Source organism: Papaver somniferum, chromosome 7 (assembly GCF_003573695.1).
Source record: "Papaver somniferum cultivar HN1 chromosome 7, ASM357369v1, whole genome shotgun sequence".
NCBI lineage: Eukaryota > Viridiplantae > Streptophyta > Magnoliopsida > Ranunculales > Papaveraceae > Papaver > Papaver somniferum.
This window is the reverse complement of record NC_039364.1, coordinates 244623172-244767350: the sequence shown is the minus strand read 5'-3', so window position 1 is coordinate 244767350 and position 144179 is coordinate 244623172. Positions and strand designations below refer to the sequence as shown.

Sequence of the window (144179 nt, the reverse complement as noted above, 5' to 3'; positions counted from 1 at the left end):
GGTTGTATTGTCTTCCTCCAGGGAGTGTTACAACATGGACTGAGATGAAAAATCTATTTATGGAGAAATATTTTCCTACTTCCAAAGCGGCATCGATTCGTAAGGAGATTAATGGCATTCTACAGATGTCTGGGGAGTCTCTATATGAATATTGGGAGAGGTATAAGAAGTTGTTGGCAAGATGCCCACACCATAATATATCGTCAATACTTATCATTCAATACTTCTACGAAGGATTACTTCCAGAACAGAGGAATTTGATTGATGCGGCTGCCGGTGGTTCACTTACTGAGAAGACAATCTCGTAGGAAACCAGTTTGATTGAGAGTATGGCTTCCAATGCTCAACAATTATACACCAGAAACAACTCTAATGTCAGAAGAGTTAGCGAAATGGGAGAGTCTGCACAATCAACGGATGAACAACATAAAGAAGGTAGTACAACGAATGGCAGCAGTGATGATTCCTACTTATGAAGAAGAGTCTGAACATGTGAATGTTGTGTTCCCTAACCAGAGGCCAAAGTATGATCCCTACTCTAATACTTATAATCCAGGTTGGAAAGATCACCCAAATTTCAGTTATGCAAATCAGCAAGCTGCAGCTCCTAATCCTTATGGGCGACAAAGTGGTTCTCAACAACAGACTCAGAGTTCTAATTTAGAGGAGATGATGAAAATGATGATGCAAAAGCAAGACGCAAATGCTCAGCGTCAAGATACAATTCTGCAGAAGCAAGATATGGCTATAAAGGACTTGCAAACTCAAATTGGACAATTGGATACAGACGTGAATGAATTAAAAGCACAGAATTCGGCAAAGTTTCCATCACAACCTTTTGTGAATCCAAGAGCGAACGTCAATGCTGTAACTCTAAGAAGTGGGAAGCAAACAGAAGAGCCAATATAACAAGAAAAGGTTAGTCGCGACTTGGAAGAGGAAGTAGAGGTAGAAACCGTTCCAAAGGAAAATCCAATCTCAACTGGCCAACCTAAGGACATAGTTCCTACTTTTACCACACCACCTCCTTTTCCTAGTCGTTTTCCCAAGTCAAAGAAGCAAGCTCTAGACAAGGAGATTATGGATATTTTCAGTAAAGTGCATATCAACATTCCATTTATTGAGGCCATCAGAACTGTACCCATGTATGCTAAAGTTTTGAAGGATTTGTGTACAAGGAAGGAGAGGTTGATTGCTAACGAGATCACTCAGGTGGGAGAAAGTGCTTCATCTATGTTGCTAAAAAAGATGCCTACAAAGTGTAAAGATCCTGGTGGTTTTACAGTGCCAATTACTATTGGTGAAAAACGGTTTGAGCGTGCTTTGCTTGATTTGGGAGCTTCCATAAGCGTGATGTCAGCCGATGTTTATGATTCCTTGAATCTGGGACCTTTAAAGGAGACAGGGATTATCATTCAATTAGCTAATAAGTCTAACATATATCCTAAGGGACTCGTGGAAGATGTGTTAGTGCAAGTGAATGAACTAATCTTTCCGGTTGATTTCTTTGTTGTGGATATGCATAATGAGGACAATTGTTCGTCCACTTCGTTACTTCTTGGGAGACCATTTATGAAGACTGCTAAGACGAAGATTGATTGTGATACTGGGACACTCACTATGGAGTTTGACAAAAAGGTTATACGCTTCACTATTTTTGAAGCTATGCGTTATCCAAGTGATATCCATTCCGCATTTTATATTGATGTTATTGGTTCGTTGGCATAGCAGATGTTTGATTTGATCAACGAAGATGAACTTGAATCTTTGCTGAAAACATAGCATTGATTTGGACGTACATGGGTTTCCTAACTTGGACGTTGATATTTCCAAGGAGTTTGTTGAGACATGTGGTGCTTTAATGGCATCACAAGATGTTAGAACAGGTAATACTTCATATATCTCTTTACCTGTAAAGATGTTAGAATATGTAATATTTCATATATCTCTTTACCTGTAACTGATGATGTTCCTTTACCTTCTGTTGTGCAGGCACCTAAATTAGAGCTGAAACCTCTACCTGACACTTAAAGTATGTTTACTTGGGTAATGGGAAGAGCTTCCAGTCATTATTGCAAAGAATCTCACAGCAGTACAAGAAGAACGTCTGCTTAGGGTTCTGTAAGAGCACAAAACGGCTATTGGTTGGACAATTTCTGACATAAAAGGCATTAGTCCAGCCATGTGCATGCATAGAATCCTTATGGAAGATGATATCAAGCCAGTATATGATGCTCAGCGTAGGCTTAACCCACCAATGATGGGTCGTGAAGAAAGAGATCCTCAAATTACTAAGTGTGGGGGTGATTTACCCAATTTCTGACAGCAAATGGGTTAGTCCGGTGCAAGCCGTGCCTAAGAAATCAGGTGTCACTGTTGTTAGAAATCAAGATGATGAACTTTTTCCTACAAGAGTTCAAACAGAATGGCGAGTGTGCTTTTTTCTTATAAGAAAAATAAAAAAAAAACACTCGCCATCCTCATAGACTACAGAAAGCTCAATTCGGCTACCCGCAAGGATCACTTTCCTTTGCCTTTAATTGATCAGATGTTAGAGAGGTTAGCGGGACATTCTCATTATTGCTTTTTGGATGGTTATTCGGGATACAATCAAATTGTTATTGCACCAGAGGATCAAGAGAAGACTACTTTCACTTGTCCTTTTGGTACATTTGCATATAGAAGAATGTCGTTTGGTCTTTGCAATGCGCCTGCCACTTTTCAGAGATGTATGGTCAGTATATTTTCTGATTACGTGGAAAACATCATTGAGGTATTTATGGACGACTTTAGTGTTTATGGTAATTCATTTGATATTTGTTTAAATAATCTTGAACTTGTGCTTAAAAGATGCATATACACTAATCTTGTTTTAAATTGGGAGAAAAGCCACTTTATGGTAAACCATGGAATTGTACTTGGCCACATCGTGTCCTCTCAAGGGCTCGAAGTAGACAAGGAAAATATAGACTTGATTACGAACTTACAATACCCCACTTAGGTGAGGGAAATCCGCTCGTTTCTTGGTCATGCAGGTTTTTATCGGAGGTTTATCGAAGATTTCTCCAAAATCTTAATGCCGATGTGCAAATTGTTGCAAAAGGAGGTTTCCTTTAACTTCGACCAGGAGTGCAAGGATGCCTTTAATAAATTGAAGGAATTGTTGACTACTGCACCAATTATTAAGTCACCTGACTGGAGTTTGTCGTTCGAGTTAATGTGTGATGCAAGTGATTATGCAGTCGGAGCTGTTTTGGGTCAAAAAGTAGACAAGAGGTCACATGTGATTTATTATGCATCAAAGACCCTAAACGATGCTCAAATCAACTATACTACTAAGAAAGAGTTGTTGGCTAAAAATTTAGAGCTTATTTGGTGGGTACCAATGTGATTGTATATTCTAATCATGTAACACTACGATACCTATTAAAAAAGAAGGAGGCTAAGCCAAGACTCGTACGTTGGATTCTTTTGCTGCAAGAATTCAATATGGAAATCAAAGATAAGAAAGGTGTTGATAATATAGTTGGTGATCATCTTAGTAGACTTGTTGTTTCCGAAGAAGAACTCCCCTTACAGGATCGTTTTCCAGACGAACAACTTTTCTCAATTGAAGAATCAACACATTGGTACGCTGATATACTAAACTACTTGGTTACAAGGCAAGTACCTAGTACAATGTCTACTTTTCAAAAGCTAAAGCTTAAGAAAATAGCCAAGCAGTATGTGTGGGATGATCCCTACTTGTGGGAATATGGTGTTGATCAGATTATCCGTAGGTGCGTACCAAACTCTGAATTTCAATCAATTCTATCTTTTTGTCATTCTTATGCTTGTGGTGGTCACTTTGGTTCTAAACGTACCGCTCTCAAAGTCCTTGAGAGTGGCTTTTATTGGCTACCCTATTTGAGGATGCATATGTTTTTTTGCAAATCTTGTGATAGATGTCAACGAACGGCAATCTATGTGCTCGAAATCAAATGCCACTCAATCATATTCTCACTGTCGAGGTTTTTGATGTGTGGGGCATTGATTTTATGGGTTCTTTTGTTCATTCGAATGGAAAATTTTATATACTTCTTGCTGTGGATTATGTTTCTAAATGGGTGGAAGCTAAAGCCACCCCTACTAATGATTCTCAAGTTGTTTGTGAGTTTGTGAAGGAATACATTTTCTCTAGACATGGTACACCAAGAGCAGTTATCAGCGATGGAGGCTCACATTTCAAGAAATCCTTCCATGCTCTTCTCAAGAAGTACAACATAAACCACAAGATTGGTACACTGTATCACCCACAAACTAGTGGGCTAGCTGAAATTTATAATCGTGAGATTAAGTCCATCCTTGAGAAAACCGTTAACACTACACGGAAGGATTGGAGTTATACACTCAACGATGCACTTTGGGCGTATAGAACAACATACAAGATACCGATTGGTATGTCTCCATATCGGTTGGTTTATGGAAAAGCTTGTCATCTCCTAGTTGAACTTGAGCATAAGGCTTTATGGACGGTAAATATGTGCAACATGGAGTTTGATAAAGCGGGGTAACATAGGAAACTACAAATCAATGAGCTAGAGGAGACACCTAATGATGCTTACGAGAGTTCTCGTATATACAAGAAAAATAATAAGCTTTTCCATGACAAGATGATTTCTCGGAAGAATTTTGTTGTGGTACAGAAAGTTCTTTTATTTCATTCTCATCTTAAACTATTTCCTGGTAAGCTAAGGTCCCGATGGATTGGAACATATGTTGTTACTGATGTCTATTCTCATGGTGCAGTTGATATCATTAGTGTCAGAGATGGAACTACTTCTAAGGTCAACGACCATAGATTGAAGCCATACTACGAAAACATCGCTTATGTGAATGTGGATGAGATTGAGCTTCGTGATTTGCTCCCTCTGGAGGAGTAGTAAGGAGATTGCCAAGTCGGGCTGACGAACTTAAACCAAGCGCTAAATGGGAGGCAACCCATAGGTTTTGTATCTTAAACCCTTTTACTTATTTATTTATTTTTATTGTCTTCATATCAAATTTGCATCACCATGTTTAATTTCATTGAATCCGGAATCTATCTTAAAAGAGAATTATGACGAATACTTTTTCTTCAGAAACATTCAGACTGCACGTAGTTCAGTCCATAGACCATAACTGTCAGACCGTTTATCTAAACACTGTTCCCTTGTGATACTTTGTAGAAAACACGTATATGAACAACTTTTTTGAAATGGAGTTTTTCCAAATTCCTTACCAATTTGCACAGGTTTTGCGTTTTATCTGTTGTTACGTCAGAATTCAGAATTTTCTGTTTTACACATTGATGACAATGTGAAGGTCAAGTGTGGGGGAGTATTTTGCATATAGATTTTTCAATTTTTTGTACATATTTGCATGAAAAACTCCAACTTTTAGTTAGTTTAGAGTCACATAGTATACATGTCGCTAAGATTACATCGAAATTCTCACTAGAGTGACTTAACTGAAAGATGCCAGAGAACATGATCGGGTTTCTTGCTTGGTTGAGAGTTAAATTTGAATTTAACCATGCCAGTGGCAATTAAGGTGCAAACTGAATTCGATAGTAGAATTGTGATTCCCTATAGTGGAGACTACCTATTGTTACATCATGTGAGGCACCGACCTTCAATTCTTTGTACGTGTCTAAATATGTGTTTTAGAGTGTGTGTCACCGTACGTTAATTCTGGGTAGAATGGTGAGCTACCCCACCTCCCACCAATAGAAGCACTACTTTGATCTCTTGAGTGCTATTTTTATCAATCATGATGGTGACATCGAATTGCTAACTTACACACCACTTGTAATCTTGTTCGCAGTTAGCACCATCCACTTTATCTCTCTCTACACCAACAGGTCCATAGAAACACATCATCATCAACAAGTGAAGCGACATCAAAATCTACAAGGAAAGTTGAAGACGTTTAAGTTTTATAGGAAACGGTACAGAATATGAGCAGATTTCGGATTCAAGTTAAGCAACAAAACAAGGAGCAGAATTTCTACATTTTGAAGACTTATGCACAAGAGCGAAAATTATCAATATGAGAGTTCAAGAAGTTTATGATATCAAGACATACAACTTGTGAAGAATCAAGCGGTAAAGTACTTACACCATGGCCTTTGTACTTGCATTTTTATTTTATCTTTATTTGTATTTGTTTTATTTTCTCTTGTCTTCAAAAAAAAAAAGAGACAAGAGAAAATTTATTTAGGTTCATTACTAGTTTTATTATTTGTTTTGTTTTCATTTTGTATCTAATTTATTTTTCTTGTCTCATATATATACAAAAAAAAAGGAGAGACAAGAAACATTCGTTGTATCATATTGTGGTTTGTTTTTAGTTTTGTTCTTTCAATAAAGCCAATAGAAGAAGAAATATTTATAATGAAGTTTCAAGCAACAAGGATTTCAAGAAAAAGAGTTACATTGTCAAGATTCTATGAAGTTCAAGAGTTATCATCAAGAGTTGAAGACAGAAGACGAAGATGAAGACAAGGATTGAAGACCGAAGACGTTTCTATGGATGCTGTGAGAGTGGTGCTAACTGCACGTCGAACGGATAACGAGGTAACTAAGCATATTCCCATCTTCGTTAAGTGGTTGATTTCCTTTCTTAGAGATCGTTACAAAAAATGGGTTTTCAAAATGATAAAAGATGTGGGTTTTCAAAACAATTCGGAGGGTTTTTTACTTCCTACTATTCAACGTGTCACAGGATTCTCTCTTCATTCCTACCTGGACACATGTGTGACCCATAAGAAAGCTGTTTATTATTGAGAGCAACTTCATAAAACCCTTTCTGGTGAGGCAGAGTCGATACTTTCCATCACTCTCGAACCCGGATTCTTTCGATAAGGGATGGTTTTTTCTCTCTCAACTTTTAAGGATGCGATTGTATTCATATATATGTCTAACTTCTTATGACTAGTGTGTAGAATCTCTATATCTTTTTAGCATGTTGGATGCTATCTTTTAGGAGAACTAGTAAGTTGGAAAAGTAGGTTTTGTGGGTATACCTCTTGTAAGCCCTCACGAGACTATAACTCGTCCACTAGGGACACCTAGGGGTTTAAGGGCCTGTTGCACATGCTAAGTGCAACCGTGACTTCGACGACAATGAGTTGTTGTATTTTAGATAGTTTGCTCAAGGACTAGCAAAAGCCAAGTGTGGGGGAATTTGTTAAGTGCATATTTTGCATATATTTTAGTGTCGAATCCATGCTAGTAATTGCTTAGTTTCTTACAAATTATTGTATATTACATTTTTTTTGTTTTTATTTATGTTATGACTAGGTGAATCATCCAAAAGAAGCGAATTGGCACTTAATTGTACAATAAAAGAAATTAGTTACAAGTGGAGAAGGGCCAAAGACCAAGTGGAACTTGTTAAAGTACAAGATTTCTACTTTTCATTTTGTAGAGGACGAGAAGACGAAGTCAATGGCGAAAGAACGAAATCATTTTGAGCTCGTATGAAGAACTTAGGAGCAAAACAAGAACTTGGAAAGCTAAAAGGGTAAAATGGTAATTTTACAGGAAAACTGCTATTGGCACCCAAATGTACGACAAGGGGCATCCACTCTGTTAAGGGGATATGATTTTCAAGGGAAATGCTAAGCACAGTCCAGTATTCAAAGGGGGAAGCTTGAATTCAAATATTGTTAAAAGCAGTCGCGGATATACTCGGGGCTGCCATCGTCAAATTCAAAATAGGCGCGCATATTTATTTTTCTCGACGAGACTTCTGTATGGATATCTCAAGTTGCTGCTGATGATCACGGAAAGATGGATGAATCTACAGATGATGGAAGCGATTGGGAATGAACTGATGGCAGTGTTGATGCTCGATCAAATTAGTGGTTGATGAAGACAAAACAACGGAAGAAGAACTGCTGCCATCATGATCAAAGAATGCTTATGGCCATGATCAGCAGACGGGTTTGGTGTTTACAGAATCGTTCTCGAGTTTTGCTGGAGTTTTATGATGAATGGCTTCTCGCTGAGGTTGAAATGATGAAGTACAACAGAGAGAACACGAAGGAAAACAAGTATTGGTTTGCTGCCATTACCGAAGGAGGATAGAGCTCGGCAAAGAACAAAAAATGGTGTTCATTATCATGATGACTGGTCGTGTTAGAATGATGATGATGATGACTGATCGAGTTTGAATGAAACCAAGAAGAAGAAATGGAGAAAAGATGCACTGATGTTGCGGGATATTGACGATGGAGCTAACTGTGATGAAGGCTGTCTCAGGTGATGGGGAGAAGAAAATAATTTGCTGCCATTTGCAGTTGAACGATCAGAGCTACTCGAACCTGTGGTGGTTAACTGAATCGATACGGATAGAGGCTAACTCAATCAAGTTAATCCAAGAAAACAAGGGAGAACCTAGATGTGTAGTCGTGATTGGTGTAGAGTTTGTGGAAGATTAAGGGAATATTTCCGCGTAATTGATAAACTAGAATCATTATTACGTGTCTATAGAGGTTGGATAATCTTTGGAAGTTCAAAGCTTGGGCGAGAATTCCGAGTTTTGATAAGTTTTCTCGCTGGAAAATAGTCATCAGGCGAGGCTTTTGCCGTTGATTTTGAAGATGAACGGTGGATGATAAACACGAGTTTAGGGTTTGAGTCGGCTAAGGAGAGATGGTTGTTTATCAGATTCGAAATTTAAGCTACAAGAAGCTATAAATGGAGGGTCGAATATCAAGCATAACTCATCTCCCCACCCTCACTTTCACACCCACAACCTGTTCGAGGAAAGTCCTGACAGAATATCCAGAAGCTTAAGGAGTTCAATTCATGCACAAATAGCTCGAGTTCGTGGCGACTTCAGGAGACATAGCTCAAGCTTCTTTTCGTTTGTAGTTTGAACTCTACTTTCTCTCTGATTTGTTTATGATAAAACTCCATTATGTCTAGGTAATTTAGTTATTTGATTAGGGATGAATTCTAAGTTCTAAATATGATTTAAATTCTTATAAAAATCTATTTTGAGTTCTTCACATGATTTTTGCGTGTTTTTACTACAATGAGTATCTATGATTAATTTTAAAATTGTTTGGGTGGCCAACTAAATAGTTTTATCAATTAATCTAATGCAAGTAAAGTTTTAAAAGATAAGTGTAATAGTCTATTAATTCTTTGCAAACGTAGAAATTGTTAAACCTTGCAAAGGGATTTTGTGGAAGGTTTGCGAGTAAAAACCACCCTAGAAAGTAGACGTTGAGCTAAAAGTCTAACTACTAGGATCAACCTATAATTCACAAAAGATAATCCATTCGACCAAATTATATCTAGAGTGAGATACTACTAGGTGGTTTAGAAGAATAGAATCTGGTATTGGAGAGCTTCCGTACTCAGTGATTTAAGAAATTCAGGGGATAGCACTGAGCTAGTTGTTATTCCATTGTTGGTAATAATTTGTGATTAACAATAAATATATTTAAATATATTAATTTAATGAATATTTAGTACGAAGAATTCCTTGATCATATTTATCATTATTGTTTTCAATCTAATTATTTGAATTTGCTTTGCTATTTATTTAATTTAAAAGTATTTTACAAAACCCCCTGATAGGTGTGATAAACACTTAGTTTTATATCTATTGTTTATACTTTCTTTGCGAGTTTTCATGTAAATTATGTATCTTATGTGTGCTTTTGAGTTATTTAGGTACTTTGGAGTCATTATGAGCAAAAGAAGAAGAAATTAGCCATTTGGAGCGAAATGGAGCACAAAGGTCAATTCACATGGGAGCTATACTTGGAGCGGGCTAAGGTGTGCGAGAAGGAGGTGAAGAATGAACTGTCAGTTCCTCAAAACTGACAGTTGTGTTGAGAAAGGAATTAGGATGTCGTTTATCTGAAACCGACAAGCCTTGTATGGGTTGGTTGGCCCTTATCCACTCTACCAGGGTTGTTATATCTACATTCATTCCTACACGACCTAAAATTCAAAGTCTCTCTTATCATTGTTCACCTGAAATGAATTCGAGAGAGAGGAAAGGGAGGCGCAGGTATGAGTCGATTTCCATCTGAATTTAAGTAGATGAAGCTGGTTCTGAACTGAAATTGAGGCAGAGATGATGAATTGAAACTGATGAAAGAGATGGGTCTCTGTGATTGTTCGATTGAGGAGATTCAAGGGTTTTTGAGATCGAAATGGAGAGAACAATAAGATGATTGAGCTGTGGATTCGAATTATGGAAGAAATGAAGTCTGCCCTAATTTGTGCCGCTGTCGAATTATAGATGTTCTTGAAGATGGGTTTGCAGTGGATGTGTAATAGATGGAGAAGATGATCTGAAGTTATGAAAGAATGGGTTTGATGGATTTTTGCAGTTCCTGGTTGTGAATTGTTTATGAAGATGAAGATTCAGACACTGAGAAGAACAAATACAAGCTGGTGTTGATGGTGAATTTGCTACAGGAAATTGGTGCTCAAGATGTTACAGAGAAGATCGATCCTGGTGGTTGAACTGGTGGAATCTGAGAGATTGAGAAGATGCAACACACTGCTACAAGGAATTAAGAAGCACAGTGATTGCAACTGGGGGTGGACATGGATCTGAAGCTTCCAAGTAAATGAGATTTAGGAAGAATGATTTGAAGTCAGTGGTGGTGCAGTGAGTTAGCCAGATTGCTAATCTTTGAATGAGTGATGCTGTTGAAGTTGCTACTGGGTTAGTTGTTGGTTCTGAAATGTGAAATGGTTGCTGCAACAGACTGAAGTTGATATGTGATGTAGAGTAGTTAGTCAGGCAAGGCTGAAATGGATAATGGGTTCCGATTGCAACTTTAGGGAAGAAATGATGCTGCAGGGAAGGGGTACCAAGTACTGGTGCTAATTAAACTGGATTCCCAGGATGTCACATTGAATGACTTAAGCTGTGTAGTTTGGGGTTACAGGGCAGACAAGATTGGTTCTGATGGATATGAGTTTGCGGAGATGCTCAGCTAGATGTATGTTAGGATTTAACATTGCAGGTGATAGAGATGAAATGGCAGGGATGTTGTCGATGTTGTTCCTGTTGACTCAGGATTGAGAAGCTGAGAAGAATGGGAAGAGGAATTACAAGGGTCAGTGACGAGCTGAGGAGATTGCAGCCTATGGCACTGGTGGTTTGAAGTGATGGCAGTGATGTGGCTATGTCAGATGCACTGTTGGTTATTGGCTGAGTTGCAGTTGGTGCCGCAGGTTTGTTAGGAGACAAAGATGAAAGGATGGTTGATTGCAGTTCGTGGAAGTTACATCTGCAAGACGAGCTTGAGGCAATTGCAGGAATGACAAGAGATGAAGCTTCAGTATCGAATGAATGTGTGAACGAAACGCAGGGTGTTCCAGTGATTAACTGGTAGCTATAATTAAAGAAGCTACAAATGAGCTGTTGTTGGTTCAGGTTGAGCAGCAGCAAGATGGGAATGCTGAAGTCATGAGTCTGAGATGTTTTGGTGATTGGAAATTGCAGGTGATGGTAGTTGCGGTTGGTGTGAGGCTGAGCTGAATTGATGCTGCAGTATGTTAAAATACAGAGATTGTGGTGCCGCAATGTAAGGATGGAAGGGTGTTACTTCAAGGAACTGAGCATGGGAATGTCATATGTTGTAGATGTGTATTGGGTTATGAAGATGCTACAACTGGTTGGTAGAATAGACGGCGCTGCAGATGAGAAGTGTGTTGATAATTGGCTGAAGAAGAAATGGAGTTGTGATGCACCAAAATGGTGCAACACAGAGGATATGGCTCATGCCAGATAGCTAGGCATGTGCAAAATGTCAACAACCTTGGCCTAGACCTTATTAAGACCAGTTAGACTCTGACTCAGCTTAGTTGCCTTGACTTAGCCTCAGACAGAGTTGACTCGATTGACTGAACTTTGACCGGTGCCGGTTTGACTTTACTGGTCACCTGAAGGTGATTTTTCCGTCCAATTTTCGGCCTATTTCCGGTCAACTTTTGGGACTTCCTGTGATACTTTTTATGCAAAGTTTCTACACGGGTCTTTCTACACTTGTGTTTGTTGGACATATTGGATATGGGCTTTTGGAGGATTGGACCTAATTTTAGAAGTTGGAGAAAAGCTACAAAAGAAAGAGTCTTCTACTTCTTTGGTATCACGTATTTTCTACTTGGAGCTTTGGAGAGCGGCGACTAGGGTTTGCTTTCATTTTTGTTTTTCATCTTCTTCATTTTATTATTGAATATGATGAACTCAAAAGCTATGAGTAGCTAAACAACTATTATTGGTTATGGGATAAAGTTGATTTCACAACATGATATTGCTTCAATGAATTAGTTTTGTCTCAATAATTTATTGTTTATGATTCATGGTTTATATTATCATATGATTTGATTGTTTGTTTGGTTGAGTCCGGAATCAATCCGATTTGCATTCATTTCTAAAGCTATATTAGGGTTTTCAATACGAAAAAGTTGTTTATCCCTGATTCTAAGTAGCATAATTGTGGGTAGTGCTTGTAGTGATATATCCTACTAGTCACAAATGAATCATAACCTTGGTTAAATTGAATTAGTGCTTTTACACGTTTGATTGCCTTGATTAGTCTTATTCCATAGAACTTAGTGTTTTTAGGGAGTTAAACTTAATTGTGCTTTTACACTTTAGGTTGCTTTCTAGGAAGAATTCACATATGCATCTTTTAATGTGGTTGTGATGAAATCAGGGAATTAGTGGGATATACTTGCGATCAAGGTATCCTAGGACTTTTATTAAATGAGAGATTAAAATATCAATTCTAGTCATTGATGAAAATACATGTTTGTGAATGATATTATCCCGTGACCACTATCTTATTCTTATTGATTACTTTCATATTTTCTTGCTTTCAATTATTTTTATTACTTTCCTAAAACAAAAATCCCCCCTTGGATACTAAGAAACAGAAATTTTATAACAACAAAAGCCTCTCTTTGGGAACTAACTCTTTCTTACCACATACTTCATTTAAATTTAGTTGAGTGAGAAAGTGAAATTATTTTTGACGCATACGACAGCGATCAAAATTTTGGCGACGCTACCGGGGAGCAGCGATTGTTATTTTATTTTGTTTTGGTTTCTTATTCTTATTTTGTTTTTAATTTCGTCTTGAGAATTGTGTTTTAGGTACCTTGCTGAAATACAAACCGAGGGAAACAATGGGTGATGCTAATTGTACACTCAAGGATCTAGCTTCTCAGAAGTTGGATCAACAACAATGGTGTATTGAAGCAACTTCCACTTTTGATATCAAGCCAGGGTTAATCAGTCAAATACCAAAGTTCCATGGATGTGTATGGAAAGATCCGAACAAGCATCTTATGAAATTTCAATGGTTGATGACAAACATGATACCTAATGGGTTTAATGCAGATGAAGGAATGTTGCGTGCTTTTCCTTTCTCTTTACTCGATGTAGCTAAAGATTGGTTATATTACTTACCTCCTGGTAGTATTACAACATGGAATGGGTTGAAGAAACTTTTCTTGGAGAGATATTTTCCTGTGTCGAAAGCGACTCAAATTCGCAAGGAGATTTGTGGGATGAAACAAAGTGTAGGGGAATCGTTGTATGAATGTTGGGAACGGTACAAGAGCTTGGTAGCAAGCTGCCCTCATCACCAATTTCGTAACGCAATGATTATCCAATACTTCTATGAAGGTCTGCAAGCAAGTGATAGGAATCTTATTGACGCCGCAAGTGGTGGTGCACTTATGAACAAGACGGTGACACATGCTAGAGAGTTGATTGAGAGTATGGCAACAAATTCTCAACAGTTTTCAAGCCGTGGATCAGAACCACCTACCAAGGGAGTTAATCAAGTTGACGAGATTATTGAATTACGTCAACAAATGAGCAATATGATGGCAATGATGCAACAAATTGCAGCAGTGGTTGCAAAACCATCACGCCCACCTTATGAGAACGTAGAACATGTCAATGTTATATTCTCAACTCAGCCGTATGGTATGTACTCCAACACTTACGAGCAAGTTGCAAGTACAAGTTCTGTTTACAACCATCCAAGTGAGTTACAACAACAAGTGCAACAACTGCAACAAGCCCAAAATTCAGAATTGGCAAAGATGGTTACTTTGGTGGAGGCTCTAATATCCCTGGTACAGCAAAATCAACAACTAGCGAACTTAAATCAGCAGAAAACGAATAATGCAATTAAGGATTTGCAATCACAAGTTGGTCAACCACAACAACAACAACCTCAAAATCAAGGGTCAAATATGGAAGAGTTACTGAAATCTTTTATGCAAAGAACGGAGGGTTCGGTCAAGGACTTGCAAACATAAGTTGGTTCGATGGCCGAGGAAATTAATCAGTTGCATGCACAAAATGGTGAGAAAATCCCTTCCCAACCTCTTAACCCAAGAGATGGTGTCAATGCTATTACGTTTGGAAGTGGTGCACGACTTGTGCAACCTGAAATTACTGATTCGGATAAAGAAGAAGCCCCAAAGGAACCAGTTTTGGAGGAAAAGGATGTTGATTTCCCCTAAACTTTCGAGGTACCTATTTCCAACTCTAAAAATCATATTCCTACTTATGTCCCTCCTCTACCTCTTCCTGGCAGGTTCGTTAAAGCTAATAGAAAGGTGGAGCAAGATAGGGATATTTGGGATGTTTTTAAGAAGGTCCAAGTGAATATTCCACTCATTGAAGTAATTAGGAAATCTCCTTTCTATGCAAAGTGTGTAAAGGAATTGTGCACTAACAAGCACAAGCTAACCGGTAATGAGGTAATGAGTGTGGGGCAGAATGCTTCGACATATATTCGAAAGAAACTCCCACCTAAATTGAAGGATCCCTGTAGTTTCACAATTCCATGCACAATTGGTAAAACGAGGTTTACAAAAGCTATGTTAGATTTAGGAGCTTCTATTAATGTTATGCCTACTTCTATTTATGATGCTTTAAACCTTGGTCCTCTTAAGAAAACCGGCATAGTTATTCAACTTGCCGATAGATCTAATGTTTACCCGAAAAGGATTGTTGAGGATGTTTTGGTGCAGGTAAAGGGACTAATATTTCTAGTGGAGTTCTACGTTTTAGACATGAGTGATGTGAATTCATCCTCGTCTACACCTTTACTATTGGGTAGACCATTTTTGAGTACCGCTAGAACGAAGATTGATGTCCACAATGGCACCTTGACTATGGAGTTCGACGAGGAAGTCATACACTTCAACATCTTTGAGGAGAGGAAACACCCAAGTACCATTCAATCATATTTTCATAATGTGTTGGAAGTCGTCTAAGGCGTAACAAACAAGGAGATAGTCAGGCTGACGACTTTAAACCAAGCGCTAAATGGGAGGCAACCCATATGATGAGTATTTCATGTCTTGCATTTACTTTTTCTGATTTCTTGTCACATTATCATGTAAGATTTCTCACCTTGGCTTACTTTGGATGACTCAAATTACATTGAGGACAATGTAAAGTTTAAGTGTGGGGTAGTGGTTAAGCATTTGCATTGTAAAAAATTTCAAAATTTTCAACTTTTGTATAAATTAGTGAATAAAAAACTCCAACTTGAAGTTAGTTTAGAGTCACATAGTATACATGTCGCTAAGATTACATCGAAATTCTCACAAGAGTGACTGAACTTAGAGATGACAGAGAACATGATCAGGTTTCTTACTTGTATGAGAGTTAAAGTTGGATTTAACCATGCCAGTGGCAAATAAGGTGCAGACTGAATTCGGTATTAGAGTTGTGGTCCCCTATAGTGGAGACTACCCATGTTACATCATGAGAGGCACCGACCTTCAATTCTTTGTACGTGTCTAAATATGTGCTTTTAGAGTGTGTGTCACCGTATGTAAACTTCGGGTAGAATGGTGAGCTACCCAGCCTCCCACCAATAGAAGCACTATTTTGATCTCTTGAGTGTTATTTTATCAATCATGATGGTGACATCGAATTGCTATCTTACATACCACTTGTAATCTTGTTCGCAGTTAGCACCATCCAATTTATCTCTCTCTACACCAACAGGTCCATAGAAACACCATCATCATCAACACAAGCGGAGCATCAAAAATTCGAAGGAAAGTTGAAGACGTTCAAGGTTTACAAGCAACGGTACAAAAATGAGCAGATTTCAGATTCAAGTAAAGCAACAAGACAAGGAGCAGAATTTTTACAAGTTGAAGACTATTGTACAAGAGTGAAGATTATCACGATGAGAATTCAAGAAGTTTATGATATCGATACATACAATTTGTGAAGAATCAAGCGGTAAAGTACTTACACCATGGCCTTTGTATTTGTATTACTTTCTCTTGTCACCAAAAAAAAAAAAAAGGGTCAGAGTCATCATTATGGTAGGACCCTAGTTACAAAAAAAATAAAAATAATAATAAAAAAAATAAAAAAAAAGACAAGAGAAAAGTTCATTAGGTTCATCATTAGTTTTAATATTTTGTTTGTTTTGATTTTGTATTTATCTTGCATCTTATTAAAAAAAAATGAGAAAAAAATAATAATAATAAAAAAAAAAATCCATTGTGTCATATTTTGGGATTGTATAGTTTTTTTTTAGTTTTGTTCTTTCAATAAAGCCAATGGAAAGAATCTTATTTACTTTCATTTTTTCTGATTTGATAGCACAATTGCCAAAACTTTCTCTCTCCTAAATTTTGCTCTGTCGATTTTTAGGGGTTTTGCACTTTTTTTTTCAAATTTTTTCTCGCGCTTCATCTGTGAATCATCTTTTGGTGATTCAAGATGAGTGATGTTTCTCTTTTGAGAAATCTCACGTATGCTGATCTAGTGAAAGGAAAGCAACAGCTTCCAACAACATCTGTTGATCTCAATTCGTTACCAAAACCAACTTTGAAGGATGGAAAACCTGCAGTGATTCTCCCTGAATCATTCTACTTAGAAGGTTGTGATATTTTGAAGTTTAGCCTCATTGGGCGATTGGATTTGAAAGGGGTTAATTTTCAGGATGTTAAAAACGACCTTGAACTTCAATGGCAGCTAGGCCAAGGTACGGTACAATTCATCCCTATGAGTAGGGGTTTCTTGACCACCAAGTTACAATCGCAAGAGGCTAAAGAAAAGTTATTGAAGGCTGAAGCCTGGTTTTTTGGTCATAAAAAGCTAAACCTAATTGAGTGGTTCCCTGGATTTGATGCTGAAAAACAAAGAACATACCATGCTTCGGTATGGGTTACGTTCCCTGGTTTACCTAGAGTTCTGGACGGAAAAAACTTTGTTGTCCATGGCTAAATCTCTTGGTACTCCAATTGTGGTTGACAAGCGTACTCTAGCTCATGAGTATGGTCACTTTGCTTCAGTCCTTGTTGATATTGATTTTGCTGAGTCTGCTACAGATACTATCAATGTTACGGTGTGGGTTTGGATTTTTGGCAGACTGTGGAAATTTAAAAGATGCCAAAATATTGTTCGAAGTACAAGCTAATTAGTCATACTGATCAGGAATGCAAAAAGAAAACCAAAGCTAACAATGAGCGAAAAATGGTTACATAACACAATGTTCAACCTCATGTTGTTCAGCCTCAAGTTATTCAGCCTCAAGTTATTCAGACTATGGTTGTTAAAAATACACAAACTATGCAATCTGGTGGTGAATGGCAGGTTGCACAACGTAAGAAGAAGGGTAAAAAGAAGGGTAATAATACTGTTGTTCATGAAGCTGTTCATAACAAAGTGGAGGAAGAAGTTGATCGGGAGTTTTCTGCTAAGCTGTTGAATGCTAAGCAGTTGGAGGTTAATATGACAAAGGCCAAAGCTGATTTTGAAACTGCCTATGTTGAATTGGCAAGAACTAAGCATTCGCATGTTCCAAATTCAGTTTTAGTTAACAATGGAAAAGTGGGTGAAACTGATCCATTAACTAAGACAGGTTTGGTTGCAACTAGGATTCCTAAACCTGTTAGGTCTGCTCCTTCAACTCCTCTTTGTGATCAACTAATGGCTGGTGAATTTTTATTTAATAAAAACAAGTTTGATGTTCTTAATATTTCCCCGGATGTAGCTGAAAGTTCAGGTGATGCTAAGTTCAGGGCAGAGCAAGAAGCGCAAAGAGAACGCATGAAAACCATGCACAAGTTGGTAAACTCTACGGTGGGAAAAAAATACTCAACTTGAAACAATTTCGGAAACCGAGTCTGAATTGGGTTTGGAAGCTTCAAATTTAAGAAACCGTGTTGAAAAAGGTAACTCGCCAAGAATAAATACTGGGACTTCTTCTCAGTCAGTTAATAACTCCTCCAAAATTAGTTTTTAATGCGTGTTCTTTATTGGAACATAAATGGCATTGCACGCCATGCTGCAAGGTGCAAATTACAAGAGTTACTTAAGGAGCATAAGCCAGATATATTTTGCATTGTTGAGCCGAAAGTACATTGTACTTTTAATTTTATGCAAGGGTTATATGTGGATGGTTACAAGAGAGATATTATTCATAATTCTGTTGATTCTTCTAAGGGGAACATCTGGATTTTTTGGTCAAATAGTATGATGAGGCCTGTTGTTGTGAATACTAGTAGGCAAGCTATTACTATTGAAATGGAGGGTGTGTTGGTATCCTTTGTTCATGCTAGCTGTTTTCAAGTCACTCGTAGAAGGTTATGGCAGAAACTTTCTTCAGTTGATAATAATACTCCTTGGTTGGTCATGGGTGATTTTAATTGTGTGTTGCGTAATGATGAGAAAAAAGGAGGTCGTGAACCGCGGACTTCAGTCATTAATGATTTTAGTGATTGGATGGATGACAATGATCTCTTGGAAGCTGATTTTTTGGGTTCTAAATTTACTTGGGATAATGGGCAATCTGGTGTTCGTAGAATCCTTTGCAAGATGGATAGAGCTATTATTAATGAAGCCTGGCTTAATGAGTTTGAGAATTGGAGGTGTAAAGCTCTTCCTCGTGAAGTTTCCGACCATTCTTCTCTTATTGGATTTCCTTTTGCCAACCCAAAACCGAAAAGAGCTCATTTTAGAGTGCAAAAGATGTGGTTTTCTCACCCTGATTTCATGCGCATGGTTATTGAGAGTTGGAATGCTCCTGTTTCTATATCTCCCGCTTTTATTTTTCCTTTCAAGCTCAAAAGATTAAAGGCTGCCATGAAGGAGTGGAATTTAAGGGTCTTTGGCAATGTTTATGCAAAGCTCAAACAAGCTAAGCTGACTATGGAAGTTGTTCTTCGTATTTCAGACGAAGATCCGGAAGACATTTCTAAGCTCAATTCTGGCAAAGCAGCTTCAGTTACTCTTCAGGAAATTCGTGCTCAACAATCCATTTAGTTGAAACAAAAGTCGAGAAACTTGTGGCTCACGGATGGTGCTAACAATTTATGGGCCGCATCACTTAAGCCAAGAGGTTGAACAAAGAAATGATGTCCTCTACCAAACGTGTGAGCTGCACAAGGGGGCTTAGAAAGTGAGACGTGTCCCATTTTTCCACCTCTTCGGTCTTATCAAAACAAGAAAAATAAATGTTCATTTTTCTTTCTCATTTCAAGCTGGTAACAACAGAGAAAGGGAATTTGAGATCGAGCTTCATACTTGAATGGAATTCGTCATCATCCAAACAGCTACAGCCAAACCAAGGTGGTATCTTCTCCGTTACCTCTCGTTAGATGGAGTTCAAGCTCTTCTCTCCAATTCATGAGCACCAGATCTTGAGGCAACATCAATGGATCTGTGTGAGACTGTTGTAGTGTTGGAATTTATACGCAGCAGCAACGACAACAGAGCTACAAGGTTCGTTATCGGCTGAAATTGGTTTTGACCTAACTTCTGGTCTTGATTAAATGGTGACTGTTTGGGGCGGTTCTGAGTTGTAAACGAAGATGAAATCATGAAGATGCAGATGAAGTGTCAAGACTGAAACTTGGTTACAGCAAAGCTAGGTCGTGATGTTTGTTCGTTGTGAACGGAGATTGGGTTCATTCCATGAGCTTGATCGATGGAGATTTGGGGGTTTCAACATCAGTTGATATTGGGTCTTAATTTAATGGTGATGGACAGCGAAAACAGATGATTCTGTGGGAATTCGCAGAAAGGTGTTGCTGCCATGAATGTTGTGATTATGAAAAATAGGTCAGTGGTCGGAGTTGGGAAACAGTTCAGTTAAGAAAGTATTGGTTGCTTGAGTCGAGTGGTGTCTAAAGATCCCATAAAACCAACTCTCTGTGATATGTGGTATTGTTAAGTGGTTTTGAATGGTGAAAAACACTTGCTGCTGCTGTTGATTTAACGGAGTTGGAGAAGGTGTATATGTTGACTGAATTTGGAAGTCGTCGAGCTGGTGTAGTCGGTGGTGGATGGAAGTGCAGGGAAAGCAGCTGTGGTGAAGCTTGGTTCAGCTGTTGTGATCAATGGCTAGCTCTGTGGTTGGATGTGAACTGAAAGTAGTCAGGGAATTTGGCTGAGTTGATTGCAAATTGTATAAGGCAGTCTCATATGGAACAAGGAGATGAATTCCAATTGAGTTTTTCTATGGAGCTCGGATCGGAGCTAATTGAGCTGTAATAGCCAGTGGGTGACGAGACTGTGAATATTCTGAAGTACAACTGTAGACGATATGTGAAGTGGTTGTTTACGATTATGCACTTGAATGTTCTCGACTGAGAACAAACACAGCAGTAACAACTGGTGAAGACGGTGGTACTGCCTGATTGCAAGTGATGATGGTGGCTGGGTAACCTGTGGTGGTGTTTTGTAAGATGGAGATGCTGGTGTTGTCTGCATCAGCTCAGTGGATCTGAAATGGTCGTGACCAGTGGTGTTGAGATGATTGGACTGAGCTGGTTGTTGGTGGTATTGGTCATGGCTGTGAACAAGGAGGTGCAGACAGTGGACAGACTTACTGTTGGCCTGGAGTTCTGTTTTTGGACTGGGCTTTGGTGTGTGCTGTCGTCCGTCACCAGAGGAGAGTTTGGATGGCTATTTAACCTGGCGTGAAGAGAAGAAAAGATATTCCGAATACAGGGAAGAAACTAGGGTTTGCATTTATCTTTACTTTTCGATTTGCATAACTTGATTTATTCCTGAATCATTTTCTATGGATTTTAAGAAAGCTATGTCTAGCTAAACTCTTCATTAGGGTGAAAGATGAACTTGTAGTTTTGATTTATTTGTGTTCTAAACTCTTCATTAGGGTGAAAGATGAACTTGTAGTTTTGATTTATTTGTGTTCTAAAACAGGGGTTTTCAACAACTAAAGCTTAATGTCAATTGTTTGAGTTTCTCTTAATGTTTTATTTTCTTTTCAACTTCTCATGTTCTATGCCATGTATAGTTCATTGTTAGGTTGATATAAATACTCATTTAAACCTTGTTATTGATTGATTTATGAACATCCCGAGACTATGTATGCCATGTATGCTCAGTACTAGGGACTTCTACCTTAGGTTGAAAACAAACAATCTTTTATGATAACTCTTCTCTAAAGATCATTAATGAAATATATTCCGTGTGTGAGTAGCTAGGTTTGACACTTCATACGAGTAAACTCGAGACCTTTTGTTATAGAACACAAGTAAAGCCTAGCTTACAACGGATTCTGTAGCCCTAATAATTCTACATCTTTGATTACAATCTTAATTATTTTGCTTTGGTTCACTTTGTTAGTTTATAAGAATTCTGAAATCTCCATTTTGAAATATTCTTGACCCGAAAGTAACTAGTATTGATTGGAAATAGTGTTTTTCACTCCCCGTGGGAACGATCCCTATTTGCCACTATTCACATGTAGTGCACCGTATACTTGCGGTTATTTAAAGTCGGTTCTCCGACTCATCAGTATGCACTAGATGGTGATAGACGAAAAATAAAATTGAAAATACGAAGCAGGTAGATATTAGCAGGGAAATCCAAATCGACCTTCAGCAGCGGGATCATGCGGCCAGCGGCTTACGTAGTAGCGTGTTGCTAGCTCAGCTATGGGGTATGGGTGCGGTACGCTCAGTCATCCATTCTCGTTCATGGAGCAAGAAGGAATTCTTCGTCTGTTCAAACTCTAGAAACTCCGTTCGTATGAAAAGGGGTATCGACCCTCTTCTGTCTTTGTTGCTCGTCTGGCTCCGTGCTTTCGACTGCAGCGGACGGCTCCTCTTCATCACTGTCAGCAGCTCGATTATAAGCGTGCCAATCGTCAGCGGCAAGGTAAGTTCATCTTGTCTTCGTATCTTAGATGTGAATGTAATATCCATGGGTGGTTGATCAAACTTGGATATTTAGCTCGGTGTGAATGACTTTCTTTGTTAGCGGCGGTAGAGCGAGCGTCAACGGAACAAAGTAATCTCCAATAGTTATAATCAGCAGCAAGGCGATCCAGGAGAACTCAAGGTAGGTTCTCTTTCTATTTTGCGTATGTAGCCATCCAACAGTACTACCGATCTTCTCCAGAATGTGTAATAAGGTTCTGACTCCAGAAGAATGAGTATCTAACCTCTCCGGTGGGTTTCGAAATTTACCAAACTCTATTGCGCTCAATTGCAAGAGGCCTTGACTTTAAATTGCTTAGTGTCTGGACTGATGAGTTGCAATTGAAATGTTCTTTAAAATCTTGAGCATTGACTGGCACGAAATTTTATTTGTTCTGACTCTTTAGCTCATAGACCTATTCTTTCCTTTTTGATTGCGATGATGACATGCTTGGAAAGCTTGTATGGGGAAGATCTTCCGGAGCCGTTGAGTGAAGTAGATGAGCTGAGAGGTGCTCCGTTGCCGACGTGCTGCTATCAAGTCTTCAAGGAATTCGTTCCAAGCGACATCCTTTGAATCATCTTCTGAATCTTGGACTATTGTATGGAATGGGATGCGATGAGCAGTCCCTAATTACACTTCTGTCGGTCACTAGAGATATATTTTGACTCGGCTTAGGAATACAATGCGGTCTTGTAATGGGGTGTAGATGTGTACTAGATCCGATGGCGTGGCCGGATACATGAAAATATCTCTGCGGCGTACTTTGGAGTCTTTGATGCAGTGTACGGCTTCATGTTGAGAACTTCATGCGGCTTGTAAATCTTTGACAGTGATGATGCTATATCAGAAATAACCTGGTTGAGGGACGTAAATGCATCCCGTGCTGGCAGTCCCCAAGTGTAATTATCCTGAGCCTATTTTCTCTTAAAAGACGTACTTCCATTGCATTTGCTGGTAAGGTGGTTGACGAATTGATGAAGGCGACAATCTTTTGGATTCGTCACTTGTTGATCAGAGTCGTGTTTGATAGATCTGTATTGTATCCAAACTTTTGGCAGCTCATGCACCCCTTCCATAGGAAATTGGAAATCTAGAAACACTGATTCTGATTTTGTCGGTGATGTGGAAGTCATGATGCAGTTGGTCTGTGTGGCCTGCTGAGGTGTTGAAGCGGCTTCGGCCTCTAAAGAGAGCGCTGAAGCAGCTTCGGGAGAGAGAGCGTTGAAGCGGCTTCTTCTGGAGAGAGAGCGTTGAAGCGGCTTCATGAGAGAGCGTGCATTGAAGCGGCTTCTGGGGAGAGCGTTGAAGCAGCTTCTTCTGGAGAAAGAGTTGAAGCGGCTTCAGGAGGGAGCGTTGAAGCGGATTCTTCTGGAGAGAGCATTGAAGTGACTTCAGGAGAGAGAGTGTGTTGAAGCAACTTCTGGAGAGCGTTGAAGTGACTTCTTCTGGAGAGAGCGTTGAAGGGGCTTCAGGAGAGAGTGTTGAAGCGGCTTCTTCTGGAGAGAGCGTTGAAGCGTCTTCTTCTGGAGAGAGCGTTGAAGCGGCTTCAGGAGAGAACTCCATTGAAGGCGCCCTTAACCCTTGATTTCGAAAAATGAGTTCTTCCCATTCTTCTGAGGCGATACGATATGGCAGATGAGAAGACGACACACAAATAGTGCTGGCCGGCAAGTCGTGTTTTCTCCTCATGGGAAAGAATACCGTTTCTATTGTAACATCTCAAAGCATGCAACGCTACTTCCGGTGATTCGAAATAGGGGAAATAACAATAATGGTTAAGGATTCGACCAACCTTCAGTTTGAGTTTCCCTTGCAAATTACATGCTTCTTAATTGACCGTCTCTCTTGTGTTGAAGAAGTCTTTGACTGACGGCGAAGGAATTTCATGCTGAGCCTCAGTCCCCAGTTTACGTGGTTCTATACTGTATGGTCGATGGGTTGACCATGATGATGGTATCACCCTCTTGCATCCATGTTGATGACTATGTACAAAACAAGTTGGCTGGAGCTTGGATGACCACGATCAATATCCTTGACATGGAGGAGTTATGACTACAGGCACAAACCTTGGCAGTGACGACTGGTGGTTACGGCCATGGATCTTGAAAGGAAAGAGCGGCAGCTACGAGCACGAACCTTGGTCGGCCACGACCATGAACATGGACGGGCTTTGATAAATCACGTATGTAAGTTTATTCTTCCTTCTTTATTTTTGGTGAAGTAGATCCTCCCTAATTCCCTACGTGCGGAAACTCGCCTATTGTTGCTTGCATGAATGCTCCATCATGGTCTGTACGGTTTCGTGGATGGAGGCCCCAGAAACTATGCAACTCCTGACCGGAAGAGGATCTCTGCGCACTCCTTCAGCACTTAGTTGAAGTTCTCCTGCATCCACCTTCTCTTTGAATATGCTTTTCAATTTGTTGCAATCGCTGGTGGGGTGATGGACGAACCTATGGTAACGACAATATTTTGGATTTGCCATTTCTTCTTCGGTTGGAGGACGTCTGGTAGGAGGTAGCTTGATGACGCCATCTTGAATCCACGCTTCTAGGATTTTGATTACCTCTTCAATTGTACACAGGAAAATTAGAGCAGCCTCTCTAGTTTCTTGTTGCTGTGCAGGCGTCTTAGTCGCAGCTTTCCGGGTTTGAGTTGTCTGCTGCGCTAGTGCCGCACGTTTGGGTTGTTGATAGCCGTTCCCCAGATGCATTATATTTCCACCCTCACTAGCGATTGTCTGGAGTTTATTGGAAGGACGCTTGCATTCCTGAACATCTTTACGAGTTTTTTCATTCTCGGACGGTTCAGATCGACTGAGTAAAGCAGCAGCAGATCTCTTAGTAGCTTCTGATGCAATATGGGAATTGATATTTTCCAGGAAGGACGCACATAATGAAATCACCTTTTCATTGCGAGGACTCTGATAAGAACGTGATAAATCCCACGAGTCTTCTTTCTGAGTTTGAGGAAACATTTCTCGATCTTCATGAGCAGACACGTTAGGTTGGTGGCTTCCTTTCCATTCGACGTGACCATAGGCTTCATCTTCCTCACCAGGAATAGGAATATGAATCTTGGAAGAAGGACTACTACCATCAGTATTGATCCAAAATGAATTGTTGGTGGCGTTTCCTTCAGAATGAATGCGCGTTGGTTTCTTGATAGTTGATCCGTGAGGACTTTCAAAAGCGCAAATACTCCGTCCTGCGTCTTGACAATAGTAGCTTGATTCTTGACAATACTATTCAGGATTTTCATCAAATCATAAATAGTTGTTAAATATTGAGACTCCAAAGCCTCGACGAGGGTTTTGAATGAAAGAACGGATTCAGGAATAACATGTGAAGTATTGTCAGTGCTGGGAGAAGTAAAATTGGGATTGAGGGTTTCTGAACCATTCCTAAGATCAACCATATTGAGAAATTTAGGAAATTTAAAACAGGATAGGGGAAATGATTTTTTGTAACTGAGAGATCAATCTCCCACTGTGGTCGCCAGTTGTTTTGGGGTAAAAACTGATTCTGTTGTTTTTGGTAAATTTGGGTGTGTTGATGAGAAACGAATTCAAACCCTAAACAAATGCACTGCACGGGAGTACTTTTAGATTCGAGAGATCAATCTGTAAGACTCTGGCCTAAACCAAGAAATGGCTTTTCCAGATTCAATTTGGTGGTGAAGGAGAAGGGTTGATCTTAGGGAGGGAAGCGAAGAAGGTGTTTGAGATCAAAATGTTGAATTATCAAGGTGTGGCTGTTTTTATGACTTGTATCAAAAAATGGTTTCTGGCTACTTGTGTTGATAACACTTGTGTCCTGTCAAAATAGGTTGAATTCTATTTATACAAGTCATGTTCGAGCACCCCTGATCTCGTAGGAAGTGTAGGTGATTAAGCAGTGGAGAAGTGGAGTTGTGTAAAAGGTGGTGATCACCAAATTTATGAGGGAAAATGGTCGCACTTTCACCAACTACTCTCATTGCTGTTAACCTTCCGTTCTTCCCTGACACGTTCTCGTAATGGGCGCGTTGCACGCCACACGTTGTAAACCGCCAGACCAATACCCCAGTGAGCATCCCCCAGTTTGTGACATGTTTGATGTCTCGAGTAAATGGGTCAAGTCATGAGACTTGCCGTTAAAAGCAGCACATGGTGCTTTTAGGTCAAAAGTATTTGTAGAAACAATATTTAGAAAACATCGTTTACAATCGATGTATACAAATCATCATTGTGTCCAAGCTCTTCTAAGTCAGTCGCGGAACTTAGCGTCTTAAAAGGAGCGTGACCGTTTGTTGATGGTGGATTTTCAACAAAGGTCAAAATCGTAAAATCATGATACTGCATGTTTCTGACACGGTTTCAGGAACGCATGTGACGCTTCATATTTTACGAGCCATGATGCATATGTCACTCGAAAGGCCTCCCCGGAGCGTTCGATGCTGCTCATAATCATGACCTCTATGTAGAATAACATAATTGGGCGGTTCTCCATATGATTGAGAACTTAACGCCTTCAGGACGTCGGTGATACTCATTGTTCCCTGACTACATAGAGAGACCCCCCTCTATATTGAAGAACGATTGGGCGGTTTTCCGTATGATTGAGAGCTTAACGCCTTCAGGGCATCAGTGACCCTCACTGTTCCCTGACTATGTAAAGAGACCTTGTATAGATTCAGGCGGTTCTCCATACATAATTGTTGAGAGGGCTAAACGCCTTCAGGGCATCGGCAACACTCGCTGATCCCTGACTATGCACCTTTCAGAACGGGTATAACGCCTTACCTGTCTAATATCCCTTCTTCAATAGATTAATTCTACCGTAACATTCACCGCTGAATTCCTAGAAGATAATCTATTTTATCTCATTACTCCGATTTCGTGATCGAATCCACGACTGATCTCATGGAATGGTAATATATAATTTTATTACTCTGATTCTATGGTCGAATCCACGATCCCATGGGATGGTAATGCTCATTTTATTATTCCGAATCCATGGTCGAATCCTCGGCTGATCCTATGGATTGATAACAAATAATTACTCACCTTTATTACTCAATTTCATGAATCATTCTCCACTGAACTTCATAAATTAGTAATAAATACTCAACAACCGGGCAGCTGGACCATCACTGTGTAAGCCCCAAGAAAATGGTGCAAGTGTACTCGACAATGATGCACGACCGAGCACCCGGATGCACGAACGAGCATTCGAAAATATGGACAAACGGGGAATCCTACACAAAATAGGAGAGAGAAAATACTATTAAAATAATAAAAGTGGCGCCTAGGGGACCGGGCCCACCGGACGATCGATCATGCCGCCGTGGCCGGTCCCCCACGCCTTTTTCCTTTATTTTAAATTATTCTATTATTTTCATGAATTCATGAAAACTCCTTCATTCTAGCAATTTTCCTTTTTTGAGCAAAACTCATGGTTTCTCCATATTTTCACAGTTTCATGAAAAATAATAAAAACAGGGAAAGGTGATGCGGGACCGAGCAACCTAGCCGTCCAGCCATGCCCTATCCGTGGCCGGTCCTACACCTTACAATCCCCGGTCTTTCATAATTATTATTTCCCTCATCTCATGAAACTCCTCAGTTTGAGCAAAAATCATGGTTTCTTCATATTTTCTCAAATATTGCTCAAACCATGAAAAAGCCAAAAAGTAAAATGGTCACATGACCGACTAGGCTATTCACGAAAAAATATTAAAATATCATTGTTTTAATATTCTCAAAAATTGATGAAACGAGCAAAGTTCTACTTTTCTCATTTGAGCAAAATCAAGAATTTCATTCAAAGATCAAACTCTTCTGAAAATCCAACATATTGCTCAAACACACACCAGAAAATACTAAAACTCTCAGGACTGAGACACGGACATTGTGGTGACACGGGCATGCTCCCTTGACCGACCAAGGCTGACCCTAAGGCATACAATGAGCCGGTCCACACATTATTATAATTTTGACCTAATTTGCTCAATTGCTCATATTGGGACCAAACTCTTTCCAACCAACTTGGAATTTGCTCAAACGACCATCAACTGGTCCCACGACCACCAAGGGCCGGTCTCATGCCCTCTTGGTCGATCCCTCACTTTTCCATAATTAGGTTTTATCACCTAATTCTCAATCAAGCACTATTTCAATAAATGATGAAACCGACATTTAATCATCATTCTTTCACCAACTAGCCAACTAAGGACCCTGGTGCACGCTCAATCGAGCACTTGGGCGCCACATGGACGTCCATCCCATGTGGTCGGTCCCCCCATCGCTCATGACCTATTTTCAGCAATTCATCAATTGACGAACAATTGATCAAAAATTAGGGTTTCGAATAAACGCTCCACAAATCATTATTCTGAGCAAGATTCAAACTCTAATAATTTTATGTTGATTCAGCAATCTACATTTGGACTAATCATATAATATTTGGTGGTCTACCCATATTTTAATTAATATTTTATTGGGTCACGTTACCAATAAATTATCCGTCGAATTGAGCAATACTTGGTCAGTTACTCGAATATTCTAACTATCAATATTCAGTAATTTGTCGAATCGAGCAATACTTGCTCATGTGCTCGAATTTAACAGTATTTTCTCAGAAGAGAAATATCAACATAAAAACACGTATGTTCAATCCATGAAGCACTGAGCATTCGTCACTCATGCTCAATTCAACAAAACGTATACTCACTGTCTAATCAGTCAACAACTGACTAATTAATACACGTCTGCCTTGCAGACTTCACAAATCATGAGACATCAATCATGTCACATGGGGGGATATCAATTAGGGTTTTGGTCTGGCGGCCTACGGCACGTGGATTCATCCCCGATGAGAAATGTGAGTAAGTCGTGCAAACGGTTGAAGGAGTTATAAAAGTAGTGGGTGGACGGTTAACCAAGTCTCCGCACGACCTGGAACTGGTTTCACCACGATTTCCCACTTTCCCACTCTTTCACTCAAGAAACCGTCACACTTACAGGGATCAATGTGTTTTATTCTGACAATATAAATAAGTCTTTGGATCTATGATTGAAACAAGACAATTTTTCGAGTCATCACTCTCAGAAATTCCATCAATCGACCAGAACTTACTTTGAACTCAACAGTTCACAGAAAACTTGCAGAAACCTTCAACACATCCACAATCCTTGATCATCATTGATACCACATAATTCTCAGTTTCCCTCCTACAGATCAACCCATCTCCACCATTGGGACCGAATTGACTCTGGAACGACCATTGACTTGGTTTAGGCCGGAGTCCTACAGATTGATCTCTCGAATCTAAGCACTTCCTTTGCAGTGCATCTGTGTGAGGTTGAACAGTTTGCTCGGTTGAGGAGTCTCGGCAACACGTCCGTCTCTCCAATTCCCTAAAAACCAGCAAATCGTTTTTCCCCATCTACAGATTGGCGACCACAGTGGGAGATTAATCTCTCAGTTGCAATCTCACATTTTCACAAAGATGGATGGTCTTAGGTCTGGGTTAGTTACAAATGCAAACGACGCTAGCACTAGCAACAATGGTGGTACTCCAGAAACCATTCCTGCTTCCAACGATGGTGGTACCACTCCTCCTCTAACCAACGTTAAAAATCATCCCCTGTTCGGCCTCTCTCCCGAAGAAATCATATAAAATCCACCTACCATAGGTGATCTCATGAAGGTGCAAGGGACTCTCGCCAAGAACTAGATTGACATGGCTACAACACAGAAAGAGTTGTGCAATTATCTCAAAACTCTCACTGACAAGATGTCAGAGAAAACTCAGGATAAGGGAAAATCCAAAAAAATATCTTCGACTGCTGATCCTGAAGTCACTCCAATCCATGTAGTAGACGATGATGAAGTCCACAAGGCTGCAGATAATCCACCAACGAACGAACCTGCAGGCTTCATCACCCGTGAAGATCTGGAACACTTCATGGGGGATCGAGGAAAAGACAAAACACCATCTGTTCACCGTCATCAACTTCCATATCCCGCTGCTACGCAAAGAATTCCTCTCTCGAAGGGCTATACCTCTCAAACGTTCATACTGTATAACGGAACGGGGAATGCTCGAGAACATGTCGCTTGATTCTTGGAAGCACTAGGCGAACATGAGCATAATCATGTCGTCCGTATGAAGGAATTCTCGAAATCTCTAACAGGCCAAGCATACACCTGGTATAACAACATTGCACCTGGGAGCATCACCTGTTGGGGAGAAATGGTTAATGCCTTCTACAGGAAATACTTCTTCGTCTCTGAGTAGATTACTCTCTCTGACTTAGGAAGAATGGCTCAGAAGAATACTGAACATCCGAACGATTATGTGAAGAGGTTCAAAATCCAAGCTTTGGATTGTCATGACCCGAATGTCGCTAAACAACAACTGATGGGCTTGTGCATCAACGGAATGATCCCGGTCTACAGAGCCTTGCTGGAAAATCTCTGGTTCCAGATTTTGTCAGAGCTTCAGGAAGCAGCCAAACGATCAGCGACTATTGCACCTGTTTTACTGTAAAGAGCAAAGTATGCAAGGTCGAGGAACCTCGAAGTAGCCGACGCATAGTCAACAATCAGTACAATCTCCATCCTTCAACAAACATTGTTTCTGAAAGGAATGAAAGGAAAGCCGATACACAACATCAGAGCGCTTCTCCAACATCCCAGGCTTCTCCGAAGGGGCAAATAAAATATAACCAATCCTAAAATGCACAAACCTCGATTCGACATCAACGAACGGGGGAATAATCAGACAGACTCAAACTTATCCCTTCTCACGAAGGAATGGTTACTGGAAGTCTGGGTCCAGGATGGTGCAATCAAATCATCATTCATCAGGAGAGAGTCAACTGAAGGAGAAATGGATAATCCTAGGTACTGTCGCCTTCATAGGTTCATCGATCATCTAACAAGTAACTGCAATATTTTGAAGCACATCTTCAAAGAGAAGGTTGATCCATAATAGCTTCAACAGGGAACTGAAGGAGTACACAAGAATCCTCTCCCAGTCAAAACCTTTACACTCTCTAAACAACCAGTCAAAGAAGCAGTTCAATCGTTGATCGAGCATATCTGTGAAATTGCTCTATCTGTCTAAGGCACAAAGGAAAGACATGTTCACAACACCGAATTACATTGTGTCAGATGTCTGTCCATCCCATAAATGCTCCTTGAACCTTCATCCAAAGACAAGGAGATGCACGACTGGGGACTGCTTACCACAGTTCATCTCAGAGGAAATGAATTCGGAAGAATGTTAATCGATGCTGACACCGCCATCAACGTCATTCCACTGAAAACCATCAGAGCCGCATGCATCACTCGATAAGAATCTACTCGTGATCCCATCTCAATAAGAGACCTTGAAGGAACGCTTGGAAATACTTATGGCTACATCACTCTCAAAGTGAACATAAGTTCAACCTGGACAGAAACCAAGTTTCACGTAATCAGGAAGATCCAGGATATGACATGTTCTTCATAAGAGCGTGGATCCACGCTAAAAATATGGATACTGACAAAGCGCCTTTGGTTGCACATCTCTCCAACAAAGAAAGTTCTGATCCAGAAGATTTGGCAGACATTCCATCATCAGAGCACTTGGAGGAATTTCGAACTTTGAAGAGGTTGAAGCAAGAACCTGCATAAGATGCATAGACATTCATCAAGAGGTTCCGCACTCAGGCAAGTATCATTCCTTCCATGTCTATGTCATTTATTTCCTCACATGCTATCCTAGCATGGGGACTCAATTCTGCTAGCAACTCTGCAAGACGTTATGAATGGTAGCTTCACCACGTTAGTATTTTACCAAGTGGTTGAATCTAATATTTCTCCGAATCGAGCATTGAGACATTCATTACTGAGATGATGTCCAAGCATGGCAAAGAACACTTTCGGCGTTTCTCCATAGCCTTGCAGGAGTGTCCATGTGTGCCACAAAATCAGAAAGCTCTGATACCTGCACAAGTGTTGAATCCCACTACCGCAACGAAAGGAATGCTGAATCAACAGAAGATACTCAGGTCCGAGACAATCAAACTTAAGACATTCGATGTTTAAGGGATATGACGCTTCAACGCTCAAGCATCTAAGAAACCTTAAAATTGTACTCCCAACCAAAGAGTGCACCTTCTATAGTGGTGCCATTAACTTGAGCACAAATATCTCGAAGATTCAACACCAACATACTCAAAGTATAACGGAACTACAACCGATAAGTCTTCATTATCCCATGATAATACTTCTGAAGCAGATGCAACATCATGGCACAAATGTTTAAGGGATATGACGCTTCAACGCTCAAGCATCTAAGAAGCCTTAAAATTGTACTCCCAATCAAATAGTGCACCTTCTATAGTGGCGCCTTTACCTTGAGAACAAATGTCTCGAAGATGACACACTGATTCAACACCAACATACTCAAAGTATAACGGAACTACAACCGATAAGTCTTCATTATCCCATGATAATACTTCTGAAGCAGATGCAACATCATGGCACAAACTCCTTCAACATGCACCGGGGACTTGATCTTATTAGACAAGATTCAAGATATAACAAATCATTGCACGACGCCATGAAACGTCATCAACGGAACTTCTCTACATCACAATCCCCTGCACGACTGAGGAATTTCCTATCTTCACCAATCACATCCATGGAGATTGCCGCTGTTATCTGCCACAACAACATCGGTTCACTGACGAAGCTAGTTCACAGTAAATTCATGTTGTTCAGGAGAATTCGGGTTGAACTCCCAATACACCTTCATCTTAAGAATGCTCAACCCACAAACTAGTTCGTGAATGTAAAGGTTTACTAGATGAAGGAGCAAAGACTCTATCGACAAATCATGGTTCTAGCATTTTTTGAACTTCGTCCATAGTCTCAAAATCAACAAGAATGTCTGGGGAAAATTCAATCGTGATCTCAGCATCAACAACAGTCTAAGGAGCAACATCCTCATGACAGGGCTTCATCAACTAACCATTCTTTGAAGTATTGCTCGATGGATCGTACTTCTTCAATCCCTAATGATTCACATCGAGTTGTGTAGACATGAAAACATGTTCACATGAAAGTCTTCCAAAAGCTTGCACGACCGGCGGGCACAAGCCGAAGTCTTCTACAAGATGTTCTCATCACCTCTGCAAATGAGATACAACACACTTCAGGCCATGGGTTTACAAAAACGTACCAATGGGTGAGGAATGGGACAATACTTCCTCAACAAAATATGTTCTTCTATGTTTTTTCTACAACATACCAAAAGATCGCATCAATCGGACATATGAGCTGAATGATATGGCCTTTACCGTTAGGTCTACGCAATCTGAAAATTTGTAGGGGATTACAAATTACAAATGTGCACGCTTTGTTGGCTGGATACAACTCCAAATTGAGTGATTCTTTTCTCATGTGATAACTAAATCTCTTAGCTTCAAAATTTGGGGTCAAGCATCTAATTCCAATGTCGTATGAGGATCCTACAGCTTCCAGAGCATACAACATGCAAGCAAAAATTCTTAGACGAGATTCATAACTTCCACAGTCGATCGGTGTCCACCAGGTCTTTCCACTAAGTACTTCATCAAGGTACCTCCAACTCCGACCACCTAGGTCTTTGCATCAATTTTTCTACCCAGATCCTCTATCTAGGTCTTGCCGGAATAAGGGAAAACGAAAGGGAGAGATTTAACAAAATACTGGGGACTGACGGTCCACTGATCATGACAATCAATTTCACAGTCCAAGACTCGTAGCGCCTGGCTCTCCAGTGATAATCATTCATCGTAAAAGGAATGCTACCACCGGGACATGCAACCATGGTCATTACATCATCCTCTCTTGAGAGCAACCTCAGTTATGGTCCCGTGACCAGGGTTTCAGAAGTGATGTTTCTACGACTGACAGAAACAAGATGTCACTGCAAGTACCATGCTCATGTATCAATCAAGGGGTCCTGATCTCAAATGAATCAATGACATTAAAATCCTTCACCAACCGTTCAAGACACAAGCGAATGGTCTAAAGACACAACATGAGTGTTTTACAACAAGCTCGTCTGAGATGATTTTACACTATCCTGCACAAAGCAGCTATCTGGGAAAAATTGGTGAAGAATCTAGGGATAGGTCATATACCGTTCTCTTCGTATGGATGTCCTCTACAACATATCCAAAATTCACAGCAATCGGATAAACGATCAAAGATATGTGGCCAAAACATTGGACTACATGCCAGCTGACAATTTTCTGGAAGTCTCCTGGAAGTTTACTGTTTCGCCTATTTCGGCCCCTAAACATGCTCAAAACTCAAAATTCTTGTTTGATAAATCTTGGAAATTTCCTGGGCATGAAAAAAATGGGTAGACCGCGAAAATCCGACATCGGACGAAGATTCTACAGAATATTTACTGAAAGACTGAAGTCTGGATTTTTCTGGTGACGTATTTCGGCAAAATTTCTCATTCGTTCATGTGGGTTCTCATTTATTCATCCCCAAATCATCAATTTTATACTTCTATGAAGAGATTACAGGGGAATATTTACTTGAGGGGTCTCTAAGCCGTTCGGAGGATCAATATTTCCGGAATCACCATTAGTAGCATTATTTCCTTCAGTCCTGGGTTTTGAGAATTCTCCGTCTCACCATTTTCCAAGGAAGAATGAGCATTGTCAATACTTTGTTCATCCATGAAATCTCCTCCTGGATACATCAACAACAATTACTAATATTTCATTCAAGGAGTGCTATGAACGATGATACGAAGAGGTACTTACATCAACTTCTTCTTCAACGCTCGATTCAGGGACTGTTTGTTAGCAGCAGTGAATTGAAGACCGTCAAGGCTCGATGGGGGGAAATTCTGAAACGAAGTAATAAACATTGGTTTCATGATCCTAATTGAACGGACAAGAAAAATTCATGGTATAGGGAATGCTAACAACTCACCAAAGAAACATCCGGGGACTTTACAGTGTTCTGTATCATTCTATAATTCTTACTTCTGGATTCTCCGCCCAAAAGACTTACTGCTATTTCTGAGTAATCCACATCGACCCGAGGTCTCACAGCACGACCGTCCTATGGATATTTCAATCTTGGCCGAGCGGAGACAATCTCAACAGTAGGGGGTTCTTTTGAGGGAGTCCGGGCAACTATTACAAAGTCATGAAGGCGTTCAAGTTGCTGAGTCTAGAAACCGATATAATCCGGAGTTTCATACGTGGTTCGGTTAGAGCAAAGAAACATATATTCACGACCATTCAGGATCTCTCACCATCACTCAGAGGTCCCGGAAGTGCCATTTCTCGAAGTTGCATCTGTAGAGATGTCATCTCTGGAAACATCATCTCTGGAAGTGTCATCATGGGAGTCAGTCATTCTTGCAAAGTGGCTGTGACAGATGCATAACATTTCTACTCCAGCACCTCGTTCATACAAAGCGCAGGATTCAACAAAACAATGAAGCGTGGAATAAAGGTGCTCACAACAGCGTCTACAAAAATGGTAACTTTCAACTCTTACATGTTTACGACTCCACTAACAGTAGTGATTGTGATACAAGAGTTAATACTTCAAAATTTTCTCCTCTCCTCGAGCCTACAAACACGAGCAAAATTTTTATTCAAAATCATAACTTGATTTTCATGTGAGCAATCCACAAATTTCACCGTGTGAGCGACCCCCACCGAGAGAACACTCATTGGTTTTGTGCATACATTATCAGATCACAAAATGCATACAAATAGTATTTTATCAAAAATTGTTTACTTCTAGCAATTGCTGAAAATCAAAATTTGATTTCACATAAATTTTCACTGTGTGAACATTCACTAGTTTTTCAAAAATTGGACATACGTCCATTCTAGAATTGTGAAAACTCACGTACATACATTATTTCACCATGTATAATTGTCTACTTTTAACAGTTGTTCAAAATCAAAACATTGATTTTACAAAAAATATATTTTAACGTGAAACTCACGTAAACTTGAAAAATATATATATGTTTTTGCTCCCTCGCGCGAGCATACGTATTTGAAATAAGAGTATATTTTCAAAAATTTATGAAATCTCACATATTTAAAAAAAAAATTGGTTTTCGTGAAAGCTCATAAACAAAAATTTTATTATTAGACTCAGGTCTATTTTGTTTGTTTCTTAAACTAACGAACGAACGAACGTATGTTCCTAAAACAAGGATTTCCTTTTGGGCTTGGGCCCGTAAACGCTAAACCGACCAAAACCGGACGTCCGCCCGACCAAATCAGGAGTGCCTCATCTCTTCGTGCTCATAGGATGACGCTGTATCGTACTATCAGGGTCCTTACCTGAGCATTTGCTTGTACATGACACCATTGGAGAAAATCGAGGATTCTGAGAACACCTTTGTACGACTGAGTTCAACCATCGATCTCGTCGACTAAAAATCACCATCTAATGCTTGCTGCGGAATATGACTGTCCTTCATTAAGCAGGGGACTTAATGTTGATGGTGGATCTTCAACAAAGGTCAAAATCGTAAAATCATGATACTGCATGTTTCTGACACGGCTTCAGGAACGCATGTGACGATTCATATTTTACGAGCCATGATGCATATGTTACCCGAAAGGCCTCCCCGGAGCGTTCGATGCTGCTCATTTCATCATGACCTCTATGTAGAATAACATAATTGGGAGGTTCTACGTATGATTGAGAACTTAACGCCTTCAGGACGTCGGTGATACTCACTGTTCCCTGACTACATAGAGAGACCCCCCTCTACATAGAAGAAAGATTGGGCGGTTCTCCGTATGATTGAGAGCTTAACGCCTTCAGGGCATCGGTGAAACTCACTGTTCCCTGACTATGTAGAGAGACCGTGTATATATTCAGGCGGTTCTCCATACATAATTGTTGAGAGGGATAAATGCCTTCAGGGCAACGTCAACACTCGTTGATCCCTGACTATGCACCTTTCAGAACGGGTATGACGACTTAACTGGATAATATCCCTTCTGCAATAGATTTATTCTATCGTGACATTCACCACTGAATTCCTAGAAGATAATCTATTTTATCTCATTACTCTGATTTCGTGATCGAATCCACGGTTGATCTCATGGAATGGTAATAGATAATTTTATTACTCTGATTCTATGGTCGAATCCACGATCCCATGGGATGGTAATGCTCATTTTATTATTCTGAATCCATGGTCGAATCCACGGCTGATCCTATGGATTGATAATAAATAATTACTCACCTTTATTACTCAGTTTCATGAATCATTCTACACCGAACTTCATAAATTAGTAATAAATACTCAACAACCGGGCATCTGGACCATCACTGAGTAAGCCCCAAGAAAATGGTGCAAGTGTATTCGACAATGATGCACGACCGAGCACCCGGATGCACGAACGAGCATTCGAAAATATGGACAAACGGGGAATCGTACACAAAATAGGAGAGAAAAAATAATATTAAAATAATAAAAGTGGCGCCTAGGGGACCTGGCCCACTGGTCGGTAGGTCATGCCGCCGTGGTCGGTCCCCTACGCCTTTTTCCTTTATTTTAAATAATTTTATTATTTTCATGAATTCATGAAAACTCCTTCATTCTAGCAATTTTCCTTGTTTGAGCAAAACTCATGGTTTCTCCATATTTTCACGGTTTCATGAAAAATAATAAAAATAGAGAAAGGTGTTGCGGGACCGGGCAACCTAGCCGGCCGGCCATGCCCTAGACGTGGCCGGTCCCACACTTTACAATACTTGGTCTTTCATAATTATTATTTCCCTCATCTCATGAAACTCCTCAGTTTGAGAAAAAATTATGGTTTCTTCATATTTTCTCAAATATTGCTCAAACCATGAAAAAGCCAAAAAGTCAAATGGTCACATGACCGACTAGGCTATTCACCAAAGAAAATTAAAATATCATATAAAATAAAAAATAAAGAAGGAACTCATACAGAGCTTTTGGTTGGTAGCCTGGCCACAAGCTGGGCTCCAACTCCTCTTTGAATAGCGATACCTAATCTATGAAAAATAAAACTACCCAAACCACTACAGCGTCATTACAGACTAGACAGTTCTTTAAGTGCTTAAAAAAACACAAAGTATCTTCACCAAGTTCTCCTAAAGTGGAAAAAGCTAGGACTCCCAGACCATATCCAAGTGAAGTGCACTTGTCCAGGTATTTAGTGCATTTACGAGAGATCGCACTAGATATAGCTTTTCCTGGAGAAAAAGAGCGAATGCCATCACCAGCAAAGTGCGAGACCCCTTTGACATCCATACATACATCTCGACCATTCTCCCAGTTGAGAACAAGAATGTCAGCAGGCCTCAAATCCTTGTCATCGTCCGATAGAATACCCAGAGAGACTTCTTTGCGTGCAGGCACATTAGTTTTGTAACAAATGTCTACAACCACATTCTTATAGTGTTATTGAAGCTTTTAAGAGAACCAATATTCCTTGGTTTGCTAAGCAAAGGTGGGTAACATTTTTTAGAAACTATGATACAATAAGGTTTATTCATACCTATAGGGAGGCGAACTTCTCTGCGGATGCTATGGCTAAACGGGGATGTCTTCTCAATGAGGAGGAAGGTTTACATTATGATGGAAGACCTGATTTTTTGATTTCAGTTGAATATCCAAATGTTGCTTATTATAGATTCAAGTAGTTTACAAGTTTTTGGGGTTGTTGTGACCTCTTTTCTTGTGAACTCTTCTTTGTAAATTTGTTATCTATTAATACAAATTTTTGACTTATAAAAAAAAAAGAAAGTCTACAACCACATCACGAACAAGATCATGTCGGAACTTACTCCCAAAATCTTTAGCACAATGAAGCGCATGGTCTCCAAAGATGTCCATAGATTTGTTACAACTTGAGCATAAGATATTCTCAACAAACAATGGGATGCCAAGGCAGTAGCAAAGCACAACTCTGAACTGTCTAGGTCCGAGGCATTGATTAAGCCCACTAATGGAAACCTCCAGTAAATAATCATGTGCATGCTTGACACGATTACACTGCCACAAAATGGAATCTCTTGCAGACATGGAAAATTGGTCTGGGATTCTCTTCTTGATTGCATCAAAATAAGTAACATCCAGGGAGTGCATGGAAGGGGGGGGGGGGGGGCAGCATCATCGACACAATAAGAAGGAGGCAATCCACAAACCTGGATAAAATTCTGAAGAGACAACTGATAAGCAGAACCTTTGTTCGTTGAGAATAAACTAACAAGAATTTATTTTCGCATCGAAGTTGTTTGACTCTGAGAATAAAGGAAGCAGTAGGCGCGGGTGTCATCCATCGTATAGATGCCAAGGCCATCATCTTTGATAGGCAGGGTAGCTAATCTTTGTTGTAAAGGACCAAAACCAGCACCATCTCCATTGATTAGTAGCCTAAAGTACTTAAGTAGATGGTCATCAAAAAGATCAGCGGCTGGTTGCAGGGCTGAAGGATTGGTAGTTCGCATTGCAAAATATAGTCTTGACACCCAAGTGCAAATACGAAGTAATAACATCTCACTTTGAGGGTCCTTGAGTTTTTTGATTGCAGACATTAGTTGAACAGTCTTATTCACCCTATTCAACATCATATCACTAATAAAGTTCAAATCCAAACTCACAGGACCACCCAAAAGTTTAACGCCATTAGAGAGTCTACCGATATCAGGGGGAAAAACACCATCGGTTGTGCTTCTGGGATCAGGAGAAGGCCAAAAGACTTCTGTTTTCTTAACATTCAGGTGTAAACCCCTGCTTGGACCTTCGGTTTCAATTATGCTCAAGGCCTTGGCTACCTCTAATATATCACCAATAATAATACCATCATCAAGGTACCAAGCGTGTAAATCGAGTTTGCATTGAGAAGAGATAGTCTTCACTAGAGGGTGAAGTGTCAACGCAAATAACAAGGGACCGAGGGGGTCACCTTGCTGAATTCCAAGTGCAGAAGACAAAATATACTGGTTATAATAGAGTTTAGCAGGTCTCGAGTAATAAAATTCTACCCAGCGAGAAATACCTGGACAATGAAGACGGGCTTCCTTGATGAGATGAGATCTACTCACCATGTTGAAAGCATTAGAAAAGTCAATGAGCATCATTGACATTTTGTCTGAGTGACCTTTCATCTCAAGTAAGTAGTTTACAGCATGTAAAATACTCTCCCCCCAAGAAGGCACACCAACTCCGAATTGATAATCTCCCAAATACGAAGTCATGTCCTTTCGAACAGAGAAAACAACCACTTTAGAGACCAATCTTCGCCAAACCGTGCCAACAACAATGAGCCTAATACCACCTCCAGGTTCAAGTAGCGGAGTTAGGGGTGCACTGGAAATGAACTCACCTAAATCTCCGGGATATTTTCCAGCCAACCAAAGATTGACAACCCCTATGATTGAAGCAAGTAAATTATCCGCGACTGCAGCTGCAGCCCACTCATCACATCAACCAAATGATGTGCACGAAGTCCATCCCGGCCACACGATGTCCCTTTTGGGAAGCTCTTGATAGCACCCTACACAGCCAGAGAGTCCACTGTTACCGAGTCAGCCAAAATATCATCACTTGGCACAACAGGAAGGGGCGCATGTGGGTGTTTATCCAGCAAATCTTGTTGCGTAGACTCATTGCATGGAGCCACCCCAGATGAAGAAAGTACCCTGATTGCGGCAGCAAAGTGACCATAACTAATCTTCTTCTGGTAAGCCAACAGATTGGCAGCTCCCTGCTTCTTCGAATCTAACTTCTTAACCCCAGTACGCACAGGTCGCTGAAGTAATTTGTTCGCCAAAATAAAACACCCATTCGGTTTTTTCCAAACTGAAAGTGCATTAACGATAGCCGCGACTTGTAACCTCTTCTGGTTCCCTGATTTTTCTTCTGATGAGCTTCTCGGTTTGAACAGGGTCAGCGTACAAATGGGAAGGAGGATAAGTTGCAGCCAAGATGAAAGGTTGTTTGGGCTAACAATGAATCTATCGAGACAGACTTTCAATTCTCTTGAGAATGCGAGCCTGCATTTATGCGGAATGCTAGTAACAGTTGTAAACTGTCTTTGAAATATGGAATTGAGTAGGTCAGTCGAAAGAACCCCTACAGCATTAGCAACATTGTATGTAGAAACATCACAGACAACATTATTGTTAGAACCCAGGTTTTTAGTACTAACCTCAGCTGGTTTTGGCAAACCGTGTAGGAGAAAAGCAGCATCTGATCCTGGTCCAGCAATGACTTCACTATGCACAGTACCTTCCCGTCCCTTGCAAGGCATCCTACAATCATGCAATTGCATGCAACTGCAACACATCCACATTCGAAGATGACTAAGATCTTTCTCCCATGCACGATAAATGTGCAAGTTATTAGCGATCATCTCTCTGCAAAATGCTTTGTCGTCTTCAGAATACAAGTGCCTGTCGATTAAATGTTTCATGAAAGATCCTTTGGTGTAACCTCTGCCGTTTACACCATCACGACAGCCATGAAAAGACTTGAGAGGGCAATGGCAGAATCCATCATCTGGAGAAACTAAGTCTGTGGATGAGGAAGAAGAAGGAGTTGCAGGAAGCTGAGGGTGGGAAGATGCCCTAGTGATTCTATCCATGGCAACCACAGATAAACCCTAAAAGGAGCGACTGAAACCCTAAAAGAAAACCCAAAAACAGCGACCAGAGGAAAGGGGAAAAAGCTAAAAAAACAACAACCCAAAACTAAGAAACCGTGATAGAGAAATCAAAAACAAATCAAAAACGCAGGGAAATCTCGACGAACTCATGGTGTATACGGCGATTGAAACTGGATTTCAATCTCCAGGAAAAGTCACCGGTAGAAAATTTACATCTCATTATGTATATGTAATACAAAAGTGATAAAACGAGCAAAGTTCTACTTTGCTCATCCTAGCAAAATCAAGAATTCCAGTCAAAGATCAAACTCTTCTGAAAATCCAACATATTGCTCAAACGCACACCAGAAAATACCGAAACTCTCAGGACCGAGACACGGATATTATGGTGACACGGGCATTCTCCCTTGACCGACCAAGTCCGGACCTAAGGCTTGCAATGATCCGGTCCCACACATTATTATGATTTTGACCTAATTTGCTCAATTGCTCATATTGGGTCCAAACTCTTTCCAACCAACTTGGAATTTGCTAAAACCACAATCATCTGGTCCCACGACCACCAAGGGACGGTCTCATGCCCTCTTGGTCGGTCCCTCACTTTTCCATAATTAGGTTTTATCACCTAATGCTCAATCGAGCACTATTTCAATAAATGATGAAACCGACATTTAATCATCATTCTTTCACCAACTGGCCAACTAAGGACCCTGGTGCACGCTCGCTCGAGCACTTGGGCGCCACATGGACGTCCATCACTTGTGGTCGGTCCCTCCATCGCTCATGAATTATTTTCAGCAATTCATCAATTGACGAACAATTAATCAAAAATTAGGGTTTCGAATAAATGCTCTACAAATCATCATTCTGAGCAAGATTCAAACACTAATAAATTTATGTTGATTCAGCAATCAACATCTGGATTAATCATATAATATTTGGTGGTCTACCTGTAGATGGTGGATTTTCGACAAGGCTAAATTCGTAAACTCATAATTATACGAAGCTCTGATTCAGCAATCAGACGCGAGTATCGAGACACGGGTCTCTCATCGAATTCTCAACGGAGAGTACCTTCTCTCAGAGTACATGTGGATATGTAGTCTCACGACTGGACAACGGAATATCTCATGAATACTGAATACTTTCAGTGATTATTTCTATATAGCATCACGTGATGGACGGCTCCTAGACAGCTTTCTCTGCTAGTATATCGTGATAACGTCTTCAGGAACAAACAACGAGTTTACCCTGACTATATAAAGGATATGACTTACCGACAAGCTCATATCGGGATAATTAATGCTCCTAGACAGCTTGCTCTGCTAGTATAGAGCCACAAAGTTAATTATTCCTAATTACAATTGCTCTTATTCCATGGTCGAATCCACGACTGGTCCCATGGAATAGCAATAATAATTGTTCTGATTCTATGATCGAATCCACGACTTGATCTCATAGAATAGCAATAACTATATTATCTCATTACTCCGATTTCATGATCGAATCCACAACTGGTCTCATAAATGGTAATAGATAAACCTTAATTAATCCGATTCTATGGTCGAATCTACGATCCCATGGAATGGTAATGCTCACTTTATTATTCTGAATTCGTAGTCGAATCCTCAGTTGATCCTATGAATTAATAATAAACATCTTATTACTCAGTTTTGTGAATTATTCTCCACGGAATTCCACAATTAGTAATAAATAATCAACAACCCGGCGTCTGAGCTACCTCTAAATAAGCCCTGATTCAAATGGTGAAGGTGTATTCAACGATGATACACTAACAGTCACCGCACGAACGAGTATTTCAAAAATACAACGAAACGATGAACCTATGTAAAATAGAGAAGAAAATAATAAATAATTAAAAATATTGAACAGGGTGCTGGGAGCACGTACACACGACCGACCGACCGTGTCGTGGTCAATCCCACGCCAGTTTTATATTTTTAATGCATTTTTTTATTTTCCATGATTTGATGAAAATTCTCTTATTTTATCAAATCTCCTTCGTCTTGAGGAAACTCTTCGGTTTCATGGTACTTCCATAAATCCATAAAAAATAATATAAATTAAGGAAAGGAGTGTGGGGCGTGACCATTGGCCAACCGGCCATGCCTTGGTCCCAACCGGCCCCACACCCACGGTTCCTTACTATTTTATTATTATTATTATTATTATTATTATTATTATTATTTCTCTAATTTCATGAAAAAACTCCTTGATTTCATGGTATTTTGCACAAATCATCAAATAATAATAAAATAAAATAAATTATGAAAACTTGTGGGACCGGGCCTTGGCCGGCTGCCCATGCCCTAGCCGGTCCCACACGCCCCTTTGTTTTATTATTTTATTATTAGTTTTCCTTGAATTCATCAAATTCCTTGATTTCATGGTATTTCTCTCAAATAAGGAAAAATTCCCTCAAATCATCAAAATACCTAAAAATATTATAAAATTAGGGAAACTCGTGGGATCGGGCCCTAGCCGGCCGACCATGCCTTCCACGGTCCCACACGCCCTTGTTTTATTATTTTAATATTTTTTGCTTCCTTGAACTCATGAAAACTCCTTTAATTCATGGAAACTCCCAAAATTCATCAAATTTCTCAAAATTCATGAATTTTTCATAAAATCATCAAAATATTATAAAATTAAGAAAAAGGCACCACAGGACCATAGTCACGACCGGCCGACCATGCCTTGACCACGGTGGTCCCACGCCTCCTCATTACTTATTTTATAATTATTTTTCATCATCTCATGGTGTTTTCCTCAGTTTCGTCGAAACCCTAATTTGGCATATTTTCTCGAATGGATGCTCAATTGCACGCCAGAAAATATCAAAATTCTCAGGACTGAGACGCGGACGCCTTGGGGACACGAGCACGCTATCTTGACCGACCACGATTGGCTCTTTGGCTCACGGAAGCCGGTCCCATCAATTTTCACAGTTTTGACCTAGTTTGCACAATTGCTCGTATTAGGTCCAAAACTCTCCCAAACACTTTGGATTTTCATGAAGTGATCGTCAGGCGGTCACGGGACAACCCAGGGCCGGTTTCATGACTCCATGGTCGGTCCCTTGCCTCGTCATAATTAATTAGGTTTTCTCACCTAAGCCTCAGACAAGCATTTTCGAATAAATGATTAAACCAGCATTTAATCATTCTTTCACCAACAAATCGTCAACTCTTCAGGAGTTCTTCATATTTGCTCACGTGAGCATATGGAAACTACATGGTTGATCTACGGTCCCATGTAATCGCTCACTTCTTCGTCCCATGGTTGAAATTCTGACGAACCATGAATTGATCATCAATTGATCAAATTAGGGTTTCTGAATCCAAGGATCATCATTCCAGATTCTAACCTTAATAATTTTATGACGACCTCATGGTCGTTAATTTTATTAATTATGCTCGGTTCAACGACCAATATTCTAATTAATATTTTTGGTACGCTGCCAATAATCCATCAGACGAGCAACACATGCTCAGACGATCAAATATTCAACAATTCATCACATGAGCAACACTTGCTCAGATGATAAATATTTGTTCAAACCAAGGAATATTGGTTCAACAATCAATATTCAACAATTCACCGAATGAGCAATACTTGCTCACTTCATCGTAAGAACTATACCTCTGTCTCATGACATGTTCAATTCACGAGTTTCAGAACATCATGTTCAACTCAACGACTACATGGACTCATCGTCCCATCAAACCACGAAGTCATCAATTGAATAACAAACCACGAGATGTCAATCGTGTCACTTGGGGGGATATCACTCAGTTTGGTCTGGCGGTCTACGGCACGTGTGTTCAAACACACGATGGAATGTGAGCAAGTCGTGAAATCAGTTTAAGGAATTCACGAGGTAGTGGGTGGAAAATCGACCAAGTCTCCACACGTTGAGAAACTGGTTTCAAACACGATCTCCACTTCCCCAATCCTTGATACCATCAACTGTCACACTTTATGGAATCATGGTGTCTAAAATTCCAACAATATAAATAAGTCTCTGAATCATGATTGAATCATCATCATCAGTATCATCAATCTCACGTCTCTTCGACAACACAAGATCATCAACTCATCAATTGAGAAACTACTCTCAATTGAGCAATTTCAATCACTCAGAGCTTATCGTATTTGGAATTCACACACCCACAATCTTTGATTACCATTTATTCCACACATTTCTCAGCTTCCCTCCTACAGATCAACCCATCCTCTCTTGTGACCGAATTTACTCTGGAACGGTCATTGTCTTGATTTAGGCCGGATTACTACAGATTGATCTCTCGAATCTAAAGCACCCCCTTTGCAGCGGTGCATCTGTGTGTGGTTTAACATTTCGCTCGGTTCGAGGAGTCTCCTCCGTACGGTCGTCTCCTCAATCCCTTAAAAACCAGCAAATCGTTTTTCCCCATCTACATATTGGCGACCACAGTGGGAGATCATTCTCTCGGTTACAATCTCACAATCCCACAAGATGGTTGGTCTTAGGACTAATTCAACTTATTTAGATCAGAATATTTCAAACGGAAACATTCCTCATGTTACACTTGGCGGCATGGAGGGAAGAGGGACCCCGACTTTGGCAGAGTTGGCTTAAATCCTAGAGTTCCATACCAGGAACATGGACCTGATGAAGGAGACGATAAACCACATCCTCGACTTCCTCATCATATTGACATCCGAGTTAGGGAGTATCTCCGCTCCAGAAGCCTCAACACCGAGGACTGAGACGTCATCTGACCCTCAAATCAACATCTTCACCACATACGAGAAGCCGGTGGAACAAGAGGTCACACATTTGATTGAAAATCTATGCGAACTCCTGCACTTCTCCAGGGATCAGCACACAGACACATTTTCATCACTTAACCAGATATCATCCAGCGTACAAATAACGCCACCAACACCATCAGTTGAAGAAGCCTCCCTAGTGCCTGGACATTCGATCGAAAACATCTCTTTTGGAGAAGAAGATCGCATGACGGATGAAGGACACAACCGAGCATTGTATGTCACTGGTTTCATCAAAGGCACCGAATTAAGAAGAGCTCTTGTTGACACCGGTGCTTCCACCAACATTGTCACTATGAAGACTCTTAGGGTGGCCAGATTCCCACAAGGTAAAATCGTTCGCTATCCCATCCTAATGACAGGATTTGAAGGAAGTCAAATCCATACATATGGATATGCATACATAGATTTCAGGATGGGGACGATTCGATCGAAAGCAAAGTTTCATGTGATCGAGAAAGAACCTGACTACCACATATTACTGGGACGCCCATGGCTCCATGATAACAAGGTGGTTCCTTCAACATACCATCAATGCATGAAGGCCCTGCTTGACAACAAGATCGTTCGCATTCCGGCTTCATCATCTCCTTATGCTCCCGTCTATGATACTGAGTTCCTTGAATCTCAAAAAGGCGTCCCGGAACCTCCAAGCAGGATTCGCAGTACCCCACTTCCAAGCTGGAAGACTATCGAGAAGGATGATAACGACCCGTCGTCCTCAGCTGCTAAAATGATCAAGTCACCTACTACACCGACTAAATGCCATAATGATCAAGTCTCAACTCCAGGGACAAACTTCACGACCGATCGAGACGTAGAAGGGAGAGTCATTTATCGCCGACGGAAAGATTAGCAATTAATCGGGGAGAACGATGAAAAGTTTCCCCACCATGAAGAATCGTGTCAGAGTGATCTATCACTTGAAGAAGAAATCCAATATTCCCCACGACAACTACAGGATGACACTGACTCTACCACTGACGATCTCGAAACAATCAACATTGGGACTGAAGATGATCCAAGGCCAATCCTGATCAGTTCAGCGCTATCACCAGAGGAGCGGACCGAGCTGGTAAAATTATTGAAAGAATATCAAGATGTCTTCGCCTAGACATACGAAGAAATGTCGGGTCTAGATTACAAACTCGTCACCCATCACCTACACATCGTCCCTGGTTCCAGAGCTGTCAAACAACCGCCCAGGCAATTTAGACACGAAGTCCAGAAACTGTTGGCAGCAGGGTTCATCAAGCCTATTATTCATCCAACGTGGCTAGCAAATGTGGTACCTGTTAAGAAGAAAAATGGTCAAATCAGATGTTGTGTAGACTTCAGGAACTTGAATAAATGTTGTCCAGTGGTCACGGTATGTTCTCATTCATGGATGGCTATAGTGGGTACAACCAGATCAAGATGTATGAACATGACGCCAACAAGACTGCGTTCCGTACTCCCATTGAGAATTTTCACTACATTGTGATGCCCTTTGGATTAAAGAATGTTGGTGCCACCTATCAACGAGCCATGACTTCCATATTCCACGACATGATGCACAAGCAAGTAGAAGACTATGTTGATGATGTGGTGGTAAAATCAAAGACTCGAGCATCTCATCTCGAAGTTCTAAGGCAGGTGTTTGAAAGGTGCAGAGAATACAAATTAAAAATGAATCCTCTAAAGTGCGCATTCGGAGTTTCTTCCGGAAAATTCTTAGGATTCCTGGTCACGGCTGAAGGGATCAAAGTCGACCCAGACAAGGAAAAAGCTATTACCACCATGCCTCCTCCACGTACCGTGAAGGAACTACAGAGCTTTATGGGCAAGGTAAATTACATTCGACGCTTCATTCATGGATTATCTCAACTCATTGCTTAGTTCACTCTGCTGAAGAAAGGAGCAAGCTTCACCTGGACAGCTGTTCAACAAGAAGCTTTCCATAAAATACAACAGATATTATTGTCACGGCCGTCATGAGGTCTCCAGTGCAGGGACGACCTCTGATTCTTTACACAGCCTCCAGTGACGTCGCCATCGGGCACTCCTCGCTCAGGAAGACGACGAAGGCGTCGAACGACCGATTTACTACTTCAGCCGCACAATGAGATGCTCAACTCCGATACCCAAAGGCCGAAAGGGCATGCCTGGCATTGGTACATGCAATCCAGAAGTTCAGACATTACTTACTATCTAACGGTCGTACTCATCTCCAAAGCTGATCCCATAAAGTTCTTGCTATCAAAGCCAGCCTTGATAGGAAGACCAGCGAAGTGGCTACTCCAGATGTCAGAATTTGACATAGCTTGCACGCCACTAAAGCCATCAAAGGTCAAGCGGTCGCAGACTTGCTCGCGGATTTTCCAGGGAAGACACAACAACACTACATGAAGAAGTGCCCGGAGAATTCCCAGACATCTTGGTCATCAAGGAAAAACATGGTTCTATACTTTGATGGATCTGCCACCCCTAGTAGTGACACCGGAGGAGCGGGCATAGTGCTGGTGTCTCCATCTGGTGAAGTTTTCTCACATTCGTTCAAGTTGGATTTCCACTGCACCAACAACTCAGCGGAATATGAAGCCTTCCTATTAGGATTATCCTTGGCCAAGCAAGCAGGAGCAACACACCTCGAGATAAGGGGAGATTCAAAATTATTGGTCAACCAGATGAATGGAACGTATTCTCAAAGAAATCACACTTGCTCCATTCAGAACCGAAGCTCAGCGACTGTTGACCTATTTTGCTGACGCAACGATCGTCCATACTGGACGGACTAACAATAGGCATGCTGATTCCTAGAAACTCTCGCCTCCAAGCTGCAATTCGAAGGAGCACAGAAAACGATCACTGTACAGAGGCTACATATCTTCGACTTGGCTCACTCAGATCGAAGACATTCCAGCGAACGATTGGCGAGCACCCATCATTCATGAATTGCAGCTCTATTCAGAAGGCCAAGTCAGCCTCAAGGAATTGAAGAACTACTTCTTGCTTCATGGAGGGCTATACTATCGAAACCCTGATGGATCTCTATCACGATGTCTTGGGAGCGACGAAGCGGAAGAACACTCAAGCGCATACATGAGGAAGTCTGTGGGCAAACGTTAGTGGTAACACTTTACAGAAAGCTTCAAAGAATGGGGTACTACTGGCCATCCATGGAGACTCAGTCAAGAGCTTTACAAGGATCTTGTCCTGATTGCCAAACACCTCCTCATCACTTGGAGGTTTTGACGGTCCACCACACTGGGGACTGGAGGGAGCCTTACATCAAATACCTCCGGGACAACGAACTACCACTGGAAAAGAAGCAAGCAGTCAAACTCATTCAGAAAGCTAAGAGATTCGTCTATCTCGATGGGATCTTATACCGCAAAGCTTTGGTGGAAATTTACTGAGGTGCTTAGCCGAACATGAAATCCCTACAATCCTGAAGGAAGTACATGATGGAGAACATCAAGGAAAGGAAACTATTTCTTCAAATTCATGAGAAATATTATTGGCCAACCATGGAAGATGATGCATCCGCACACGTTCAGAGGTGTCACCAATGCCAAACCCATGGTAATCTCATCCACACTCCTTGTCTCCCGTTGAATTCTGTGAATAGTCTGTGGCCTTTCTACAGCTGGGGACTAGATATCATTGGGAAGATCAATCCAGCATCTTCAAAAAACATGAATACATCATCACTGCGACAAGTACTTCACCAAGTGGGTCGAAGCTATTCCTCTTCGAAGCACCACTGGAGTTACGATTGCCGCCTTCATCAAAGAGCACATAATATGCAGATTCGGAGTTCCTAAGCATATCATCACAGATAACGGAACTCCTTTTGCCAATCAAGATGTTGAGAAGCTCTCAATAAATATGGGATCAAACAAATCTTCTCCACGCCTTACTATCCACAAGGAAATGGTCAAGCAGAAAGTACCAACAAGACTTTGGTCAGGATTATCAGTCGGACGATTCATGACAATCCTCGATCATGGCATGAGCAATTACCCATGGCTCTATGGGCTTACAGAATGCACCAAGGAGCTCGATCGTACTTCGCCATATTCCCTTGTCTATGGAGCCGACGCCATACTTCCAGCAGAAATCAAAGTTCCCTCAGCCAGGATTGCAGCATCCAGTGGTGTACAATGGGATGAGGCCGAAATCTCCAGATCAAGAATCGTGAGCTAGATATGCTGGAATCAAGGAGAACCAAGGTGGAAAAATATGTGGAAGCTTACAAACAGAGGATCTCCAGAGCCTACAACAAAATGGTAAGACCTCGAACATTTCAAGTAGGAGATTTGGTATTAAAGACGGCAAAGCACATTCAACAAGACATGTCCGCTCCTAAGTTCTCTCCTAAATGGGAAGGGCCATATGTTGTTATCAAAGCAGTGTCTAGGGATACTACAAAATTTTAGCAATCAATGAGGAAAGGAAGGAAACATCATCAATGGAAAATGGCTCAAAGCTTATTATTCCTGATCCATGAAACAAACTACCTCTTCATCATTTCAAGCATTTTCAAAAATGTAATTTCATTCCTCCAAAGAGCATGCGAATGCTCCTTTGTTCATTAAACATTTCATAAATGAGCAAAATTCGTTCATACCATGATCAACTGTTTCACCTAACTAGAAACTCAGATTTACTCAAAAAACACAACCACAAATGCTCACTCAGAGCAAACCATCCAGCAACGGATAATCCCTGTAAGAAGCCTCGTCAAGCTTCTTCTGAAAAATCTTGGTCTTTGCCTTCAAGTCTTCGACGCTTTCTCAACCCTTGCTGACTCCAGAGCCAGTATCCTCTCCTCATCCAGTAAAGCTGCATTCATGGAAATTGCATCAGCAGCCTCTGCGCCTTATGAACCTTGATTATCTCAAGACGACGACGGAAGCTTACATTGAATCGCAATATCTCACAATTCGAGATCATTTCATCCCATTGGTGCAGTTCATGGTTTTTGACGTCTCGCAAGCATCTGATTCATTTCCTCGATGATCGGCAATAGCCCGCTACCGTGGTTAAAAGGGTTGGAAGAAAACCTTTCCACACTTCTGTGGTAGCAATGTGACCATACTTCTTCCAGATCTTGGTATACAGAGACGCATGACATTTGGGAACCACGAATCCGACCATTTCATTGTCTGGGAAGGTATTAATCAATGGGGCTTCGAATAAAAGTCCAGCGGTTGGGTATTCACGAGCATGGACACCGTCTCCGGTCTCCACGGATCCTACAGAATCTTCACATGCCTGGTTACTGCTTTCCTCAACCTCAACCACGGTCACGGACTTTCCACTCTTTCTTGTCTAGCATCGACAACGACACGGACATCCGCCTACGATGAAACGAAGGAGTGTTAATCCCGGGACTCAGTACAATCTCAAGAGTCATAGGTTTACTTACAGACGATCCATTCAGCACGAGCCGATCCATACCGGGCAGGAGCTCTAACAGTCCGCTTAGGCATTGCATTATGAGGAGTAGCATTCTTCTTACAGTCCTACGAAAATCATTCTCTTGTGATCAACAATCTCGATTGAACAAGTACAAGAAAGGGGAAGAAGAAGAAGAAGTGTACAACTTACTGAGATAGACGTTGCTATTTCACGCTTCGACCGAAGATCATCTTGAGAAGAAATGTTATTGCTCGACATGACGGCAAGAGGGTAGGATCAAAACCTCTCTGCACGATGAAACTGACTCAGGAATGGAAGAAATATTTGCGTGGATCATAGATTTGGAGTCTTAAATATATATATATATCAGGCGATACTCATATAGTCAACTCAGTTACGAGTTTCACTGGAACCCTAGGCTTCAAAGATCGATACCGAAGACGCGGAGGAAAATAACACACTGGGGACTGAACATCACGGGTCAAAGGATAGGCCACGCGGCCTTGTACACGTCATGAATTCTCGGCCGTGTGTTACTTCTCATGAAAATCGACAAGTCATGATGAATTTGGATATATGGACATCGGTCCATGTCATGGATTAGAAGAAATCGGCGTTAACAAAATGTTCATCATTCAGAAGAAAAGTCTAATTGAAGTAAAGTCGTTTAAACAGTCAAAATAAAGATATCCACTATGAAGACTAAAGGGAATGCTCTAACGTCTAAAGAAGATGGAAGTAAAACTACTCGTCGGACTCATCCGAATTGTCAGCTTCATCATCACTGTCCTTATCGGAATCATCTTCTTCAGAGTCACTGTCAGAATCATTGGGGATGTCCGGTGGACGGAAGATAACATCATCATCTGAATCCGAGCTATCTTCTGCTGCAGCTTCAGCTTCAATTTTCTTCATCGTCCTCTGATGCTCTCTTTCATATCGATCAGGATTAATGTAACGCTCGGATGGTTCTCATGTGATCTCTCCTTCAGAAGCATCATCATTAGAATCAGAAGGCACCTCATCCAAGAATTGACGCTTCTCCTCAACCCTCTATCTCTTACGCCGGGTGCGATCTTTTTCACGTTGACGGGCATCCTCCTTTTTGTCTTCAGCTCTTTTCTTTTTGAGTTCAGCAAAAGAGACTCTTCGCTCACCCAAAGGAACATTAGGCTTTGACCCTTCCTGGGTAACCCTAGATTTTGATTTCTCTACAGGAGCGTCGGAATCCTCATCAGAAGAGACAGAGGAAGAAGAGGAATACCAGTAATCGTAATTGCTGTTATTGTTGGTCGACATTTTCTAGAACCGGAAGATCAAAGATTACTACCATGTAAACAAACCAACATCAGCAAAAAATGGTAACTCTTAACTCTTACCTTTTATACTTCCACTAACAATAGTGATAGTAATGCTAGAGTTAACACCTCAAAATCGTTCGTCTCTTCGAAAACTGCAAAAAACGAACGAAACTTTATTAATTTCGAAACTGATTTTTCATAAAATCACGGACACAATTTTCATAATGTGAACATTCACACAACTGACCTATGAAGTTCATACAATAAAATATTTCATCATAAATATATTGTCTATCTTCGAAGGTTCCTCAAAACCCACGTTTCTGATTTTTCGAAAAAACAGCAATTAATGCAACATTGCTTACATAAATTCTCAAGAATTTTATCTAATGAAAACTTCATGCAAATAAAATATACCATCATATTTTACACAATATATGTCACGGCACATATATATATAAAAAAATATTTTCCTTCGTATCGTCGTTATTTGTCTTTAAAACGAAGGTTTATTTCAAAAAATTGTGAAAGCTCACATCTCATACATATGATAAAGTTTTGTATTTACATGAAAGCTCATAAGCAAAATTTTATCACTGGACACAAGTTCATCATACATATTTTCCTTCGTGTCATCGTTATTTGTCTTTAAAACGAAGGATTATTCCGATTTCATGAAAATTCACTTCTTTTATGATAAAACCTTGGTACACATGAAAACTCATAACTAAGTTTTATCACTGGACCTAGGTTCATATTAAAAAAAAATCTCTCCTAAATCAGGGATTATAGTTAGTTTTCAAAACTAACGATCGAACGAACATACGTTTTCAAAAACGAGGGTTTTTCATAAAACTCACACTAATATACACACATGTATATAACTTCATCATGATCAAAGCATGAACAACTCATGAGGATCATAATCATCAAACAAAAAAAAAAAAAACGTACCTGGGAGCGCCGGAAAATTGGCCACGGCGACTGGTGGCCGGCGGCGGCGGGAATCTTCTCCTGCTGGCGTGAAGGTGAAGATGATGGAGAGCTGGTCGTGAGAAAAAAAAAGGATTAATCCCTTTTATATCAATTTTATTTCCAAAACCTAATTTTCTAAGGATTTCCTTATCGGGCCCGACCCGCGAATCCTAACCGACCACGGACTCGTCGTCCAAACCAGCGGTTCAACACCAATTTATGTTTATCAAAAGACGCTCCAATCATGACATTGAAGCCTTCATCAATTCTTGGCTTGCTCATGCTCTCTAAATCCAGTAACGTCTCAACTTACGACTAAGTTCAATTACTGGTATTATTATTTATGGCCGGAAAATCACCATTTAATGCTGACTGAGGAACACAGCTTTCCTCAGTAAGCAGGGGACTTAATGTAGATGGTGGATTTTCGACAAGGCTAAATTCATAAACTCATAATTATACGAATCTCTGATTCAGCAATCAAACGCGAGTATCGAGACACAAGTCTCTCATCGAATTCTCAACGGAGAGTACCTTCTCTCAGAGTACATGTGGATATGTAGTCTCACGACTGGACAACGGCATATCTCATGAATACTGAATACTTTCAGTGATTATTTCTATGTAGCATCACGTGATGGACGGCTCCTAGACAGCTTGCTCTGCTGGTATAGAGTGATAACGTCTTCAGGAACAAACAACGAGTTTACCCTGACTATATAAAGGATATGACTTACCGACAAGCTCATATCGGGATAATTAATGCTCCTAGACAGCTTGCTCTGCTAGTATAGAGCCAAAAAGTTAATTATTCCTAAATACAATTTCTCTTATTCCATGGTCGAATCCACGACTGGTCCCATGGAATGGCAATAATAGTTGTTCTGATTCTTTGATCGAATCCACGACTTGATCTCATAGAATAGAAATAATTATATTATCTCATTACTCTGATTTCATGATCGAATCCACAATTGGTCTCATAAATGGTAATAGATAAACCTTAATTACTCTGATTCTATGGTCGAATCTACGATCCCCTGGAATGGTAATGCTCACTTTATTATTCTGAATTCGTAGTCGAATCCTCAGCTGATCATGTAGTTGCAGGAAATCCTACAACACACCCCTTGTAATAATTTGTAGATCTAAACATAAAAATGATGATAAGAATGCTAAAATTGTAAAGAGACACAAGGTTTACGTGGTTCGATCAATTTGATCTACATCCACGGGGTTAGGTTTTACTATGATTATTTGCAATTACATCTTGATTACATAGAGACTCCATATGAGTATTTGGAGCTCTAGGTTCTTGAAGGAGGAAGAAGAAGGAGATAATAATAATACAACCAATTCTACTTTCTCTCTCTACAGAATGTATCCTCTCCTAAAGTGTGTCTCTCTTTCTGATTATCTATCCCCTTTCTCTCTCTTTCCTTTCTATTTATATAAGTGTTTACATAGTGGAGGACAGCTAACATTTCCCCTAATTTCGGATATGGCTTGCGGTATTTTCGCAAGCTTACAAATGTAACATTATCAACGTTCCTAATTTTCGCAAGATCATCAAACTTTTCTCATGTTTAAGTTGATGTCATCTGTTATGTCGTTTCTGAAATCATCCTGCGATGTCCTCGCGATGTGTTGTTAATAATTTCGCAAGCATATTCTTCTGTGCGAGATTATGATCCTACATCTTGCCTCTTTTTTCTTGAATATTGCTTGAAGAGCTATCTTAAGGAAAAAATCCGTTGTTGTAGTTGTTGGAGCGAGATACGTGTTGTTGGAGTAGTCTTTGATTTTTGTTGATGAAGGAACGAGCGAAAGAATACTGGACTTGAAAAGTACGTACTTGCCTCTATTCTTTTGTGAAGTTCCGGAGCGTTGCGAAGTAAATAAGAAGTATCAACCCTTGAAGTATGCGAAGTATGAAGTATCCTTGAAGAAGTATAAGAAGTACTCAATCCTCGAAATATAAGAAGTATCTGTCCTTGAATGAGAATAATAAGTATTGCCTCTATTCGTGCGAAATTATTATTCCATTTTTGGTGAGGATTCTTGTTGTTCATTAGTGAACGTCCACTTTGGAAATGATTCTTTCCGAGGAGATAAAGAACATAGAATGTTTTCTTGGTAATCCATAGTTGCCTCTGTTCTTGATCTATGAGGGTAGAATCTTTGAGAAAATGTTGAATGTGCGAATTGTTTCTTCATTCTCATCTTGCCTCTGTCTCATGTTTTGTGCTCATGCGATAGTATAATCTCTTCAAGTTGCTTATAATTGTGCGAAATAATTGAGCGAAATAATCATATCGTTCGGAATAATCACATGCTGCGAAATAATCACATTCTGCAAAATTCAGACACGCTCTGCGAAATTCTGAATAATCCTGCGAAATTCTGAATACTCCTGCGAAATTCTGAATAGTTCTGCGAAATTCTGAATAGTTCTGCGAAATTCTGAATAATCCTGCGAAATTCTGAATACTCCTGCGAAATTCTGAATAGTTCTGCGAATTCTGAATAGTTCTGCGAATTCTGAATAGTTCTGCTAAATTATGCGATATTATTGCGAAGTTCTGCAATATTTTTCCGTACAGTTTTGTAAAGTACTTGTGCGATTATAATGCTTATGTGATTATTATGTTATGAAATGTGTATGCGATGTTTATGCCATGAAATGCTTATGCAATGCTTTTATGATGCGAGTATGATGCTTGTATGATGAGAATGCTTATCTATTGCAATGTATAGATAATGTTTGTGTTACTTAGCTCATTTTGCATGCTAAAATTGATGTACCTTTAAATTTCCTCCATTCTCCATTTCTCTGGCTTTTTCTTTAGCGTATGCATTCCTCTTCGTGTAGTTATTGTTCCTCACAAGTTCTTACTTGTGTTTCATCTTTCCTCTTTCCTGCACTATTAGAGCAACTGCAGTGGTGCGAGTATAACCAAAGATTAAAGACCAAAAAAAACGACCAAAAAATAGTTTAGTCTGCAGTGTGACGCTACGGGAGGAAGACTAAATTTGATCGAGCGTAAAATAAATCACCGCGTGAAAACGGGCGGATAATCCAGTTACGTTTGATTTCTGGGCGGACATATAAATTACGTTTGAGACGGGCGTACGTTAAATTTACGCCTGACGACAGGCGTAAATATAAATTACGTTTGATGTGGGACGGGTTTCTAAATCACGCCTGAGTAGGACGGACTTTTGGTGTACGTCTGAGTGGGACGGATTTTTGGCATACGCCTGAGTGGGACGGAGTTTTGTTGTACGCCTGATGATAAATGTGGCGTAACAAAATTTCACGCTTGAGTGAGAGAGCCATTTGTGCAGCAAAAGATTTAAACTTTCTATACTTGGAATTGTTTTTAATACTGAATGAGGTTTGGGCAAAGCTTTATGGGTAATTAACATGAAACGAATGAGATCTCTAATAGTAATCAAATGGGTTTCACTCATTTCTCTGTAGGTTCTAATGATCAGGCATAATACAAAATGAATAAAAAAGTTTTGTTGTACAAATGTCCGTCTGATTATGGTCAGGCGTAATACAAAATGAATGGGCGTAAAATCTATGTCCGTCTGGGTGGGACGGAGTTTTGGTGTACGCCTGACTGTGACGGAGTTTTGGTGTACGCCTGAGTGGGACGGAGTTTAAATCAACGCCTGGCTTCGGGCGGATTTTTCCTTCACGCCCCATGAAACGTACATTTCAGTTACGCCCGTCTCAAACGTAAAATTTAATTACGCCCGTCTAACAAACGGATACCAAATTTACGTTCGTTAACAAACGTACTTTAAATTTACGCCCACCAACAAGCGTAATTCAAATTTACGCCCGACTATATTAGGATTTGGGATTTGGTCTCGACCAAATATGGTATGGGATTTGGTCTTGATCTGGGATATGATCTTTACTCCGTCCCACTGCGTTACAAACTCAGCCCAAATTTTTAGTTATACTCGCCCACTGTGGATGCTCTTAGTATCTCATAATAGTATGATCATAATATCAAGTCTGCGGCATTTTCACTGCCTCAGTTTCATTTCCATATACATATTCGCAAGCTTATTTGCTTACATATAATCATTTTCGCAAGCTTATTTTCTTACTCATCTTCTTATGTGGTCTTATTTTGCCTTCCTAGTTAAAGGTATTATTTTGCCACCTCTTGTCATTGCGACAAAATCGCAGGACGTTTTTGCACTTTCATGCAAAAACCCATTGATCTTGCCTTAACTTTTTCTTATGTATTATGGCCTCTTCAGGAATGTTGCGACAATATGACAGGCCTAAATATTCTTTCGAAAATAAAGCCCCATGACATTGCCGTCTTGCGACGAAATCGCAGGACGTCTTCGCACTTTCATGCGAAAACCCATTGATCTCGTCTTATCTTTTTCTTTTGTATTATTGCCTCTTCAAGATTGTTGCACAAATATGACAAGCCTTAATATCCTTACGAATAAAAAGCCTTATGACATTTGCGTCTTAAGACACTTATCAGCTCCCTAATGGAGGGTGCCGCCCTTATCTCCCCCCTGGTTGCCCCTTCAAGGAGGCGTACTTCTACCATACAAGGTTAGATCCTCCCATCTGGTCTTAACAAAAACCATTTGTTTTCGCAGCCTCTTATCCCTTTTACCTATAGGGATTATGGTTACGAGACTGCACCCTAAGTGGGGTTTTCTTCAGGCCGAGTGCAGTATGAGCCAAGACTTGTCAAGAATGGCAAGGACGCTTCAAACTCCCCCGGCACTCTTGACTCAACCGTGTACCTCGGCGCCTTGATCAGATTCTGCACTCCTTGGGAGAGTCCTTATTACCTTAGTCACCCAACCTAAGTCATATGCTTAAGCTGAGAATCCAAGGTGCCTCTCCCGGATGGGCTTTATTGACCCCAAATCTCCATGACTCAGGTTCCAGGGGCGGTGTAACCTTTTCCCTGAGTCATGCTACAGGTACCCCCTTCTATGACGTACTTTAGGTCTTACATTTGCCTCTTGCGAAATTTTATTCGCGAACTAGGGTGTACGCCATAAAGGTTCGCCCCATTCTAATCTTAGATTTTTATGGATCTTAGATTGTCTCTTGCGAAATTTTCGCGTTTTTTTGTTCTTTTGTTCTTTCATTCATTCTTTCATTCTCACAATATCATATCATTTGAAGCAAAGTAAATATTCAAGAGAAATTCTAATACATTATAATTCTGAAATCTTTGTAATTGTGAAATCTTTGTAATTCTGCGATGATTTCGCATTTTGTAAATCAAATCAAAAATCTTTTTATTCTCTGCAAAAGAAATATTCTAGAGAAACATATAAATTAAATTTTCTCAGTTTTCTGTAATTTTGAAATCTCGCAATCTTTGTAATTTTGAAGTCTTTGTAATCTTGAAATCTTAGTAATCTTTATAATCTTTGAAATCTTGAAATCTTTGTAATCGTGCGATTGAATCGCTTTTTGTAAATCAAATCAAAAATATTTTTATTCGTTCCTAGTATAAAGTAAAATGTTCAAGGAGGTGGTACTTATCTTTCATGTGAGTCGCTACTGTTGTCGGAGAAGTGAATAAATGCCTTGAAATGTATGAATTTCGTACAGCAAAAAGAAGTGCGAGAAGTGAGACTTGAACCCTCGACCTACTTCTTGGATTTTCTTGCATCATACCAACTGTGCTAAGCCTCTCTTGCGAAGTAATCAAAGTTCTTGCGAAGTAATCAAATTCCAACTGTGTGAGAGGCACTTCTGTATAAATTTCGCGTAACAAAAATAAACATGCGAGAAGCAAGAATTGATCCCGCGACCTGCTACTTGCATTCATGCCTCCTGACCAACTGTGCAAGCTTCTTATTTGCGAAATATTTCTGCGAAATTATCATCAACTCTCTTCTGTGCAAAATAATCATCAACTATTTTCTGTGCGAACCAAGTATGCGAACTCTCTCATGCGAAATAATCAAAAACAAATATGCGAGTGGCAAGAATTGATCCCATGACATTCTCCTTGCGAAGTATCACACTGAACCATCTGTGACAACTCTGCTGTGCGAAATAACTAAACAACTGTAAACCTTTATCCTCATATTCACCCTTAATATCTTAAATATAAATATGCGAATAAGGCACACGTGAGGTGGGAATCGAACACGCGACAATGATCTCATAAACTTCGCACATGACCAATTGTGTTGCTTCTTGTTTGTGAAATAATAAAACAATATTGTGAAATTATTCATTTTTCGCTGAACTTGCGACCACGAACGCTCATACTGCTCTCTGGACCAATTGCGCAAGGACCTCTTTGCGAAATTGATGCATAACTTTTTTTATTATTCTTTTATTCTCCCATGCAAATGAGAAGAAAATGAAAAATATGTGTCTCAGCGAATTCGAACCCGTGACCTATTTGTTGTTCGCTCATCCTTGAACCATCTGTGCGAATTTCTGTTTGTGACAGAAATTAAAACTTCTAACTTATCTTCGTCTTTCCTTTGTTTCTTCACAAAATGCCTCTTGCTTTCTCCTGAACATGAAAATCTTCCACTGAAACTTCCATTTTTTCCTTAAATTTCACCACAACAACTAATTTTTTTTCTCTACCTCTTTTCATGTCTTTGAATTGTTGATGATGTTTACTCCCTGAAAGTGTGATTTCTTCCATAAAATTTCCATTTTTGAACCTAAACTTTGTAGATCTAGAAAAATATGAACAATAGCTAATCTTCATGAAAATTTCTTGATCCAACAAGTTACAGGAAGGATAAATCCTTCCCTGTTTCTAGCGCCAAAAATGTAGTTGCAGGAAATTCTACAACACACCCCTTGTAATAATTTGTAGATCTAAACATAAAAATGATGATAAGAATGCTAAAATTGTAAAGAGACACAAGGTTTACGTGGTTCGATCAATTTGATCTACATCCACGGGGTTAGGTTTTACTATGATTATTTGTAATTACATCTTGATTACATGGAGACTCCATTAATGAGTATTTGGAGATCTAGGTTCTTGAAGGAGGAAGAAGAAGGAGATAATAATAATAATACAACCAATTCTACTTTCTCTCTCTACAGAATGTATCCTCTCCTAAAGTGTGTCTCTCTTTCTGATTAACTATCCCCTTTCTCTCTCTTGCCTTTCTCTTTATATAAGTGTTTACATAGTGGAGGACAACTAACATTTACCCTAATTTCGGATATGGCTTGCGGTATTTCCGCAAGCTTACAAATGTAACATTCGCAACATTCCTAATTTTCGCAAGATCATCACACTTTTCTCATGTTTAAGTTGATGTCATCTATTATGTCGTTTTTGAAATTATCCTGCGATGTCTTCGCGATTTGTTGTTAATAATTTCGCAAGCATATTCTTCTCTGTGAGATTATGATCCTACAGATCCTATGAATTAATAATAAACATCTTATTACTCAGTTTTGTGAATTATTCTCCACTGAATTCCACAATTAGTAATAAATAATCAACAACCCGGCGTCTGAGCTACCTCTAAGTAAGCCCTGATTCAAATGGTGAAGGTGTATTCAACGATGATACACTAACAGTCACCGCACGAACGAGTATTTCAAAAATACAACGAAACGATGAACCTATGCAAAATAGAGAAGAAAATAATAAATAATTAAAAATATTGACCAGGGTGCTGGGAGCATGGACACACGACCGACCGACCTATCGTGGTCAATCCCACGCCAGTTTTATATTTTTAATGCGTTTTTACTATTTTCCATGATTTGATGAAAATTCTCTCATTTTATCAAATCTCCTTCGTCTTGAGGAAACTCCTCGGTTTCATGGTACTTCCATAAATCCATAAAAAATAATATAAAATTAAGGAAAGGAGTATGGGGCGTGACCATTGGCCAACCGGCCATGCCTTGGTCCCAACCGGCCCCACACCCACGGTTTCTTATTATTTTATTATTATTATTATTATTTCTCTAATTTCATGAAAAACCCCTTGATTTCATGGTATTTTGCACAAATCATGAAATAATAATAAAATAAAATAAATTATGAAAACTTGTGGGACCGGGCCTTGGCCGGCCGGGCATGCCCTAGCCGGTCCCACACGCCCCTTTGTTTTATTATTTTATTATTAGTTTTCCTTGAATTCATCAAATTCCTTGATTTCATGGTATTTCTCTCAAATTAGGAAAAATTCTCTCAAATCATCAAAATACCTAAAAATATTATCAAATTAGGGAAACTCGTGGGACCTGGCCCTAGCCGGCCGGCCATGCCTTCCATGGTCCCACACGCCCTTGTTTTATTATTTTAATATTTTTTGCTTCCTTGAAATCATGAAAACTCCTTCAATTCATGGAAACTCCCAAAATTCATCAAATTTCTCAAAATTCATGAATTTTTCATAAAATCATCAAAATATTATAAAATTAAGGAAAAGGCACCACGAGACCATAGTCACGACCGGACGACCATGCCTTGACCACGGCGGTCCCACGCCTCCTCATTCCTTATTTTATAATTATTTTTCATCATCTCATGGTGTTTTCCTCAGTTTCGTCGAAACCCTGATTTTGGCATATTTTCTTGAATGGATGCTCAATTGCACGCCAGAAAATATCAAAATTCTCAGGACTGAGACGCGGACGCCTTGGGGACACGAGCATGCTATCTTGACCGACCAAGATTGGCTCTTTGGCTCACGGAAGCCGGTCCCATCAATTTTCACAGTTTTGACCTAGTTTGCACAATTGCTCGTATTAGGTGCAAAACTCTCCCAAACACTTTGGATTTTCATGAAGTGATCGTCAGGCGGTCACGGGAAAACCTTGGGCCAGTTTCATGACTCCATTGTCGGTCCCTCGCCTCGTCATAATTTCTCACCTAAGGCTCAGACGAGCATTTTCGAATAAATGATTAAACCAGCATTTAATCATTCTTTCACCAACAAATCGTCAACTCTTCAGGAGTTCTTCATATTTACTCACGTGAGCATATGGACACTACATGGTTGATCCACGGTCCCATGTAATCGCTCCCTTCTTCGTCCCATGGTTGAAATTCTGACGAACCATGAACTGATCATCAATTGATCAAATTAGGGTTTCTGAATCCAAGGATCATCATTCCAGATTCTAACCTTAATAATTTTATGACGACCTCATGGTCATTAATTTTATTAATTATGCTCGGTTCAACGACTAGTATTCTAATTAATATTTTTGGTACGCTGCCAATAATCCATCAGACGAGCAACACATGCTCAGACGATCAAATATTCAACAATTTATCACATGAGCAACACTTTCTCAGATGATAAATATTTGTTCAAACCAAAGAATATTGGTTCAACAATCAATATTCAACGATCCACCGAATGAGCAATACTTGCTCACTTCATCGTAAGAACTATACCTCTGTCTTATTACATGTTCAATTCACGAGTTTCAGAACATCATGTTCAACTCAACGACTACATGGACTCATCTTCCCATCAAACCAATAAGTCATCAATTGACTAACTAACCACGAGATGTCAATCGTGTCACTTGGGGGGATATCACTTAGGGTTCTGGTGGTCTACGGCACGTGCGTTCAAACACACGATGGAATGTGATCAAGTCGTGCAATCAGTTGAAGGAATTCACGAGGTAGTGGGTGGAAAATCGACCAAGTCTCCACACGTTGAGAAACTGGTTTCAAACACGATCTCCACTTCCCTACTCCTTGATTCCATCAACTGTCACACTTCATGGAATCATGGTGTCTAAAATTCCAATAATATAAATAAGTCTCTGAATCATGATTGAATCATCATCATCAGTATCATCAATCTCACGTCTCTTCGACAACACGAGATCATCAACTCATCAATTGAGAAACTACTCTCAATTGAGCAATTTCAATCACTCAGAGCTTATCGTATTTGGAATTCACACACCCACAATATTTGATTACCATTGATTCCACACATTTCTCGGCTTCCCTCCTAAAGATCAACCCATCCTCTCTTGTGACCGAATTTACTCTGGAACGGTCATTGTCTTGATTTAGGCCGGAGTACTACAGATTGATCTCTCGAATCTAAAGCACCCCCTTTGCAGCGGTGCATCTGTGTGAGGTTTAACATTTCGCTCGGTTCGAGGAGTCTCCTCCATACGGTCGTCTCCTCAATCCCTTAAAAACCAGCAAATTGTTTTCCCCATCTACACTACCAATATTTTAATTAATATTTTATTGGGTCACATTACCAATAACTAATCCGTCGAATTGAGCAATACTTTCTCAGTTACTCGAATATTGATCCAACTATCAATATTCAGTAATTTATCAATATTCAGTAATTCGTCGAATCGAGCAATACTTGCTCAGTTGCTCGAATTTAACAGTATTTTCTTAGACGAGCAATATCAACATAAAAACACTTATGTTCAATCCATGAATCACTAAGCATTCGTCACTCATGCTCAATTCAACAAAACTTAGACTCACTGTCTAATCAGTCAACAACTGTCTAATTAATACATGTCTTCCTTACAGACTTCACAAATCATGAGACATCAATCATGTCACATGGGGGATATCAATTAGGGTTTTGGTCTGGCAGCATACGACACGTGGATTCATCCATGATGAGAAATGTGAGTAAGTCGTGCAAACGGTTGAAGGAGTTAGCAAAGTAGTGGGTGGACGGTTAACCAAGTCTCTGCACGACCTGGAACTGGTTTCACCACGATTTCCCACTTTCCCACTCTTTCACTCAAGAAACCGTCACACTTACAGGGATTAATGTGTTTTATTCTGACAATATAAATAAGTCTCTGGATCCATGATTGAAACAAGACAATTTTTCGAGTTATCACTCTCAGAAATTCCATCAATCGACCAAAACTTACTTTGAACTCAACAGTTCACAGAAAACTTGCAGAAACCTTCAACACATCCACAATCTCTCATCATCATTGATCCCACACAATTATCAGCTTCCCTCCTACTGATCAACCCATCTCCCTCTTTGTGACTGAATTGACTCTGGAACGACCATTGACTTGGTTTATGCCGGAGTCCTACAGATTGATCTCTCGAATCTAAGCACTCCATTTGCAGTGCATCTGTGTGAGGTTGAAAAGTTTGCTCGGTTGAGGAGTCTCGGCAACACATCGTTCTCTTCAATTCCCTAAAAACCAGCAAATCGTTTTCCCCCATCTACACCGTTCTCTTTCAAGGAGTTTGTAGGATCTACACACGCATCCCAAAGAGTGGTCGGTCAGGCCCTATAGGAGAGTGGCGACTGGTAGCCATTATAAAATCCTATCTGTCGATCCAGTTGAGATCTGGACCGCTTAAATCAGCTAGCCAAGTTGAGTAGCTGAGATGATTTGCGGCAGTTAATGACTGATGTTGAAGTAGTGAGAATGTCCACTTTTGGGTGATCGCTCGGAGGCCACATAAGCAAGTTGTGGCTTGGCCGATCGCTCCTCACGGAAGAAGGGTGGCCGGTGATCACAACATCACCCTGTTGTCCATCTAGAATTAATCCGATCTAAGTCTTTCGACTAAGCTGGCTAAGATGGACGAATGCAATTGATTTGCGGCAGTTGCATAACGTCGTTTGTTTGATTTAGGGTTTAGAAGCCGTACGACCAACCCTCTTTTGGCTGATCGAATCAAAGTGATGGGAGCTGATTTGAACAGGTCGTTCGACCGTGTGCAAAAACGGGCCACTCGTGAGCACGCTGACATCTCCTGGGCCATCTAAATTTAGATCTAAGCCACTCGATTCGGCTGGCGAAGATGGGTGGTCATGATCGATTTGTGACAGTAGTGTGTTGCCGCAAAGCATTTTTAGGGTTTTCAAACATCACGTTCAACCTACTTTGGTCGGCGATTTGATGCGCTCCGGTATTGCTATGAGCAAGTCGATCATCCAAGTGTGGAGTTGGGTCGACGGTGAACACGTTAACACTTCTTTAATCATTCGAAAGAAGATCTAAGCCATCCAACTAGGCCAGCTAAGTTGGACGGTTGTGATGTTTTTGAGACCGTTTTGGCCGGTCTTAGCTCGTTTGAGCTCTCTTCTTCAACAGCGCGACCACCCATGTTTGATGTTAGCGTTAGATGACGTTAGAGTGTGCTAGGTGGAGTCTGACCAGTTGGGGTATTAGTGGGCCCGCCAGTGGTCATCCTGGTGATCGCCTGGTTCCACTAGGATTAGACTAGGCCTATTGAATTGTGTGGCCAAATCGTGCGGCCTTGATCGTTTTTTAAGACGGATATGGACATTCTAGATTTCCCTTAAGGAATTTAAACGCGTTCGATCGCGCTAACTTTCAATTAAAAGGTGTGTGAACATGTTGATCTCTTTGTCAGAGGGTGATTTAGCCTATGTGAGTGTTTTCATGCAGGTCTCAATATTGACACTTCGGGAGATTTATGCTACTCCGTTGCGAGTGAACATTAATCGTCATGTCATGTCAATATTGAGAGTTCAACTGAGAACATAGCATAGGAAAACACTAGGCAGGCTCTGACATTAGTGAGTAATGCAACTAGGAGCTTAAATACTCATTAGGCTCTATACTAGTGAACAATTCATCTAGGAGCTTGAGTTTCAATATAATGTGAAGAGAGACATAGACACTCATTAGATTCTGATATATTCTCCAAATTCCTTGCGAAATATAGATATATCAAGGTCTACTACTTCTGATGTCGGGTCAGGTAGACATACTTTTATAGTTTTTTCCCTAAGCTAAAAACCAGCATCAACAGTATCACTAAGGAAAGGACAATGGTGCTTAAACGTTATATCTAACGAAAGAGTAAAGCATAGACGAAGGGGGAGTAACATATCATATTGATACTTGTGGTTATCTTAACTACAAAGGGAATAACAAAGACGTGCGGATTGAAAATCTATCTATCTTACCTTTAGGGGGAGTATTAGCTTTGTTATTATAATGTTAACAACAAAATTTGTGGATTGAATGTATACAGGTTGTTGTGTTGTTGAAACTTGGAATCAAGCGTATGTATAATGAATTCTTGTAATTTGTTTATCCATATGATGTAAAAGTTTTGTCACTAAAATTGACAAAGGGGGAGATTGTTAGAGCATAGCTCGGTTGAACCCACCAAGCGTTGGTATGTCAAGTTTGGTTGTCATATTTTAGTGAACCAAAACTCATTTAAAGAGTCGCTTGATTATTTACTAGAGTCAACTTCGTATAGGTTAGCTAGAAAGTTATTAGGATAAAAGACATATAAGTATTACTCGAAGACTTGAAGAATGTGAAGAAGTAAAGAGCTACAATGACGACATCATCCTTCCTCTTGAGGTTAATAATATTTTGACTTGAACTGTTTCATTCTAACGTATCTTTCGAGTCATGCTATATTGAAAACATAACTGCGAAGCTGTGAATGATTATACTCTAGTTAGACGTAGTATTAAGGAATTATAATACGAAGTATAACACCTATCTTTTGAACTTCATATATAAGACATCGACATAATCGTATGAATGTCATTATGATTATGTGTATGCGTATGGGTGAAGATTTCATCCTAGGAAAAAATGTTTTTACATTCGTTTAAAAGAAGTACAATTCATAAACTTGTTTTGTGAATCGAAAGGGAAATCGCTAGGCTTATTGGTATTTTTATTCATTGCAAATCTTTGGATTACCAATATGTGTGTCTAGTATAACATCTCATAACTTGTTTATGTATCTTGGTAAAACTATTCACAACACCTGACTTATGTATCGGTATGACTTTTATTAGTGAAACCAATCTTAAGTAATCACCTGAGATGATATGATCGATATTTGTAATTGGTGTGACTAATGCTAGACATTGGGTAACTGATCCTAGAACTTGGTGAGACTAATCACAAGATGTGTAATCGATCCTTGTAGTAGGTTAACAAGTTTTAGTAATCGGTGTAACCGATCCTATAACTTATGCAACCGATCACAAGTATGTACCATAAATAGTGGTAACCGATCCTGGTACTTAGTTAACAAAGTTTTGGAAACTATTGTAACCTATCCTAGTAGCCACTTGGAGGTAGAATCGGACTTGTGTTTGGTGAAACCGTTAAACCCATGAATGGTGATTGAATGTTTTTGATCAATCACATAGTTCTTGGAAATCAGATGAACCAATTTTAAACTCGTTTGAAAGTGTGGCAAAAAGGTTCCAAGATTGTAAATATGAAAAAGGATTTACAAAGTAAAGATGTCGACATACTTTGAACATGTGCAGTAATTCTTATCTATTATTGTTAAAAGATATTCCTTAATAACTAAAGGAGAATCCCGGATCGAAATAAATTGAGAATCTTTTAATTAAGGTTTTTAGTTTTATATGCTTTTAATTTCCAGAAATTAAATGCATATACTTAGAAAATAAAAATTGGTAATGTGCATTTACTAATTGGAGTTATACTGAGATTTTGGTCAATATTTGGACAGACCATTTCCAGGAATTATGAAAACCGATTTTGGCTTTATTGCATATCTTTGAGAATATTCGGTTCTGGAAATTCCTTGGTGTCCGAACTTCCTTGATTTATAAATATTGAAGTTTGCATTTCGAGCAAACTAATCCTCATAGCCAGCAAAACTACCTAGTTGTGTTGTTACTGGTGGAGCCTTCTATTCGGAGAGGAAAGTAATCTAATTATGTGAATCTCTTACGACCGCTCGTTTTAAAGACTTCTTTGGGATTGAGAAGATCTACGAGTACCGTTGGTGGGAAACTAGATAATTGCAGTTTATTATTAGTTTTTGATTGATTTGATTGACTAACAGTTGTTGAACTTTGATTGCACCTAGTTTGTTTATGCTTGAGAATCTTCTCTTCTGATATAAGATTCACTCAAACTAGATCGAATTATTGACGGGGATCTTTAAATTGTTTGTAGATCTAAATACGTCTTGTGATAATCCATCGTTAACAGACTCCGTTCAATGTGTGATTGATCACAAGAGATTCAAGTTGTTTGTGTGCAGGTGTTTATTGAAGATCTAAGAAGATTTGAAGACAAAAAAGATTTCTTATTTGAGTTCATAATCTTTGGTGTGCACAAAACTTGATCGGCTGGGGATCCAACTATAATCGGTCTATCTTTTGATAGATTGGATTGATTACTTGAGTAGATCGGAATCAATACATTTCTTTGTGATTCATAGTATTGATTGCATAGTCTAAACAATTACTTTGGTAGTTGTTGAACAGATTGATCTAAGAACCCGACAAAGGAGTTTATTGGGATAAAAGGAAGAGCCTTTTGTCAAACTCATATCACGTTGTTTCAAAAAAGTTGTTTTCGTAAAAATTTGTTGTTCCTTTACTGTTTGGAATACGAACCAAAGGAATTGTTCCAAGTGCGTGACTTATTACAAGATGGAGGCGCAGGGATACTGAGGTAACTAGAGGTTTAGTCGTTTGGTCTCAACTATACGAAGTTGGTTTAGATTTTGTATAGCGGCTTAATTATGAGAGTATTCAATTCTGGACAAGGTCCCGGGGTTTTTCTGCATTTGCGGTTTCCTCGTTAGCAAAATCTTGATGTGTCTTTTACTTTTATATTTTCGCAATTATAATTGTTTTTATTATAATTAGAAGTAAAATACACAAACGTTAATTCCTAATTACTTGATAGCAATCCTATAGTGTTTGGTTAAGTCCGAACCTATTATCAAGTAATTATACTTCGTTGTTGTATTGTCTCGATCTTGTATCCATAGTCAATCACACAAGTTATCTTGTTGTCGTATTCTCTCGATCTTGTATCCATAGACGATCACACGAAGTGTGAACCGATTCGTTGTATTATCTCGACTCAGTCCATAGACAATCATTTTCGGAGAAAAGACTTATAGGTGAAAAAGTTTTAGATTGAGGTATATTTGAGTACCCTCGTATTTTCACATGGGTGTGTTTAAATCGATAAGAAAGTTCGTCATTCTGCTGGTGGTCCAACTCATGTTGATAATGCTAAAATTGATGTTGTTCAGTTTCAGATTTCGCCTCAGAAACTGATATTGAACAGAGTATTATCCTTTCGGATTATACACCGAATAGGATATTGAAAGAGGAAAGGAATGATATCCTTAGTATGATTAAGAAAATTAAAGCAACTGGTTGTAATGTTTTGTTGATTCAGAAGAGTATATTGAGGGATGCGGTTACTGATCTATCGTTGCATTATCTTGCTAAACCGAAGATTTTGGTAGTTAGGAATGTTGAGCGTGATGAGATTGAATTTATTACCAAGACATTGAATTGATTGCCAATTGCAAATATTGTGCATTTTTGTGAGGAGAAATTAGGTGTGCTAATGATAAGCACGTATGTGCTACATTTTATACCCGTATTTATATCCATATTAGCCAGGACTCGATATCTTGAGTAATAACAATGTTTTACTGCTTTTGTAGAAAGTACAAATGGATTCCATCATCCATGTTAAAGTCTATGGGCATCCAACTCAAAATAAATTGGCAATGAGTGGAGCGGCCCTTCCATATTATATTTTAAGTTAATTAAGCGGATTATAACGATGTGGGACTATTGTCCTTTCACACGCCCCCTCACGTGCAAGGCCAGTCACTGGGCCTCACACGTGGACCTACATACGAGTGACCAGTCATTCGGTCACGGGTGCACATGTGAACCAGTCATTCGGTCACGGTGGCCACAAATTCGGCCTACACCCCGCGTACGGGCCTAACTTTGATACCATGTTAAAGTCTGCGGGCATCCAACTCAAAACCAATTGGCAATGGGTGGAGCGGCCCTTCCATATTATATTTTAAGTTAATTAAGCGGATTATAACGATGTGGGACTATTGTCCTTTCACAATCCACGAAATAAACGCCCTAAGTTGCAGCTTAAATGGCATTTGCGGCAAAATGCACCATTGTTAATTACGCGGCACTAATCAAAGCTAGTTAAAATTGTTGGAATATCTCGTCCTATACAAGAGTCGAAGTGGTCGTGAAGACTGTGAACGTGCGACTTGTGTTCACGTGGAGTTAAGATAAAGTCAGAGGAAGCCCGAGTCATTATAGTCTAGCTAGTTAATCAGTTTGTATAGCAAGAATACCTAGTCAAGATAAGTTTGTTACTATCTTCTAGGGTTTAGGGTTTACTAATGTAGATGGGGAAAAAAGATTCGCTGGTTTTTAAGGAATTGAGGAGACGACCGTACGGAGGAGACTCCTCGAACCGAGAAAAATGTTAAACCTCACACAGATGCACCGCTGCAAAGGGGGTGCTTTAGATTCGAGAGATCAATCTGTAGTACTCCGGCCTAAATCAAGACAATGGTCGTTCCAGAGTAAATTCGGTCACAAGAGAGGATGGGTTGATCTGTAGGAGGGAAGCTGGGAAATGTGTGGAATCAATGGTAATCAAAGATTGTAGGTATGTGAATTCTGAATATGATAAGCTCTGAATGATTGAAATTGCTCAATTGAGAGTAGTTTCTCAATTGATGAGTTGATGATCTCGTGTTGTCGATGAGACGTGAGATTGATGATACTGTTGATGTTGATGATTCAATCATAATTCAGAGACTTATTTATATTGCTGGAATTTTAGACACCATGATCCCATGAAGTGTGACAGTTGATGGAATCAAGGAGTGGGGAAGTGGAGATCATGTTTGAAACCAGTTGCTCAACGTGTGGAGACTTGGTCGATTTTCCACCCACTACCTCGTGAATTCCTTCAACTGATTGCACGACTTTCTCACATTCCATCGTGTGTTTGAACACACGTGTCGTAGACCGCCAGACCAAAACCCTAAGTGATATTCCCCAAAGTGACATGATTGACGTCTCGTGGTATGTTAGTCAATTGATGACTTCGTGGTTTGATGGGACGATGATTCCATGTAGTTGCTGAGTTGAACATGATGTTCTGAAACTCATGAATTGAACATGTCATGAAACAAAGGTATAGTTCCTACGATGAAGTGAGAAAGTATTTCTCATTCAATGGATCGTTGAATATTGATTTTTGAATCAATATTCCTTGGTTTGAGAAAATATTTATCATCTAAGAAAGTGTTGCTCATGTGATGAATTGTTGAATATTTGATCGTTTGAGCATGTGTTGCTCATCTGATGGGTTATTGGCAGCGTACCAAAAATATTAATTAGAATACTGGTCGTTGAACCGAACATAATTAATAAAATTAATGACCATGAGGTCGTCGTAAAATTATTAAGGTTGGAATCTGGAATGATGATCCTTGGATTCAGAAACCCTAATTTGATCAATTGATGATCAATTCATGGTTCGTCAGATGTTTAACCATGGGACGAAGGAGGGAGCGACTACATGGGACTGTGGATCAACCATGTAGTGTACATATGCTCACGTGAGCAAATACAAAGAACTCCTGAAGAGTTAACGATTTGTTGGTGAAAGAATGATTAAATGCTGGTTTAATTATTTATTCGAAAATGCTCGCCTGATCCTTAGGTGAGAAAAACTAATTAATTATGACGGAGTGAGGGACCGACCATGGGGTCATGAAACCGGCCCTGGGTAGTCACGTGACCGTCTGATGATCACTTCATGAAAATCCAAAGTGTTTGGAAGAGTCTTGGACCTAATACGTGCAATTGTGCAAATTAGGTCAAAACTGTGAAACTTGATGGGACCGGCTTCTGTAAGCCAAAGAGCAAATCTTGGTCGGTCAAGATAGCGTTCTCGTGTCCTCAAGACGTCCGCGTCTCAGTCCTGAGAATTTTGATATTTTCTGGCGTGCAATTGAGCATCCATTCGAGAAAATATGCCAAAATTAGGGTTTCGACGAAACTGAGGAAAACACCATGAGATGATGGAAAATAATTATAAAATAAGGAATAAGGAAACGTGGGACCGCTGAGGCCAAGGCATGGTCGGGCGGTCGTGACCACGGTCCCGTGGTGCCATTTTCCTTAATTTTATAATATTTTTGATGATTTTATGAAGAATTCATGAATTTTAATAAATTTGATGAATTTAGGGAGTTTCCATGAATTGAAGGAGTTTTCATGAGTTCAAGGAAGCACAAAATATTAAAATAATAAAAACACAGGCGTGTGGGACCGTGGGGGCATGGCCGGCTAGGGGCCCGGTCCCACGAGTTTTCATAATTTTTTTATATTTTTTAAGTTTTTTCATGATTTGAGGGAATTTTTCCTAAATTTGAGAGAAATACCATGAAATCAAGGAATTTGATGAATTCAAGGAAAAATAAAATAAAATAACGAAACAAGGGGCGTGTGGGACCGGCTAGGGCATGGACGGCCGGCTAGTGGCCCGATCCCACAAGTTTTCATAATTTTATTTATTATTTGATGATTTGTGCAAAATATCGTGAAATCAAGGAGTTTTTTCATGAAATTAGAGAAATAATAATAATAACAAAATAATGAGGAACGGAGGTGTGGGGCCGGCTGGGACCAAGGCATGGTCGGTTGGCCAACTGTCACGCCCCGCACTTCTTTCCTTAATTTTATATTATTTTTTACGAATTTATGAAAATACCATGAAGCCGAGGAGTTTCCTCGAGACGAAGGAGATTTGATAAAATGAGAGAATTTTCATCAAATCATGGAAAATAATAAAAATGCATTAAAAATATAAAACTGGCGTGGGTTTGACCATGACACGGTCGGTCGGTCGTGTGTCCGTGCTCCCAGCACCCTGGTCAATATTTTTAATTATTTATTATTTTCTTCCCTATTTTGCATAGGTTCATCGTTTCGTTGTATTTTTGAAATACTCGTTCGTGCGGTGACTGTTAGAGTATCGTCGTCGTTGAATACACCTTCACCATTTGAATCGGGGCTTCTTAGAGGTAGCTCAGATGCCCGGTTGTTGATTATTTATTACTAATTGTGGAATTCGGTGGAGAATAATTCACAAAACTGAGCAATAAGATGTTTATTATTAATTCATAAGATCAGCTGAGGATTCGACTACGAATTCAGAATAATAAAGTGAGCATTACCATTCCATGGGATCGTAGATTCGACCATAGAATCGGAGTAATTAAGATTTATCTATTACCATTTATGAGACCAGTTGTGGATTCGATCATGAAATCGGAGTAATGAGATAATATAGTTATTGATATTCTCTGAGATCAAGCCGTGGATTCGATCATAAAATCAGAACAATTGTTTATTGTCATTCCATGGGACCAGTCGTGGATCCGACCATGAAATAGCAATAACAATTGCTATTCCATGGGACCAGTCGTGGATTCGACCATGGAATAGGAGCAATAATAGATTATTCTGGGAATTCGGTAGTGAGTGTCACGGCTGAATTAATCTTAATTAGGAATAATTAACTTTGTGGCTCTATACTAGCAAAGCAAGCTGTCTAGGAGCATTAATTATCCCGATATGAGCTTGTCGGTAAGTCATATCCTTTATATAGCCAGGGTAAACTCGTTGTTTGTTCCTGAAGACGTTATCGCTCTATACTAGCAGAGCAAGCTGTCTAGGAGCCGTACATCTCGTGATACTATATAGAAATAATCACTGAAAGTGTTCAGTATTCATGAGATATGCCGTTGTCCAGTCGTGAGACTACATATCTACATGTACTCTGAGAGAAAGTACTCTCCGTTGAGATTTCGATGAGAGACCCGTGTCTCAATACTCACGTCTGATTGCTGGATCAGAGCTTCGTATAATTATGAGTTTACGATTTTAGACCTTGTCGAAAATCCACCATCTAAATTAAGTCCCCTACTTACTGAGGAAATCTGTGTTCCCCAGTCAGCATTAAATGCTGATTTTCCGGCCATACATAATAATACTAGCAATTGAACTTAGTCGTAAGTTGAGACATTACCGGATTTAGAGAGCATGAGAAAACCACGACTTGATGAAGGCTTCAATGTCATGATTGGAGCGTCGTTTGATGAGCATAAATTGGTGTTGAACCGCTGGTTTGGACGATGGGACCTTGGTCGTTTAGGATTCGCGGGCCGGGCCCAAGAAAGGAATCCGTTTAAGCGCAGACGCTCGTTCGTTCGTTCGTTAGTTTAAGAAACAACAAAATAGACTTGTGTCTAATGATAAAATTTTTGTCTATGAGCTTTCACGAAAAACAAAATTTTATTTTTAAAATATGTGAGATCTCACAAAGTGGAATAAACTCTCGTTTCAAAGGTGGATGCTCGCGTGAAGGAGCAAAATATATATATTTTTCAAATTCACGTGAGTTTCACATTAAAATATATTTTGTAAAATCAATGTTTTGGTATTGAACAATTGTTGAAAGTAGACAACCATACATGGTGAAATAATGTCTATATGTGAGTTTTCACAATCGTAGAATGGACGTCTGTCCAGATTTTGAGAAACCAGTGAATGTTCACATTGTAAAATTTACGTGGGTTGTTCACGGTTTTGTGAAAATCATGTCAGAATTTTGCTCGTCTTAGCAGGTTTGAAGGAACGAGCAAGATTTGAAGTATTAACTCATGTACTGTTAGCGGAATCGTAAACAGATAAGAGTTGAAAGTTACCATTTTTGCAGACGCTGATGTGAGCATCTTTATTCCATGATTCGTTGTTTTGCCGAATCCTGCGCTTTGTATAAATGATGCGCTGAATGTTATGCATCTGTCACAGCCAGTTTGAAAGAATGACTGATTCCCATGATGACACTTTCAAAGACGATGTTTCCAGGGATGACATCTCCGCGGGTGTAACTTCAAGAAATGGTACTTCTGGGACCTCTGAGTGATGGTGAGAGATCCTTCATACTGAGTTGTAGTCCTGGTTATTTCATCAACTATACCACGAGATGATCATGTAGTGAGGTTTCAGATCAATGTAGACTCCTCGGAAATGGAAGAAAGTCTTCGGGGTGGAGCACCCAGAAGTAAGGACTACAGGATGTTAGCAAATGACGTGCAGTCCCCAGCCGTTTCTTTGGTGAGTTGTTAGCGCTCCTTGTGTCATGACTTTTTTCTGCCCGTGCAATTAGGATCACGAGACCAAGGTTTTGTTATTTCTTTTCAGACCTTTTCTCCATCGATTGACGGTCTTCAACTTGTTCCCAGGTGAACAATTCAGGAATCCATTACTGATGAAGAAGTCGATGTAAATATCTCTTTCGTGCAGGTGATCGCGGCATCTCCTTGAATGAAATAATAATAATTTTTGTTGATGAATCCAGGAAGAAATCATTGTAGATAAGAATCATGTTTATGAAGCGCACTCTTCTTTGGGAATATGGAGAATTCCCGAAATCCCGAATCGAATGGAGATAGCGGTGTTGTCAACGGAGATTCTGGCATCGTCGAGCCTTCAAATGATTTAGAGACTCCATTAGTAAGTATATCTCATGTACTTCAAAGAAGTATGATATCGCTGATTCGTGAATGAATGAATGAAAATCCATGTGAATTTATGGATAACTTTGCCAAAATACGTCACTGGAAAATTTCAGACTTCAGATTTTACTAGAAACGTTGTAGAATCTTCGTCCGAAGTCGGATTTTCGCGGTTTGCATATGTATCTTCAAGCCCAGGAAATTTCCAAGCTTTGTTGAAGAAGATATTTGATGTTTGAGCATGGTTAGGGCCTGAAAAAGGAGAAATAGTGAACTTCCAGGAGACCTTCAGAACTTTTTCAGATGGCATGTTGCTCCATGTTTTAGCCACATCTCTTTGCTCGTTCATCGGATTGTCATGAAATTTTGAGATGTTGTAGAGGACATCCATACGAGGATAATGGTATATAATACATCTTAAGATTCCTCGTAGATTTCTCCCAGATATTCTTTTAGTACATGGCAGAGTACAGTTTCTTCAGACGAGGTTACCGTAAAACGTATTTTCATGACTTTCATGCTATTTGCTCGTGCCTTGAGTGTATAATGATTAATCTTGATAATGTTGGATTTATTGTATGATGTATTTTATGATATCATTTGGTTTCAAGCTTAAATGACTCTAACCTCATGTAATCTTCGTATTAGGTGCCAAATACCGAAGTTGAGGATATTGAAACCAATGAAGATAACTCAAACTTCCCTGGAGTTATTGATGAAGAGAAAACCATCTCTGCACTTCAAGGCCATGAGAAGGTTGTCATTGAAGTCTTGGAAACTCAGATTGTTGCTGCTTCAGTGATAGAAGAAACCGAAACACCAATAGAGAATACTGAAGAAACTGTTGCCCTGGAGGCTGCTCCAGTAATTGAGAACCGTATAGTGGTGTATGAATATCCAAGTGCAGGAGTTGCTTTTGATCCTCCGTTCGATGCTTCACTACCGTATCATGAACTAGTTGGTGGATTCAGCTTTCCCATTGGATATGCAGGCTTGTACGAGAAACCATGGAAGATGTATGGGCACATCGCCGTTACCAAGGATCCGGAGCATAGTTATTTCTTGACGAGGCAAGTAGAAGCCATATTGCATGTTATAAATGATATCCGCATTACAACTGGAAATACTGTCCCCGGGATGTACTCTTTGATTGGGAGTATAACTTGAAGAAAGCTGAAGAACTTGGCTTCAATCTGAAGTGGCTTCGTCAAAAGATTGATGCTATAAGGAAAGCGGTGGAAGGTGACACTTCTTTCACCACCAGTGATGTCGTGTTGAAGAAGATGGATGAAGAAAAGCAGAAATCTTATTTTGCTGACTTTCTTTAGTTTTCTTTCCATGATATCTTGAACCTTGGACTTCTGAGAGATGTGAGGTTTTATTCTTGTATTGATTTCTTGATCGGTTTTGGATTGTGAAATCGATCGTCTTGACAAGTGGACCGTCAGTCCCCAGTATTTTGTTAAGTCTCTCCCTTTCGTTTTCCCTTCTTCTGGTGAGATCTAGATAGAGGACCCAGGTAGAAAAATTGATGTAAAAACCTAGGTGGTCGAAGTTGAAGGTACCTTGATGAAGGATTTAGCGGAAGGACCTGATGGACACCGATCGACTGTGGAAGTTATGAATCCCGTCTAAAAATTGTTGTTTCCATATTGTACGCTCATGAAGATGTAGGAACCTCATACGACGTTGGAATCTGACGATTGACCCCAACTTTCGAAGCTAAGAGACGGAGGAATCATATGCAACCAGAATGCTTAAGTTTGGAGATGTCTAGGGCAATCAATAAAGTATGCACTTTCATAACTTGTAATCCCGTGCAAATTTTCAGATTTCATAGACCTGACAGTAAATGCCGTATCTTTCAGCTCGTATGTCCGATTGATGCGCCCTTTTGGTATGTTGTAGAAGAGACATAGACGAACATCTTGTGTTGAGGAAGCATTGTCCCATTCCTCACCCATTAGTACGTTTTTGCAAACCCATGGCCTGGAGTGTGTTGTATCTCATTTATAGAGGTGATGAGAACATCTTGTAGAAGACTTTGGATTATGCCCACCAGTCGTGCCAGCTTTGGGAAGACTTTCATGTGAGCATGTTATCAGGTCTGCACATCTTGATATGAATCATTGGTCTTAGAGAAGTCCGCTTCATGTGTAACACTTCAGAGAATGATTAGTTGATGAAGCCCTGAGGATGTTGCTCCTGAGACCGTTGTTGGTGCTGAAACCATGAATGATTACGCTCCAGAGATCCTTGTCGATGCTGAGATCATGGATGGTGTTCCTCTAGAGATTATTGTTGATGCTGATACCATGGTTGAAGTTGCTCCAAAGACCGAAAAGGCTAGAACCATGATTATAGATATAAACTTTGCTCCTTCATCCAGTGAGCCTTTTACATTCATGAACTAGTTGATGAGTTGAGCGTCCGTAAGATGAAGGTGTACTGAGAGTTCAACCTGAATGCTCTGAAAGCATAACTTTACCACGATCTGGCTTTGTCAGTGAGTCAACATTGTTGCGGTAGATAGCATCAGCAGTTTTCATACTGGATGTGATTGGTGAAGAGAAAAGTTCCTCAATCATGCAGGGGCTTGTGATGTAGAGAAAACCCGTTGATGAAGTTTCACGGAATCACCTCAGGTTGCCCAGTATATATTGAAGGAGTTAGTGCCATCCATGTATGAATGATGTTGCATATGCTTCAGAAGTCTTATCATGGGATAATGAAGACTTATTGTTTAGTTACACTTTGATCGTGCTGGTGTTGAATCAATGTGTCATCATCGAGATTTGTGCTGAAGCTGTACTCTTTGATTGGGAGTACAATTTGATAGCTTTTTTAGATGCTTGAGTGTTGAAGCGTATATTCCTTAAGCATCGAATATCTTAGGGGTTTGATCGTCTCGGCCCTGGAGTATCTTTGTTGATTCAGCATCCCTTTCGTTGCAGTAGTGGGATTCGACACTTGTGCAGACATTAGAGCTTTCTGATTTTGTGGAACACATGGACTAGCAGGAGAAACGCCCAAAGTGTTCTTTGCCATGTTTGGACGTCAGTAATGAATATTTCAGTGCTTGATTCGGAGAAACGTCAGATTCAACCACTTGGTAAAATACTAATGCGGTGAAGCTACCATTCATAACGTCTTGTAGAGTTGCTAGCATAATTAAGTCCCCATGCTAGGATAGCATGTGGGTAAATAAATGACATAGACATGGAATGAGACTTGCCTGAGCGCGGAACCTCTTGATGAATGTCTATGCATATTTTGCAGGTTCTTGCTTCAACCTCGTCGAAATTCCTCAAAGTACTCTGATGATGGAATGTCCGTCAAATCTTCTGGATCAGAACTTTCTTCGTTGGAGAGATGTGTAACCAAAGGCGCTTTGTAAGTACCCATCTTTTCAGCGTGGATCCACGCTCGTCTGAAGGACATGTCATATCCTGGATCTTCCTGATTATGTGAAACTTGGTTTCTGTCCAGGTTGAACTTATGTTCACTTTGAGAATGATGTAGCCATAAGTATTTCTGAGCGCTCCTTCAGGGTCTCTGATTGAGATGGAGCATGAGTATCTTTTGTCGAGCGATGCATGTGGATCCGATGGTTTTCGGTGGAATGTTGTTGATGGCGGTGTAAGCATCGATCAACGTTCTTCCAAATTCGTTTCTTATGAGATTAACTGTGGTAAGCAGTCCCCAGTCGTACATCTCTTGGTCCGTGGCTGGAGGCTCAAGAAGTATTTTCGGAATGGACTTCTTGACACGATGTGGTTCAGTACTGTGAGCATGTCTCCTTTGTGCCTTCGACAGATAACGCAATTCACGTTCGACCAAGGATTGAACTGCCGTTTTGATAGGTTGTTCAGAGAGTGTAAAGGTTCTGACTGGGAGAGGATTCTTGTGTACTCCTTCAGTCCCCAGTTGAAGATATTATGGATCAACCTTCTCTTTGAAAATGTGCTTTAAAACTCCGCAGTCGCTTGTGGGATGATTGACGAACCTGTGGAAGTCACCTCTTCAATGGAAAAAGGAAAGTCAGGTGCTTCTTGATCAGGAACTCTTGTGCGTTGGTCAGAGGCTTGTGCATCTTGATTATCCTTCCTTTGTGCTTTTGAAGGAGCTAAGGTATGCTTGCGCGGCGGTTTGGCTTTCCGTTTGCTCCCTTCTGCAACAGTGTTTGTGGAAGGCTGGAGGTTTTACTGATTCTTGATCAGACGTCTGCTACCTCGAGTGTCTCGCGGTTCTTCAGCCTTTGTAGCTTTTGTTCTTTCCAGTAAAGCGGGCGCAGTAGTTGCCGATCTCTTGGCTGCTTCATGGAGTTCTGAGAAGGTCTGGAACCTGAGATTCTCCAATAAGGCTCTGTAGACTGGAATCATTCCGTCGATGCATAAGTCCACAAGTTGCTGCTCTGTGACATTCGGATCATGGCAATCCAACGCTTGAACTCTGAACTTTTTCACGTAATCGTTAGGATGTTTGTTGTTCTTTTGAAACATCCTTCCGAGATCAGAGAGGGTAACTTGCTCTGAAACGAAGAAATACTTCCTATAGAAAGCATTAACCATTTCTCCCCAACTGTTGATAGTTCCTGGTGCGATGTTGTTGTACCAGGTGTATGCTCTGCCTTTCAAGGATTTTGAAAATTCTTTGAGGCGAACAACATGGTTATGCTCATGTTCACCCAAAGCTTCCAGGAACCGAGAAACATGTTCCCGAGCATTGCCGGTTCCGTCGTACAAAGTAAAGGTTGGAGAGATATAACCTTTTGGAAGAGGAATCTTTTGCGTAGCAGCAGGGTATGGAGGCTGGTGACGATGGACATGTGGGGTCTTGTCTTTTCCACGGTTCTCCAGAAGGCGTTACAAATCTTCCCGAGTGATGAAGTTTGATGACTCCTTCGCTGATGGACCGTCTGCAGCTTTGCGGGCTTCATCATCATCCACTGTATGAATCGGGATTACCTCAGGATCAGCGTCTGAGGATTTTTCCTTCTCTTTTCCTTTTCCTTGGGTCTTCCCTGACATTGTATTAGTGAGAGCCTTCAGTTGATTAAATAGCTCCTTCTGTGTAGCCATATCGGTTTGATTCTTTGCAAGAGTCTCTTGCACTTTGATGAGATCAGCAATGGTAGGTGGTGGATTTCCTCTGACTTCCTCAGGGTGTCGGCCGAACAAAAGATGACCCTCCGTGTTGACGTGAGGAGGAGTAACATCACCACCGTCAGTGTTAGAGGCCGGAATCGTTTCCGGGATATCCTCGTTGTGTTGTTGTTGCTAGTGCTAGCCGTTTGCGTTGGAACCTGTGACTAACCCAGACCTAAGACCGCCATCTTGTGAAATTGTGAGATTGCAACCGAGAGAGAATGATCTCCCACTGTGGTCGCCAATCTGTAGATGGGGAAAAACGATTTGCTGGTTTTTAAGGAATTGAGGAGACGACCGTACGGAGGAGACTCCTCGAACCGAGCGAAATGTTAAACCTCACACAGATGCACCGCTGCAAAGGGGGTGCTTTAGATTCGAGAGATCAATCTGTAGTACTCCGGCCTAAATCAAGACAATGACCGTTCCAGAGTAAATTCGGTCACAAGAGGGATGGGTTGATCTGTAGGAGGGAAGCTGGGAAATGTGTGGAATCAATGGTAATCAAAGATTGTGGGTGTGTGAATTCTGAATATGATAAGCTCTGAATGATTGAAATTGCTCAATTGAGAGTAGTTGCTCAATTGATGAGTTGATGATCTCGTGTTGTCGATGAGACGTGAGATTGATGATACTGTTGATGATGATTCAATCATGATTCAGAGACTTATTTATATTGCTGGAATTTTAGACACCATGATCCCATGAAGTGTGACAGTTGATGGAATCAAGGAGTGGGGAAGTGGAGATCGTGTTTGAAACCAGTTGCTCAACGTGTGGAGACTTGGTCGATTTTCCACCCACTACCTCGTGAATTCCTTCAACTGATTGCACGACTTGCTCACATTCCATCGTGTGTTTGAACACACGTGCCGTACCGCCAGACCAAAACCCTAAGTGATATCCCCCAAGTGACACGATTGACGTCTCGTGGTATGTTAGTCAATTGATGACTTCGTGGTTTGATGGGACGATGAGTCCATGTAGTTGCTGAGTTGAACATGATGTTCTGAAACTCATGAATTGAACATGTCATGAGACAGAGGTATAGTTCTTACGATGAAGTGAGCAAGTATTGCTCATTCGATGGATCGTTGAATATTGATTGTTGAACCAATATTCCTTGGTTTGAGCAAATATTTATCATCTGAGCAAGTGTTGCTCATGTGATGAATTGTTGAATATTTGATCGTCTGAGCATGTGTTGCTCATCTGATGGATTATTGGCAGCGTACCAAAAATATTAATTAGAATACTGGTCGTTGAACCGAGCATAATTAATAAAATTAATGACCATGAGGTCGTCGTAAAAATTAAGGTTGGAATCTGGAATGATGATCCTTGGATTCAGAAACCCTAATTTGATCAATTGATGATCAATTCATGGTTCGTCAGAAGTTTAACCATGGACGAAGGAGGGAGCGACTACATGGGACCGTGGATCAACCATGTAGTGTCCATATGCTCACGTGAGCAAATACGAAGAACTCCTGAAGAGTTGACGATTTGTTGGTGGAAGAATGATTAAATGCTGGCTTAATCATTTATTCAAAAATGCTCGTCTGAGCCTTAGGTGAGAAAACCTAATTAATTATGACGAGGCGAGGGACCGACCATGGAGTCATGAAACCGGCCCTGGGTTGTCACGTGACCGCCTGACGATCACTTCATGAAAATCCAAAGTGTTTGGAAGAGTTTTGGACCTAATACGAGCAATTGTGCAAATTAGGTCAAAACTGTGAAAATTGATGGGACCGGCTTCCGTGAGCCAAAGAGCCAATCTTGGTCGGTCAAGATAGCGTGCTCGTGTCCCCAAGGCGTCCGCGTCTCAGTCCTGAGAATTTTGATATTTTCTGGCGTGCAATTGAGCATCCATTCGAGAAAATATGCCAAAATTAGGGTTTCGACGAAACTGAGGAAAACACCATGAGATGATGAAAAATAATTATAAAATAAGGAATGAGGAGGCGTGGGACCGCCGTGGTCAAGGCATGGTCGGCCGGTCGTGACCACGGTCCCGTGGTGCCTTTTCCTTAATTTTATAATATTTTGATGATTTTATGAAAAATTCATGAATTTTGAGAAATTTGATGAATTTAGGGAGTTTCCATGAATTGAAGGAGTTTTCATGAGTTCAGGAAGCAAAAATATTAAAATAATAAAAACAGGGGTGTGGGACCGGAGGCATGGCCGGGCTAGGGCCGGTCCCACGAGTTTTCATAATTTTTTAATATTTTTAGGTATTTTTGATGATTTGAGGGAATTTTTCCTAATTTGAGAGAAATACCATAAAATCAAGGAATTTGATGAATTCAAGGAAAAATAAAAATAAAAATAATAAAGCAAAGGGCGTGTGGGACCGGCTAGGGCATGGCCGGCCGGCTAGGCCCGGTCCCACAAGTTTTCATAATTTTATTTTATTATTATGATGATTTGTGCAAAAATACCATGAAATCAAGGAGTTTTTTCATGAAATTAGAGAAATAATAATAATATAATAAATAATGAACCGTGGGTGGGGCCGGTGGGACCAAGGCATGGCCGGTTGGCCAATGGTCACGCCCCACACTTTTCCTTAATTTTATATTATTTTTTACGAATTTATGAAAATACCATGAAACCGAGGAGTTTCCTCGAAACAAAGGAGATTTGATAAAATGAGAGAATTTTCATCAAATCATGGAAAATAATAAAAATGCATTAAAAATATAAAACTGGTGTGGGATTGACCACGACACGGTCGGTCGGTCATGTGTCCGTGCTCCCAGCACCCTGGTCAATATTTTTAATTATTTATTATTTTCTTCCCTATTTTGCATAGGTTCATCGTTTCGTTGTATTTTTGAAATACTCGTTCGTGCGGTGACTGTTAGTGTATCGTCGTCGTTGAATACACCTTCATCATTTGAATCGAGGCTTACTTAGAGGTAGCTCAGACGCCCGGTTGTTGATTATTTATTACTAATTGTGGAATTCGGTGGAGAATAATTCACAAAACTGAGTAATAAGATGTTTATTATTAATTCGTAAGATCAGCTGAGAATTCGACTACGAATTCAGAATAATAAAGTGAGCATTACCATTCCATGGGATCGTAGATTCGACTATAGGATCGGAGTAATTAAGATTTATCTATTACCATTTATGAGACCAGTTGTGGATTCGATCATGAAATCGGAGTAATGAGATAATATAGTTATTGTTATTCTATGAGATCAAGCCGTGGATTTGATCATAGAATCAGAACAATTGTTTATTGCCATTCCTTAGGACCAGTCGTGGATCCGACCATGGAATAGGAGCAATTGTTATTGGTATTCTACGGGACCAGATGTGGATTCGACCATGGAATAGGAGCAATAATAGATTATTCTGGGAATTCAGTAATGATTGTCACGGCAGAATTAATCTTTATTAGGAATAATTAACTTTGTGGCTCTATACTAGCAGAGCAAGCTGTCTAGGAGCATTAATTATCCCGATATGAGCTTGTCGGTAAGTCATATCCTTTATATAGTCAGGGTAAACTCGTTGTTTGTTCCTGAAGACGTTATCGCTCTATACTAGCAGAGCAAGCTGTCTAGAAGCCGTCCATCTCGTGATACTATATAGAAATAATCACTGAAATTGTTCAGTATTCATGAGATATGTAGTTGTCCAGTCGTGAGACTACATATCTACATGTACTCCGAGAGAAAGTACTCTCCGTTGAAAATTCGATGAGAGACTCGTATCTCAATACTCACGTCTGATTGCTGGATCAGAGCTTCGTATAATTATGAGTTTACGATTTTAGCCCTTATCGAAAATCCACCATCTACAACTAATCATCTTATGATTCCTATAAATAGGAATACTAATGTAAATGTAAAGTATCTCAGAAGTTCTGATGATCAATCTATTTCACCCTACGGGGTTTCTGTCAGTGGATGTAGGCGTTAGTGCCGAACCACTTTAATCATTGTCTTCTTTGATTTCCTTTTCGTCTAATCGATGATCCGACTCAATGATACCCATAATTTATTATGGTATCAGAGCGGTAAGATCCGCTCAAATAGCTTCCGCAAAATTAGATCTTCATTTTATTATTTTGTTTTAAGTTTGATGTTCATGGTGCTCGCTTCTTTCTCTACTACCCAGATTTCTTTAAGGTTAGTATCTTAAATCACAAAGTTCAAAAAAAAAAAATTGTTTCCTTGTTATCAAAATTGGGTATCAAACTTTGGAAAGGATTTATGTCTTTCTATTTTCCAAATATGATTTGGACGTTCGGATCTTCCATTTCCATGGAGTATCAAAATTGAGTTTACTCATGTAAATCAATTTTATCATTGTCTCAAATTTTTTCAGCATCTTTATCAGTTTTCATCGAAGATGCTCTTCAACAGTTCTCTCTGTTCTCAAACAATCAACAGTGCAGCGTTGTGTATTATTCCGTGGATGATCAAATATCTCCATGTGCTCAACCACAAATTTTGCATACCAGTACTCATTATATGAGTTGTCAAACAAATTTGATTCAATCTGTTATTTCTTTAAATCAAACTCATTCTTTTTTAGTATTACATGTCATCATCATCATCGATGTTTATATTCTTGATATCTCACTGTCAAACCAATATCATGTTATATCGGGAATTGATTTTATTTCCAAAATTATTTGCTTGTTCCAAATATAATTTTGAGTATAGCAATCAATGTTTCTTCTTCGAGATGTTTTTTTTTTGCTTCGTGAGTAAGTATGTCGTCATTTGTTTGTAACTTTGACGAAAGATATTTTCCTTCCCAAATGATCATTATCTTTTCCGATAATATTTCCAAAGTAAATTCAATTCCGAAAATATCTCCATTTTCGAAATTCTTGCCAAGCTCTGGTAATCAATTCATTTATTTTGGAAAATTTTGCCTATTTTCCATCTTTATCTTAAATATCCATCTTTTATTTCCGAATATCATTATGAGAATATAATATCTTTTCATATCTCGATCTTGTAACATCATTTTTGTTACAATGTTCTCTCTTCTTTTTATGTTTTTGGAAAACATAAGTTTCGTACTATGAAACTCATCGATACCATCTCTTGGGCTTCTTTACAAGCCAGCGCGTTGAACTATCAGAGATTGGTATAGTTATTTTTTTTTTGCTTTTTCTGTTTAGCAAATTCGCGGTCGCAATTACTTTTCTATCCATTCATGGTGTTCCACCATCGATCAGAAGTGGTTCGCGATTATATCCACTGCAATAATCATTCTTAATTTGTCAATGAAATGAAAGATTGTGTTCTCGTTGACAAATCATTCTTTATCTAACCGATTAAGGTATAATACTCTTTGGGGTTTTTTCAGATATCCTCACAGGTTATATTAAACCATGTGTATGCCTCTCAATATCTCATCACATCTGTATGCCTCTCAATATCTCATCACCTCATCTGTTAACGTTAATTTTTTATGATTTTATGTTTCCATATATTCATACCTTATTAAGTTTTAACAGAAACATTAGTATGAAAGACTTATTCGCATAACTGCGTCATATCCTTTGTCTTCAAGAAGGTTCATTCATGTATGGTTCTTTATTGTTTTGATGCGGTTATCTCCATCATCATACATATATATGTTTTGCTGATAGAAAATTCTGAATTCTCCTGCCATCTTCTTACATCATATATTTTATTTATCTCTGAAAATGATGATTTTTTTCCATCTCATTTCCAAATAGTAGTTTTCATAATTGGAAATTTTCTTAGACATCCATCTTCTTTTCAAAGTTGTTGGTTTGTCTATCATGTCTTGTCTTGGTTAGTAATCAACAAACCAAGTATTCTTCTAAACCTTCTTCAAAGCCAAATATCCAATCAAGTCCATTTGCAACTACAAGACCCCATATATCTCAACAGTTCTGTTAAGATCATTTTGCTGCTTGTTGCTGTATTTCACTATTGTTCGTGATCGAAGATTAAGTGACCTTGGTGCTGAAGTCCATGTTACAAGATTTTACTTGGAGTTAAAGTGACATGATTATACATTTTTACTCAAGATTTTCAAGTTTGACACTTCAAAAATTTCCGTGTCCAACTTGAGGGGGTGTTGGAATATCTCGTCCTATACAAGAGTCGAAGTGGTCGTGAAGACTGTGAACGTGCGACTTGTGTTCACGTGGAGTTAAGATAAAGTCAGAGGAAGCCCGAGTCATTATAGTCTAGCTAGTTAATCAGTTTGTATAGCTAGAATACCTAGTCAAGATAAGTTTGTTACTATCTTCTAGGGTTTAGGGTTTACTAATCATCTTATGATTCCTATAAATAGGAATACTAATGTAAATGTAAAGTATTTCAGAAGTTCTGATGATCAATCTATTTCACCCTACGGGGTTTCTGTCAGTGGATGTAGGCGTTAGTGCCGAACCACTTTAATCATTATCTTCTTTGATTTCTTTTCCGTCTAACCGATGATCAGACTCAATGATACCCATAATTTATTAAAAATGTCCGAGCCTAGTTGTTTACGAGTGGTGGTGCTGTGAAGTTTTGTCCACGTACTTAAGGAACTGGGACGTGTGTCCATTTGATGACCACTTTTGCATCTGTGGTTTATGACAAGAATCCTTCTTTCCCGGAGAAGAGAAATTCTCATTTCTCAAGCTGGTGGCGTTTTGTTGGAAGGAAAATGGGACCCGAGAAGCTGCTATGACCACCATTTTCAATGGTGCTAAGATGTGGTGCGAGATCGAGAATGAAAACTAGAACAAGGTAATTCTTGGCATCTTCCTTTGTATCTGCAGACGGAGCTCGAGTTCTTCTTTCAATTTCAACCAGCAACATCAATACTTGGAGGTGCTGTTGGATTCAAGGGGGTCACAGAAATGCTAGAAGAGAAGAAGGAGAATGGTCAGTTGTCGGCCGGAGTTAACAATTGAATTTGGGGGTTTGGCATGGACTCGTCTCTGGGCAGTGGTGTTGTTCTTCGATGCATACAGTGGGTGATGTTCGAATTCAGTTAAGAAGAGCTTTTGAATCCAGGTGAAGAAACATGGATGGCCAGAAAGTTGGTGCTGTGGCCGTGTTTATATGGCCTGAAAATGGATTGTTTTGCAGTCGGAGTTGAACTGAAATGCAGGTAATATCTGGAGTTGTTTGGCTCGGATCTTGTGTTGGCTGTACTGAAAGACAAGAAGAAAATGAAAGTATGGTTGAGAAGTAGCAGCAACGATAGTGGATCTATGGGGTTATCTGGTGCTGTAATTTGTTTCCCAGGCAATGGATACCGAACAGAGAATGGAAGGTGCTTAGGGTGCCGGTAAATTAGCTGTGAAGAAATGTGCTGTTGGCGCCTTGCTGGTGATTATTTGGTGAAGCTTCGAATCAGCCGAGTACAGATGGTGCTATGGCCTGAGGTTGAGAACGATGGAACTGAAGCTGCTGAAGTTAGTGGTCATGGTATTTGCAGGAGGTTAGGATGGCAACGATGGATGGAGCTGTGATGTTCGGAATGGCAGCAGCTCTCTGCAATCAGTTGAAGGAAATGTAAATGGCAGGAGGAATTGAGAGTATCGGTTGTGAATTAATTGGTGAATTAGTTGAGGAGTATGCATTGCTGGTGGATGAAGATTTCTTGGAGGTGTTGTTGAATTCAAGGTCGATGAAGATGGTGTTTGTTGAGATTATTAGTCCCACATTGTCTGGGCAGTTTAAGATCCTGCGACTTATAACTCTATGGACCACTCCACTCATTGCCAATTGGTTTTGAGTGGATGCTCGTATTCTAATATGGTATCGGAGCAGGCTAAGATCCTATGGTTTAGTCTCATATTATCTGGGCAATCTAAGATCCTACGGTTTATAATTTTATGGGCCACTCCACTCATTGCCAATTGGTTTTGAGTTGGATGCCCATATTCTAACAGTGTTGGCTGAAATATAGGGAAATCGGTGCAAGGCAAGGCCATGGCTGTGAACACAGTGAGTTGAATCTGTTGTGGGTCTTGGTTCGAATGAAGTGGAGTGATGCGCCAGAATCTGGAAGTTGGGTATGGTGTATTGGACTGGGCCTTCGGCAGAAACTCGCTAGGTTTGGATTGGATTCCTTTGCAGCAGCCATAAAGAATAACAGAGAAGAATAAAAGGGGGAGGCGGATACAGTCATACAGAGAGGAGTTTGGCGGCTGCAGTGGGGATTAGCTCTGTTAGTGACAGTCGGAGCGAGACGGAGTGCTGGCCATTGGAGAGATGATACAGGGGAGGGACGACGCCGTTGTGTTGCGATGCCAACTCCTATGATCACTAATTTTCTTATTTTACTTATGCTTAGTTTCCTAGTTTAGTTAGACTTCTTTTAATAGTTAAACACGTTAAGATAATTACTTGTTAGTCGAGATTGCTGAGTTATACATACTCTTCCCTGAGTCTGTAATAAGCATTCAATTAATACAACTCAAGTTCTTTATTTGTTCTTCACTGCAGAGGTGGCTAATCCCCATAAAAAAGGATTCTATCTTAGGGTTCTTAGTTCTTTTTTTAGTATTTTGCTTGTTTAAACTCGGGTGAAGATTATCTTCACATCACTTCTTCCTTCTGTGCATATAATCTTCACGTCAATTTGGTTTTGAACCCTAACACCTGGTTCAAAGCAGGGTTGTTCTATCCATCGATTTTAGCAAAACAAAAAAAAATCTCTAGATCATGACGGTTGTGGAGCTAACTGAGTAGGTTAAGGGTCTCAAGGATGAAATCCGTACTTTTCTAGACACTCTAACTAAATAGCGTCTGGAAGATATGGACAATGTTAAGATTAAAGAAGGAACTGAACGAGCTAATCGTACGCAAGATCGTAGAGATGATATGACTGCTTTGGCAGCAGTTTTCCGCGAAATTATGAAAGAGACGTTTGGGAAAGACAAGACAATGTATACTGGTGGTCCTTCTTTTCAAATTCCTAATAATGGATATAACCAGAACAATGGTGGACCTGAAACTACCATTCGTGCAGACACCATTAATTTGAAATTTCCCACGTTTAAAGGAATTGATCCTGAAGGCTGGATTTTTCAAGCTGATCAATATTTCAGCTTACATGGTGTTATTGATGCTTTTAAAATTCCAATTGCTGCTGCTCATCTAAAGGGTGATGTTAATTCTTGGTATCGTTGGATAAAGAAGACAATCACTACACCAACTTGGGAAAAAATTTGTTCTTTGTTACGTACCAGATTTGCTGATCATAAGTTCATAAACCCTCATATTTCCTTAACTAAGTTATCGCAAACATGTACTATTCTAGAACTTATTTCTGAGTTTGAGAGATTCTTAAATTTTGTGCATGACCTTCCAACTCAATACCTTGTTGATCTATTTGTTGTTGTGTTGCGAGTCGATATTGGCACTGGTGTGAGTTCGTTTGAACCAAAATCCTTATCTGAGGCTTTCAAAAAGCTATACAACAGGAGGATAATATTCTTGCAGCTTCTTCTCTTTCAAAACCTTTTCGTAAAAACCACATTCGACCAGCGGTAGCTACAACCTCACAACCAAGAAAAAGTACATTTCCTCCTGGAGCTAAAAGGTTAACTTGGGAAGAACAAAAGGAAAGGACAGACAAAGCTCTTTGTTTCAACTGTGATGAGTATTACAAGCCTGGACATCTATGTGTCAAACCAAGATTATTGTGAATACCAATATTTTGCAGAGCACGTGTCACGATCTTAGTGGCCGCATACATGTCTAAAACTCTATAGCCTTCGCTAGACAGAGGAGCCTGAGTAGCAAGGGATACCTCCGCAGATCTGCTTTATATCATCCCAATAGAAAGGACGTGAACGATCAAGATAAAGGAAGAAAAAGGCTAGTCTACATAGGGTCAGCTGGCAAAGGGACAGAGGTTGACGCATCCAATCAGCACTAAATGCTCTGATTCTTATCTACACGCATGAGTCAAAGCATGTGGAGAGAGGAAGCGTGTCAGAACCCAATTGGCGAAAGCAAGCGGTGAACGAAGGTACAACGCGCACTGAGGCTGGTTACTTCCCAAAGGAACGTGGGTCAGCTGAGGTGGCGAGATACAACTGGAGAAGCATGCGGTGGACGAAGGTACCACTGGTACGGAAGGTATATCAGCAGACGATGGACCCAGAGGCAGCAAAGATATACCAGGAGCAGAAGGGGCTACAAATACAAAGCTTCACCAACAAATTAAGGGCATTCAATATCTAGGAGAGAAGATCTAGTCTTAAGCTTATACCTCTTTAATGTTTAGAACTTAAGTAGTTACTTCAACTTGAGTTCTCTCTATTACTTTGGGAAGCATTTAAGATCTTTGTAACCACCACACACTTAATACGATTCTATCACTCATTACCCCGTGGACGTAGACAAATGTCGAACCACGTTACATCTTGTGTCTCATGATAACTTAGAGGATTTTACATTACTCTTATGTTCTTTGTTATTATTATGATCTTAGATACCATTTATTGCTTAGCTTAATCAGTTCAACAGAGGTATCGATACTCCTTATTATCAGATCCTTTGAGCTGTACACATCACGTAGGCTACGGGAAAACAAGTAGTCACAGTTTGGCGCCCACCGTGTTTTGCTCACGCACCGGAGTTTAGACACAGTTTATATTTTGCTTATATATCTGAAACGAAGGGTTCTGTGTTTCAGCGGTGAATTTCACTCTCTAGTGATTCATTCATCCATTTCTTGTCTATGTTTTTGGAGTTCATAGCCTCTAAAACCGTGCCACACTACAGATCCACAAAAAACTTTCAAAAAACACACTCACAAAATGCCAAAATGTTTGTTTTTTACTAAAACAGCACACCACGTTTCAGATCTGAGAACCTTTGACTGACAGAGGAATCTCAGTAAGATTTTAAGGATAAAAGATCTTCTAACGCATTTAATAGCCCTGTTTTTCGCAAGATCTGACACCCTTTTTTCATTGGTTTTCGACGTATTAAGGTTGTTTTTCCCAAGGGTGTCATAAGAATTTAATACCCGTCTTTCAAAAGCTTTATTTCAGTCCTTTTCTGAAAAATCTGCTTAACAGTCTTCTGTGTCAGAGCATTAATTGCTACTTTTAACGAAGGCACCCAAGTAGCAGAAATTTTTCGTTTTTTCTGTCACCGCGGGTTACCAAGAACCAAAGGTATGCAGAAACCAACTGATGCACCAACAAACTCACGACCAGCTATCACAAGAGGGAGATCCCAAAAGCCATCTCAAGCAAACCAAAGAAATGAAACGGAGGACGTCCAAAGTGAAATAGCAAGAAGAACAGCTGCTAACAAATCACATATTCCTGCTGAAGGGATGGGGCAATCATCAGGAGCTCAACCAATCTATGGCATGCCGTTACCGGAGCATGCAACTACGACAAAGCCCCCTGCGGCCAACGCAGGGTTGTCCAGAACCTTAGCCCTTAGGGGACGAGGGTTGGGAAACCTAACTCCAATTAAGATAGATCCAGACGCCCAATTATAGAAGGAGTGGAAAACTCCGAAAATCCGGACGACATCACTCCTCAGGGAGGTGGAGCGCACAATGAAGATCAAATGGCGGCACAAATAGCAGCTTTGTTACTCCGTAACAAGGAAAACGAAGATGCCATGCACAACATGGCTCAGGAGAATCAGAACCTCAAAGGTATGTTAAACACAGATCGAAGGTTCCCAAACTCACCCCCGCAACGGAGGCGTGACAACGGAGCTATCTCAGGAAGACGAAGGGTGGATACCAACCCACCAAAGGCGACTCAACCTAGAGGAGCAAACAAAGCACATCACGATCCAGACGAGACGGATTCAACATACAAGCCCTCCCAAAGCTACTACGACGAAGCATTTTCTAAAGATGCTCACAATGTGAACATGGTCATGGAACAAATGGAGAAAATGCGGAAGGAGATCCAAGGCTTAAAAACTGGTCACGCAGGCGCGCGATTGGAAGAGGTACTACAGGAAGCAACTACGTCTCCGCTATCCTTTCGCATTTTGAGGGAGTCCATCCCTCCGAAATGCCCGTACCTACGTTCCAAGCATACAATGGTACCTCGATCCCGCAGCACCTACGGTATTACACTCGTGTTCTTGCCCATTGGGAGAAAAACGAGGTAGTACTTTGCAGATACTTCCCAGCAAGCTTAACAGGATCAGCACTAGCATGGTATGACAACTTACCAGCAAACTCAATTGACTCCTTCGAGCAATTGTCCACGGTGTTCTTGGAGACGTACATGTATAACAAATCAACAAAGGCTGGGTTAGATAGGCTATTTGCTTTAGCCATCGGACCCCGCGAAACACTGATGCAGTACACAGACAGATGGCAAAAGACATGCCAAGCAATTGGGAAAGTCAATCCAGAAATTAGCATAAACTGCTATAAGTACGGACTTGACAGAACCTCAGCCATCTTCGTGGAGCTCCACAACAAAGCCTTAGATTCTGAAGGCGAGCTCAGAGTTGTCCAAGACCGATACATCAGACTCGAAGAAATCCAGAAGGACAACCCCAGGGCACAAACAAAGACAGTAGCAGCTCCGCAAAGGACCAACTCTCTGGAACCAATTCCGGAGATACCTAAGCGACACAACGAAGCAGGGGGAAGAGCCAGCTCTCGAGACGAGCGATCCAAACACGGAGATGGAAAAATAGGCAAAGGAAGAGAAGAATTTGCAGATAAAGTGTGCACGAAGCTGAACACAACTTTTTCTCACATCCTCAGCAAGGAGGGAGCAAAGATGGGCTTTCCTTACCCTAATACTAAAGGGAAGCAGCCTGACAGAACAAAGGAATCTAAGGAGTACTGAGCATCCCACCAATACTATGGGTATACCACTGATTCATGCTACCACCTCCGCAATGTGATTCAAAGATTCATTGATGAAGGTAAATTCATGGAGTACGAACAACTGCAGCCAATAGAGACGGAGGACATCCCAAAGAAAAGGGTTGAACTAACCCAGGATGGGAAATACATCAACATGATCACCTTCTCCAACGGAGGTCAAGAATAGATGCTCGAAGATAACTCGAATTAGCTCGAAACAGAAAGAAGGTCGAAACCCACGAAGTATTCAAGCTAAGTGGACCACCTTCTAGCACTTGGGAGGACTGGATGGCTACACCATTAACCTTTTCAACAAAAGATGTCAACCAAGAAGTGGAAATGCACAACGATCCACTGGTAATCACCCACCCAATACATGGATGGAATGTTACGAAGGTCCTCGTCGATGGAGGCAATTCGTTAAATGTGCTATTTTACGAACCATACCTATGTATGGGACTGACAGCAGAGCAGATGGATTCTTCCACTTGTACGATATATGGGTTTAACGGAGCAGTCTCTAGACCAAAAGGAGAAATTGTTTTGCAGGTATACGCAGTACCCTTAGTAACCAGCACACGCTTCTGCATGGTAGAAGCACCTTCCCCCTACAATGTGATCATGGGAAGACTATGGGTCCATAGATTACGAGGAACAACTTCAACGTATCATCAGTACCTACGCTTCCCCACACATATGGGAGAAATGGAGATCAAAGGTGACCAGCAAGACGCGAGGCTATGCAATATAGAAGAAATCCGACTCAACGAAGAAAGAGTTGTTGCTCAGCAGCATGAAAGAAAGAGGCGTAAAGCAAATACTAAGGAAGTGCAGAACGCAGAACCCTCCGCACACAAGTATGTCTCAGCACCAGAAGCAAACACCTCCACCAATCCAGGTGCAGATGTCTCCACCAAATAACAATTACAGAAAAGCACTCCTCATATCTCCTCGCCAATTGAACCAACAAAGAAAATCAACATCGGAACGGAGGCAGAACCAAAGATGTTAAACATCGGAACGTTGCTTGAAGATGAAGAGGAAGTGCAGATACAAAGGTTACTAAAGGAATACTCAGATGTCTCTGCATGGTCAATGGAAGACATGCCAGGAATTGATCCGAACTTGGTCTCACACCACCTTCGGCTCAAACCGGAGATACCACCATTCAAGCAACGCATACGTAAGGTGGCGGACATCTACCATGAAGGGGTAGAAAAGGAATTGCAAAAGTTACTTAAAGCCGGATTTATACGAGAAGTCAAATATCCCACGTGGATATCCAACATGGTCATCGTTCTAAAAAAGAACGGAGGCGTACGCATTTGCATCGATTTCAGCAATCTTAACAAAGTGTGCCCCAAAGACAGTTACCCACTGCCAAATATCGACCAACTGGTCAATGCAACAGATGGTCATCAAAGATTATCCTTCATGGATGGATACTCAGGCTATAACCAAATAGCCCTTGCAGAAGAAGATCATGAGCACACTGCGAGGCTTGTATTGCTATACAAGGATGCCTTTTAGACTAAAAAACGCGGGGGAAACATACCAATGATTAGTAGACAAAATCTTCAAGCCATGGATAGGCAAGATACTAGAGGTCTACGTAGACGATATGCTTGTCAAAAGCAAAGAAGCAAAAAACCATCTCTCAGACCTAAGGGAGGTATTTGAAGCTATGAGAAAATTTCACATGAAGGTAAACCCGGACTAATGTACGTTCGGAGTTACCTCAGGAAAATTCTTAGGTTACTTGGTCACCAAACGAGGAATCGAAGTAGATCCTGAAAGGGTCAGAGCAATGATGGAGATTTCATCCCCGCAAACGCTAAAAGAAGTACAAAATCTAAACGAAATTTTAGCTTCCATGGGAAGATTCATATCCAGGTCGTCAGATAAGTGCAAAGCGTTCTTCGATACGCTAAGGAAAGGAAGCAGGTTTACATGGACCAAAGAGTGTGAGCAAGCTCTTCACAAGATCAAGGAATACTTAGCATCAGTACCCATCCTGCAAAATCCGGAGCCAGGTGAGACACTCACCCTATACCTAGCAGCAACGAGCTACGCTGTAAGCGCAGTATTGGTAAGAGACCAAGGGAAAGGAGAAAAGCCCATATACTATGTTAGCAAGACACTCAGTTCGGCGGAGCGTAACTACACCAAGGTGGAGCAAATCATATATTCCTTAGTAGTAGCAACAAAAAATCTAAGGATCTATTTCAATGCGCACACCATCATAGTTTTCACAAAATCTCATATAAGCCAAATCCTTGACAGCACGGAGAAGATCGAAAGAGTGGCAAAATGGAATGCCATGATCAAACAGTTCCATATAATCTTCGAAACCAGGAAAGCGGAGAAATCACAAATCTTGGCAGACTTCTTGGAGGACTTACCTCTAAACGATGAAGCGGAGATAGACGACATTCCAGGAATGGAGGAAGAAAAGACGGAACCATAAGACCTCCTGGAACCGCAGAACGCACGAAGGTGGGAAATATTCGTAGATGTATCCTCAAATGGAGAAGGAGCAGGCATAGATATCGTGATAACGACCCCTACTGTAGACCGACTCATCTATGCATTCAGGTTAGAATTCGAACAATACACCAATAACATCACGGAGTATGAGGCAGTCATACATGGCCTACGATTGGCACAGGAGTTGGGCTTGTCAGATGTTCGTTTAACTAGTGACTCGCAGCTGGTCATTAGACAAATAGAACTCAAGTATCAAACTTTGGATCCAATATTATCTTCGTACCTAAAGCTGGCACAGGAGCATGCGGCGAAGATCAACAATGTCGTGTTTAGGCACGTCTGCCGAAAGGACAACAGACATGCAGATGCCTTAGCATTCATATCATCAATGCTGAAGGACAAAAATACTACCTCAATCCAAATTGGGAGAATTTATGAACCTTCGATAGATGGATTAACCTCCGCTACCGAAGGTGCCTTAGCTGTCCAAACCAGGGCTATGAGGGAAGCAGAAAAAGAAAAGAAGACAAAATAATGGAGGAACCAGACAATGAAGCCGAGGAGTCTGACGAAGATAAACCCATGTCAGATGAAAACAATGAAGATTAAGCTGAGGACGATTGGAGAATTCCAATTCACCAATACCTCGACAAAGGTACTTTACCAGCAGATGTCAAGGAGGCACGAAAACCCATGTCAAAAGCAGCAATGTACAGCCCGCAGGACGGGGTATTGTATAGAAGGTCATTTCTTGGACCTTTGATGCGATGCCTCTCACAAACCGAAGGTAAAAGGATATTGCATGATATAGACAGTGGAGAGGCCGACAATCATAGCGGAAGAAGGTCACTAGCAATCAAAGCTAAAATGCAAGGGTACAATTGGCTGAGCATGGACGAAGATGCGAAGAATGTAGCAAGGCGTTGTGAAAGATGCCAATGCCACGCAAGAAAAATCAGAGCGCCAGCAACGGAGCTTAACTCAGTCATCAGCCCTTGGCCATTCGCTAAATGGGGTGTTGATATCGTTGGACCTTTGATAGAAGGGTCGTCAAAAAGAAGATATCTTATTGTAGCTACAGATTACTTCACCAAATCGGTGGAAGCAAGGGCTTTGGAAAGAATTAGGGACACGGATGTCTTCAAGTTCTTGTTCGAGCAAATCATCTGCATGTTCGGAATACCAGCAGCCATAGTCTCTGACAATGGCGAACAATTGGAGGGAAAGAACATAGATATGCTCTTTAACGCCTTCAATATTCAGAAAAACAAGTCCACTCTGATATACTCTAAGAGCAATGAACAAGCGGAGGCCACTAACAAGACGATAGCGATGAACTTAAAGAAGAAGCTAGGGGCATACAAGAAGAGATTGTGCGAACAGCTACACAATATCCTATGAGCCTATCGCACTACAAGAAGGGAAGCCACGGGAGAATCTCTGTTCTTACTAACCTACGGAGATAATACTGCCAACGACAAAAACAGAAGCGTGAGAAAAGAACCTAACAACAGACCTCATGCTAGAAACGCTCGACGACCTCGAAGAAAGGCGGGAAGTATCTTTGCAAAGGATGGTGAATTATCAGCGAAGGTTAGCTCGTGAATACAACAAGCGTGTAATCCCTAGAAACTCTGTGGTATAAGAATATGTGTTACGTCAAACACCACCATACCAAAGGAAGAAGGAATGAGGAAAGCTAGCTCCAACGTGGGACGGACCCTACATCATACACGATATTACTGGGAAAGGTTCTTACTACCTAAGGAACCTCAAAGGGGAGGTATTACAACACCCCTGGAACGCAATGTACCTAAAGAAGTATTACCCGTAAGAGAATGGTTATCACTCAAGAGAAGAAGGGAAGGGGCGGAAGCCCACCATGTTCTATCCCTGATCAAAGGTATTATAAACCTAACTAATCAATGAAAGAAAATTTTTGCTAAGAGAAAGTGTATGTTGATTAAAACAAAGTGGGTTAGAATAGACACCCTCCGTCATAATTGACGATGAGACAAGGCACGACATAACTGCGCATATGTCAATCTCGGATCCTAAGGGCAAACGAATCCCTCCAAAAGGCAAATAATAAGCAATATATCCCATAAAGAGAGATACCTTTTCGAAGTAAAGCAGCAATCACGCTGAACGCGTAGGGTGACAGGAAAAATATTGCCCACGTAGGAACCCTCGCCACCGCGGTACCTTCTGGCCAAAGGATACTAACGTAGGACGATGAATGTTCCACCAAAGGTTAAAAAGATAAAAATACCTTAGCACCTAGTGATGACTCGAACGTGCAAATAATTATACACAATACGTCTGCATATATATATATATATATGAATTTAAAGGTACCATAATAGAGTTACCAAAAGAAGACTAACACACCCCAAAAGTTGTAGGTGACAAAGGTCTGACAGTTACAAATAACGGAGCATTGTTTCAAAAGAAAGGAGACAACGAAGGCCCCTCAGCTGGGGCATAATACAACAAAGGAGTTCGGTTAAAAACGAAGTCAACATAACACAATCAAGGATAAGGAAGACGAGGAAAGGTGACACCCTCCGCTCGGAGCTCAGCCTCCGAAAAAGCATTGTTGATATAATTGATGGCAGAACGCTTAAACCGCGCCTCCATCTCAGAAGCCTGAGCTGACAGATCAGAAGCCGACTTCTGAAGAAGCTCCCTAAGCTGAGCACTGAGTTGATCGTTAGCTCGCTGAAGAGCCTCAGCCTTAAATTTAGCAGTAGCATCAAACTGGCGAGATATTTCCAATTGGGATATCTGACCCTCGAGGTTGGTGATCTTAGCATTTGCACCCACCAGCTGCTCTTGGAGACCTACGGATACGAAGGATATTAGAGACAATGCAAAGCAACTAAAGATACGAGGAATACTACGAAGGGAATAGTCATCCTAATCTACCTCCGGCATGGATATGGGACTCTTCTAAATTATACTGAGCTTCAGCAAGGTCCACCTCAGCCGTATCAAGATCATCCAAAAGGGTATCCCTTTCAGTCCAAAGATCGTCAACATCTATGTGGAGCGACGCATTCTCAGAAGATAAAGCTCGGTACACATTCTCTAACTCTTCAAATCTTTTTACTAAGGATGCATGAGACATAGAAGAAGGCACGGAGCCGGCGTCGACAAGTTTTTTCTTAAGGGAGCAGACCTCAGAGGTCAATACATTACGCTCTGCAGTGACCTTGGCTAAAAAAGCGCAAGCATCTTCAATATCAGCATGATATTTCTTACGAATAACTTCTTGAGCAGAGAGACGTTTCTCAACTAAGGCAATATCCTCCTTTTGCTTTAAAATAAGACCTTCTTAACATCTAAGGGCTTCGTCACACTCCTTACGAAGCGCATCCATCTGCTTTACTAAATCAGCATTATGGGCAGACTCAAGGGAAAGATGGGCCTCATTATGAATGGTCACATTCATCAACCTATCAGACTTCTTTTGGTAATACCAGACGTCAGAGGTTAGCTTAGACACTTGATCTTGGAGATATCTAGGTTCACTAAAACTACTGGCTGGCAGACGAAGGTTGTCTCAGAACCAAGCAACCACAAAGTAAAGAAACCATCTAAGGAGAAGGAAAAAACTAACCAATAGATTTGGAGGACTCAGTGGCTAAGGAAGAATCAGCAGCTTTACGACCCTCCTCGGCAACCTTAGAAGCGTTATTAGCTCTCTCAAGATTCAATAAGCAAGCTTCCAGAGACCTCTGCGTCTTCCTCAGGTCACCCTCCAACGAAGATATCCTAGCATTTGAAGCAGCATCACTAGACGAAGGCTGCTAAGCAATAGCAAGGGCATAGTCTTGACGAGCACGCTCCAGCAGGGAACTCATATGAGTACACTTAGCCCTATATACCTTAAACAAGATATAACTAACATCGATTTGCTTGCATAGCTGCAAACAGGGCAGTATGAGAGCAGGCGAGGGAGTAAATCGAGAAGAAAGGTGACAAAGTAAGAATCACTTACCAAGAATGCTGAGAGACAAGGGATAAAGCTGGCGTAGGTATCCATAAAAGCTTCCATTTCTTGAATGTTACCCCGGAGGATCTCACCAAAGCTTTGAATAGAGCGACGACAATCAGGATCAAAGAACAAGTCTTTGGCAGCACGGTACTGAGCAGAAAAGACATCCAACTGCGAATTTATCTCAAAAGAACTACCAAGATGACGATGGTCAACTCCAATAGCAAAGGGACCCTTGGAATTATGAAGGATGGCCTCAAGAATAACATCATCAGATCTACCTAAGCTCAAGCTCTCCGACATTCGACCTTGGCTAGACTCAGCAACTACACCCTCGTTCTTTTGCACGCGAGCAAGGGGCACACCAGCTGAACCCTCACCACGACGGATGGATGGAATGGTGGAAGATCTAGGAACAGAAGGAATAGCCTGAGAGCCGCCCAAATCCATATCACCAGCAGAAGGAAGATTTCCCAGTATGGCCCAGTGGTGATGAAGGTGGAACTCTAACAGCTTTGCTAGCAGGGGCAGTAGAAACAGACCAAGCACTCCCTAGTGAAGCAGGAGCAACATCGAAGGAGAAGTTGGCTAGTGAAATCACAACCTTCTTCTTCTGCTGAGAATCTGAGCTACCAGCCCTCGCCGAAGGGGAAACAACCTTAGGAAATGAACCGCTAGATTGGAGGGAAGTAGAGGGAGACGAAGGAAGGCTCTTCGAAGCTATAACATCAGCTCCAGCAGTAGCATAAACGGTTGGCAAAGCCTTGCAGGGATCAGAAAGAGAATGCATCTTCAAAGACAACATAGGCGCTTGAATACTAACAGGCTCGATCAACTGAGGACCGGCACCAGCAGGGAGGTTCTCACCCTCAACAAAAGCAACTCGGACTGGGCTAGGGTTATCCTTGGAAAAATCCTCTTCAATGTCATCCAAGTGAGGACTAAAGCCAGTATCCTCGATATCTTCCATATCTTCGTCAACGGGTTCCTCAACGGCGGCCTTAGGGTCATCATCCAAGGCATCAAGATCAACCACGATCTTCAACTTTCCCTTCCTCTGAGAAGTCTGCAAAGAAACACATGCGACAGATAATAATCAGGGGCAAGGTACTAAGGAATATATAAACACAAAGGTATGATCCTTACCTCCGCAGGTGTACTAGACGAATCCTTCCTCTTCCTAGTCCTGGTGGCCACGGAATTACCAGCAGAGCCTTGAGCAGTCCCACCAGAAAAAGCAGGGGCAGACTGGAAGCCATCGAAATAAACACGCTAAATTTAGCAAAGGTACCATAGCAGACGAAGCTATCTAAGAAGTACAAAGGCGCTACAACAAGGGTACCTCGTGAGAAGCAGCAGGATTAAAAACCCAAGGATGATAACCATCATACTTCTCAGGAAGAGAACGAGCTGAGCGAGGAACCGAAGGGTCCGCAGTGGTAAAACCATAGGACCAAGGACCAACCACACGAAGGGGAGTACGAGCCCAGCGGTCATCATGATCAAGACGAATGCGGTCAGACTTTGGCAGAGACAGCCTAACGGAGTATGGGATCGTAGTCAAACCGGTCTTGTCAATTTCCTCCAGCAAACGAAGGTTGTTACCTTCCCTAATCTTCCTAGAAGTAACATGGATGCGACGAGGGCCAACGCTCCAAGGAAGAAGGTTAGTCTTTTGAATAACATCATCATAGGTGGCATTGAAGTTGGCGGGAGTATAGTCTTCTCGCTTAGATCTCCCCTCAGCGAAGGGATCATAAGACTCCAAGGTTGTCTTGCCCCTACTACGGTTCCAACACTCACGAAGGGGACGCCAGTGATTACCAGTATACTGATAGATTCCTCGAACTTGAGTCTTGTTCGTCGGGTCATCCCTAGTGGATAAGACATCATAATAGAAAGAATCATTTCTACTATAAAGAGGAAGAAACATACCAGCGCCCAGCTGACCAACACTAATCAAAAGGTTGTTCTCATCGTAAGGAAAATCTCGAATGAGAGACTCGGTGAGGGCATCAGGGTCGTTAACAAAAAAGATCTCAAACTTGTGAAGATGAAAGTTCTTTGCAATCTCAGCAAGGGACAAGTGACCGTAGCCATCTTTGTCACGTAATTGAAGCCTCTAAAGCTCATAATGAGGAGGAGGAAGATCTTCAACATCAAACTCTTCAGCCCCAGACTCCGCGGCCTCCTCAGCAATCGCGGGCACGTCAGTATCCTCAGGAGGAGGGGATGGCGTAGCATCAGGATGATCCATCCGCGAAGGAGGATCAGTCGACTAAGACACCCTTGGCCCTTTACGCGTAGGTTTCTTCGGAAGCCTCATTATACCTAACACCATCAGGAAAAACTCATCATCAACAATAGCGGCAGAAAAATTACAGTACCTCCAAAAGGCAAATAAAGGGGCAGAAACGGGAAATTTTGGGCATGGGTTTTATAAACCAACCAAAAAGACCCGTTTGAACATATCATGACGCAAAAGCGAAAATCTTTGATCACACGACCAAACTGGCAGGCGAAGAAACAATCATGGCAAAATTAGCATCAAAAGCTAAATCGGAACAAAACCCAAGTTCCCAATCATCACAAGCAGTTAAGAACGACCGAAAATTCTCACATGCAAGTATAACAATAACTACAAGAAGAAAATCATGATCGAAAGTGAGTATCACTTACTTGTACGATCGACACAGTGAAGCCAACGTACGAGGAGAATCGAAGAAGAAAACAGGAGGAAGAGCAGTTAACGGCAGAAGAACATCTCCACGAAAGTGATGGAGAGCGACATTTCGGAAGAAAAGAAAGAAAGTGAGTTAACGAAATTCCCTTCTCTTTGTTCTCCTCTTATAGGCGGCTGGAAAATCCAAAAATATTTGGATGTCCCGAAATTCAAGGGGAAGTTATTGCATGAAAGGACATGTAGGGCCACCCAATCTGTACATGCAAAATTGGCGGCGTAACGGAAGTTTCCTTCCACTTCTACCAAACGGCAGAAGATGAAAGAAAAGGGGCAAACTGTGAATACCAATATTTTGTAGAGCACGTGTCACGATCTTAGTGGCCGCATACGTGTCTAAAACTGTATAGCCTTCGCTAGACAGAGGAGCCTAAGTGAGTAGCAAGGGCTACCTCCGCAGATATGCTTTATATCATCCCAAGAGAAAGGACGTGAACGGTCAAGATAAAGGAAGAAAAAGGCTAGTCTACATAGGGTCAGCTGGCAAAGGGACAGAGGTAGATGACGCATCTAATCAGTATTAAATGATCTGATTCTTATCTACACGCATGAGTCAAAGCATGTGGAGAGAGGAAGCGTGTCAGAACCCGATTGGTGAAAGCAAGCGTTGAACGAAGGTACAACGCGCACTGAGGCTGGATAGTTCCCAAAGGAACGTGGGTCAGCTGAGGTGGCGAGATACAACTGGAGAAGCATGCGGTGGACGAAGGTACCACTGGTACGGAAGGTATATCAGCAGACAATGGACCCAGAGGCAACACACATATGTCAGGAGCAGAAGGGGCTATAAATACCAAGCTTCACCAACAAATTAAGGGCATTCAATATCTAGGAGAGAAGATCTAGTCTTAATCTTATACCTCTTTAATGTTTAGAACTTAAGTAGTTACTTCAACTTGAGTTCTCTCTATTACTTTGGGAAGCATTTAAGATCTTTGTAACCACCACACACTTAATACGATTCTATCACTCATTACCCCGTGGACGTAGACAAATGTCGAACCACGTCACATCTTGTGTCTCATGATAACTTAGAGGCTTTTACATTATTCTTATGTTCTTTGTTATTATTGTGATCTTAGATACCAATTATTGCTTAGCTTAATCAGTTCAACAGAGGTATCGATACTCCTTAGTATCATATCCTTTGAGTTGTACACATCACGTAGGCTACGGGAAAACGAGTAGTCATAATTATTGATCTTAGATATGGCTCCAAGTATTACTACTGGTGATGATGAACAATTAGATGAAGAAATTCCACCTGCAACTCCTGAAAATTCTGCTTTGCAGCACGAAGAAGAACTTAAAATTTCTCTACACTCTTTGGTAGGTTCTACTTTTCCAAATACCATGAGACTTCAAGGTTATATCAAGGATAAACCACTCACTCTCCTCATTGATTCTGGAACTACTCATAATTTCCTTCATCCAGCAGTTGCAAAACAATGTGGTTACAAAGTTGAATCACATTCTTCCTTATGTGTCACAGTAGGTGATGGAGCACAATTACATACTCATGGTTCTTGTCTAGACGTGCCAGTTAAGATCCACAATTATATTTTCCGGGTTGACTTTCGTCTCCTTGATATCAGTGGTTGTGATGCAGTATTGGGTGTTCAATGGTTGCGTACTCTGGGAAAATATCTTGGGATTTTAGAAAGATGACAATGCAGTTCACAATCAATGAAGAAGATGTCATTTTACGTGGAAATAATTTTTCTTCTGTCATGATTATGGATGCTTCTCCCATGCAACGTATATTGAATACAGAAACTTATGGTTTTCTTCTTCAACTATCTTCAGTTAAGGTTGCTATTAATACAACTTCAGTTGTGCCGCCTGAGATTCAACGACTCATGTATGAATATGAAGATATTTTCAATATTCCAAATATTCTTCCACCTGAACGTTGGCATGATCATCAGATTCCACTACTTCCTGGTTCTTCTCCGGTTAATGTGACACCCTATCGTTATCCACATTTTCAGAAGGATGAGATAGAAATATTGTGAAGGAATTACAACAAGCTGGTTTCATTAGACCCATCTCTAGTCCCTACTCCTCTCCCATTTTAATGGTTTGCAAAAAAGATGGCTCTTGGAGGATGTGTGTGGATTATCGATCTTTAAACAAGCTGATTATCAAAGATAGGTTTCCTATTCCAATGGTGGATGAATTGTTGGATGAATTACATGGAAAACCCATTTTTTCTAAACTGGATTTTCGTTTTGGTTATCACCAACTTAGAGTGCATACGCTTGACATTCCGAAGACGGATTTTCGAACTCATGATGGTCACTACGAATTTCTTGTAATGCCTTTTGGTCTTTCAAACGCACCTGCCACTTTTCAGAGCTTCATGCATCATATTTTCAGGCCTTACTTACGCAGGTTCGTGCTTGTTTTCTTTGATGATATATTAGTTTATAGTGAGAATCTTGATGATCATATCAAGCACTTATCTTTAGTGTTTGACATTATATGCACTAATAAGTTGTTTGTTAAAGATTCAAAATGTGCATTTGCTCAAACTTCTATTGGCTATCTTGGCCATGTTATTTCCTATGAAGGAGTTTCAGTAGAGAATGAAAAAATACAATGTATTTTGTCATGGCCAATTCCTACCACAGTTAAGGCATTACGTGGATTTTTGGGTTTAGCTGGTTATTATCGGAAGTTTGTTAAGGATTTTGGAAAAATAAGTGCACCGTTAACTCATCTACTCAAGAAAGATGCTTTTGTTTGGAATGACAAAGCTACTGCCGCTTTCCAACAACTCCAATAAGATTTAACTTCAACACCAGTTTTAATACTTCCAGATTTTACGAAGGAAATTGTTTTGGAATATGATGCTTCCGGGAATGGATTAGGTGTTGTTCTAATGCAATCGAATAGACCAATTGCATATTACAGTAAACCTTTATCTGGTAAAAATTTGAATCTCTCTATATATGATAAGGAAATGCTCGCTGTTGTTTCTGCAGTTCAAAAATGGCGTCCATATTTACTTAGGAGACATTTCAAAATTTATACAGATCACAGAAGTTTAAAGTATTTTTTGGATCTAAAGTTATCTTCTATGGAACAACAGAAGTGGTTATCAAAATTTTTGGGATACGATTATGAAATAATTTTTCGTAAAGGAAAAGAGAATGTGGCTGCTGATGCTTTATCACGTCTTCATGGCTCTGTTTTTCTCCTTTCTGCACCAATTTTTTCTGGTCTTTCTGACATCATCAATGAGTGCCATGCTGACACAGAACTGAGTGTTCTTATTCAACAGCTACGTAACAATGTGTCTTCTAAGCCACATTTTTCATATGAGAATGGAGTATTGCGTTACAAAGGTAGAGTAGTTGTACCATCATCTTCTGCTTGGTGCACTACTTTATTGGAGGAGTTTCGTTCCAATCCTGTTGGTGGGCATTATGGATTTTTACGTACATTCAAGCGTCTCCAAAACAGTTTTTATTGGAAAGGTATGAAACAATCAGTTAAGCATTTTATCTCTCATTGTGACATCTGCCAACGTAACAAAGCTGAAGTTGTAGCTCCTCCAAGATTATTAAGTCCTTTACCAATACCTGCTGATATTTGGTTGGATATTTCAATGGATTTTGTTGATGGTTTTCCACCCTCTCATAGGAAGAATTTTATTCTGGTAGTGGTCGATAGATTATCCAAATATGCTCATTTTATTGCACTCACACATCCATATTCTGAGAGCTCTGTTGCTGATATTTTTGTCCGAGAAATTGTTCGATTGCATGGCATGCCAAGAAGTATTGTCAGTGATCGTGATCCCATATTCATGAGTAATTTTTGGGAGGAATTTTTTGCTTTGCAGAATACCAAGTTATGTCGTAGTTCTGCATATCACCCACAATCAGATGGCCAAACTAAAGTTACTAATAGAACTTTGGAATGTTATTTAGGATGTTTTGCTGGAACAAATCCTAGTGACTGGTCGCGCTGGTTACCATGGGCAGAATGGTGGTATAACACGAGTTTTCATTCAGCAATTCAAATGACTCCATATCAAGTTGTTTATAGTCGTTCACCACCAATAATTTCATCTTACTTACCAGGTCCTACATCTGTGAATGTTGTTGATTCTATTTTGCAAGCAAGAGACCATACTTTGAAGATTTTGAAATCCAATTTACAAGCTGCTCAATTAAGAATGAAGGATTATGCTGATTCCAATCGTACGGAGCGAGTATTTGCTTTCAATGATTTGGTTTATCTTCGACTACAGCCATATAGACAAAACACAGTTGCCACTAAAGCTTATTATAAGCTTTCTCCTAAATTTTATGGACCTTTTTGTGTTCTATAAAATATTGGTACTGTGGCTTATAAATTGAATTTACCTAACACAAGTCGCATCCATCCTGTGTTTCATGTTTCACAGTTAAAACTCAAACTTGGTTCTGCAGCTATTGTGGATGCAAATCTACCAATTATAGTGGATTATGATAAGTGGGAACCGGAAAAAATTTTGGATCGTAAAAAGTTCAAGAGGAGGAACTATGTAGCAACTAAATGGTTGGTTCAATGGAAAGATCATCCGGTGGAAGAAGCAACTTGGGAAGATGCTGATGAACTGCTTTTGTATTTTCCAGATTTTGATGCTTGAGGACAAGCATTTTTTCCATAGAGGTAGGATGTTGCGATGCCAACTCCTGTGATCACTAGTTTCCTTATTTTACTTATGCTTAGTTTCTTAGTTTAGTTAGACTTCTTTTAATAGTTAAACACGTTAAGATAATTACTTGTTAGTCAAGATTGCTGAGTTATAAATACTCTTCCCTGAGTCTGTAATAAGCATTCAATTAATACAACTCAAGTTCTTTATTTGTTCTTCACTAGAGGTGGCTAATCCCCATAAAAAAGAATTCTATCTTAGGGTTCTTAGTTCTTTTTTTAGTATTTTGCTTGTTAAAACTCGTGTGAAGATTATCTTCACATCACTTCTTCGCTCTGTGCATATAATCTTCACGTCAATTTGGTTTTGAACCCTAACACGTTGCTTCACATTCGTTTATTCTTTTCCTCTTTGTTTATTATTTTTATCGGTTTTAAGAAACCTTTAATCGTGTATTGGTAAACTTTCTAACTAGGGTTCATGGAGAAAGCTACTTTGAGCATAAACCATAATGAAATAAATTAGAATTATTTTGGTATTATGATATAAAAATGAATCTTGAATTCTATAATTATGTTTATCAATTTTATTAGAATATGAGTTGTTGCACACCGGCTTTGTATGATACATTAGCCTCTTTTTTCATAAATTCATATAGTTTGAAATTGTATTTATTAGCATTTGATAATTCATGCTTAGGTTAAATCTTTTGATGGGTTATGCTTATACGACGCAAATAATAATTGCGAACCTATAAATTATATTCTCAGTAATTTGATACTCTGTTGCGACACCAACACTACACTCCTGTTTTCCTTATTTAGATTTACCATAAGAGTAAATTATTCTTATGACCCTATATATTATGGGTCTTACTCTTATGACCCCAGAGTCATACAAATAATTATGTAAATTATCCTAAAGGCCCTAGCATATATTGAAAAATTAGATTACCAAAATATCCTCTAATAAGAAATTATGTTGTCCCCATTCCTTCCTTCGTAACTACTCACTGTCAAAAACAAAATCATTCCCAGAATTTTTTTTGATAAACCAAACCATTCTATGATTCTTCTGTAAAAACAAATCATTCTCCGACTCTTCTGTAATCGTCATCATAATCTTCATCGTCAATATCGATAGAAACCTAAATCAATGTATTCATTCAAAATCTCAATCAGATCCTTGCAACAACAAATATAAATGATTAGCAAAGAAATTGAAGTCGAAATTGAATCTGATTCAGAAAATACAGAATCAGATGAAGAACAAACCAAGGATCAGGTAAAAAAAACAAGCAATAAACGGTATAAGATCTGTTGATTTGTACACTATTCATTGTATTTGTGGGTATCTTCTACAGGGACTAAAATTTGTGCTTCTTTTTGTAGCTAGAAGCATCAAATAAGAAGAAATCTAAGAGATGTAAAAGGAAAAAAATGGAAGTAGATGAAGACGAAGGTACAAAAGCTTTTGTTTTCTCTTCTTGTTGATTCTTCCCGCATGAAAACTAAATTTTAGGTATTTTTCAGCAAAAATCAAATGTGTGAATATATCCTGCACAATAGGTGTTTGTGAATATAACCTACACAAAAATGGAAGCAGATGAAGAATAAGGTACTAAATGATTTTGTTTTCTCTTCTTTTTTAGGTTCTTCAACATCAAGCACTAATTTTTTCACATATTTATATTGAAGAATAAGGTACTAAATGATTTTGTTTTCTCTTCTTTTTTAGGTTCTTCAACATCAAGCACTAATTTTTTCACATATTTATATCGTCGAGATTTAAGGATTTCTGTAGGGTATTTTCTTCTTCTACTGTGTTAAATTTGGAGCGATCTCGTCTTGAATCCATAGAATTGAGTGTGCTTTACATACTTGTAAGTTTTGATTTATACGTGTTTTCTTAGTTTTCCTTGATAGTTCACTTTCCTTATCTTGTATTTTGGAGTAATCTTGTATGAGCTTATCTTTGTATATGAAATTGACCTTCTTGTGGATAGGAATATCAAGCTGAACAAGAATCATAGGGATGAAATTCTTGCAAGGGTATTAACTAGCAATTGGTTTACCCTTAATCAGTTAGTAAAGGTAGTACTAAAATCTCTTCCCTTTCTTTATTTTTATCTCTATTGTATTATTAATGTCTTATTTTTATTGTTATACTAGATTCCCATGGTATACAACTGTACTTTGTCGCTATACTAGATTTCGTGCATATTTCCTCCACAAAATCGAGTCGTGCATATTTTCTCCACAGATCGAGTGTTGGATGATTGTTCATGTGCTGCAAAGAATAATGATTGTGAAAATTTCCTACATATATTCTAGTTGTGAGTATTCCCTCCACGGTTTCCAGTTGTGTATATTTTTCGCACATTTTGAAGTCGAGGACTTTTTTATACACATGAATTTTGCATCTTGATTTTCATAAAAAAATGTGTGAATATGCCCTTCACATGAAGTTTTTCTATGTTTTGGATCATGTATAGGATAACTGATGCTAAAATTATCTTACATTTAGTATCATGATTTTATTTTTCAATATAAGAATCAACTGAAGAAATAAACTCATTTACATTTAATTGGTAACAAAAAAATATGTAGAGTAATAAACCAAACGATGAAGAAATCGGGGAAGTAATACCTATCCGGAAGCAATAATCATTTAATTAGTATATTTTATGCATATATTGAAGTTGTACTTGTTTCTTTAGGAGTATTTGAATCTAGATCAAAAAAGGAAGAAATCTTGAATGGTACTAGCAAACAAAGTTGATTAGATGCTGAACAATTACATGTTAGAGAACATTTAGCAAAGAAAAATACTAAAATGCTCTTGTTTTCTCTTTTTGTGGATTTTTTATTCACAACTCAAACTTGTGGATGCTTCCTGCACAGAATTAACTGTGGATAAATCCTGCACATAATGAATTGTGGATATATCCAAAGATGACTTAAGCTTGTTCTTATTGTTAGTCATAAAAGTAAAATGTTTGTATTTGTTTTTGTAGCTTCATCTGCATCTAGGCCATATAAAACGACTTTTAGTAATGCTTGATTTGCATCGAGTTTGTTATGTAGTTATATAATAAAAATAAAAAACTCAGTAATACATCTCTGCCAGTATATGTTGTGTGACTCGACCATGTACTGTTTGATGTTAAGTTGTTATATCATAACCTTGAACAAGTAGTTTTCAAAAAAAAATCCCATTAACTTCGTTGTACTGTTTGCACTCATAAAAAGCTGCATCCAGAGAATGCATATGAGGAACAATTCTAAATTGGATAATCTTCATCCTTAGTTTTATGGTTTGAAGAATTTGTACGTTTATATGAGTGCAGGTGTTGATTTCCTACATATATTCTAGTTGTGAATATTTCCTGCACGGTTTCGAGTTGTATATTTTTCGCACATTTTCAAGTTGAGGATAGTATTTTTTCGCACATTTTCAAGATATTACTACTAGCTAAAAGTACCACTGGCGAGCAGCAGAAATATTCATAATTAGGATATGTGAGTAATATCTTCACAGAATGAATTTTAGTTTATTTTTACTTGAAAATGTGCAAAAAAAAGTTGTGTGAATAGTATCTACACAAAAATATGGTGTGAGTAATATCTTCACATAATGAATTTTCAAAAAGTGTATATTTTTGGAACATCTTCACGGTTTTCAGTTGTGTATATCATCACAGTTGGTAAACTTAAGTTTGTCACTCATTATAGGTTTGGAAACTGGAATGCAGGACACCGATGCATATGAGTAAGGAGATTATGGTGAATTTTCATCAAGGCCGTAACAATAATCATCACTCGATACTTCTTCTAGCTCCAACTACTATGATGGTTGAGATAATGTTGCTTAAAACCGAGGTTAAGTTGTTAACTCCTCATCGATTTTCATCACAGATATGCAGCATTGTGAAGTTTCAATATCAAAGAGGCAATAAACTCTAGACGGAAGCAAATATAAGTTGCAGCATCTGATCATGGAGGCTCGACGTCAAAAAGTTATTTGGTTAGTTTAGTGTGTCTGTGCAAAGGGAACCATTGGATACACAAATAGAATATGCAGATTTCACACACGTTCACTCAACTTTCAGGGTAGTAGTAGTAGCATTAGTTGTTGTGAAGTGTAATACTGTTAATGAAGAGATGGAGATATTATTTTCGTTCAATCTTCATGATGAGAAATTTCAGTTCATTTATCTACCAGCTAAAAGTACCACTGGCAAGTAGCAGAAATATTTACAACTAGAATATGTGAGTAATATCTTCAAAGAACGAATTCTAGATAATTTGTACTTGAAAATGTGCGAAAAATAGTTGTGTGAATATTATCTACACAAAAAATGGTGTGAGTAATATCTTCACAGAATGAATTTTAGGTAATTTGTACTTGTTGTTTAATTGGTACTTGTTGTGCGGATACATGTGCTTTAGTTCATGTAGATTTGTATAAACTTTCATGTTGATATATGAAAAATCTGCAGAGAAACAAATGTGTGAATAGTTACGACAAAGAATAAAACGTGTGGATAAATTCTTCACAGAGTAAATTTCTGCACATAATATAAGCAAGTTAAAAAGAGTTGATTTTAAAAAGAGTTGTAGATACATTTCAAGTTTGTTTAAGATGTCACGTTCAATTTTTATTTTTGATCCCAATAGTTTCTATGATAACTATTCAAAAATAAACAGAGAAGAATAAAGTTGTGCATGATCCCTACACATAAAAACTCCGTGAATAATTTCTTCACATAGTAACTTGACATAAAAACCAATCCAGTCTAAAAAAAATATATATTCCTTCTGAAGTAAACAAAAAAAGTAACATGAAAAGAAAAACAAAAATGTGTAAAAAGATAAATTTAACATCTCAACAAAAATAAAAAAATATATATAAAAATGTAGTTCAAACTAAAAAATTCGCTTATAAGCCAAAATATTTTCCCAATCCATGACCTCTTGTTCTACCAGTTGTGATTGGAGCTTCACCAGGAGGATCCGGATATCTCTTGTTGTGAAAAGTTGGCTTTCTACAGTTACTACACATCCGTTTCTTTCTTGGCTTCTCAGAACGAGGTATATACCTATTTTTTTCTGTCTTCCAAGTCCTTTAATAACAGAAGGAGCATTGACCTTAGTGCTTTCATCAACTTCATTCGGTTTCTTGACATCAGGAATGAGAGCAATTGGATGTGAATAGGAATTACGATAACACTCACTTGTAAAACCAGGACCAATGTAAACGTATACAGTGTGTACTGTACCTACAAAAAATAAAAAGGACTCATCAGTTACTAACATTCTAAAAAACATGAGCCAAAAAAAAATCTCCATTTACAAGTTTTCGTGGCGAACGAAGCACACTATAAACAAAAACAACAACAAAAAATCAAAAAAGAAGATACAAAGTAACATCATAAGTGTGTATATATCCTCCACATGAAGAAGTGTGTATATTTCCTCTACAAGAAAAAAACTGTGCATACTACCTCGACAGGAAAAAACCTTAACAGTGTAATGGTAAGGAGCACTCTTTACGATTGGATATGGATAACCGGTGTAGATGCAATGCTTATCTACAGCTGCACGAACTACATTGACTCCTCCTAGAAACTGTTGGCCAACATCACCAAGAACATTATCCCACTCCTTTAATATCCTAGAAAATTGAGTGATTAATGTCTTCATAGAATAAATTTTAGTTAATTTTAGTCGATAATGGAAGTACTTCAAAGAAAATTATCAGCTTATGTCTTCAATTACTGAAAGACATGGATACGTCAAATCATGAGGTATGGAAAATAGTTGATATGCATGTTTAAGATCATATCTTTGTAAGCATGTTTATGTTGACATCTCTATATGTTCTGCAGAAAATTAGTTGTGTGAATAGTATATACACAAAAAAAAGGTGTGATTAATGTCTTCACAGAATGAAAATCATATATACCTTCTGAAAGTTTCACAAGTCACGACAATTGCTTCAATAATATAATTAATCTCAGCAACAACAATCACCACATTTTACATCTTCATCACCTCATTATCACAAATCCATAATAACAACAATTCAAGCTGGCCAACATCTCTAGATTGAAAACGACGACCACGAAAAATAAAAGAAAATCATGAACAATACCTGGATATGACGCACTATCTACAAATTCATTTTGTGCAGAAAATATCAGAAAATTCAGTTTAATGCATACTCAAGCATTTTCATATAACTTGTATAGCATGATAATAAGTTTCATACTTATTAGTAAATTCAGTTTTCATACAATCATACCAGGCTTGATCATGAATCCAGTTTTCACATCCCCACTGGCATAGTTCCTAAAGATAGAAAACTGAAATAAATGCAACAATTTGGGACGAGCCTTGTATCCAGCAATGGATCAAATACAGTTGCAGAAGAGGTTTCTTGCATTTGCAGAAAATCCTTGATCCAGTTTCACCATAGATGAATGAATGTATTATTGATTCGCTGCAATACCTTTTTATGCAACAGAGTATTCTTGCCAGAACCAACATTAGGAATATGTACAAAATTTCAATTCGTGCAGAAGATATGCACAAATTCAATCTGTGGAGAAAATATACACATATAAAATCTGACTAACGCATAAGAGATAAAGAATATGGATGATATTTATTAGCTAACAACTGCTTAAAAGAGTATGATAATTTAACCCTAATCAAGTACTAATGGTCAATCCATTGTCCTAACAAAGAATTACATATTTGAGACTGTTAATTTGTACATAAGGTATCCGTAGTTTCCTATGTGCAGAAAATATTCACAGATTCATTTTGTGCAGAAATTATCAACAAATCCAGTCTAATGTGTAAATTTATAAATTGAACAAAATCATAGAGATACCAAGAGGGAGTGGGAAAAAAACTTTCTTTAGTCTTTATAGAATATATCCATAGTTCACTATGTGCAGAGAATATCCACAAGATCTGGTATGAGCAGAAAATATCTACAAATTCATTTTGTGCAGAAACATCAACAAGTTCAGTCAGATACGTAGGTTTAAAACGTACCAAAAGGGAGTTGATCTTTGTAAAATCCTATGGGCTAGTCCTAAAAGCCTAGCGCGTAAATATTTTCGTAAATCAAAACATTTAGCAGGACAAGAAAGAAAGATTAACACCTACTAAAGACTTAATTATCATTAATTGATGATTTCCTAAGCAACTTTTGGAATCACCTTCTATGTTTTTTTTCTAACAGAGACCGAAGTGATTCTGCAACTAAGTATGGATCACTATCATAGCACTTAACCTTGGACATTCCAATGACTACAAGATTGTGAAAGAAAAATCTCTGCTTATGTCTTCAATTACTGAAAGACATGTATGCGTTAAATCATGAGGTATGGAAAATAGTTGATATGCATGTTTCAGCTCCTATCTTTGTATGCATGTTTATGTTGATATGTCTATATTTTCTACAGAAAATCAGTTTTGTGAATAGTATATCCACAAAAAACAGGTGTGATTAATGTCTTCATAGAATGAAAATCATATATACCTTCAGAAAGTTTCACAAATCAACACAATTGCATCAATAATCTAATTAATGTCAGCAACAACAATCACCACATTTTACATCTTCATCACCTCATTATCACAAATCCACCACAAAAACAATTCGAACTGGCCAACATCTCTAGATATGAAAACGACGACCACGAAAGATAAAAGAAAATCATGAACAATACCTGGATACGACACACTATCCTTAGAACCTCTAGATTCAGTAGCCGCACCAGGTCATTTTCTTTCATTTCGTTAATTATCTCCTCAGTTTCTTGGATAGTCTCTACACCTAAAAACACCTTGTGAACAACCATCAAAATCAAAATTAGTATACATTCATCAAATACTTTTCTAAAATAATTGAAACAACAATTGGAGGCTGAGTCACCCAAATTCAAAACATGACAATTAGTAAAGTGAATTTCAACAATTGTTAGATTGAAATCTTATCTTCATAAGTACCAAATCCAAAATCACGAATTAGAGAATATGTTATTGATATCATATTCGAAGGTGATGATGGAGATCCAATAGTTTAATCGAACCCTAAATACATACATAAACAAGTTTCATATACCAAAATGTGATGACAAATGCGCTTATAATTGAAGAATCACTTAAATTTCATAATAAATTAAGCAAATATTTTAAAAATTACCTTAAACACGAGTATAATACGAATCAAAATCATCACCATCAGGAGCAACTTTAGCAGTCCAAAATTGATAAGATTATTAACTGAATCTGCAACCTGGATCTAATCTTACAAATCTATTGTTTATATCCTTTTAATCAATTTAGATCGGAAGCAGAAAACTCAAAATCAAATTTGTAACCATTCTCTCATTTTCTCTCTCTCGATCTGTACTTCTCAATATCTCTCTATCTCTCTCGATCCATCTCCATCTCTCATCTCTGTTTTAGCATCTTCTCACAAATGAAAAACGGAAAAAGGGCTACTTTGGGAATATTTTATTTTGTTTAAATGACGTCAACAAATGAATTTATTTTGATGACCTTAACATTTTCTGTTTTGACCCTCTCTTTTAAGTGGGCTCGAAAATTGGAAACTCTTCTCAAGCCCAAGGTCAAGAGAGTAAGATAGAGTGAGGAGAGGGTCAAACACTTACTTCCCACTTACGATAATTAGTTTTGTTGTTTCCTAGTTTGAGTTAGTTTCTTTTAATTCAATTGTATTTCGTGTTTACCAAGTAAGTTAAACTATAAATACTTACTTCATGATTCTGTATGGAGCATAGAATTAATAGAACTCAGTTTTCTTAAACTCTTCTTTTTGCTCTCTATCTCAAAACTCTCGTCTTAATAGGTGGTTAACCTCCGATTCAAAAGGTTTCTCTAGGGTTCTTTAGCTTTCTTTAAGGGATATTTAATGTTTGGTCAAGAACCCTAACACCTGGTTCAGAGCCCTAGTTAGCAATTCGCTGAATTGTACACACCAAACGTTAGCGACTTATTCGGCCGTTCAATTCAAACTCCGAACCCAGTACGTGTGTTTTCCTGATCATCCCGGATTATTAGCGTTTCTAACGTTCCGAATTAGAATCGTATGTCTTAATTCGGCCCATTAATCACTGACCAAGTTACTATTGGGCTTATTTAATAGCATTTTCAAGGGCCCAACTGACGGTTCCCCATCTTTTTCCAAAAATTGTTCATAGAAAGAGTCGAAGTAGTGACGCCTACCTCCCTAAACACAACTGAACTCCACCAAGCCAATGGCACCTTGCTGTTTATTTTGCATATATTTTATATATATTCGATCCCCACCCATTATAAGGACATTCTCCATATATTTAACCATTGCTTCGTACTTAATACATGCCGAACTTTACATCCCGATTTCACATCTCTAAAACGAGTTATACACGTACGTATGTTGTTCCAGATTACTGCCGAATCACGGACCGTTGACCGGATTTTTGACCGGATTTAGTTTTTACAAATCCGAATAATACATGTACGTATGCCGTTCCGTGCGTATGCCGACTTCCTAATTGCTAATTAGGTTCAGAGCAGGTTCAGATCTTAACCAAATTTTCGACCAATTTTTTTTTCTATTCACGATGTCATACATAGAGAATCTTGCGCTAGTAAAAGATGGTCTTACGGGTATTACAGAGAAACTTGAAAAACTTGTTGAAACTATTACCAAAGATCATTAACATGATGAAGAAAAAGTTCTGAAATTTCGTGCAGAGGACAAGTTGGTTCGTGAGGAAGATAGAAATAATCGTAAACTTGATTTGGCTGAACATGAAAAGGCTCTGACATCAAGTTTAACAAAAGCTTTGAGCTCAGAACTTAAGAATTCATTACGTGCTATATTTCAAGAATTTCTTCCTCAGCTTCAATCCAATGATGGTGTTCCTCAACAAATACTCAATGTACTAATAATAATAATGGTCTTGGCGTTCTTGAAACCACAATTCGTACACCACTAGTTAATCTGAAATTTTCTTCTTTTGATGGTGATGATCCTGATGGATGGTTATTTCAAGCTGAACAGTATTTTTCTTGGCACGCTATTGCCAATAATATGAAGGTTCAACTTGCAGCTGCTCATCTTAAGGGAGATTCCAATGCATGTTTTCATTGGAAGCACACTACAATTCTCAATCCCACATGGCCACAATTTTGTTCACTAGTTCGTGAACGATTTTCTCCTGAGAAGTTTATTGATGCTAAATGGAAATTAGCACAATTAAACAAAAAGGTACGGTTAAGGATCACATCCCTAATTTTGAACGTCTATTGAATTTTGTAGATTTTCTTGTAGCTCACTTGATTAATTTGTTCATCCACTCTTTGAAGCCTGAGATTGGTTCTGTGGTGAAATTACAAGAAAACACTAAATCAAGAGGAAGTATTACTGACAGCTTCAAAACAGCAACTACGATCTAGCCAGTTTAAACAATCCACTACCAATTCCAATTCTCAGATAAAGAAAACTCCATTACCTCCTGGTTATAAAAAGCTTTCATGGGAAGCAATGAAGGAAAAAAAGAGAAAATGGTCTTTGTTTTAATTGTGATCAACTTTTTCAACCTGGGCATGTGTGTGTGAAGCCTGGTCTGTTGTTATTAGATGGCTCTCCAACTGCTGAATCCATCAATGATAAACAATCTCCAGCTCAAACACCTACTTTTGTTGATGAGTTTACTACTTCAGAGGTCACGGGTTCTTACATATCTTTTAATTCTCTTATGGGTTCTACTTTTACTTCAACAATGTATGATCAGAATCTCGCAGCAATAATGCCTCAGCGAAATTATCAGTAACACAACACAACAGCGTCGCAGAACAATTTCAGAAATGACATAATAAATGACGTCAGCTAAATCATGAGAAAAATGTGACGGTTCTGCGAAAATTAGAGAGTTTGCGAGATTAACATTTGTAAGGATGTGAGAATGTCGCAAGCCATATCCTAAAATAAAGGTTAGATTAGCTGTCATCCACTATGTAAAACTCTATATAAAGAGTCGATCAGCTGTAAGGATAGGAGATCTTTTCTGAGTGAGAAACAAGTAAATATGAGAGAGAAAATCTAGAGCAGTGGTTATTCTTGATTCCTTTATCTTTTCTTGGAAGATTGTTCAAAGATTGATCAATAAAATTAAGATTGTTAATCTAAAATGAGTTGAATGTTAATGAAATCTTGTGAGGGGTGTAGTGTAGGATTTCTTGCAGCTACATAATGGCGCTAGAAACAGGGATGATTGAAGATTGAAGATTATTCTAGAAAAAATTAAAGATTAATACTGAGATTTGTGAAGATTTGGAGTGATTGATTAAGAATTTTACATAATCTCTTGCAATTCATTCATATTGAAGAAATGGCTAGAAGAAGAAATACATCAGAACAACCAACTATTGTTAGAAGAAGCAAGGGAATTGCTGGAAGGGAAAGAAGTGAAATGGGAGAATCTACTAGAATGAGAAATAATAGAGAAAATCAAATTCAACCACCATTTCAACAAACACTAGTACAAGGAAGGAATACAGATTATGATAGGGTGAGTATACACACTTGGCAATCAAATTCAGCAGAAGAAGTAGAAGAAGAGCAGCAAACCAGAAACCATAGACAGGTAGAGAGAAATCAAGAAGCAGATGAAGGAATAATTCATAGAGATGAGGAAATTGGAGCGTTAGAAACGTTGAGACGAAGAATACATGAAGAAAGAAGAGCTGAGGCAGAAGAATGTGCGAATTTAACAAGGCAAAATCACGAATTGAGGGTGGAAAATATGAGACTACAGAGTAGAAGATCGAGAAGTATTACAAAATCATACTCAAGATCGACTAGAAGAGAGATGAGGCGAAACTCACCCACAATTAATGCCGGAAATAACATTCAAGAAGAAATATCAAATCCTGATGAAGAACATCCCGAAAATAGAGAAAGGACTAATGATCGTTACGTTCCCCAAAATGAAACTTTTGATGATAGGCAAAATGATAGAAATCAAGAGAATGGACAACGTCAGGGACAAAATAATCAAGATGGCGAAGGGAATCGAGAGGAAGGAAGGAGAATTTTACATGAGAGAGAAGCTCAAAGAAATCAACAAACAATCGAAGAAGAAATTGAAAGACATTATGCTGAACAAGCATGTTTAATTTGCGAACGTGAAAGATTGAGAGCGGAAATGGAAGAACAAGAGCTTCAGGAAACAATTCGCCAGAACAATCACGACAATCGAGAAAAAAGACGAACACAAAATCGGAATAACGGTAATATCAATGAAGAGTATGATAGAGTACAGAGGATGGCTGAAAGACAGCGAATGGAATTGATGAGAAATGAACAAAATCATGGAGGGGAAAATGAGATACATCATCATATGCGAATTCAAGATAGAGATGAGGAAGAGAATCGCAAAAGAAGACGAGATGAAGATGATGAAGAAGAAATACAAAATTTCGCGAGAGAAGAAAGATATGAACGCAGAATAAGGGAGGCGAAATTAAAAAGACCAATGGATCAAAATTCAAGTGTAAATAAACAAATCTTAAAAGAATTAGAAGAAATGAGAGGAATGCTAAATAATAGAGGAGAAGTAGGCAGAAGACAATTGGATGAAGCTATAGAAGAAGCTGAGAAAACTCCATTTACAAGGGAAGTACAACTAGGAGGAATACCACCGAAATGCAATTTTCCCGCATTAACCAGCATTTTTGATGGAACAACTTGTGCAATTCAACACATTAAAGCCTACGTGAGGTGCATGTTGCAATGGGAAAATCATGATGTTGTATTATGCAAGTATTTCGCATCCAGCTTAACAGGGGAGGCGTTAAAATGGTTCGAAGGTCTACCAAAGAATACAATAACATCCTTCAATCATTTGCAGACTACATTCCTGGGGGAATATATAAGTAATAATTCTTCGCGACCTGGTATTGAAGACGTGTTTGGATTAAAACAAAGGATTGGCGAAAGTTTGAAGCACCTAACTAAAAGATGGAGGACTATGTGTAGTGAAATGGCTGGCCTTGTAGATGAAAGATATCTTATCTTATCATTTATCAATGTTATGTTTGCAACCAACCTATTGTATATCCAAATTTTCAGAGTCAAGAATACAATCACAATGACTGAATTGCGAGAACTTCAGGAAGAATATATTGCTCTAGAGGAAAGGCAAAATGAAATAGAATCATATCCGGTTGCGAACACCAGTTCACAAACAGCAAATGCAAGCTTATTACCCAAATTAATAAACACAGTGGCGAGCACTTCGCAAGTACAACAAGAAAAGGTGACGGGCAACAATCAACAGAAACTGGTGGCTATGGGAAGTCGAGATCAAGAGGGGTATGAAAGAGAAAGAAATTTCTACAATCGTGGTGGAAATAAAAAAATTCAAAGACTCGATCAGCCACAAGAAACTTATGGAGGTCAAAGAAAAAACTATAATAGAGGACAAGGAGGTCACAAGGTGGTATGGGAAGAAATCAAGATGCCACCTCTAAATGCAAGTGTGGAAAAAATATGGGAAGCTATAATTTTGATGGAGAATATACCAACACCATGGAACATGGGAACGGAACCACCTCCAAACCACAGAAGTCATGAGTTTTGTTCTTATCATCATTTTCATGGACATACTACAAATGATTGCAGAAATGTAAAAAGAATTATTCTGAGAATGATATATCAAGGAAAACTAAACCACTTTTTGGTAGGGTACCCACAATCTCAACCATTGCCACCACCACCAGAGCATCACAAAGTAAACACGATGAAAAAGAATGAAACATTCTTCATAGAAGTTGGTGCAAAAGCAAAGAATCTATTCTGTCACTCTATCGTACATTCATACAAGACAATTGAAGATTTTCATGACAATATTTTGAGTAGAGTGTTCGCAAGAGATAATGATGGAAGAGAAATTATGAATATTGCGAAAATCTCGCCACTAGAGGAATGGAAGAAACAGATTATTTCTTTTACCGCAGAAGAAATCCCCGAAGGTGAAGAGGTACATGATAATCCATTGGTAGTAAAATTAGAAATTAATCCAAAACCGAAAGAAGATCAGGATGATGAAGCTGAAGATTCATGGGCAATTAATAGGATTCTAATCGATACTGGAAGCTCTGTGAACATCTTATTTTATCATACTTATAAAACAATGGGAGGAAGAGATGATGATCTTATACCATCAACATATAAGATATATGGTTTTAACGGTACTGCCAACAAGCCTAAAGGGGAGGTTACTATGCGAATTCCATTGAAGGGAATATCTTCTGAAATCCTATTCTGTGTCGTTGATGTAGAATCACCCTACAATGCATTAATTGGTCGACCTTGGCTACATGGGATTCTAGGTGTAGCTTCAACTTTCCACCAGTGCATCAAATTCCCTCACCCCAGCGGTGTAGGAATCATAAAGGAAGATTGGGTTGAAGTAAAGAGGTGTTACGAAACTGAGGTAGAATCCTGCGAAGGAAGAGCAAACAAGAAGGAAAGTTGGCGACACAAAATCAAAGAGATACAAAGAAGTGAGAGGTTGATGGTGGATGCAATCGAAAGAAAAGAAGAAGAGATGTTGCGAAACTAATGCTAGATCAGAATAAAAAATGGTGAACATACCACTACCAAGGAAACAATAGCAGAAAATAACAAAGAAGCAGAGGATAGCAAAGGTAATGTATGAATGATTGATTTATTGCGACTCTCTCGCAATAAATAAAATTCTCAAAAATACTTTTTATTGCATGAAAAAATTGAGATTGCGAAATGCAAATACAATATGATGATGTGCAAGAATCTCGCAGAGATAATGAATTCTACAAAAGACAATCAGAGAACAATGACAAAAGAGAAAGGGGCGAACCTTTATGGCGTACACCCTAGTTCGCGAATACAATTTCGCAAGAGGCAAATGTAAGACCTAAAGTACGTCATATAAGGGGGTACCTGTTGCATGGCTCAGGGAAAGGCTACACCGCCACCGGAACCTGAGTCATGGAGATTTGGGGTCAATAAAACCCATCCGGGAGAGGCACCTTGGATTCTCAGCTTAAGCATATGACTTAGGTTGGGCGACTAAGGTAATAAGGATTCTCCCAAGGAGTGCAGAATCTTGTCAAGGCGGAGGTATACGGTTGAGTCAAGAGTGCCAGGGGCGTCTGGAGCGTACCTTGCCATTCTTGACAAGTCTTGGCTTATACTGCACTCGGCCCGAAGAAAAACCCCACTTAGGGTGCAGTCTCGTAACCATAAACCCTATAGGTAAAAGGGATAAGAGGCTGCGAAAACAACTGGTTGTTGTTAAGACTGGATGGGAGGAGCTAACCTTGTATGTAGTAGAAGTACGCCTCCTTGAAGGGGCAACCAGGGGGAGATAAGGGCGGCACCCTCCATTAGGGAGCTGATAAGTGTCTTAAGACGCAAATGTCATGAGGCTTTTTACTCGCAAGGGTATTAAGGCTTGTCATATTTGTGCAACAATCCTGAAGAGGCAATAATACTAAAGAAAAAGATAAGACGAGATCAATGGGTTTTCGCATGAAAGTGCGAAGACGTCCTGCGATTTCGTCGCAAGACGGCAATGTAATGGGGCTTTATTTTTCGCAAGAATATTAGGCTTGTTCATTTCGCAACATTCCTGAAGAGCCATAATACAAAGAAAAAAGTTAAGGCAAGATCAATGGGTTTTTGCATGAAAGGCAAGACGTCCTGCGATTTTTCGCAATGAAAGAGGTGGCATATAAGACCTTTAATAGGAAGGCAAAATAAGACCACACAAGGATGAGATTTTGAAAAGAATCAAAATTCACTTTGCATATGATTGCGAAATTATACATAAACAACTGCGAAGTTGAGGCACAAAATAAGAAAAATCTGCAAAATCTCTCATTCGGATACAAATAATAGAGGCAAGTATGGGAATGAATGAAATTAGAAAATGTTATTTGTCTCTACATGATAGATTTACGCAAAAATTAAAAAATTAATGATTATATTGATTAACCATATTGCAAGGAAGAATTGTTTTAATGAATGCAGGTCAAAATGAAAGAAACTCATATATTAAGGAATATGGAGAACCAAAAGAATTCACAAATATACAGAAAGGAGGAATAAATGTACAAGTATTACAGAAGATTAAAGAAAGAAACAAATACTACTTCTTAGTTTATCCTTCATCATCTTCATCAGACTTGTTCCCTTCTTCGTCTGCATCAGAACTTTTATCTCCATCAGAACCTTCATCACCATCAGATTCTTCATCATCATCTTCGCTATCAGAAATAGTCAGACTGGGAATGTTCTTTGGGATATCCTCCAAGAGACAAGGATAATCAGAATGAGGAATACTATGGTCATCACAAACCATTTGAATAGTTTGATTGCGAAAATGCATAGCATCGTTCTTAAAGTTCGGAACAGTGATCTTGATTTGATTCTTTAATCTAGAATATTTATCGTTGCGAGAAGAAAGATTCTTTGCGAGTTCCTCTTTTTCAGCTTCAAGTTCCTAAATTCTTTCGCGATATCTACTTTCAGAGTCTGCGAGCAAAAGGCAATCAATTAATAACTTGATGAAAATTCATAAGAAACAAAATATTAGTGAAGAAGAACAGTTAATAACCTTCTCTGTCAGAAATCATATCTCTAATCAAGGCTGTATGCTCAACTTGGAGACTAACATTTACCCCTAAATCTTTTCTGGCATCGTCTAAGATTTTCGCAGCCCAAGCGAATTCATCCTCATTATTTATAAGGAGACGAGGACGAATTTGGTTTTCTCTTTCGCAGAGCTCGGTATTCTTGCGGTTAGCTTCATCTCGTTCAAGTTGAACTTCAAGAAGGGTCTCTTGGAATTTCGCCAAAGCCTTAGCACCTTGATCAGAGATACGATCCTTATCATCCATGAGACCGCTAATTTTGGTTCTTAGCTCATTGATTTTCTCTTTAGAATTAAGAAAGAGACGCTTAAATCGGTTGGCTAAACCTAAACTAGATCTATGGTCAATTTCTAAGAGGCGAAATTTGGATCTCAGTTCATTTAGAGAGAGATATGAAATTTTATCATTTGAGAAACTAATTAAAGATTTATTAAGACGCTCAAGAAGGGTATCATTATCCAAGGCATTAGGAAATGAACGAAGAATGGTAGCTTCATCAGAAAGACCATAAATTCTGCAAAAAGGATTAATCAAATAAGATAAAACAACAGGATGAATGAATGAAGGGAAAGGAGAAAAATAAGCATACCATAGAGTTGATTATTAGCTTGCTGAAGACTAGAGATTTTATTCTTGTACGAAGAAGAATCAATTTCTAGTTGTTTGTTCTTCTGGCGAAGATCTTTGACTTCAATTTCCAATTCCTCATTCTTTGCACGAAATTGAAAATTTTTCTTTTCAAGAATTTCGCGTCTCCTCTCCAGATCTGAGGCAACAACGAAAGAAGCTTTTCCAGCCTGCGAGAAAATGTAAAAAGTATTAAAATATAGAGAGATTTTGAGTTACAATAATGAAGAAGTAAAAAGACGAAAGCATACCAGACTATTAAGAGAATGCTGGAAATCGGGAGTAACTGATCTAGAAACTCCTCGAAGAGAATTATCACCATCCATTAAAGGAACATCGCAAATCGTAGCGAGAGCTTTGCAGGTATTAGCGAATTGATTATCTCACATTCCTTGCCAAGAATCAGAAAAGAGGCCTGAGAGCTTAGCCATAGAAGATTCAGATGGAAAATCTTCATTTGCAACAAGGTCATCATTATCCTCATCATCCTCACCACTCTCGGAGTTTTCATGAGAAAGAATATTTGAAGGAGAGTAAGAACGAATGTTTCTCTTCTTTGAAAGAGGAGCAGTTGGTTTTTCCCTGCGAAGAGCACCTTTTCCTTTATCACCAGTCTTCGCAACATTGGCAGGCTCTTCTATTTCAGCAATAATCTTCACACACAGATAGAAATAAGAAATAGAGGCAACAGTATACTGTTTAAAATCATAAGAGAATATTTCTTACCTCATCTGTGTACGAGCGAAGAGATGACAAGGTACTAGCCTTCCTAGTCCTGTGATAGCTATCTTTCAATTTCTAGATCTGTAAAATATCGCAAGAATCAGCGAACAAAAGAATAAAGACAAATAAAGAAATATAAAGTGGGTGAAACTGGAAGAGACATACCTCTTTCTCCTTCTCGGGCCAAGAGAATACCCAAGGTTGATAAGAAGAGAGATTCTCAGGAAGAACATTTGACCCAGCAATGTAAGGTCCTTTCAGCATCAAGGGAAAAACACACCATTTATCATCTTTGGATTGGCGAGGAGTTGTGTTCTTACTAGAGTGCCAATCAATGTCTTGCATGAGTATTTTAGCTTCATCAATATTGTCTTTCCTTTTCAGGAGAATACCCCAACGAGTATTCTCTTTCTTCATGGAGATCAATTCATAATTTTCAAAGAAACTCGCTACTGTGTATTTTTCAGCAATTATATCCAAGTCTGCGAATTTAGGATCCCTAAGTTCTTTGGAGTAAAGAGATCCTTTACCAGCACCACGTTTAGCGAACTCTAGCATCAGACGGATGCAATCCCCACTCAATTGGAAGATAGCTCGCGAAAATCCTGAGTGAGCGAGAATTTCATAGAACAAAGGAATATCTGGGTCATAAAGAGGAATGGGGAGACCTGCGAGAATTTGACCTAGAGAAATTATGACTGATTGATCATCACAATGTTGATCAGAGAAAAGTTTGATAGAAATAATTGACTTGGCACTTTTACCAGGAATGGTAGAAAGTGTGAAACCTTTCTCAGCAAGATCTTTTAGGACGTCTTTTAAGTTTTTCTCATGTTTATGGCCACTTGGAGGCATATCTGAATATAGAGTATGGGAATGGATAAAAAGTAAGAAGATTGAAGAGGGAAGAATTACAGTAGCAGAGCTTACGGAAGAATAATAGAGTTGCAGAGATGAGAGAATAAAAAGAGAAGAGAAAGTAAAAAGAAAATGGAAAGAAGAGTAAGAAGAATATATAAAGAAGATTTTTTTTTACTCGAAGAAATAAACACCATTAATGCGAAAAGACGTGAGCGGTTGAAAAGCAGCGGTCATAGAAGACGTGTCAAGAAATAGATGGAAGAAAGAATACGTGTGATAAATGCAGAATATGAAGAGATGAACAGCTGCGGCATTTCTCACATCATTCTCTACTTCGCAGAAAAGATATGAGAAGAGGCAAGATGTAGGATCAGAATCTCGCAGCAATAATGCCTCAGCGAAATTATCAGCAACACAACAGCGTCGCAGAACAATTTCAGAAATGACATAATAAACGAAGTCAGCTAAATCATGATAAAAATGTGACGACCCTGCGAAATTAGAGAGTTTGCGAGATTAAAATTTGTAAGGATGCGAGAATGTCGCAAGCCATATCCGAAAATAAAGGTTAGATTAGTTGTCATCCACTATGTAAAACTCTATATAAAGAGCCGATCAGCTATAAGGATAGGAGATCTTTTCTGAGTGAGAAACAAGTAAATAGGAGAGAGAAAATCTAGAGCAGTGGTTATTCTTGATTCCTTTATCTTTTCTTGTAGGATTGTTCAAAGATTGATCAATAAAATTAAGATTGTTAATCTAAAATGAGTTGAATGTTAATGAAATCTTGTGAGGGGTGTAGGGTAGGATTTCCTGCATCTACAAACAATGTGAATCAATGGCTTCTCAAAAGCTCAACCAATTACATTCTTAGTAGACTCTGGTTCTACTTATAATTTTTTGAGTCCATCATTGGCCAAACAATGTGGTTATCGTATTGCTACTAAGAATAATAATCTGAATGTCACAGTTGGAGATGGAGGTATACTTAGAACTCAAGTCCTATGTTTGGATGTGCCTTTTCGACTACAAGATTATTCCTTCTCAGCTGATTTTCACATACTGGCTATTAGTGGGTGTGATGCTGTGTTAGGGGCATAATGGTTACGTACTTTAGGACCCGTAGATTGGGATTTTGAGAAGCTATTAATGAAGTTCAAGTTTTCCGGCGCAGATATACAATTAATTGGTAATAATTCTTCTGCATTAATGATATTGGATATTGTTCCCATGCAAAGATTACTACACAAAGAAACTTATGGCGTCTTCTTACAAATATCTGAAATTAATGCTTCAATCATTACTCCTCCTCCACCTATATCGCCTGAGATACAACGGTTACTTTCAAATTTTGATGATATTTTCAAGACCCCAGAATCACTTCCTCCGGCACGAGCTCATGATCATCATATTCCTTTAATACCAGGATCTGCTCCAGTTAATGTGCGTCCTTACCGTTATCCACATTTTCAGAAAGATGAAATCGAGAAGATAGTTTCTGAATTACAACAAGCAAGTTTGATTCGTCCTAGTTCCAGTCCTTTTTATTCTCTCATTTTAATGGTTCGTAAAAAAGACGTTCATGGCGCATATGTGTTGATTATAGAGCTTTGAATAAGCTAACTATCAAGGATCGTTTTCCTATTCCTATGGTAGACGAATTACTTGATGAACTTCATGGTGCATGCATTTTTACTAAACTAGCTTTACGTTCTGGGTATTATCAAATTCGACTATACAAAGGAGATATTCCTAAAACTTCTTTTAGAACACATGATGGCCATTATGAGTTTTTGGTTATGTCGCTTGGACTTTCAAATGCACCAGCCACATTTCAAAGTTTGATGAATCATATCTTCATGCATTATTTAAGAAAGTTTGTTCTGGTATTTTTCGATGACATATTGATCTATAGTAAGAATCTTTCAGAACATCTAGAGCACTTATCTGCAGTGTTTGAAGTTTTACGCCAGCATCAATTGTATGTTAAGCAATCCAAATGCACATTTGCACAACAATCAATTGGTTATCTTGTCCATGTGATTTCATCTAAAAGAGTAGTAGAAAGTTTGTAAAATACTTTATCTTACAAAGCATTTTATCTTGGCCTATTCCAACTACAATTAAAGCGTTGAGGGGATTTTTAGGCTTAGTTGGGTATTATAGAAAGTTTGTAAAAGACTTTGGAAAAGTTTGTGCACCTTTAACTCAGCTATTAAAGAAGGATACATTTATATGGACTGAAGATGCCACTAATGCTTTTCGTCTGCTCCAACAAGCATTAACTACAACTCCAGTTTTGATCCTTCCTGATTTCTCAAAAGAATTTTCATTGGAGTGTGACGCTTCTGGGAATGGTTTGGGAGCTGTTTTAATGCAATTTGGTAGGCCAATTGCTTATTATAGCAAGGGATTCTCTGGAAATAACTTAAATTTATCAATCTAGGATAAGGAGATGCTTGAAATAGTTTTTGTTGTTCAAAAATGGAAACCATATTTACTTGGTAGGCATTTCAAGATATACACTGATCATCATAGTCTGAAGTACTTTCTGGAGCAAAAGATATCGTCTATGGAACAGCAGAAGTGGTTAAGTAAGTTGTTTGGCTATGATTACGAGATTATATTTCGACAAGGAAAAGAAAATGTTGCAGAAGATGCTTTATCTCGTACTACAGGGCCAACTTTTTCTGCAATTACTACACAAGTATTTTCCGGTGTTACTTCTATTATTGAAGAAACCAACAATGATGTTGAAATGCAAGTTCTTATTAGGCTAAATCCTACGGTCTTCTAATCTAGCAGCTAGATTAGCAGTCTACGTCAACTAGGACAACCTCCTAAGTCCTATGGGAGTGCTAATCTAGCAGCTAGATTAGCAGTCCACGTCAGCTGGGACCACCGCCCAGCGCTGTTTGGTTCAGCGCTTTAAATTTCAGTCATCAGATCGAATTTTGTGATTTTTGTGATCTGTGTGATTTTTGAATTTTTGTGAGCGCTGAACCGTTCAGCGCTAAGGTCACTTTCTCAGCGTTGTTTGGTTCAACGCTTTAAATTTTAGCCGTCAGATCGAATTTTGTGATTTTTGTGATCCGTGTGATTTTTGTGAAAGCTGAAGGTCACTTTTTCAATGCTGAATCATTCAGCGTTTCAATCTCGCTGCTAGTTGAACTGCAAGCACTTGCTAGGAGAGAGAAGTAGTGTTAACTTTTTCCAACACTTTTTTTTTGATTTGCAACACTTTTTGGCCAATCTAGCAGCTCAATCTAGCCCATAGGCGTTAGCCTTAATAAGATACGAGTTTAACCTACCAGTAAGCTTCATTATACTTTTCTTGATGGTATACTGTGTTACAAGAATCGTATTGTGGTGGTATCTACTTCAGCTTGGTGCTTTAAACTTCTTCAAGAATTTCATTCTACACCTTTAGGTGGTCATTTTGGTTTTCTACGTACTTATAAACGTCTCCAACAAAAATTTTACTGGAAAGGGATGAAACATTCAATTAAAAAATCTATTGTGCATTGTGATGTTTGTCAGTGAAGTAAGTCTGAGTCAATAGCTCCTCCAGGGATGTTACAACCACTCCCTATTCCTGCTGATGTTTGGTTGGATATTTCAATGGATTTCATAGATGGTTTTCCACCATCTAATCAAAAAAACTCAGTTCTGGTTGTTGTGGATCGATTGTCAAAGTACGCACATTTCATAGCTCTTGCACATTCTTATTCTGCTGCTGACATAGCTGATGTTTTTGTACGAGAAGTGGTGCGCCTGCATGGAAGCCTAAGAGCATTGTCACTGATCGAGATCCCATATTTATGAGAAAATTTTGGGAGGCATATTTTACTTCTTCAGGATACTCAGTTATGTAGAAGTTCGGCTTATCACCCACAATCAGATGGGCAGACAGAGGTAACAAATAAAATTCTTGAGTGTTATCTACATTGCTTTGCTGGTGTTAAACCAACTGAGTGGTCTAAGTGGTTTCCATGGGCTAAATGGTGGTACAACACCAGTCATCATTCAACCATCAATATGACACCATATGAAGCATTGTATAGTCGAGCTCCACCAACTATCTTAAGTTATCTACCTGGTTCCACTGCGGTTCATGATGTTGATCTCAACTTGCGTGCCAGAGATCGTATCTTGAACCTATTGAAATTTCATCTTCAAGCAGCACAAAATAGAATGAAGACTTATACTGATGAGCACTGAACTGAAAGAAATTTTGTTGTGAATGATTGGGTGTTTTTACGTCTACAACCTTATAGACAATCAACTGTTTCAAACCAATCTTTCTCCAAACTTTCTCCGAAGTTTTATGGGACTTTACGTATCATTGAGAAGATGGGAGCAGTTGCATATAAACTACAATTACCTCCTGCAAGTCGCATTCACCCAGTTTTTCATGTTTCACAGCTAAAACTTAAACTTGGTTCTTCTGTTATTGCTGAGACAGTTTTGCCCAATATTGTTGACTATGATAAATAGGAACCAGAGAGTATTTTGGACAGAAGAATGTTTAAAAAAGAAGATCAAGCTGGAACCGAATGGCTGATTAAATGGAAAGATCACTCCGCTGAAGAAGCAACATGGGAAGATGCTTATGAGTTGATCTTACGATTTCCGGAGCTCAATGCTTGAGGACAAGCAAAAAATTTCAAGAGGGGTGGGATGTTGCGACACCAACACTACACACCTGTTTTCCTTATTTACATTTACCATAATTAGTTTTGTTGTTTCCTAGTTTGAGCTAGTTTCTTTTAATTCAGTTTTATTTCGTGTTTACCAAGTAAGTTAAACTGTAAATACTTACTTCATGATTCTGTATGGAGCATAGAATTAATAGAACTCAGCTTTCTTAAAATCTTCTTCTTATTCTTTATCTCAAAAATCTCGTCTTAATAGGTGGTTAACCTCCAATTCAAAAGGTTTCTCTAGGGCTCTTTAGCTTTCTTTTAAGGGATATTTAGTGTTTGGTAAAGCACCCTAACATAGTCCATGCTTAGGAGAGCTGATCTTGTTGAGTAGGTTCCTCAAGGGGATGGCGGGAAGATTATCCAGATTACTGGTATTAAGGATATGGGAAGGACGACTAATGTGCTTGTTCGTGGTTCAAACCAGTTGGTTTTTGACAAGGCTGAGAGGAGTTTGCACGATGCCTTATGTGTGATCAAGTGTTTAGTGAACAAAAGGTATTTGATTGTCGGTGGAGGTGTACCTGAAATTGAGCTATCGAGACAACTTGGTACCTGGCAAAGGTTTTATAGGGAATGGAAAATTATTGTGTGCGTTCATTTGCTGAGGCACTTGAAGTTATTCCTTACACTCTGGCTGAAAATGGAGGGTTGAGCCCGATTGCAACTGTGACTGAACTTCGTAATCGACATGCACTGGGTGAGATTAATACTGGAATCAATGTGAGGAAAGCTAAAATAACCAATATCTTAGAGGAGAATGTTGTATAGCCATTTCTTGTCAGTACTAACGCTATTAAATTGGCCGCAGAATGTGTGACGATGATTCTGAAGATTGATGACATCATTATGGTTAGGTAAAACATGAAATTGTTCAGTCAACTGGGATCTTGACTTTCGAGTACTGATGACTTTATTATGGAAAAAAGGTTCAGGTAAGAAAGTTGAGCACAAGGCTCTGAGCAACATGAATATGTTGATCAGTTTTCAGTAATTAAGTTACTCTCTGCTTTACTTTTAGCATGTATGTCTTTTGTTTCCTTGAATTATTGTTAGCCTTTGCTCGTAATTAAGTTACTCTACTTTATTATGTCATACATTCTCAGTATATTCAGTAGACTTTGCACTGCGTAGTAGACTAGTAGTAAATTTTAAGCTTCATTTTTCTGACACCTTTATATATTACTTAAGAATGTTTGTCATTTGTACCTTTGGATTATTGGAAATCTTGGTTCATAGTTAGGTTATACAATTCATACATGAAAGCAACCAACTTGCATATGTCGGTTGCTTGAGAAGTTTGCAGGTGTATGTTGCTGCTGTTAAATGTCTGGAATGCTGAAAGGGGAATATGGGTTGGTGGAAGCAAGGAAAGCAAAGAATTTTTTCGCGATGTAGTTGTTTAACAACTAATGTGAAGTTACATAACATGTGTGTGTTGGATAAGAGCAAGAAACTGTTGAGTTTGGTTGCAGGATTATGGTAATGGGTATTGCAGGAGCTGGTGAATGATTGCAGTGTAGTTCTTCCATGTTCTGCAGTGGTTGCAATGGGAGCTGAAATGGAGCTGAATTGTCAAAAGAAGAGTAGACAATCAAGTCTGAAATATGATATCTTTGTTTGAACATCTCTTTATTTTACAATTTTGATTTATAAATTTACAAGTCCGACTCCGTGCCATTATTGGGAACTAAACTTTGAGTACAAAATTTAGTTTTTCGTCGATTTTTTCGGTCGGCCCTCCCATCGTGGTAACAATTGTACTGGTATATCTTGTATCACAAGAAAAATAAACAACAATTTTTGATTTATTTGGATTATTATATAAGTTCTACTTTTGAATAAAACCATTTATGAATAAAATTATTATTTTATAATTTTTCTTGTGATGGTTTTCGATTACATAGCCTGTACTTAAATGTCTATATTTTTGCTATGTGTTTTCGGTTTATGGGATGTATGATTTCTGTTTTCATTACCTTAATATTCGATCTCATATGATGTGAACCCTAATGCTTTATGTGGATTTTTGATTTAGCGGGATTAAGTTTATCCAATGTTGGTAGGCTTTATCAAAGGATCATAAGGTGTTCTTATTGAAACTCATATGTAAAAAGTCACAATGTGTTGAATCAATTTGTGTTTACATGAGTTGTGTCTAGCATAAACATATGTGTTTCGGGTTTTCAACTTTTGCTGTTGGCACGGATAAGTTAAAACCAATTCAACCTTTCTCTGGAACAGGTTGCTCTTTGTTGTTGTTCTTTTGTTCTTGCGAGAGGATGACAACATACTGGGGGAGAGTTCTAACTTGAACTTGCGCTTATTGATATATCTTTCTGGGGAGAAGAGGATGCGGAATCTGAGGTAACAAATTTGTTAGTTAATCGTTTTCATGTTTAAGAAAAGCCTGCTTGCATTGCATATATTTTCCTTTTGCTTAACAAAATTTCGGTACGATTGATATATATTCCATTATGTGTGTATTTGTGTGTGATTCAATTGTTTCCGGTAAAGAAAAAATGTGTCAATTTATTTGGCTTATTGTTTGGTATCTTCTTTATTGTTTGGTACAAAGTGTTTTTGCTTAACGAAATTTTGGTGCAATTGCGGTGCTATAATGTCTATGTTTATTTCAATTGCTTCCAGTTAAGAAAATAATTGTGCAAGTCAATTTATTTTGGTTTGTATGTATTGTTTATGGCTTAACGAAATACGGGATCACTTGTTTAGTCCAATTCGATTCCGGATAAGAGAAACTAAGTTAATTCTAATCTTAGTTAGACTTATCAAATTGTAGGATTCGGTTATTCAAGTCTAATCGAATGCCTTGACAAGAACTTGACTAGGTGTGAATATCAATATTTCTTGTGCTCTGAATATTATTTTTAAGATTATTCATTAAGCTAAGAATAGTTATCATTTTGATATACATTTCTCACAGTGTGTGTCTCTGTTTGGTCTGGGAAGACTAAAGAAATTGTTTAGGCTTGATATTTGTGGATTTATTCTTCTTCAAATGATCTGAATGACATCGTCCAACAATAAGTTAGGCTTTCCATGATTAATTGGGAAAATATATCGTGAACATTCCATTGCTCCCATTGGAAACTCTATTGGAACTCCCAAACCGGTTCGTCCAAGTATTATCAAATGTTTGAAGATGAGTTTCTACAAAAGACAAAGATGTGATACTCTTTACGGTTCTTGTGATCATACCACCTTGGGTCTTCTTCAACAAATTCACAAGGGTATTTGTAAGGTCAATTCCAAGGTAAAATGTGTGCAAGAACAATTGTGTGTGATTGCTACAAAATTTCCCGAAATCAAAGAAGAAATATATAAAGTTCAAGCCTCTTGGATGGATTCCGATGATGATGAAGATGATGCCTAGCTTCTTTGTTTCATATCATTTTAATGTCTAGGAAACTTCTTGTGAGAATTTATTCTTAAGAAGGATAACTAGGGTTTGGTATACCAAATATTGTGATTACACATAATTATTAATAAAAGATATAATGAACTTTTTGAGAAAATTCCGCAGTAATGATCTTTCCCTGATCCACTATTATGTCAAAGTACTATATTTTTTCCGTAAGTTGTCTTATGTTGAGTGATTTCTAGATACATTAATCAATAAGATCTTCTTGTGGTTAATTTACTCGAGTTTACTGATACAAATCCATGTGATTTGTTAATGTCCAAAGAAATATTTTGTTTTCTTGTAAAAGTAAGGTCGCTCATGTTGTTCTCTTGGGAATGACATCAAATAGGGGAGAGTTCTTAAATGAACTTGTGCTTAATTGCCATATCTTTGTGGGGAGAGCGGTTGTGGAATTTGAAGGGTTTAACTTGTATCTTAATAAAATCCTTAATGAATACACTAAGTCTCGACTATGTGAAATCATCGAAACAAAGTTGATATGTTTTCTTTTTAGTCATGAATTATCTTTTGTGAATTTATTATGATCCCATAGTTTTCATACCTTTGCCAATTCATATTGACAAAGGGGGAGAATTATTTGGTAGTTCACACTACATACATATGATTTACGGATCATTATGTAAGGGGGGTGGATTTCATTCTAAGATGGAAGTATTGGATAAAGGGGAGTAATACATATCACCGTAGTATTATTTCAAAGTTGTGACACAATTGGACTTTGATTCTATATAATAATACTATGACACTGAATAACAATGATTGAGAACTTTTGTTTTCATATTGTTATTGCTACGGATCTTCAAAAACAATGATGGTGAGTTGAGCACATTCTGAATCGATGGAGAACTTGAAGTACCGAAGTATTCAAGGAAGTTGAAGAGTCCAGGAAATCAAGCATCATGGATCAGAAGCTACAAAGTTTATTTATTTTGTAATCCATATGTATTGATAGTTTTGTCACTAAAATTGACAAATTTGGAGATTATTGGAGCACTGCTCGGTCGAACTCACAAGCGTTACTATCTCAAGCTTGCTTGTCAAGTTTAGTTAATCAAAACTATATACTTGATTTGTAGTCTACTTATAGCTATGTCTCGGATTAGGATAGAAGTGTGTAGTTGAGCATTAGACTTCACGGGTTCACCAATTGAAGAAGAATATCTACTGAAGAGCTTGGAGGAACTTCATCAACAAAAGGTATGTGGAGAGTAAAACTTATCTATCACTCAGAAGTATATTCTATTCTATCTTCTAAAGAGACTAAATCGTATAGATATATAGACTTTTACATTATGCACATTTGAAATTTCGAGCCGAGTTTATCTCATTTATATTTTCTCGAAATACGTGTTGGAAGCTTTTTAGCTTTAACTAAGTTCATCATCCACTTGACGAGTTTAGTTGTACACGATTTATTTGTTGGAAACTAAATATTAAGTCAAGATGGTCATGTGAAAATTACCTTGAGCATCTTACATGATTTGTGTGAGACAATCATTTGATGTTAACTTGGGAAGTTTCGTATTGATCGATTAATCACTTAAAAATTACTTGAAGCTAGTGGTATGTGTAAGATTACCATTGTTGTCTTACAAGGTAGTTTCAATGATTAAATGAGAGCTTTATAACTACTACCAATGGATGGATATAACACAGTATGCGTATCTTGTATGCGAACTGTGAAGTTCTAGTTCAGGTCCGGAACTCTTGTTTGCGAACAGTGTTTGCGAACGGGATTAACTGTCAAAGGTCCGGAACAGTAGTTTGCGAATAGCGTTTGCGAATGGCTAGACTTGGTTAGATCCGGAACTGTGGTTTGCGTACTTTTTTTGTGAACACAACGGTTAGGTTCTAAAATCGGTAAGTATGACTTTTAATACTCATGAACTCAGGTTCGTTTACGAACTAAAGTCTCTGGAACTTTAATGAAAAAAGGTATGCGAACTTTTTTTTTGCAAACCATGGCATTATTTTCATGAATTCGTTCTTGTATAAGTACTTTGTACATTTACAAACCAAACCGAATATGTTTCAAACGGTTCATATATATTTCGATGAGATGATGAACATTTGAAAAACTCTCTTAAAACACATTTAGATTCATTTGATTATCTATCATGATTGATTGATCATCATATTTGATATAGAAATGTTAGATAAATATGGCTAAACTATAAGTGGTCATATGGCTAACTTCAGTTAACTAATTGAGCCAACGGTTATACATGTTTAGGTGCGGTTCATCCATATCTAAATATAGGTATATTTTATTTGTATGTATCAAGCTAATACCATCTAACGGTGGAGATTGATTTCTTATTTTCTAAGTAGACTTAGCTTGAATCTTAAATCAGGAGTTCATCTAATGGTAAATATCAATTGCTTTGCTACTAAGCTAACTTAGCTTTGATTATAAGCAACCATAATTTGAAAGACTATATAATAGAGAACTCTAGCATCTGGGAAACCTAATCCTGACACTCTCGTGTATCCTAGTTGCAAACTATAGTCGATTCTCCATTAACGTATGGTTTTCCATAACCATTATTAGGTTAACGACTTGAAAACTTCATTTGGCATTCGTGAAGCCAGATCCAAGTATTTTCTATGTAGTTACGTATTCTGATCTTACTTATTCTATCATATTGAGTTTAATCTTCTCTAAGATTTTCTCGAGGTTTATCTCCGATAGGTAAGATATAAAAAGTAATCACAACAATTCTTTGTCGCGGACTCTTGTGATTCCGCAATAACTTCTTCTGTTAATCAGTTAGGTTCTTGTGAGGTGACTAATATTTCTAGGATGCTCTTCAGGAGTATAAGATCGGATTATTAGTTGAGTTTCCTGTTCACCTTGATTTATCTTAAGAAGGAAACAACAACCGGAATAGACTTATATGTGGGAGACAGATTTGTATATAACTATGTAGCTGTTCTTATTGAGATAGACATGGCGAAACCTATTCCAAAAAGGATTAGGGTTAAAGCGAATGAAAATATTTTTTGGCAGTACATTATAGTTCTAGATTTAAAGAAGGCTATTTTATGTTCCCATTGTAAAATAATGGGGCATATGCTTGCAAATTGTAATGCTGCTCGGAAAATCATCAAGAGAACTGGAGGTACTGTCTAGAATAAAATTGAAGCTACAAAAAAAGGGTGTATTAGTAAGCCAATGGAGGGAAACTGGGAAAAAACTTCAGTTTTGGATTTTAATGGTGCTGATACGTTCAACATTAATTTTACAGCTGATAAAGTGCAACAAGATGATGGAACTAACGGGAATACTCAAGTTAATAATGCTGAAGATGATAAGGAAAATTCTGCATGGCATCAGGTTAAGGGTAAGAATTCTGGTTGTAAACATGTTGTTTCAATATCTACACCTTTGGTTGACGATTTATTAGATACTGGGATCTTTAGATCCAATTATTTTGAAGTTATTTTGAGAGAAATAGGCCTGTCTAATGAGGATGATAACGAAGATGTTTCATCAGAAATTTCTGCTTGTAGTACCGACGTTTCTGATGGTAGTATAGGTTCGTAAGTTTGGAGTAAAGTTGATAAGGATATTCAGGCTACAAAGTAAGCAAAACACATTGATAAGAAAGAACAAAAAAATCTGGCTCAATGCAAACTTCAAGCTGAAAAAGAGTCCAATTCGGATTCAGTTTTGTCGTGAATTTTCGGAGTTGGTCTATTTCCTTGAAATGGGTGCTCAAAGTCTTGATATTTGTGGATTTATTCTTCTTCAAATGATCTGAATGACATCATCCAACAAGAAGTTAGGATTTCCATGCTTAATTGGGCAAATATATCGTGAACATTCCATTGCTCCCATTGGCAACTCTATTGGAACTCCCAAACCGGTTCGTTCAAGTATTATCAAATGTATGAAGATGAGTTTTTACAAAAGACAAAGATGTGATACTCTTTACGGTTCTTGTGATCATACCACCTTGGGTCTTCTTCAACAAATTCACAAGGGTGTTTGTAAGGTCAATTCCAAGGTAAAATGTGTGCAAGAACAATTGTGTGTGATTGCTACAAAATTTCCCGAAATCAAAGAAGAAATATATAAAGTTCAAGCCTCTTGGATAGATTCCGATGATGATGAAGATGATGCTTAGCTTCTTTGTTTCATATCATTTTAATGTCTAGGAAACTTCTTGTGAGAATTTATTCTTAAGAAGGATAACTAGGGTTTGGTATAACAAATATTGTGATTACACATAACTATTGATAAAAGATAGAATGAACTTTTTGAGAAAATTCCGCAGTAATGATCTTTCTCTGATCCACTATTATGTGAAAGTCCTATATTTTCTCCGTAAGTTGTCTTATGTTGAGTGATTTCTAGATACATTAATCAATAAGATCTTCTTGTGGTTAATTTACTCGAGTTTACTGATACAAATCCATGTGATTTGTTAATGTCCAAAGAAATATTTTGTTTTCTTGTAAAAGTAAGGTCGCTCATGTTGTTCTCTTGGGAATGACATCAAATAGGGGAGAGTTCTTAAATGAACTTGTGCTTAATTGCCATATCTTTGTGGGGAGAGCGGTTGTGGAATTTGAAGGGTTTAACTTGTATCTTAATAAACTCCTTGATGAATACACTAAGTCTCGAGTATGTGAAATCATCAAAACAAAGTTGATATGTTTTCTTTTTAGTCATGAATTATCTTTTGTGAATTTATTATGATCTCATAGTTTTCGTACCTTTGCCAATTTATATTGACAAAAAGGGGGAGAATTATTTGGCAGTTCACACTACATACATATGATTTACGAATCATTATGTAAGGGGGGTGGATTTCATTTTAAGATGGAAGTATTGGCTAAAGGGGAGTAATACATATCACCGTAGTATTATTTCAAAGTTGTGACACAATTGGACTTTGATTCTATATAATAATACTATGACACTGAATAACAATGATTGAGAACTTTCGTTTTCATATTGTTATTGCTACGGATCTTCAAAAACAATGATGGTGAGTTGAACACAATCTGAATCGATGGAGAACTTGAAGTAACGAAGAATTCAAGGAAGTTGAAGAGTCAAGGAAATCAAGCATGATGGATCAGAAGCTACAAAGTTTATTTATTTTGTAATCATATGTATTGATAGTTTTGTCACTAAAATTGACAAATGGGGAGATTGTTGGAGCACTGCTCGGTCGAACTAACAAGCGTTGCTATCTCAATCTTGTTTGTCAAGTTTAGTTGATCAAAACTATATACTTGATTTGTAGTCTACTTATAGCTATGTCTCGGATTAGGATAGAAGTGTGTAGTTGAGCATTAGACTTCACGGGTTCACCAATTGAAGAAGAATATCTACTGAAGAGCTTGGAGGAACTTCATCAAAAAAAGGTATGTGGAGAGTAAAACTTATCTATCACTCAGAAGTATATTCTATTTTATCTTCTAAAGAGAATAAATCATATAGATATATAGACTTTTACATTATACACATTTGAAATTTCGATCCGAGTTTATATCATTTATATTTTCTCGAAATACGTGTTGGAAGCTTTTTAGCTTTAGCTAAGTTCATCATCCACTTGACGAGTTTAGTTGTAGACAATTTATTTGTTGGAAACTAAATATTAAGTCAAGATGGTCATGTGAAAATTACCTTGAGCATCTTACGTGATTTGTGTGAGACAATCATTTGAGGTTAACTTTGGAAGTTTCGTATTGATCGATTAATCACTTAAAAATTACTTGAAGCTAGTGGTATGTGTAAGATTACCATTGTTGTCTTACAAGGTTGTTTCAATGATTAAATAGAGTTTTAGAACTACTACCAATTGCTGGATATAACACAGTATGCGTATCTTGTATGCGAACTGTGAAGTTCTAGTTCAGGTCTGGAACTCTTGTTTGTGAACAGTGTTTGCGAACGGGTTTAACTGTCAAAGGTCCGGAACAATAGTTTGTGAATGGATAGACTTGGTTAGATCCGGAACTGTGGTTTGCGTACTCTGTTTGTGAACACAACGGTTAGGTTCTAAAATCGGTAAGTATGACTTTTTATACTCATGATCTCAGGTTCGTTTGCGAACTAAAGTCCCTGGAACTTTAATGAAATAAGGTATGCGAACCTTTTTTGCAAACCGTGGCATTATTTTCATGAATTCGTTCTTGTATAGGTACTTTGTACATTTACAAACCAAACCGAATATGTTTCAAACGGTTCATATATATTTCTATGAGATGATGAACATTTGAAAAACTCTCTTGAAACACATTTAGATTCATTTGAGTATCTATCATGATTGATTGATCATCATATTTGATATAGAAGTGTTAGATAAATATGGCTAAACTGTAAGTCGACATATGGCTAACTTCAGTTAACTAATTGAGCAAACGGTTATACATGTTTAGGTGAGGTTCATCCATATCTAAATATAGGTATATTTTATTTGTATGTATCAAGCTAATACCATCTAACGGTGGAGATTGATTGCTTATTTTCTAAGTAGACTTAGCTTGAATCTTAAATCAGGAGTTCATCTAACGGTAAATATCAATTGCTTTGTTACTAAGCTACCTTAGCTTTGATTATAAGCAACCATAATTTGAAAGACTATATAAGAGAGAACTCTAGCATCTGGGAAACCTAATCCTGAAACTCTCGTGTGTCCTAGTTGAAAACTCGAGTCGATTCTCCATTAACCCATGGTTTTCCATAACTATTATTAGGTTAACGACTTGAAAACTTCATTTGGGATTCGTGAAGCCAGATCCAAGTATTTTCTCTGTAGTTACGTATTCTGATCTTACTTTTTCTATCATATTGAGTTTAATCTTTTCCAAGATTTTCTCGAGGTTTATCTCCGATAGGTAAGATATAAAAAGTAATCACAACAGTTCTTTGCCGCGGACTCTTGTGCTTTCGCAATAACTTCTTCTGTTAATCAGTTAGGTTATTGTAAGGTGACTGATATTTCTAGGCTGCTCTTCAGGAGTATAAGATCGGATTATTAGTTGAGTTTCCTGTTCACCTTGATTTATCTTAAGACGGAAACAACAACCGGGATAAACTTATCCGTGGGAGACAGATTTGTTTATAACTGTGCAGCAATTCCTATTGAGATAGACATGGCGAAACCTATTCCAAAAAGGATTAGGGTTAAAACGAATGGAAATATTTTTTGGAAGTACATTATAGTTCAAGATTTAAAGAAGGCTATTTTATGTTCCCATTGTAAAATAATGGGGCATATGCTTGCAAATTGTAATGCTGCTCGGAAAATCATCAAGAGAACTGGAGGTACTGTCTGGAATAAAATTGAAGCTACAAAAAAGGGTGTATTAGTAAGCCAATGGAGGGAAACTGGGGAAAAACTTCAGTTTTGGATTTTAATGGTGTTGATACGTTCAACATTAATTTTACAGCTGATAAAGTGCAACAAGATGATGGAACTAACGGGAATACTCTAGTTAATAATGCTGAAGATGATAAGGAAAATTTTGTATGGCATCAGGTTAAGGGTAAGAATTCTGGTTGTAAACATGTTGTTTCAATATCTACACCTTTGATTGATGATTTATTAGATACTGGGAACTTTAGATCCAATTATTTTGAAGTTCTTTCGAGAGAAATAGGCCTGTCTAATGAGGATGATAACGAAGATGTTTCATCATAAATTTCTGCTTGTAGTACCGACGTTTCTGATGGTAGTATAGGTACAGAAGTTTGGAGTAAAGTTGAGGAGGATATTCGGGCTACAAAGGAAGCAAAACGCATTGATAAGAAAACAAAAAAAAAATCCGGCTCAATGCAAACTTCAAACTGAAAAAGAGTCCAATTCGGATTCGGTTTTGGATTTTGGGAATCCAACCGCGATTTGGAAGAATCAGATTTGGTTTTGCAACCAAAACCTAATTCTAACGTGAATATGGGCCAAAAAAAGGGTTAATGGGCCTGATTTAGGCAGTAAAGATGTGGATTTTGATTCATCTCCACAACTGGATACCTTAGGTCACAAAGCTCTATGCGGGAAATCGCCTAGGGCTATTCGAGATAAGGTAAGTGCTCGTAGTTCAGTTCTGTTAACTAAAGAAGAGCATGATGTCTTTTGTACAATAAAGAATGTTGATATTCAAGTAAAGTTTGTGAAGGATATAATTTTTAGAAAGGAGTATTTCAAGGAAATACAAGAGCAATTAGAAAGAATGAAAACTCCAAATAAGAAAATTAAGAATCTAATTTATGTTAATGCTAGTGGCACTAAATTAACAAATGAGGAGGTGGAAACACTTCATTGAATGCATGATGAGAATTTCCGAAAGATTTTGATTGAAAATGACGCTTTCAAAAGGGAGTGTATGATGGAACTTGATGGTGATAAAGGAATTGAAAAGAATTAAGCGTTTAGTTTTTTTTCTTTTTCATTTTGTTTTCAATTATGAGTCTCTTG

The 144179-nt window shown here is 38.9% G+C and overlaps 1 pseudogene; it reads left to right on the top strand.

Annotated features, from left to right (window-relative positions):
- Nucleotides 1-42053: 42053 nt before the first annotated feature.
- Nucleotides 42054-133157, top strand: LOC113296289 (annotated as a pseudogene).
- Nucleotides 133158-144179: the final 11022 nt, after the last annotated feature.